The sequence below is a fragment of the Anopheles moucheti genome, chromosome 2 (assembly GCF_943734755.1).
Source record: "Anopheles moucheti chromosome 2, idAnoMoucSN_F20_07, whole genome shotgun sequence".
Taxonomy (NCBI): Eukaryota; Metazoa; Arthropoda; class Insecta; order Diptera; family Culicidae; genus Anopheles; species Anopheles moucheti.
In genome coordinates this window covers 76,418,125-76,540,020 of record NC_069140.1, presented here as the reverse complement: position 1 = coordinate 76,540,020, position 121,896 = coordinate 76,418,125, and the positions used below count along the sequence as shown (strand labels likewise).

General features: G+C 42.4%; 4 protein-coding genes across 7 annotated transcripts; 2 read left to right on the top strand and 2 right to left on the bottom strand.

The window, feature by feature from the left end:
* Nucleotides 1-2,229: 2,229 nt before the first annotated feature.
* On the top strand, nt 2,230-33,044 carry LOC128296929 (uncharacterized). The gene is made up of 5 exons (XM_053032461.1): nt 2,230-2,400; nt 28,854-29,345; nt 29,491-29,781; nt 29,900-30,301; nt 31,573-33,044. The coding sequence occupies exons 1-5, from the start codon at nt 2,313-2,315 to the stop codon at nt 31,674-31,676; spliced, it is 1,377 nt and encodes a 458-aa protein (XP_052888421.1). The 5' UTR covers nt 2,230-2,312; the 3' UTR covers nt 31,677-33,044.
* A 534-nt stretch (nt 33,045-33,578) lies between these two features.
* LOC128310712 (dehydrogenase/reductase SDR family member on chromosome X) lies at nt 33,579-52,967 on the bottom strand. 3 transcript variants are annotated; one of them, XM_053047417.1, is made up of 6 exons: nt 52,845-52,967; nt 49,377-49,824; nt 34,785-34,892; nt 34,526-34,708; nt 34,247-34,454; nt 33,579-34,139 (listed from the first exon to the last, which is right to left on the bottom strand). In XM_053047417.1, the coding sequence occupies exons 2-6, from the start codon at nt 49,558-49,560 to the stop codon at nt 33,743-33,745; spliced, it is 1,080 nt and encodes a 359-aa protein (XP_052903377.1). In that variant the 5' UTR covers nt 49,561-49,824; nt 52,845-52,967; the 3' UTR covers nt 33,579-33,742. The 3 variants fall into 3 exon arrangements, with proteins under 3 accessions (XP_052903377.1, XP_052903378.1, XP_052903376.1); XM_053047418.1 differs by having other exon boundaries at nt 49,377-49,727; nt 52,845-52,960; XM_053047416.1 differs by lacking the exon at nt 52,845-52,967 and having other exon boundaries at nt 49,377-50,141.
* A 1,241-nt stretch (nt 52,968-54,208) lies between these two features.
* LOC128301813 (D-beta-hydroxybutyrate dehydrogenase, mitochondrial) lies at nt 54,209-99,746 on the bottom strand. 2 transcript variants are annotated; one of them, XM_053038449.1, is made up of 7 exons: nt 99,678-99,746; nt 98,562-98,639; nt 96,159-96,386; nt 59,953-60,156; nt 55,037-55,190; nt 54,607-54,965; nt 54,209-54,532 (listed from the first exon to the last, which is right to left on the bottom strand). In XM_053038449.1, the coding sequence occupies exons 2-7, from the start codon at nt 98,583-98,585 to the stop codon at nt 54,374-54,376; spliced, it is 1,128 nt and encodes a 375-aa protein (XP_052894409.1). In that variant the 5' UTR covers nt 98,586-98,639; nt 99,678-99,746; the 3' UTR covers nt 54,209-54,373. The 2 variants fall into 2 exon arrangements, with proteins under 2 accessions (XP_052894409.1, XP_052894416.1); XM_053038456.1 differs by having other exon boundaries at nt 99,602-99,683.
* LOC128301830 (elongation of very long chain fatty acids protein 1) lies at nt 87,899-94,141 on the top strand. Its single transcript, XM_053038469.1, has 7 exons — nt 87,899-88,143; nt 88,264-88,454; nt 89,673-89,753; nt 89,865-90,027; nt 92,718-92,806; nt 92,876-92,923; nt 93,160-94,141. The coding sequence occupies exons 1-7, from the start codon at nt 88,065-88,067 to the stop codon at nt 93,448-93,450; spliced, it is 942 nt and encodes a 313-aa protein (XP_052894429.1). The 5' UTR covers nt 87,899-88,064; the 3' UTR covers nt 93,451-94,141.
* Nucleotides 99,747-121,896: the final 22,150 nt, after the last annotated feature.

The window sequence follows — 121,896 nt, the reverse complement described above, 5'->3', positions numbered from 1 at the left end:
ATTAAAATTTATTAATAACGAAAGATTTGGTATCTTAAGTATTTATGGCAATATTGAAGAAAAAAAGAATTACTTAAATAATATAATTCGTATAAAAAGAATTGTCTTTAAATTACGTTAGTAAAAAGATGTCCTTTAAGTCTGTTTAAATGTAACACATACAAAATGGATTCAAATTGTTCACAGGAGTCAAAGGACGATTCGCCAGAAATAGTATAAGCAAACCCCGATCACTTCTGTGCTGTAATACGTTATATCCCCCACTCTACTACACTTCTTCCACTTACCGTCTGTCATGGACAGGAGTGGATTATCCTACTATATTCAAATTGCTTTGAAACCCGGTCGGAACGGAATGAACCGGAAGAGTTTTGCCTGAGAACAGTACTTAGATTAGATTTATCGATACAGGGGAATTAGTTTCTCAAGTTCCGAAACGTAGCAATGCAGACTCTATGTGTCGGACCGTATGTGTAATGAGTTGGGTTTATTTTTTTTTTGTCAAATATGTTTGCAAATGTATCAAAGCGAGGGATTATCTGTTGCAGGAAAAGCAATACATGAAGTGCGCAGAAAAGGTTTAATATAAATTATCACCATAGTTTAAGGAGTTTAAAGAATTCTAATCAATTTAAAATAACTTAAACGCTAAATGCTGATCAATCTAGCTTAATGCACGAATTTTTAAGTTTATAAGTTATAAATTAGTATTGTGTAAAAACACTGTCACTTTGATATGGTTATCATACAAGAAGGCTCTACTCGTTTTAATATCTTTTTCTGTTTCTTTTTTTCTCGTACTCTTTTTACACTACATCTCTGGCCTCTGGCTCTATTTTATGACTTGTATTATCTATCGTATTCTTTCGCATTATCACAATAATTTATCGCATTACCGCAATTATATATCACATTTAAAGAGTTGTACCTAAATTTATAAATTGAAATTCTTTCATTAGCTAGGCTATGGTGTGGGTTAAGTTTGCATGTAAAAGGTTAAATAGTATAAAAATAAAATATTATCAAAAATTGCAATATCCAATGGAGCCGCCCAGTACTTCTTGAAACAATGGAGTAGGATGAGTTCTAAAGGTCTGAAGATTTTATAGTTTTAAATATACTTTTGATTCTGAGACAGAAGGAACAAAATAATATAAATTTCGATCATTCAAACTGAAATTTGAATTGTTCTTTTACAGTGCATCAACTACAAATCTTCTTGGAGGACTTGTAATGTAAGTGAGAATGAACTCAATTGCTGTCACAATGAACGGAATATAAACAAAGGAGCCAATGCGAGAGCTCTTGATTTTTACGAAATAACTCTCAACTCTTGCTGGCCGATTGTAGTTGAATTTTTACCACGTGTGAATGATGCTGGTGTTAGACACAGTGCCATAAAAACATAAACATCGTCCATATAACTGGTCTAAGGACATTCATTCATACGGAAGCTTCCGAACAACACCCGAGCGTGACAGGAACATCGGAACGGTTCACTCGTGAAGCATTTGGTCGTTCGGCTGTACGAACAGCTGATCAGTGTCGGGCTCGAGTGTTGCTGGCTAAATTCAAACGTGCTTTTAGCCAGTTCTGGTCCTGAGCTCGTTCCGAAAGGACGAAATTTCTATTCGGTGCGTATTCAGTGGAAAGTGTTGGTGAAAAAAAAAACGTGTAAGAATAGATCGGAAGCGTATGTGAAAAGCGAAATCAAAGTAGTATAGTTGTTGTGTTGTTTGTTAATTGTGCACTCGCTTTCCACAAAGTGTCCAGAGCGTGACATACCTTTGGCACAGGAGTCCGACACCGATTGACGTCATCATGAGGTATTTAGTGCCGGTCTGTGAATTCTTCTGGAGTGTAAATTTTTAACCTAAATCTGTGCCAACCTTACCTTATAATTTAAACTTAAAATGTGTCCCTAAATGTGGTTGATGTACCGTTTAGTCTTGACGCAGCATGTGTCTCTCAATGGTGAGATGATGAGAATAATGTGTGAAAAATAGATTGTGGAATGTTGCGGAAAATTCGGGTAAAGTGCGTTTAAATATTTTATGACACACACACACACACACATAGGCGGGTGTGTTCCGAATGGAAAGTGCCACCGGGTAAATGGATGAAGAAGGTTAATCATTTCCTAAGCATTTGCGCTTGGATGGGGTATGCTTTCCAGAGAACACGATCATGCTGGAGGATTATGTTGGGTAAGGGTGTAAATGTGGGATAAATAAGCAAGCAAGCGAAAGATTTACCAAAAGCTGTGTGATTGTGTTGGTGAGTGTGGTGAAAAGCAAACAAAATCCGTCGCTATGGAGATTCGACAACGTGCTGCCAGCGCTGGGAAAGGCACGACCGGCGCAACAATCACAGTCATGCTGGTACTGCTAATAGTAAAAGGTAAGAGACATTTCGGGTGTTACATCCCTTTCATTCATACTTTTGAGGTAGAAAATAAAAACACACTTTCACAAACAAAAGCTAAAAATGTTTATTGCGTTCAAAGGGACAAATTACCGAAAAGAAACATTTGTTTCACAGAGTATTTAATTATTTGTGATTCTTTTGCAAATATTTCGTCCAGCTTTGTTTGACGCACACAGCTGCGAACCATTTAATCGTGATATATTGCATATTTGACTGAACGGAATCTGCTGCAGCCATCAATCTGGATTGAAAGCGTGTAAAAATGCGCCCTGTCTACAGAGCGCTCAGCTGGCGAATCGGTTGTTTTTGCCGATGATAGGCACAGCATTTCATTTTTTCTGTACGAGAAAATCATAAATAAACAGTTGAAAAAAAATAGCACAATAATAATATAATTTAAGCGAAGTTGAGTCGATTTCGAATCGAGTAGAAAATGTAACAGACAAATATTTACTGGAACAAATAGCACTGAATGAATGAATTCTGTACCAGTGTTCCAAAAACACATACCAACGACCAACGAAAGGCACACTGATTGAATTAACCGGGTCATCAATCTTACCACGCAATATCACACTTGATTAAATGAGCGAGTTCTGTTTACAATTTCGCTTATGCTTGATTCCAGCAACAACAAAAAAAAGGAAGCTCAATTTGAATTTCGTTTCACTTTGATGGAAATTAGAATTGCAAAAATAAATTTAACTTTTCCAAAGTTTCACCCGACCCGTGGGTATCATCGAAATCATCGCAAAACCCCCCCCGATGTTGTGTAAAGGCGTACCTGTGTGGTACCGATTGTTGAATAAAACTGTTCGCCCTTTGCAGTAGGCGGTGTTGGTTGGGTGATGGATCGATTTTAAAAGACGTGCAGCATGAGGCGCGATATATTCCTTGCACGTCGTTCGGTCGCGTCGGGGTTCGTACGTTCGTGGTCTTGATCTTTGGCTGCTCCTGTGCGGCTAGGATGGTAAGAGGCGAAAGACCTATTTTCGGCCGTTTGGCATTGCCACTTTCAGTGTTCGGTGCGCAAGGATGATAGGACGATGGTGATTCGATTTTTCCGGAGGCGTAAGCATCGATTGATGGCTCATTTGTTACTTGTAGCCAAAAATTAATTTAATTCAGAGCGGTTGACAGGAACTCGTTTACGCCCTGGGATGGGAGGGGGTGGCTAGGGGAGAGGGATAAGGAAATGGATTAAATTGAAACTTTGCGGGTTCGATTTGCGCATCAAGAACTGAAAGCGAATTAGTTACTGCTCGTGACAGTTACACACAGTTGCTCGATTTAAATGTTTTGAGCAGGAGTAAGTGTTGAAGATGGTACAGCATATTGTTATCAACAGCTTTAGCACAGCAAATAGCAATCCCAAATTGTTTCTGCTTACCAGCAAAAGCGTTAGATTGTAAGAATGCGTGACAGCACTATCGGTCTCTGCATGTTTCGAGCAGGAAAATTGGGATGTACAGCAACTCCCTCGCGCGCCACACACAGCCAACACGTGGCTGTCGTTATTAAACACTCGTTTACGCCCGCTTGTTTGTGCATGACCTCATTCGTTTTTGTTGTCATCGGTTTTGTTCTACTTCCCGGGCAGTGTCACGGAACAGGCAAATACACCGCGCGAAAGCAAGAACAAAGGAAAAACAAATATATCATCAAAAGATAGATTTGTTTTTCGACTGTTTTTCTATGAGCGGTTAGCGGAAATGTGAGTAAGAACAAAAAAAAAGGAACCAGCTCCCCTTTGGGAATTGGTCCAACGAGTCGTGTGTTATTTGAAAAGCATTTTCTTTTCCGCCAACCCGTGTTAGACAAGGTGTGAGTCTTTTTTTTGCTCTCGCTTGTCGTTACTGTTTGGTTCCCGGTAGTTTCTCGCACTGTTTCTGTTTGGTTCCCGGTGGGAAATGCTTGGAAAGGTGGAGGTTTCCGGTTCACCAGACAGTGAATCATTTTCCGGAATGGAAAACTGTCTATTGCACGGTGGAAAACGCACCCACACACACACATACAGGGCACACAGAAACATATTGTTCGTTTGTTGCCTTTATCTGTCTTACCCACTGCGTCCGCTGCGAGCTGCTACATGCTGTGTGTGTTACAGCTACCAGTTACATTTGAAATTAATTCCCGGTCCTTACAGATATCCTGAGGGCTTCCGGTGTAAAGCGATATTGGTAGCTTTTGTTTTAGCTACGATATTTTATCTTTACGACGTGGTTAGTAAATCATATCGTTTGGTTTTGTACTTTTCTTTCATTTCGGTCAGCACCGTATGTTAACGTTTTAATGGAAAACGAAGGAAACGTTGGTTTTGTGATGTTTTCATTCCCATCCCGTAATTGAGTTGGGAGCGGGACTCAATGCGGAGTTTGTGCTTTGTGTCATTCCGCACGGTTTTGTGGCGTTTTTAATGCCTGAAACGGTTGGGTCAATTTCAAACGTTTGGAAAACTGTAGGGTAGGTAAACATTATTTTATTAGAGCTATTTTGTTTTTACAAAATATCTTACATTTAAGGTCTTATTCTTAAAGATGAGTAGAAAGACAGGATATCTTGATAGTGACGTTAGAGTCTTTATTTTGAGAAAATCAATTTGTATTTTTACAATCCATCAATGCACCCTGAACTGGTAATAGAATAAAATAGAAATGCCGTACATCGTTATCCGGGCCGTCTACCGTTTAAACGATTTCTACATATAACAGGCCCTTCATCTTTGCAGAGCAGTATTTGAAGCTGGAGATGATAGGTCAACGTTCAAAGTCTTCAAATGTTTTTTTGTATTACCCAATGTTATTGTTTATACTCAGCCTCAGCTTAATAAACGCTGTATAGAAAACTCTCAAGTCCTTGTCGGACGAAAACAAAGTCTTTTGCTAACTGCCATTTTTTCACTCTCCGACGATTGACAATCCACTGTAATCGAGCTTACAAAGCGTTCAATTTGATGTGTTTTATCACTGAAGTATAGTATTACTAAATGGCTCCATACCACTTAATTCTCTGTATCTTGCTGATATCGTCTTCACTTGTGGTCTACTTTCTTCTGTACTAATAACGCAAAATGCGTCTTTAATGATATCAGGGGGATGAGGGATGATATCAGCATTGTCTGCATCCGAAACCTCAATCAATTATGTGTTCATTGATTACGGTTACCAAGCATGGGTTTGAAGTAGTACGCTATACGGATAAATCGAGATCACATGAATACTGATTTTTCAGATCAATTTAGCAAAATAATATATGAAAATGAAATGAATAGAATAATTGCTTAGTTTGCATTTTGAATATACCAAGTTTAATAAAGTATTACAGTGAATCGGGACTCGACGGTTGCCGAATAAATGAATAACTCAGATAATAGATCCCAAGCATCCCCTTTTTGTGATAAATATTAGTTTTTGTTGGTTTTTATAGGTGTCTGATAATTTATTTTTGTAAAAAAAAATTGAAGTTTTAAAAAACTTTGAATACATGTTATCTTCTACTTTTGGAACTTTGATTTCTTCTGTCATCGGTGTTGCAGTGACGGTAAATGGTACCCGTATAATCGGTGTTCTACTATAATTATGGCTATTATAGAACACTTTTGATTAAAACTTCCTTGTGGATCTTTGTTGCAACATTGTAAAGAATAATTGTAATACGCAAAAGATAAAAAATACTGTTAAACGTTACTTAGCAAAACATGAACGAAAGCCAAATAACAACGAAATAGTCAACCGCATAGAACATCCTAATTTATGCCACCTCATTCACAAATTGTCAGCAAACGATGATAGTTGTGCTGGCACGCGTTTGCGAGCCTTTCTGTCGCCGGGTTTATTCCGGTGGCGCCAAGCAGACTGTCTGGCACAAGCTGCCATCAACATTTCTGAACCATCCGACCGTTGTTTAGTATGCGAACTATGGACGACCGGGGGAAAGGAAGAACAAATCTAGAAATCTGTTCCAGCGGAAAAGATGCTACGGTACCATTGCTTGACGCATGACGGCATGACAATACCAGCGCCTTGGCGCCATGAATGTTTATTGAGGCCGGCTTTTTTTTTCATTCATTTGTCCGGAGGCAATAAAGAAAGGAAGTTAAACTATGTGTGTTCTTGCCTTCTAATTTTTGTGTTCTCTGTAGCACTACATTTAATCACCCATAGAATGGCTGTTCGGCTGTCACGCGTGCTGGAATCAGTTGGTGGTACGCAAGAAATTGTGTTGAGTTATGAAACATTTTTGCAAGCAAGCAAGCAAAAAAGCTCCATTTGTGCTGCCGTGACCTGGATTCTGTCCAATGAGAAGCAGCTTTCCAAATGGGTGGATTTTTGCCGACCATTGCCGGCTGCTGGAATGACTTTGAGTGTAGGCCGAATGTGCGGCGCCTTGGGCATGTTTTGCTCCAACATCAGACAGTTTGGCTCCGGTCTATCTGTGACTCATTAGAATTGTTAGTTTATTGTGGGCAATATGTTTCAGCTGCTTTTTCATACGTAAGCAAAATAGTTGCAATGGTTTATGAATAATTATTTGATGCATGATACGACGCAGTGTTGCACACATTTTGCGCCGCTTTTAGTTAAGAGTTATTTTAAACTATTCAATTTTGATTGTAAGTCATTAAAGGATGTTTATTTTCGTCTTCATTTTGCAACTTTAAAATGTTTTATCAAACTCTTTGAATGCTAGGAAAACTCCACGATACCGAACCAATAACGAAACAGTCTTCAATTCTGTTAGCAAACTAACAAGCGCCTTTTTGACAACTTTTTACCTTACAAACCTCCCACAGCATGTCGGTGCTGGCATAGTTTTTTTTTGTGAGCGGGAATAAACTTTTTCACCCCTTTTATTCAGCAGCCCCGGAAGCCCGTCGGCAGCTGGATTGGGGGGGGGAATTTTATTTATCAAAACTTAAAAACTTTCATATCGCTTTCCGTGTCGTCCTTCGCTTTCACGGCAACCGTGTGCATCGTCGGTGTGCAAAATGTTGATCAAGATTGTTGTCGTCTTACCAGATGTCGTGGGTTGAACAGAGGGTTTTTTTTCTTCTGTTGTTGTAGTAGTTCTGGTACCGTTTTTATTGAAACAAATCTCCGGTACGGTAAAGAGTAGCAAACGAAACGAAATATCAAATTTTGGGTGTGTGTTTTTTTGTGCTCCTTCTTTTCGAGCTGCAGCTGAGCTGCAATTTTGCGGACGTAGAAAGTTTGTTTTCGAAATTTATTCATACCCATGCTAGTGAGCCTGAGTTTTTTTTTGCTTGCACGTTGTACCACATGTGGTTTGGTAGAATATCTTGCTTTGACATGAAGGAAGAACTTGCGGTACATTGCACTAATTTGTTTGCACTGCTTTCAGTGCTACGTTTACTGTTTAAATAGTTTCGATAGAAATTAAGGTTTCTTCTGCTAGTTTCACTGTATAGCCATTGACTGCTTTTTATGCTTGGGAAAATGTGTGGTTCGAATTGTTCTTAATAGAAAGGGTCAATAAATAGATATCAAAATCGAATTTGAAAACAGTATGCCATACATTTACCATTACATACTAATTCATACCATAATGTAGCATAACCAGTAAAACGTAATTTATTTTGGAAATAGTCTGCAGTTGAGGTGTTGCATGATAGTAGTGGCGCCAATCTTCACACGAACGAACCGGCCCAAACCCCCATCTGGATCAATCCCCCGTAAGCAGGAATGACTGTCCAGCTACGGGTAAAGCAAGCTAAAAATGACAGGGCTAGACCTCTTGAGGTGTTGAAAGTCTGCAGTTAAGTATAGTAAAACGAAAATTTAATTGTTCTAATTAAATATCAGATTAAATATTACATAAGACATCAAATAAGCAAATATTTAAAGATAATTTCCTGTTGATTAATTTGTTGGTGTATTTTTTTCAGAAATTGTCACGTAGCTTACTGTCAATGATCGCCTTAATCGTATCGAAAAATGCTGCAGATTCGTCAAGTATTCGCGAATATTCTATATCTATATTTTCTATATCTAGCTTAAATATTATAGATTGGATATTGGATATTATAGATTGAACTAAATTGCTTCTTGGGTCAAGCTTTCTTCTTCTATTGGAAGGATATAAAGGTCAGATTACATGAGAGAATAGGCAGAGACAGCGGCGGATCAAACGGTAGGCGGAGTAGGCGGTCGCCCAGGGCCTCGCCGTGTTGGGGGTCCCAAACAACTTGTGCCGATTGTGCGATTTTTGAAAATTTTACAGCAGAGTTTATTTATAGCACAAAATCTAATTAAAAAGGTAAAAAACTGATCGAAAATCGAAATATATCCTTGGTTAGATAAAACATTTGTTTTATTTGATTAGCTATATCGGCCCAGTTACACGGCTACGCAAGTGAAGTATGCAGTGTAATCAAACTCCTTCTTCTTTATTGGCACGACATCTTTAGGATGCTTAAGCCTACTGTTTCTAGTTTTTTTTTTACTTTATTTACCCGTAGGATAGTCAGTGCTGCGTACGGAGTCGTACGGTGGTCCAAATGAAATTTTTCCGTGGTCCTGTCTTGTACAGACCGACTGCGCTACCAATACACCATCTGCCCGCCCCGTGAACCCTTTTTTTTTTTTTTTTTTTTGTTAACGGGGAGGGAACCTTCAAAAGGTACCCACCTAGAGGGGCATATCGCGGCTAGACACCGCCCCTCGAGATGGGTTATGTGGGATTCATCATGAAGCTTGACCCGTGAAGCGAGTCAAGCGACCGATGCGACCGCACTAAACCACTCCTCGACCTGATCCGAACCCTGCCGATGCGCTGATGTGCGTAGTACTCCATGCGGGGTCGTGTGTGCGTAGCACCCTTGCTGTTGCGCACTGCTGCGTCGTCCTTCCTGGTTGTCCTCGCTGCTGCTGCCGCTTCGTGTCTTCCGTCTGCTGCTGCTGCTGTTGTTCAGAATCCACCCGTCCGTGGCCGCCACTCTCGGGTGGGTCCTAGCTCCTGCTGCTGCTCTGGTTACTCGTCGCTACCGCTGCTGCTTCTGTTTTCCGTTGTCCTGGTGTTGTTGGTGGCGGGGGGCCGCTATTGCTGCCTCCGTTGATCCGCGTTCCTTCGTCGCTGCTGCCGTCGTCTTCTGGCCGTCGGCGGACTCTCCTCATTCCACCTCACTTGGAGGCTTTTGAAGATTGTCCGTGCGGCCGTTCGGACTGCTTCCCATGTACTGCGGCTGGCACACATTTCCGTGGCAAGGTTGTCCATCGTCAAGCGGGTGTGGCTCTGTTGCTGCATCTCGTGTTGTGCTCGGGCGAACCGTGGACAATGGAACATCACGTGGTCGACGTCTTCCACGTCATGCTCACACACCGGGCAGTTAGGCGAGCCCTCCAGGATACCTTTGTTGACGAAGTAGCTCCGCAGGAATCCGTGTCCCGTTAGGACTTGGGTAAGATAGAAACCGCCCCGTGAACCCTTATATGCCCTTTTACTTCAACCTATTCATGTATTCTATTTCATGAACGGGATTTTTTCATCTGTTCGTAAATGATCCTACCGTTAGATGCTAGAATAGAAACCATGCTTGTTTTCACTTCCGAAATATTCGCCAGCAATTGCCATTGCGATACTCGAGGTGTGGTATTGTTTTCCCTCACCGATTGAACCGTGAAAATGTCCAGCCTACGTGTATCGAAACAGTATTGTGGTGGAGTGTTGTGTTTAGTATTTCGATTGTCACAATTTCTGCAAACTTGCAGCCGGTAATGATGTTATAACCGACACAATCTGTCAGTGTACTACGAAATAGCTAGCATTGTCATGGAATATGAATAAAATCATATTGCAATCATTAGAACTCTCTTTTCCGTTTGATATTTCATACATCATGGTTCTTGGAATACCATTTCTGTTTTTCTTGATTATTACTTATTCGAAGCTGGATTGTAGGTTCAGCTTATGTCCACCCATTCCAAACTGTCCAAACACTTCATCATATCCCCGTGTAGAATACTGTTCAAACTACATTGTTGTAATCTCGGTAACATTTACATCGTTGTTAGACTGAAATTGTTTTAATATTTCCAATTCTAAATCCATACGGTTGAAGATCATCGCCGCGAAATCGTTGATCTAAATTAAAAAAAGAACACGAAAAAAGATACTTGAAGAAATCAATGCACACAATTGTTTTCAGATTTCCGATACAGGAGAGCATGTTTTTCAAGAGGTGACATCTGCAGCTTATGACAAATTTGCCCATCACAATTGCTATTGCATAATATCAAACACGTGAGAACGATCGCTAATAAGTAAGATCAATAAAACGGAAAGCATCCTTCATCTCGCTCAAACTTTCCGTTGGCTGGTACGAAATTCCATACAAAACCAGCTGTTTTCCGATTTCCGATACCAGGAAAGCATCCACGGAAGAGGTAGCACCTTATACAGCAATTTTGGTCGAAAACCGCAGAAAGGTATGAATTATTTAAACACTAACTTTCCCGTTGGTCATGAAAAATTTCTTCGAAAACTACCAGTTTTTAAATGTATAATACCAGGAGAGCATCCACGGAAGAGGTAGCTCCTGGTACTGCGCCGGAAGGTATGCAATCACCTTGCAAAGCAATGCGCCGTAAGGTATGCAATGTTTATACACTAAATTTTCATACAAACCAGCTGTTTTCAAATCTCCGATACCAGGAGAGCATGTTTTTCAAGAGGTGACATCTTCCTTCCCCCTCCCCCCCCCCCCCTTGGCAACCAAGATGGCGACCAAGATGGTGGCCAAGATGGCGGCCAAGATGGCGGACAAGATGGCGGACAAAATGGCGGACACAAGATGGCGGGCAAGATGGCGGACACAAGATGGCGGACAAGATGGCGGACAAGATGGCGGACAAGATGGCGGACATGATGGCGGACAAGATGGCGGCCAAGATGGCGGCCAAGATGGCGGACAAGATGGCGGCCAAGATGGCGGCCAAGATGGCGGCCAGGATGGCGGCCAAGATGGCGGACAAGAAGGCGGCCAAGATGGCGGACAAGATGGCGGACAAGATGGCGAACAGAATGGCGGACATGATGGCGTACAAGATAGCGGACAAGATGGCGGACAAGATGGCGGACAAGATGGCGGACAAGATGGCGGCCAGGATGGCGGACAAGATGGCGGACCAGATGGTGGACAAGATGGCGGCCAAGATGGTGAACAAGATGGCGGACAAGATGGCAGACAAGATGGCGGACACAAGATGGCGGACACAAGATGGCGGACAAGATGGCGGACAAGATGGCGGACAAAATGGCGGACACAAGATGGCGGGCAAGATGGCGGACAAGATGGCGGACAAGATGGTGGGCAAGATGGCGGACAAGATGGTGAACAAGATGGCGGACAAGATGGCAGACAAGATGGCGGACACAAGATGGCGGACACAAGATGGCGGACAAGATGGCGGACAAGATGGCGGACAAAATGGCGGACACAAGATGGCGGGCAAGATGGCGGACACAAGATGGCGGACAAGATGGCGGACAAGATGGCGGACAAGATGGCGGACAAGATGGCGGACAAGATGGCGGCCAAGATGGCGGCCAAGATGGCGGACAAGATGGCGGCCAAGATGGCGGCCAAGATGGCAGACAAGATGGCGGACAAGATAGCGGCCAAAATGGCGGCCAAGATGGTGGCCAAAATGGCGGCCAAGATGGCGGCCAAGATGGCGGCCAAGATGGCGGCCAAAATGGCGGACAAGATGGCGGACATGTAGGCGGAGGTGGGTGGTGACACGAGGGGGTGGTGACACGAGGGGGAGGTGACACGAGGGGGCAGATGTCGGCCAATCGGCTGCTAATAGACGGCTAATCGAAGGCTATTCGACCGCCATCTTGCTCGGCTGGTACCAGGTGTCACCTCTTGAAAAGCATGCTCTCCTGGTATCGGAAATCTGAAAACAATTTTTTGCGCTGCTATGGTATAGTGGTTTTCACAGTTGACTAGTTGATTTGGTCATTGGACAAATTTGTCAGTATTTTGTCAACTCTCGTGGCTCTGCACCTAATGGATCAAAGAATGCTTAAAACATAATCAATTGTAGAAATAGTTCAGTAAGTAGAAGCTCATCATAGAAATCAACCGTTAATTTTTGTTCATCGCCTAAAACATCGACGTGAGCGAATGATCATGGAGGTAGTCTTCCAACACAAAAACTTGACCTAGCATTTTAGTTTTTAAATGCTAAAAGCTATGCAAATCTAACCGACTGTGCATAACACAAATTATTATTATTATATAAAATTTGCGTTGTTTGTTTAATGGGATACACAATGTTAAACAATCCACTAAATAATAAATGAACAAAAAATCAAAATTCACAACTTACTAACTCGCTCATTCTGTATTGCAAACTGTATGACAGGTGATTACCCCTTACAATGCATCAGAGAATAAGCGATCTCCCGCCAGGATATGCAATATATACGCGGCATATTTACGTGGAGTAAATTGATTGGATGAATTTTCCTCTGCATTCGGCTCCATCTGGGGATCATTCTCATTGATGACGCACCACTATCTGTGTTAGTCCCCGTGTTCGATGGTCTCGGCTGTCTTCCTCGGCGACGTATCTTAAACATAACATGAGTCCAACCGGCTTCACCCCGTGGAAACAGGATCGGGTACTGTAGTGGTCGCATCATCTGGTTGGTCTCATACACTGACCTTAAGGATCCTGTAGCACAATGTTGCAGCACAATCTCCCGTGTATATTCAGTGCTACCGGTGATATCGTCGGTGTGTTGTTCCAGAACTGGTCAATACCTGGTTTACGTGAAAGAAGGCAAAGGCGCAGTTCATCGCGAATAGACACGCGTTCATACGTATGACTGAACATCCGTGTTAGGAGATTGTGTGTGATAAATACCCGCTGCAGGTTAAACAATAGCGATTAAGTTCACCACCAAATGCTGGTGCTTGAGTGTTTTGTTAAGTTAAGATCGAAGAAGTATAACTGAGTGTTGCATGGCAAATATCCCGGAAGCACAGCGAGCGAACCAATTCGATGGCAAAGTGTTCCTTAGATGCTTTAGTTGTAAATTCCACCACGTGCATCTTCTCTAAGCTGGCGCACGTATGAATGTAGCTCCATTTTGAAAAGTTCAGATACAGTGGTAACTGGAGTTGGTGGTGATATAGCCGGTTCCGATATTGTATTCGAAGATGGTGATGGCCCTGGCGGACCATTTGAAGAAGATGATTAGGGGCGGCCCAGCGGCGGATCAAACAGTAGGCGGAGTAGGCCCCTTCTTACTGCGCTTTTCGCCTTGTCCCATTTCAAGTCCCCTCAATGTGCCCCTTCCATCCTGTATCGTTTTTAAAATTAGAGGCCCCAACTATATTTCCGCCCTGGGCCTCCAAGGAGATTGATCCTCCACTGGGCAGAGACACGCATAATTGTATCCGAATTGTCCTAGAAATTGTGTTTTTTTTCTTGGCATGGTTGAATATTTAAAATACATTTTACCACGATGTACTACTTGTACTTAGTGTACTTATTGAACATAGCTTTTGTTCTATTTGAGTAATTTCACAGATATGTTCACAGTGGAGCATCTTTGAGTGGTTTTGAGGTTAGAACATTTTTTGAAATATGAGCTTACAGACGAGCTTTTCAAAACAAAAAGGAAAGCCTCGGGCTTTGATTGGCTCTAGTAGAATGAGTAGGAGAAGAATTAGTATGAGATACGATTACACAACTCGCATAGTTTAAAAATAGACAGCTGATATATTCGCACCAAAGTTTTTCACCATAAATCCACCTGCAATGTTTTCCATTCGAGGATTTGCGAACCTCTTCAATAAACAAAATGCTTTCAGCGAGTGCTCAAGAAGCGCAAAATAGATGAACATATTCATGTTACTTCCACAATCGCACCGTAACTTCGCGGTGCAACCCGTTAGCTTATGCATAACATCTAGCAATTTCCAGCCGGCTGTTTCCGCACTTTCCGCTGAGAACTAATTAATTTTACCAGGCTGTCAAAATGGTACCCCACAAAATGAGATAAGCTGAGCATTAATTTTTTGTTCGGGTTGGATCTGCTCCTACCACGCCACGCCATTGAAGTTGGTAGAAATCTGTAAAGAAATCGGAGCTCCAATTTGTGTGCTGTGCCTTTTGTTTTTCTCACGGTTTAACCTCAAGTCGTGCTTACAAAACCTTGCCTGCTGTAAATATGTTGCAAGAACCGAAAGATTTGTTACGTAGCCTTTAGGTACGTGTAGGCGGATATCAAAGAAACCACTTCACCCTGGTAAACACGTAGCACGGAATGTATTCGACTTGTTACAGTGCGATGTGGGTTAGTAAAAAGGGATAGGTTAAAATTAAACAGCGTGGAAGTATGCGAAATGCGTTTTTATTTGATGTTTCTATTTGTTCGTTTCTTTTTTTTTGTCAAAATAAAACAAAAGAATAGATATTTTTCCACCAGCTTCATTCCTGATACGAGCATAGACACAATGTACAGCCTACTTCGACTAACACTTTCTGTTCTCGAAATTTTTTGTTTTGAAAAATGAACCATCCAAGTAGTCCTCGTAAGTAGTGTAAGTAATATTATTCTAATTATTGTAATAAATATATCTAAGTATTATGGTTTAGTTTTTTGGCATTTATACATTCAATTACGTTCTTTTAAGTGTCTGATCTCTAAAAGATTATCCCCAGCGTATTTAAACATACATTCAGAAATTTATGATCTGTGCAACATTGCTAAACGACCTTAGTTAATCGCTGATTTAGGCTTATGTTTTAGCTAGATCAAATTACGCACACGGAAAAGGCTTTTTATAAACACACACACTAAACTCCATTGTAAGACAATCCGCTTAGCAGTTTCATTTCATCATATGATTGAAAAGGATTTGTGTCTGTTTTGGTGAATTATCAATCAGCTCAAGTATTATTTCTCCCTTTGAAGATTACCACCGAAAGTGAACCGGCTGATCCTAAGTGGACCATTACCGTTCGCAACGGGGGCAGTAGGTGTGGAATGTTTTTATTGCCCTCGAAATGTATAGAGTGTGAAGAAACGATACAAGCGCATTTAACAGACAACCCTTCCATCCACGGCTGGGTTTTCCATTCGGGCTGTAGTTCGTTTTTTTTCCTTTCGGAGTGAAATGTATATTTTTTTAGCTTGTGGTGTTTCTTTTTTTTCTATCATCAAATGCCACCTGCCATGAACGATTTGCATATCATCGTTTGCCAAGCCCATCGGTCCCTTTTTTTTTTTGGAAGGTACGACGGTTTCATACGTGTGTAACTAAAGCTTTGCTTCTTATCATTCCGGCCGGAATTGTTGTTGCTATCCTCGAGTCCTCAAAAGCACACCCTAACACAACCACTTAACTCGATTGCTCTTTCCCGTCAGTCAAAAGTCGCGCGGCCCTGGTTCGTTGCTATTGGTCGGAAATGGTTTTGCACCGTGAGCGCGTAGTAGAAGACGACGACGACGATGATGATGATGATTTAGTCGGATGTTTTGTTGGTTTTCCCCGAATGTCCATTTTCGCAAATTGCATTTGAACTGTGGATGCAAAACCGAGCAAGACAACTGCCTCTGTTTGCCTGCCGGGTGCCATCTTGTAATCGGGCAGCGTGTTTTCGTCACGACGTCCGGGGAACCGGTGTTTTGCTCATCGCGAAGATTGTGCAGCATTTCCATACGCAGCATAAGCAGGGCAGACAGTCGATTATCTGGCGCCGAAAACAAGTCTTCGGGGATATGTAAGTCATCAACAGAGATTGGAACGTATGATACGAGCTTGGTGTCAGCGTTTGTGCGGACGTCAACATGACACGTGTTGGCGACGTGGAATTGTCGGATATATTGATAGCGTTAGGATATTATAGAAACAAGAAGAATTGAGAAATTAATACGAGGAGATTTGAGTAAGATATGGGCGAGCATACTTCAATTTCCCGAGAGTTGTAGCTGTAGACTTCTTGTAGCAACGTTTCCTCAGCTTGTGCGAAGAAAACTAGGGTGTTGTTGGGCAGTGTTTTCACTTTCAATATCATTTAAATTGGCTTTAAACGTCCATTCCAACTTTAATGACGAACATCTGAAACATCTTTGCACTACAGCCACGAGTTTCAACTGTAGTTAATAGAACCAAGAGACAAGAGACTGATTGAGATTTGTTTAAAGTGGAAGATGGGTTTTTTGACAATGATCGAAACAATCAACCATTAATTATCAAAATGTTATGATAGGTTCATAACTTATTCAATATTGTATTTCAAAAAGTAATTCTTATATTATTCTTGTTGCAAATTCGGATTTTATAAGTATATTTTAACAGCCTCGTTATAATTAGAGACGATCAAAATTTATTACTCTTCTTTATGGATTGCAACAGGAATAGGGCGTGATCCTCGGAATGCAGCCCTTTTTATTGCCTTGCTGGTGGCGCCCTCTCCCGTCATTTGTTTCAAGCTCCCATCCTCCAGATGAGCAGGTTGTGTCAAAAACTTTGACAATTCTTATACTAAGATTTTTTTGCAAATGCCAGAATAATTTTTAATTCACTAAAGATACGTTCTTGCACGTTTAGTCTACTAACAAAACAGTTAAATAGAGATTTGAGACTTAGTAAATCTATAAGTGGAAAATAAAATAATGTAATAATAATGTATTAGCCACTTAAAAAAATAATATTACATTACGGAATCAATTTAGGTACTTGACGTTGCGTTGTCCAAGCAAAGACAAAATAGTATTCCTACCATTGTAAGTAGTACGACATATAACACAATGTGCTTAACAATTCCAACGATTCAACATCTTTCCGGTTGACTAAATCAGCTACCTTCGTTTATCGTTCCACACGCTTTCGCCCGCAAAGTGATCGTGATTTACGAGCTGCTAAGCGGGTCTAGGTTGGCGAGTCACAATTAGCAAACCCTCGGGCAAACCTGTCGGCGGAATCGGTGTGAACCGAACGGCCACCGACGATAGTGAAAGTAGCACTTGAGCGTGAGGATTATTGAGACGATGAAAGCCCGAAAGCTAGGCAATCGTACTTTTACCGCCTTAGTTCCACCACGGTTGCGTGCTCTGTGTGGGGGGCATTATCAGCAGTCGTTGAAGAATTTCCCTCTATTAGCCACTTATTTCCATTCTCCCATCCCTGAAGAAGGCGCCATGTTTTCGCCACGTTTCCAGACAGGTGGGCAACGAAATAACGACGATAAAATCAGACTTTATTGTCGGTTCGTGAGCAAAGGCATTCGTGTGAAGCGGAAGAAACTTATCATCGTACCAACAGGGGCAAAAGAACGTGTTATCTTTATCTGGTCTGTACGATAGCTTTCAGCGAGTGGATGATCCCGGAAGAAGGTGTAGAAACTAATAACCAGTATCGTATAAATTGCGCAAAACATGCCGTCAAATAGATGGGACGGTGAGTCGTAATTTTTATCTTTAATTTATAAGAAAAATTGCGATTGTGAGAAACTTTGGGATTAAGCGATACGACACGACTCGGTCTGGACGCGTGGGAAGTGACAAGCTCAATTAGAAATTATCCGTAACGGATGCTGTCGTATATTAGTGAGCATACATTTGGATAGTAAATAAAATGTTGAACAAGATTCATGAAGTTGAAAATGTGGATGTTTTATATGATATATGATTTTTTGACAGAAATTATTAGGGAGTTTAAGAAAACTGTAGACTTTTCATCGGAACTAATTAGATGTAACTATGAGAAATACGAAATTATCTAATGCTAATCTAATTATTAAATTTGTTTTTCTTAGCTTAAAAAATTCCATCTAAATAATTATCTTTAAATTACAGTACAAAATTAAGTGTTATACAAACCTTACATCGAAGCGTTTATATTTTTTTAAAAATTTTACACATTTTTTTATTGTGGGAAGATTGAACCGTTTATCTTATTTTTTTAATATTAATTTGCTTTTTCTTAAATTAAAAAATATATTTATTTTGTTTAGTTTTACTTTTTTTTAAATCCAATTAATTTTCAATAATTAATTTTACCTTTTTGAATCCAATTAAATTTTAATAATTAATTTTACTTTGTTTAGTTCATTTTGACTTTAGACTGACTGAAATATATTCAGACTGAGAATTGCGATAATGACGAACGTCAAACCAGGGCCCAACATGGTGCTGATTTTTTTGTTTTACATTTTTACATCAAAACACCTTTACTAAAACTAGTGGAAGGTGTGCTCGACCCTAATGCTTGATAAGTAAATGCAGTGCACATACATATCGCTAAACCGCCCAACTTGTTCATACATTATGAATCAAGCCACTGGATGAATCCCTTCAACGGGAAAACTTTACTCGCAACTGTTTGGTTTGTTCGGGAACAAACTCTCAACTATCTCACTCGTGCTAAAAGGATTATCAAGAATTATGCCGTAAGTAAGTTTCGTCGGAAAAGGGGCACTTGTGATGGTTTAAATTGTGTGGCAAGATTCACCAAAAACTTGGCGAAACACTAATCACCTTCACAGCCGGCAAACACTGTTTCAGCGCGAAGTGAAGGATGGACCGGAGTTGCCATTAGCGGACAGATGAATTTGGCTACGGTCACTATTTTAACATGCGAAATTTCGAGTTAATGCTCGCAGCAAATAATGTGAAGTTTACACAACCGGTGCAATATGCTTACGAAGAAAGGGTGGATGTGGACACAGCTAAGGCGGAGATAAGCTTTTAAGTGATTAATTTACCTGATTTGTGCCATAAGCTTCAGGGATTTGGGAGCCATGTTACTGAAATACATTTTAACGCGCGGAAGACGTTAATCCTTCTAATTATAAATTGGTGTTAAAGTTCTTAATGTTTCAAAATTCCACAATTCGTAGTGAGTGTTTAATTAATAGTGTTTTCAATATTACTTTAAAGTGTGTAGTTCCAATCCAAAATTTCACAAAAAAAATTTCTCAATTATTGTAATAGGGTTTATTACAAAGAGCAATAAAATGTTCTCTGCTTCCCTATTTTGGTATGTTTCAAGCTTCAAAATTCCAAACAAACAAAAAAATGCATAATATCTGCATCAGCCTAAACATGGCAAGGAATGTTCAAGTATATCAAAATGAAGTACAGCAATGCCTTTCATGTTGCGCAGAAACATTCCAAAAGTGAAGCTCGTAATTGGTTAGTTATATCCTCGGGAGCATGTGGCAAACATGCTGCCAGCTCGTTCGAAAGCCTGAAATGTCCATGACACTAATACTCGAACGAAGCGTTTGGGAGGATTTTACCTTTCTCATACATCACAATCTGCATGTTTCCGGATCTAGAAGGCTGTTCCCATGCATCATCAGGTATCTTGATGGGATGCGTCTTTCCACGGGGAACCTGATCAAGATTGGAAACGACTTGTGCGCAATAAAAATGCTGAGTGTAAGCTCATGAAAAATGGAATGAAAATAGTATGCAACCGCAAGCGTTTGAAATGAGGGCAAAACGGTTTCTGCGCTAGCACACTCTACCATAGATCCATCGTTAGTGATCTTTTTTCCACGATAAGAGCAGCGCCGATTGAGCTTGGGGGAACAGTTTCAAAATGCTACTGCAAAATGTCGTAAAGCTTAGCAACGTAGCAGAATAAGTAATACTCCCGGTATGGTAATCGCTTTATTTTCACTTGTTACTATTTTTTAGAAAACTTTAAACTTAAAATCATTTTTCTATTTAGCAATGTGCATTAAACATACTGTTGCAAATTTTATGCGCTAAAAATTACTTGGGTACAAAAAAGGGCATTAAAAAAACAACAAATAAAAAAGAGCGAATAAGACGGCAAAGCATAGAAAGAGCCTTGATCAGATTGTGACAGAAATTGTACAGAATAATTTATTGAGCGCTCTATTGCTTTATGTTTCATAAAATCAAAAATGCAAATTTAATTCTCACTCCGGTACTCTCACCAGAACCGAGCTATAAGTGATAAAGTTTGAACTATCGTTTGATGGAGTAGTCTTCAATTGATTTTTTGAAGCTATTACTTGTGAGTTCCGTTCGTTATAACCCGACAGTAGGGCAGTATGAATTTTAATATTCATACCATGCATTTCCCTTTCAGCATCAGCGGAGGATTTAATTGATAGAAATGGAAATCGTTGACATTGCGAAGATTGGTTTTACTTCATTTGTTTCAAATTCGCCGGTGTCGTTCTAATGAAGCTACCAGTCCACCAGAATTTTTAATTTGATGCACGATTGTGAGGTTATCTTTGACGTCAAGGAGTGCTTCATTCATATGTGCTTTAAAATTACTCGCATGGACGACCTAAAAGGACCATACGGGCTGGATTGTTTGGTGATATTCCCATGACGTAACCAGCCCACCGGAGCCACAGCACGTGGCTCTATGTAGCGGATAATACTGTCGTCAGTTTTTGGCAAAGTTCATATCTTGGGGGTGTTAATCTCAAATATAATAACGTAAAAACATCATGCTAGTATTGCAGGAGAATGTTCGGGTTAAAAGATAATTCTTTGCAGCGAGGAAAGCAAGCTGTTTATAATATGATACAGATATACAACGGGTTTACTTGCAAATGCATGTTTTCAGCAGCTTTTTGTTGTTTTCCCATTTCAGGAGATACAGGAGATCAGCTTGTTTGTGGACTGATTGCATGAATTCATACTCCCGGAAGTCTTTTGAGTGGGAAATTTTCCATTTCAGCTATCAAATAATTCCCAATAAGCTCTCAAATGAATGTACCCAAAATCTTAAGACTCGTAAGACGGAAACGCATCGTACGGGTTTAATTTCATGCACTGATAAACTTCAAAAGATTCAATTAATTCTAAACCCAGCTTAAAATAGGAGGTTTTTTGCGTCCAATTGTTGCATCATTCCGTGGTGCAAAGTGTTTGTAGTTGATTAGAAGTGCATATAAGCCTTCACAACGTGCGTGGGAAGGATGGTATTTCCAAGCATGGAGGTGATAATTTTTACGCATTTGCGTAACCTAATCTAAAACATACAGCATGACAAAAGCAAATGTGTGTTGGTAAATTCAATTAAATCGCTTTCAACTGGAGAACTGATTTTTAAGTCTTTCGACCGTATGGTATGGAAGCGCTCTACTTCACCGGAAGAGTGTCAATGTAATTGCAGAAAACTCACCAGCTACCAGCACTGTTTTCCTTGAATTAATACAATCCATTAACATCCCAACAGACTTGGTACTTTCCACACACAAAGGGGCCCACAAAGTCCTTTACACACTTGCAGCACGTTACAGACGGGCACTGAGAAACAGTCAATGAATTTCACTTCTTTTCCTCGGGACACACTCGGGATGGCCTTGCGGCTATTGTCGCATCTGTTTGCAACGATAGCAAAGTTTCACCATTAACAACATGAGCAAAGATTTCATTTGTATACTATCAGCCACACGCATACACACATTCGGCTGTATTCCACATCCTTTCCGATGCGTTTGACGACATCGGACAGCGCTCCCAATTCCGCTATGAATGGGTTGCAATTTTTCGAAACATTAGCTCCGGCGGCACACGGATTGTCCGAGACCGGGGTGAACCTTTTTGGGGGTGCTGGATTGCATTCGTGTGGATTCAATAGTGCAGGAAATTGGGTTTTCGATTGGTGTCCAGTTTTGCTATCTGGTTGAACTATCAAAAGGGTAAAAAGATTAGTTTCAGACATTGTTTTAAAAGTTTTTGCTAGGTTTTTGTAAAACCCTTTAGCACATATTAGCGTTCTATAACTAAAAACGAAGTCAAAGAAAAAGAGAAAAATTATAAAAAATAAAAAGAAAAAAAAGAAAAAAGAAAAAGTAAAAGAGAAGGATAAAGAAAAATTCTAATCAGAATATGATTCACTTTTCCATTCATTTCAATTTTTTTTTATTGTTTTAAATAAACAAATTGAATGATAAAAATTGTCAAGCATCTGAAAAGAAAGGTTCTTTTCATAATCTTTAAACAATACTCGTTGTTCCTTGTTATTCTTTCCGTATTAATTCCCAAACGAGTCTTTCCGAACTACCCAACAAACAAAAAAAAAAATCAACCATCGTTCCCATTGGAGAAAACTTTGAAAATATTATAATTTCATTACCGTTTTTTTTTGCCCACCGGGCTAAAAGTCGTCCATACGTTGTATCAACCCGCTGCACACCGCTTTCCAAACTGCTAACGAACCGTAACGGTTCGTCACGCGGTGCCCGATCTAGGTGGAGTTTGTCCAAACTTAAATAAGATTTATTTCCCAGCAGTGATCGCGAATGGGAAAATGATTTTTTTTTATGTTGCGTCATCTTTTTCATCGTCCCCCCCGCCACCAAAACGTGATCGAACTACGCCGCCGCCCAATGCGCGATAAAAGCAATAACTTTACATTTCCCAGCGGTGTAAAGCCGATCGATCGAACGGTGGGAGCGACACGAATGCAGCAGAAGGAAGCGAACAGCGAACTTTTTGTCATTACTCGCAGGTCCATAAATTAGTTGCGGAATCTCGCGCTAGTTTTGTTTTGGCCTATTTACAACATCACCATAAACTTGGCGTTTTGTGTTTCTGTGCTTCTTTTTTTGTTTGCTGTTTGACTTTTCTCGTTTCGCTTTGTGCCGCATTTGTCCCGCTCGCAATTATCGAACAGGTTGAAGTAATGGGAAAGAGGAAATTTCCATTTTTCCATCAGTAAAGAAAGTGAATTGTGGCAACTACATGCTGCTAATGATGTCATCGCAGCGAAACGGGGAGCGGGTGCGCGCGGTAAAGTTTTGTCCAAATGGCCATTTTGTTTTGTTACCTTATTTACTGCCACCAGCCGGGGTTCGGCTAATGATGGTGTAAAAGCTGGGTGGCAATGTGAGCTTCCCTGTGTGAACCGGTGCCTGAAGGTTTGCTTTGTTCCATTCACTTTGCGGTTGATCTCGTTAGTGGCAGATATTTTCATCTGGTGGCTAATTTGGGTTCAATATCAATTGCAATTTATTGACCACAGTTTAGGTGGAACAATTGTTTCTGGTGTGGGTAGAATTATAATTGGTCCAATTGGCGACTGCCTGAATGGGGTTTTATATTTGTTTTTTTCTTAATCCTAAAGTTTATTTACACCTAGCTAAGTACTCGCTTCAAAAAGTTAACTGATCAATAGAGTACTGGAGCTCTGTTTAAGATTTATCAGCGCCCTTGAAGGCAATTTTAAAAGCATCATATGTATAATAATTCAAATATAGTCTTAATATTTGTTGCAAATATTAAAAAACTGTAACTTTGTTGTTAGAAACGGAACACTTAGATAGTTAATTTATCAAGCTCAAACGAGATTATTTGGTAATACAAAGGTATTCAGATTAACAGTATCGTAACATTCTGACAGTTGACAGTTGCTCTTTCCACATCAAGCAAGACGATAGAATTGGATTAGAGTTAACTTGTAGCAAAAACATTAATTTAAAAGATAAAAAATTGATCAAAAATATTTTCCTTGGTTATATAAAACATTTGTTTCTATGTGATAAATTAAATGCAAAAAAGAATATCGACTTTGTGACTTGAAAGTATAAACGAAATTGCACAAGGATTTCCGAATGTATAGCACCAGGAGAGCATCCACGGAAGAGGTAGCACCTTGCAAAGCTATTTTGTTTGAAAACCGTTGAAAGGTATGCAATGTTTATACACTAACTTTGCACCAACTTGCATGTACCAACCGAGCAAGATGGCGGCCAACTTCGTACTTACATGCAACAAACTTGCATGCAATTTGTTGCATGCAAACTTGCATACAGGTTCTTGCATATAAACTTGCTTGCAAGAAATTGCTTGCGAGAAATTACTTGCAAGAAATTGCATGCAAGAACTTGCATGCAAGTTTGTTGCATGCAAGTACGAAGTTGGGCGCCATTTTGCTCGGCTGGTACATACAAGTTTCTTGCATGCACCAAACTTGCATTGCAAGTTGGTTGCAAAGTTAGTGTATAAACATTGCATACCTTACGGCGCAATGCATTGCAAGTTGGTTGCAAAGTCTGTGTATAAGCATTGCATACCTTACGGCGCAGTACCAGGAGCTACCTCTTCCGTGGATGCTCTCCTGGTGAAGAAAATTTTCTAAATGTTCTATTTAAACATTGCATACTAGCTAGCTTACATAGATTAGACTAGCTTACTAGGCTCGTTTACAGGGCTACGCAACAGAACTCTGAGATGTACGCAAGGGAGCTTTCTTTCCGAGACTTTGCTGGTGTTGATAAATCATGTTTGAAGTACACCTCCCTAACACCGATAATGCCGTAGCAAAATTATAGGGCCCCCTTTAAAAATTCCGCCCTGGGCCTCCGAGGGGATTGATCCTCCACTGCATCTTAAAACTAATATGAAATCAAACCAAAAGAGATGAATTGATCAGTATGATCAGTATCAAATATCAAACTTATAGCGAGGCATCTTCATCAAATTTTAATTAGTTGTTATTTTAATAACTAAAATATCGTGTGGGAATTATAAATGAAATTAATCTTACTTTTTGATTAGCTAAACAAATAAATCGTTTACGAAGAATTCACTCTGCAGATGGTAAAATTTTGCGTATAATTTCCATTATGTTTGACTAAAGTTGTATTTTTACGCCAAAACTAATTGTAATTGTTTTCGTCCAAACAAATTCAAATAAAGCTCCAAAGCAAGTGGTCTTTCATCCCATTCAATTGGTCGGGTGTAGGAGCGGCTATTAAATCAATGCCATTTTTCCACACGCAATTACTTGTTGCCAACGGTTTCGTGCTGTTGTGTCCGCGTTGTAATCCGGTTGTTTTTTCGATCCGCCGAGCAATATTCATTCAATTCAATTCCTGCAATCGTGTGGCATGAAAACGTTTCTGCCCGCAAATGAATGGGCGCGAGTTGAGCATTGGTTGCTTTGCTCGTGTTGCCTCGTTTGACGATGAATTGACGAAGCCTATTTGTTGGTAGCCGCCTGCTACCATGTACGACGAAAGGCAACATCGCTCGAAGCTAGCGCATGTAGCTTCTGTTTTTTGTTTTGTTTTTGCTGTCCACAGTGCTTTACCGGATGTAGTACTGTAGGGTGTTGTTTTCGTTGAACACTTCACATTTTACGCCCTCTGCCGCCTCATTCAACCACCACACAAGAAGCACCCTCACGAGTAACGGCAATTCAACAGGAAAGCGAGTACCATTGCTCCGTTGCTTGGGCGCACGGCACAGTGCTTCCGCTCACCGGAACTGCTGTTTGTCACTTCGCTGGTGGTTTTGTGGCTTTATTCATTTTCCGAGCTTAATACAAATTCTTATGATACACCTTCAAAGCGAAGACAGTCGGGCTTCGCAGTGCCCGACCGCGCGGTGTACGTTACCTTCAAGTGGGCGGTAAATGGTGTGGGCGCTAAAATGAAAAGTAAAAGGAAGGTGATTAAAAAAATTACGAGCGTAACGAAAGTGAAAATTTGTCGAGTTTGTGTTTTTTTGTTTTATTTAACACACACACACACACACACATCGTCTTCTTCCAAATCATACCTGTGTTCGCTTCCGCTGACCTGTTTGCCAAACGAGACCACTGCAGTTGAGAAAAAGTCGTTAAGTGAGTGGCGTTATGGGATGGTACCGGTGAAGGTACTGCCGCTACTACTGCCGTGCAATGTAATCGTTACAAAGAGCGTTGTTATTTTTTTCATTTTTAATTTGGTGTGGCTTACGAGCAAAAAAAAAGCAGTTGAAAGGAAGGAAGTATAATAAAACTCACCTGTTACCAGGTTACGACCGGAGTCGATTGAATTATGTGTGTCCCGGTTCTGCAGCAGCAGCCGCCCCATGCTGAAGGTGTGAGTTTATATTGAATTATTATTTCACCACCATAAGGTTTCGCTTGGCACTTTGGCGTCTGTTAATACGATCTTCATTTGGCCCCGGCTGGTGGACGGGTGGAAATTCTCCATGCGCCATTCATCATTGGAATCTAAGTGCTTAAGCTTGTAATGGATTACGTACGGAACAAAGAAGCAGGAAGATGACGTTGTGCATGATTATTTTGAATGTTTCGGTTCTTTTAGCAGTAGCGTGTTTTTAAAAAGAATTATCTTAATCCAATACAAATCATACATGGTTTACATCAGAAATGGAGTAACAAATGTCTCAATTAAGGGAAATGTTTGTAAAACACGAGAATTGATTACCTCGCACACTAATTATTCGGCATTATGTACCTGGGGCGTGTGTTTTTATAATTCTCCCTTTTTTTGAGCTACATTATTCACACGAGGCCTTGGCGTGCTGTCCTCCTAGGGGTGCAATTTGTTTGAAATTTGACAATTCACCACCTTGTATATGTAAACCTCAATCATCAATCAATAAGCTTATGTCAAATAAAAGCAAGGCTGGCACGCTGAAATTGTGTAGTCGTAAAAGGCAAGCCATAGAAGCAAATGCTGGTGTCTTCCTTTAATTCTAACACAATTGTCAGTAATGATAAGTGTGATTGGGTGACTCGTCTAAAAACGTGAGATGTGCATCAAGAATTCAGAGAATCGTTTTGAGTATTTTCGTGTCCTTCCTAGTCGTCAGCAGCTTGTTTTCCACCAGGATATCACTTCTTTTGCGTAGAGCAAGACAATTCTATCTACAAATATGAGAAATCAACACTATAACAGGTGGGCTGATAATTGTTTGGCCTAACACATTTATCGTGCTAGTAGATTTAAATGCATTTTTTTTTAGTTTGTACCAACCTTCAAACGAGTTCTGTCAAAATTTGACAGCACTCGGACAATAATCTAGTAGACTAAAGCATTTTGTGTGACGCAACTTTTGTGTTTTGAGTAATCATGGAAAAGAAGGAATTTCGCGTGATGATAAAATATTAGTTTTTGAAGGGGAAACATATAGTTAAAGCCAATAAATGGCATGATGAAGAGTCTTTGGACACTGCTCTACCAAAATCAACCATCAAATATTGGTATGCTAAATTTAAAAGTGGTGAAATGAGCCCTGAAGATGGTGAACACAGTGGACGCCCAAAAGAGGTGGTTACTGACGAAAACATTAAAAAAATTCACAATTTTATTAAAATCAACCGCAATGTGAAGTTGATCGAGATAGCTGACACCCTAAAGATGTCTAAGGAACGTGTTGGACATATGGTTCACGAGAATTTGGACTGGACGCGATGAACCTGTTCCAAAGCGGGGGAATAACGCAACAATCAGCTGGCAAGGTTATGGCGTCAATTTTTTGGGATTCGCAAGGAATAATCTTCATCGACTATCTTGAGAAAGGAAAGATCATTAATTGCGACTACTATATCGAATTATTGGAGCGATTGAAGGACGAAATCGCCAAAAAACGGCCACATTTGAAGAAAAAAAAGTTTTGTTTCATCAAGACAACGCACCGTGCCACAAATCAGTGAAAACAATGGAAAAAATACATGAATTAGGCCACGAAATGCTTCGGCACCTACCGTATTTCGTAGATCTGCCTCCCAGTGACTAACTCCATTCCACAGATCCCAAAAGGATGTCCTCTGAGAAGAAATTTTCGTCGATGTTCGCCGAAACTGAGGCCTATTTTAAGGCAAAGGACAAATACTACTACAAAAGGAGTATCGAAAAATTTAAAGACCGCTAAAATCGTTGTATCGCCCTTGAAGGGATGTTTGTTAAATACAAAAAAATAATTTGGCCAAAAAAAGTGTTTTACTGTCATAGGCCAAACAATTATGAGCCCACCTGTTAACCTGGAGAGTCACTGTGAGAGAGGTCTCCTATCCTAGACAGAGTTTGAAAAATATTAATCCAAGTAGTCTATGAAGATGGGCAACAGAAATAGTCTTATGGTACAGATATTTCAAGTTACCATTAGAAAGGATAAACGATTCCATTCGCAGAAGGCATTTCTTCTGATCTGTGAATATTCTATACTTATTGATAATGGTAAGAGGCCACCTTATACTACAATCGAAATTGTCGGCAAACAAATGTTTTAATATTCATGTCAAAAAAACAAATCCGTTGCAACAAACTATGGAATGAGAATTGGTCACATACCAATTTTATTTATTTTTTCATCTTTTTCTTTCATTATCAAAACCAAAAAATCCTTTTAGTTATACTACGGATTGTGTAAGACACTTGTATGCTTTATAAAAATATACAATTTTTATATATTATTTATAAAATCAATAGCTTACTTAAAACTGATTAGATAAATTATAACTCGAAACTTTTTGTCTTGGGGAGATGTAAACGAACCAGAAAAGAATATTAAAGACTAACTTCATCGACAACAACCAATTAAAATTCTCATCCCTCGGTGAGACCTATTGAAATGATTTCCACTTCATTGCGTCCAATAAAATTGATACATCGTTTCACCGGCGTCGTCTTATTTTTGTGTCGTTGCAGATGTCGATTCCGTGCACATAACGCACCTTTCCGTGCCGCGGGTGCACATGTTAGATAATTACCATCACCAGCGGCACGATCAGCACCACTATTACGCCCAAAGCCAGCTGAAAGCTCGCGACGACCCGGACATACCGTTTGATCCGGCGGAACCGGACCCACTGTCCCTGGAGCTGCGCGTGTCCGATCCGGCCGAACATCTCGTGCTGGACTGTGAGTATGTCATCGAGCCGCACGAGACGGGGTTCGTGCTGAAGTGGCTACACAACGACGTACCGATCTACCAGTGGATACCGCCGCACCGTAGCCCGTCCAGCCTGAACCGTATGCGGGACCACGTCAACCGGACGTTCACCGTGGGTAACGAGGCGATGCACAAGCACCGGGCGCTGGCACTGATGCATCCGAGCCAGGACTTTGCCGGCAAGTACAGCTGCTCCGTGCAGACGTTCCAATCGTTCGACATCAAGTCTGCCGATCTGTTCATCATCGGTAAGGTTGTCCCGAATGGTGACCGGGGGGCCGAAAGGGCCGGGGTCACGCTGCATACTTCATCATTTAACCGTTTTTGAGTGTGTGTACGTGTTGTTTTTTTCTTCTTCTCTCTCTCGCCGTGTTGTTTCGCCTTCTCCCACAGTTCCCGAGTATGGGTTTGTGTTGAAGAACTATCAAAACTTAAACGACCTGGTGACGGTCATCTGTAGCGTGTACGGCATTTTCCCAGCGCCCGAGCTGTCACTGTGGATCAACGACTACCGGCTGGAGAACGGAACCATCAACGAGATCCCGGTGGCCGAGGGTCTGTACGATAGCTCCGTCACCGTCCAGCTGGTGCTGTACGAGTCGCTACAGCCGGACGATGTGATCAAATGCACGCTCACCATCCCCGGGACGGAGTATCGCCGGACGAAGGAGACTGTGTTTGTAGGTGCGTGTCACTCTTCTCTCCTCTCTCTCTCCCTTTCCATCTCCCGCAACAAGCGCTGGATGAAAGATGAAGAAATTTAATGAGTTAATATCGATTTTCCATTTTTCTTGACGCGCAGTTGTAAATAACAGACCGTTCGGGGAGTCTAACTCCATCCTGGACCCGTTCGGAACGGTGTCGTACAGCAGCACGGCGAAGGTGCCGGTGTCACCGCTGACCAGCAACCCCGCGCCAACCTCGACCGATGCAGCGACCACACCGGAAGCATCATCCAGCACCAAAGTGAGCACGGTGAGCCAGCGGCCAAGCTCGTCCGCTGTCGCGGGTACCGCCACCCCGAAGGACACCGTCCGGCCACAGATTCCGTCCGTCATACGGTTGCGGCCGACGGCCAGTTCCACCCGCGTGCTAACGGTGCAGCAGTCCAATTCGGTCGACTCGGACGAGATAATGAATGTGTTGGACTTCAAGGAGCTGCTTAACGAGAACTTGCTCTACAACAATGGTGCCGACCGGTTAGGTAAGCCGCATACGCGGGGATGTGCTGCTCAAATATTGAACGTACCGTGAATCGTTGACACTGGGCAACAGGACACCGGTCGACTGATTGCCCGATACGGTCACAGTGGTTTTGTTTTTTTTTTTCTTTTCGATCGGGCTGGCTTTACGATTCTCCGGTGAATTATTAAACTGCTACTTGTCCCGGCTACGGGCCGCACAGTTTATAAGCTACTCGGGCCCCCCGAGGGTAGGGAATGGGCATCAATCGTATCACACGACACGCGGCTGTACCCGGTGGGATATTCGTCGACCGATCTCTTGCTCCAGACGCAAGGGTAATTGCATACCAATCGACCTAATTGCCCTCGAGGTTGGCTAGCGTTGGCTCTTCCTGTGCATTCGGGAGCAATTGGTTGTGGGACTCATGGGACAAGTAGCGGAATTGAAAATGTTGTCACAAAAGCTCACGATACCCTACCCGTCGCTCGTAATAATTGATTAAAACGTACTGGCCGTACGGCGCAATCTCGATACGCCCGGCATGGATGTGTCCTTGTGGGGGTGGTCCACAGAATGGTTGTGAAAAATTCATCAGATTACTAATTCGTAGGTGCTTCGATTCAACGTACAGGAATCAAAGTACCGGGGTACAAGACGTGCTTTGCTCTCTGAATGATGGACGTCCACAGTGACGCTTCTAATGAATTCCCCTTCCGAGTGAAAGTTGAAGCGTTTATTTTTGCCATGTAACCAACTACCGAACATTGGCAAAAAATAACCTTTGGGAGAAGCATGGCACTTCATGTGGTTGGTGTGAGGAAATAAAAGGCCAGGAAATTAGCAACCAACAATTCGGAATGCGGAAAGACGCAGCCAACGAACCATGGTTCACCTCAAAAGTAGTAAGCCATTTTGTTCAATTTACTACCCACACCAGTGCCGGACGGTGATGGGCAGCTTCTAGCTTCCCCCACAGCCACAGCGTATCACGTTACAGCAGTATTAACCTGCCCCCTGTCTGTGGTCCCGTATCGTGCAACAATCCGCCCCGCCTACTTGCCGATCCAATAAAGCCATCTCCACTTCATTTCGGCCACCATCCATTGCCGACCGGTACGGGTGTAACATAATTCGCTTTCACACAGTTCCGTCGCTTCAGCACCGACCGATCTCGGTCCATCTTCATCGGATATTGTATCGTGCCCTCTGGTACGTCACCGTTTCTCGCTACTAACAACAACAACCTTGTCTTGTTCTTTTCCATTTTTCTCTACGACGCCCGACGCGCAGAACTTCACCGGTTGCGGTTTGTGGTTTTGGTTTTAAGCATACCGCTGCTGCTTACTGGCCACCTAATGGTAATGCTACGACGATGGCAGATGCATGGTTCGTAATCCTGCCCCGAGTAGAGCCCGAGTGGGGCTCACAAGGCTCTGCAGACTTATGACGACGGCCTAGAGGTAGAGCACAAAAACCGGAAACCGAACGCTTCTTTATTACGCTGGCAGGGCGTCACTTCAGGCGGGCACCGTTTCGATCGTCCTAGAGAAAGGTAACAGAAAGGAAACCAGTCAGTACCGAGTGGTGGTGTATTATTATTAAAAAGAACAGAACAAAACAAGGAAGACTAACAGCCCATAAGTAAACCGATTGGACGCCTGGGATGCCCTTTTTCGAGCCGCTTCGTTTTCCTTTTTCCTGCTTCCGTTTTTTCTAATATCTATCCCACTATTTCTCTATCCCTTCTATTTCTCGTTACCATCAACAAGCGGTCTTAATTGGATGCCTCGAATATGTAGGGACAGGTGCATAGGTACCTCCTTTAACCCTTATATAAAGTATGAGGGAGGAAACAGACACACGAATGCGTATACATAGGATGTGAATGACAATTGTTTGTTTTTTGTGTTCATATATTAGGGATGGGTGTTACTAAAAAATGCAACAAATAAAATGAAGAAACAAAACGACGGTAAAAAAAAAACTTCTGCTAAAATAGATAAATTCTACAGCAAATCGACAGGAACGTTCGCTCTATTTTGGCCAAACAAAAAGAAACAAACAATTCCTACTGGTGGATTAGGGTTCGAACATTTTTCGAATAGTAGTGAATTTTTCTCTTTCGCTAAGTAAAGCAACAGATAGCTAGTAATCAATTCGCGCGACAGTGTGACAGTGTGGCTTTTTACAATGATTTCATTGGCTATCACCGAAGGTTTCACTTTGTATTATTTTGTTACATTTTAGTTTTACAAATTAGTCGCACTGCAAAGCGATAAAAAAAAAACTAAGGACAATACGGTGTCGTTTCGGAATCAAAAATTTAGAGGAAGAAATAATTGATTACCGAACCCTAAAGGCATACAACAAATAATGAAAAGCGGCACAGTTTCTTACCTTCCGTAGTTCTGAATGCTTTGTTTGTGATATTATGTGCATCCTCCCATTAGATATCCCTCATCAATTAAACCTAATGAAGCGGAAGGAAACTTTCAGTAAGCTTCTCCTTAATCGGGGGCGTTCCTTTTCATTACACTACATCTTGTTACAAATTCTGTAAATAAAAACGCTGTACGAACTTCTTAAGGATAAATACATACGAACCATTGCCAAATCGGGACACTGCATTGAGCGTGTCAATAGAAATAAACAAAAAACACTAAAGCGGTACACGCGCTTGTCGATAAGCCAAAAAGAAAGAAGAGAAAAAACAACCCGACAGATGATAATAATAACGATGCTGATGATGTTAAAATATAGCGAATGTGCACTGAAACGGTACGCCGTGTTTGGGGGATGTAAAATGTTTTATGAAAGAAAATCGACGACTTGGGAAAATGGTGAAGCTTTCGCGCGAGAGTGTGCTGTGGAACGGTAAGGCAAAAACAAACAACGAACTTCACCACAACAACCCCTAATCCGAACACGTCCTATGCAAACACGTTAAGCAGGTAAACCTCGAGGGAAGAGGGGTGGACAAGAACCCTTTAAAGACGGCAGTTTGCTCGAAGCAAATCTGGTACCGCTTTAACGTAAATGCCCAACAATGGTGCTTTCTTCGGCGAGGGTTTTTTTTTCCTTGACTCCTTAAAATCCTATCCAAATTAACCGATACACAGGGGGAAAGCATTTCAATTATAAAGCCCTTTAGCTTCTAACTTTTGTAAATCCTAATTGCATGATTACTTTCTTCTTCCTTCGGCACACCGTCTCAGCACCTGTGAAGATTGTTATCGTGCTTGGGATAACGATCGGATACAACATCTAACGGATGGACGACAATCGTTCGTTGCAGTTACAAGTACCTGCAGTACACCTTCATTATTCGAAGAAAGAAAAATAAACAATCATCCCGTTAACAGTTTTGTGATGCTGCAGTAGGGTGCCATGCAACGAACAATGTGGAGGGAATGTTGCAACAACGAGCGCACCGGGTTTTTTTTTGTTGAGGGGGAGCGCGTTAGTTACGCTTGTAGAAGTAATCATCGATACGCAGCGTATCGCAGGTGAAGTTGAACAGCTTTTCGCACTGGACGGAGTTGTTCCAGTACCGGTGGCTGCTCGCTTCCCGGCAGTTGCTCAGGTAGCATCCACCACGCGTCTCCAGCTTCGGTGCGATGGCCGCATACACGACGGTACGCGAGCCTTCCTCCGGGTTCTTGAACAGCAATGCCCGCACCCACGGGATGTAGTTGGTACTGGAATGCTCAAACAGATCCGTATTGACGACACCGGGATGCAGCGAGTTGGACAGGATCGGCATTCCTTCCTCTGCGAAAATTAAGTTGAGGTACTTCGCGAACAGAACCTGGGCCAGTTTGCTCTGGTTGTACGCATCCGCCGGGTAGTAGTTTTTGCTGCCGGAAGAAAATAAAAAAAAAGGTGAAATGAAAAGCAATTAGTAGGGTTTCGTTTTATGGCGCAAATCCTGCACGGGTAACCCTGTATTTTGGGTAATACCTACACTTTGTTAATGTCGTTGTAATCGATTTCTCCAATTTTGTGCACACAGGACGATACGTTAACGACGCGCGCTTTACACTCAACCGTACCGGCTGCCCTGAGCAGTGGCAGTAGCAAATGTGTTAGCAGAAAATGGCCGTAATAGTTGATGGCCATGTGCGATTCGAAACCTTCGCCAGTCAGCTTGAACGGGACGCTCATAACACCGGCTGTAAGGACACGAAATGCAGAGGGTTAACCGGGTGGCCACGTTGATGTATCGGCCACAGGGAAAACTTACCATTGTTGATGAGGAGATGAATTTTGTCGAACTTGGTCCTAATCTTGGCGGCAAACTCTCGCACCGACTTCATATTGCCGATGTCGAGCTGTTCGTAGTGCAGCTTGCAGCTGCCGGGCGGGATCTTGGCGTGTTCCAGGTAGGCTTCTACCGCCTTCCGAGAATCGATCGGATTGCGAACACCTGCGTTTGGGATGGGGGGAAGAACGTTATAGAAATACGCACAACTCCGGTCGGGATCATCCCAAGCGGGACGTACCAAGAATTACTTCGATGTCGCACTCCACCAGCTTCCTGACGATGCGTAGTCCGATGCCTCGATTTCCACCGGTGATGAGCGCAATCTTGCCCGGCTGCTTATACAGTTCTGCAAAACGGAGAAACGAAGATACCAGAATGATGTATTTTGCTTTTACCAACAGCAAGAAGCATGTCCTTAATACGGAACGCTTCGAATGTTTCATCACACATTCCACTGTGAGTATGGACGGAAGCGCGCCATGGATTCATACCATTACCCCGGGGAATGTCTTTATCTGTCGGCTATCGGGCATTTTTTCGTTCCGTTCTACAAGGTACGGGGGGCCCGGAAGGACACATATAGGTAGCAACAGCTGTTGGCACTGATTAAAAATAGCAACGGCATCGCCTACTACCACTCGCATCCTCAGGTCCATGCACAGCACAATGACACGCAACCACAAAACAAGAACCAGATGGTGCTAGGCAAGCTGGTGTCGCAGCTACCGCGCTGCTATCTGCCATTTTATAATTGAATCCAAATAAAATTCGGCCCCCAAAATTCGAACTCCCCACCACATATATCTGTCGGTGGCAATTGGGGAGTGATGGTTTTTCTTTTTTTATGAGGGGGGAGGGTAGTTTTTTCTTGATTCTTATTTTTTTCCTTTCTCTATTTGTTATCACCCTCCATCAATGGTTTATCGTGCGAGCGGTACATACGGCGCACCCCGGTGAGAGCCCGAATCGATACGGAGCGAGGCGAAATTAAAATTTTAATTCTATAATACAGAGACCGGGAACGCGCGCACATGGCGCACGGGTGAACCACGCTGTACCACGTGCAAATGAAAGGCGCGATGGCAGACACAGGCAGACGAGATTCGCACTGACAGGTTTTTTTGCCCCAGGTTCCGAAAAATGGTAATTGAACCAAATAATCGAGAGCAGAACTGGTGGTGGTCCGGATGGTGGGCGTAATGTTGAAAAATTAAAGGTGTGAGGTTTTATCGCTTTGCAAATGCACCGAGAAAAATGGCGGGCGTTGTTGCAGTGGCCACATTTGGGATGATTTTCACGGAATTGGAATAAACTTTTGGCATGCATGCAAGAGGGAGCGTCATTTTTAAAAGGAAAAACCCGACAGATGAAAAGCCGTTTCCGAGCTAAAACAAAATGTCCATGGCGTTCGATAAATTGGGTTGCCCCGATGTTCGAAAGTGTTGAAAGGGGTTTTTATTTACTTTCTTTCTACGGCGCTGACAGTGTCAATTTCGCATCATTCACCGTTGGGCGTTGCGCGGTGAAAATGAGGTCCCTTTCTTTTTTTGGTGGCTCGAAGTGTAGTGCGTTGAAGGATTGCGTTTTATTTGAAGCTTAATATTCCTTTCCTTTTCCCTTTTTTGTTTTTGTTTTTTTTTTTCGTTTTCAGTGCATATAGTCAAACAAGCGATGCAAAAATGGAGAAAATAGTGTGAAGAAACGAAAACAGCGATGCTGGTTTGTTTGTTTGTTTTTTTTTTGCGACGAAATATACCACAATGCAGGTTGGAAAATGAAGGCTCTTTATTAACTTTATCGCCTTATGGAGGTGTGATTATTTTCACCGCGTTGCAGGTGTTCAATCTTTATTTTTTTTTTGTTTCGAGATCAAGCAATGATGAGGTAGAACAATAGGGTGGACAATAATATATGGTCGGAACTATACTTTCCCCAGGGCGTATAATGCTCTTAAAATAGTCTCTTCAACTTTTTGTGTATTGTGAAAGCTTTTTAAAAGTGTTTTTTCCATTCTATCTAGATCAATTTGAGAATAATATGAGAAGAATAGTCTGAAAATTGCACGGGGGGATGTGCTAAAGATTAAAAAAAATTATTTTAATCGTCTAAAAAAAGCCTCGTTCGATGTAAATCATAAATGCAACAAATTAATTTGATAAAATGCATGAAAAAATGCATAAAATGCATGATAAAATGAAAATATCCCCAAAATAAAATGATATAAAAAAGACCGACCTCATACCTCGACTAGGATTGAGGAAGACGAAATTATCTTTAAGTTATTTAAACTTTAATACACGGTTTAATAAGTCTAACTTTTATGGGCACAAGCCGAATTTCATACACTTCCAACAATTAAACTTAATTATCCATAGTCCTCAGTGATCGTTAAAGAGCTCTGCCGAGTACCATTGTATGGTTTACTAACTATCGGAATATAAATGAAATACATCGCAGAAATATAAATAAAGGCCAAACATTCCAGGTGTGACCCAACAGATCGTTACACCAAGAAAAGGAGGAAGAAGAAGGAGAAGAAGAAAATAGAGAATTGCATCGACATCCTAGCGAGATTGCACAACACCGGCAACACAGAAAACAGCTTTCCGGGATCTTGAGAGTAACCGTTTTCGACTGAGCCTTCGTTTGGCCCTCAATATTGTCGAATAAGATTCTTCGTTTGAAGTTTTATCATGAAACATTTCCACACTATATTGCAGGGTAGTCTGGAGGGTTGATACTCTTTCGTGAAACGTCACGCCATAATTACTGATGAAAGCAACAGCTTCGGGTAGACACTTTGTTACCACATCCAAAATCACCTCAAGTTTTCAATGAAGAAAATGTGTCTTCCCACATCTCGTTTCTTTCTGATCGTGACCTAAAGACCTAAAGACCTTCCTTCTGGAACATGGACAGTAATGCTTATCTTGCTGATGGAGGACATGAAGTACAGCGCATTTATGTATGCTCATTCAGTCAGTTCATTTTCAGGGTCAGTTTAAGCTCATCAAGACACTTAGGCTTTAGTCAGAAAGAAATAATTCGCCAGTTTCTTCTGTTCATCGCTTCCAGCTCTTTCTAGAATCATTGTGGATATTGTGAGCTTTGGACTAGATGAAGCTTTTCTACTAATACCTTCGTGTAACAGTATTTCTTCACTCCATTATTAAAACTTCCTGGAGGAACGATGTCTGATCACTTTGTCTCGATCTTTATCTTCACTCTCTATAGAACTTAATTTTCACGAATGATTTATGCATCTATTCGACGATCGGGTTTTTTTTTCCAGAAACGAGAGAATATTATAAATAATGTATTGGCTATATTCGGCGCAAAAAAGGGCGAAGATTGCTTGCAACTCGATACGATCCATTAAGCTTATGAATCTAACATATCTGAGCTTCTCTGACTTCTAAAAAGAAACAGAAACGTTTTCCTACGACAGGATGGATCGCCATTTCCTGATGGGTTATTCTATTTGGGAGTTAAATCACAAGTCTTCTGATCATCTCACGCAGGTATGAATCCCAACGAGCCTGTTATATCACGCACATGGCAAATAATATCAAAGAATTTTCTTCAAAAGACATATTATGGTTTATGTAAACGGAGGGTACATCAAGTGATATGAAGTTGTTTTAATACATTCTTGAGATTTTAACTTAATGCCTTTAGGACAAAAGTTTATAGTATTATTTTTGTTAAAACCCATTAGAACAAATAGTGGAAAAAAGTCTCATAAAGATATAAATTGTATATACCTGCGTACCTCTATACCGCACAGATAGATTGCTGCATATTTCAGCAATTAGCTTTAGTTAATTTTTCATATCTAATAGTAGCCCTAGGGAGAATAGGGCTCTAGTGATATCCTCATATAACCACAATTAAACAGCAAATCCTGCGTATGAAGTATCTCTATGTCTAAAATTGCTTATGGCTTTGAAAGAAAAAAAAAACACCCAATTCAATGCTCAATTTCGCGTAATCATTCGATGGCTTTGATGTAGGCACCGCGCACACACTCGAAAAAAATGATTCCATCCGTATTAAACGATGGCAAAGAATTCCCAATCACTGCTCGATTAAGATTAGCCGAGCCACCGAAAAAGCCACGGGGAAAATCCCACGGGCACCGCGCACTGTACCCGCTGTATTAGCGGCCTACGGTTGGATGAAAAGTAATATCCATGCCAGGTTCGCTCGCTGATGCTGGGTTGCAATTTCCGGCACTGCCCCGAACGGGGATGCAACAACACAATAACAAAAAAAAAAATCACACCAAGATAAGCCCAATTGTGGAAACGTACCATCGTGGTACACACGCACACAAAAAACGATAGTATTTAAAAGAGGCAAATTGTGTCCATCCATTTATGACCGACGAGCGACCGGAAGCCAACACTGGGCACAGTGCTTTAATTTGCTTTGGAAGTGCTGCCTGGCCGCACAGCACAGATACATATAATTTCTGCTGGCCGAGTGCAGGGAAATCCGGACGACCGTGGAAATTGCCATGGGCTTGTGGTATTGTGTGAGTGGAGGATCATTTCATTGGTTTCCGGATCCGGGCTGTGGAAAAACGAATGGGAAAGGGGGGTGGGGGGAGAAGGGGGGGGGGGGGTTCGGTTCCGTTCCTTCCCTCCCTGATTGCCCCTTCGATGTAGGGGGTTTGCTATGCCGTTATGCCGTACGGTCGTTATGTGCCCCGGAGCTGTCGCGTTGGGAATTGGCTCGACATTCCTGTGCGCCGGTACAGGTGCTGGTTGTATGCGAGAGCTTTGTGTGACCTCGGCTCTTAATGAACCGGTGCATCCTGGTCGCTTGCTTTCTTTCACTCGCTCGGGCATGTCGAAACCCCCTTGAATGACATGAAGGCAAAAGTCAGTTCCATATCCTGGCAACACTGAGAGCGCAGCACACAAAAAAAAACACACATGCATTCCGTGAACCACGGGAGAAAATTGCACAATTAATTTTGCATTTAACAGGACAACCTCACACACATACACGCGCATACGGGAAAAGCTCACGCTTGCCGCCGCCAAATGATTGTTTAATCATCGGAATTCATGTCTCACACCGACACGGAAACGCGCCAATCGGAAAAATGGATCGTGTTTCGAATGTTCCGACCCCGACCCCGTAGGGAAAAGGAACTGATTTACACTGAGGTTTTTTGGTGATTATTTCGGGACTGTGGTGGTTTTTCGTTTTGTTTCTTCTTTTTGTTGTGCTTTCTCTCTTTTGTGTGCCTATTTTCCCATGGCCGATATGGTATGCGGGAGAAGACCCGGAGCTGTGACCGAAGAAACTGAAATCGAGATGAAAAATTGATTCCATCAATTATGGCCAGGGTAGCGTATGTGGAAGTTGGGGAAACGGGGTGGGGAAATTGTCCACGGTAATCGAAAAAGCATTCCAATCGCTTCACAATCGCCGATCGGTGCAGAACGGGTGGAGAAGAAATCAATTCTATTAAAGCAAAACAAAGCGGCAACAAACAAGCAGAAACAAAAAAAACTCATCAAGAACCATCGAGATCATCGTTCATTTGCAATCCGCGCGCTCCGATAACGGACTGTTTTGTGGGAAGCATTTTACAGTGACGGCATGTCGTTTAAATGCAGTTAAAATGTACAAACATTCCAACGTCGATAAGGGGTTTTTTTTTCTTCTTTTGCATCGACACAATAAACTGACTACGGGTACTCTATTCCCGAGTGGAAGACATACTGTGCCACCGAATGACGATGACTCTGCGGACAAAGCGCATCGATGCACCTTTCGCGAAAGGATTGAGGTAGAATGGCAAAGCACACGCTCGCGCACGCCAGTAACGCGGCGGGTAACGATCCAAGAACTAAACAAATTGTGCATTCCAATGAGTGTCCACTTTCCACGGCTATCGGATAATTAAATCTTCGCTTGGTGCCTCCCTTTGTATGTTTTTAGCAGCACCAACGTTTTGTCAGCGCAGCAGCGCTGTAAAGATTTTGCAAATCGAATAGAAGCTTGAAGTAGTTTTTATTTTCTTCCCTGTGTGTAATTAGTGAAGAACTCGTTGCAAATAAAATATACAATTCCTCCATTCAATACTGTGCTGATTTCGATCTGCGAAGCATTCGGAAATAGCAGATATGTTTTGTAACTGGAAGAAAATTTGCATTATTTTTATTGTCCTCTTTTAGTTAGTGCATCTAGCTTAGATCATATGGTTCTATTCTTTAAGTTAAGGTAAAAAAAACCTTTAACTCATTATGTCATTGCTTGTGGTACTTTATTGGAGAACATATTTATTATTTTAGTTTTTAATCTATTCGTTTAGTTTAAGTTTATTTTTTATTTAGTGTATGAAAGATCCTATGGCTTGAACACTGTACTTCAACCTATACTAAGCATGTGTTGCGTAAACAAACAATTATTTAGATTTGAAACGCTGTATTGAGGATTTGAAGTCAAAGTGTTCACAGAACACTAGAACTACCAAGCGTTTTCTTTCGTTGATTGTCTTTTTAGAAACAATTTTTAAGACTTTCAAAATGAGTTCGGAGTACGGATAACAGAAAAGGTATTTAAAAAGTCAGATGAAAAGGTATTAAATATATTTAAAGTTACAAAAGAATTGTTTAAGCCGAAAAAATAAAATAGCTAAATGAGTTCATAAAGAGAAAATGAAGCGTTTCAGTCATATTAACTCTTATTCTGGGTTCCTAGGTATTGTAATTAGTCATTAGTGGGGATGCATCTGCTGAGTAATGCATGAATAACACTGAACTCTCAAAGTAGGATATGATAACCTGGGCAACAACCACAATTAACAATTTCTGGAATAATCATTGGCACCTCCAACAATACAGTTTCTTAAGAGACAGATCAAAGCAACCACAGACGCTTGGATAGATGTGCAATCCAACCAAGATCAGAGAGTCGTCTCGCGTCTACGCATAGGACATACTAATATGCCGCACAGCTATAGACAGAATAAATCAGACCCTTCACACCGTTGCTATTGCGGAGTACCTATCACAATACTCCATATTTTAAAAGAGGGCTACGGCTACTTCACTAAACGCAACAAATACAATATTTCTAATAACTTTGATATTACTCTACCCAATCCTGTCAGATCCCTCTAATACAATTCTTCAAAGAAATTGACCTCTAGCGATAAATTTTAAATTTTGTCACAGTAAGAGACGAATGTAACTGTAAAAAGTCTTTATAAGTCGACTCAACAACAACTCGGTCATAATTACTAGATCGGATAGTGTTAAAGTTATGCATCATCGCTATTAGAGTCTAAAGATCGTCTTATGTTTTTATTTTATTTGAGGTCTATTAAGAAGTTTCACTGTTGTGAAACTTCAAATAACCTTTTAATAATGACTCTCTCTTACATATTTGAACTCCAAAAGCAGCGGACATGCACCAACGGGCATTATTGATCTCCAAAATTACCCGAAACGGATTGAAAGATTGAGGCAGCCTGATGGTATATTGGTAGCGGCATTGATCTTCACACAACAGGACCGATCCAAAATCTCATCCGGACCAATCATCCGCATGCAGAACTGATTATCCGAGGATACGAGTAAATAGAGTCAAAGAAAGCCAGAAATGGCAGGCCTAGACTTCCTTGAGGTTGTTGCTCACTAAAAATCAACATATTGTAGATGAATATTAGATTATGGTTTACTTAGACATAGGTTCGTTTGTATTTGTTAGTCTGTTAGTATTTAATAGAGAAGAGCGTGATTGGTAGTTGTATAGCGAAATAAGATAGAATAGGATAGGTTACATAAAGATAGGGATAGCCATTAGAATAGTTAGCATAAGAAAATTAGGAATACATAATGTTAGCTAGGACTAGATAGGTAGGATTTTGGAATAAATAGCGGTTAAGGATTAACTGAGATCATCAGAATTTATATCCGTGTAAGGGGAAACTCTGCCCGACAGTAAGCAGAAATTAAATCTATAAACGAAAAATAAAAAGTCATACACTATAAACGAAATTCCCTAACTTCGCCTATTAGTATACCACAATATTATCCAAGATAACCTTAAGATCGTGACACAGTGAGGGGAAATATATGGAGACAAGTGCAAAAACAAGTCGTCTTGGTGATTTGTTACAGGGTAAATTACATGATTTTTTGGAATGGTAATATTTTTACGATAAAATATAGTTAATTTAAGACAATTCGATACTTAAAAATACCGAGAAAGAGCATTGTACTACTGTCCTTATGCAAATAAATGAGAGTACTTTTACAGCTCTATGGACTATACATAGTGGAATATTTATCCAGATACTCGAATTTCCGCAAAGTAAAGTTGTTTATAGTTGAAAGTTATGAGTTAAATCTTAAAAAAACGAGTATTTTTATGCGCTTTTTATGTTATATATGCTCGAAAAAAGTTATAAAACCATTAAAAGTTAACTTTCTTCCTTCCTAAATGAAAACAAACGATAAAAAAAAGTTTGGCAATGATTGGCCATTCAAGCGATGCAACCATCGCAAACCCCCAGGGAACAAAACCTTGTATATCCGGTGGAAGTGAAAAACAGCTAAACGTCCGATTCAAATGTTTCCACCTTTGGATGAAAGAGAAATTTGGCCGCAAAAGTTGAACGCACACACGAGGGTACGGTTCTGTGTTCGCCCGCTCTTTGCTGCCAATTCAAGTGGCGAGATGGTTTTTTGACCGCTTGACTGCACAGCCTCCAACACACCGGTACGAGAGGAGGCGCACTGTTCCGTCGAAAAACCACCGATGCTAAAACATTCCACAAATTGCATTTCGACGATATGCACACGCTGCTAGATATAGAATTGGCAGCAAATCGAACTCTTCCAAAAACCGTTTTCCACCCAAAACCGGGCTGGGCGGGTGCCTTTTTGCAGGCCTGAATCCTCAGACCGGCCACACTGGGTTTGGTAAACGCGTGTGTTGTGCCCTGCCCGGGGTTGCGAATTTCCACCCAATCGCACCGGAACGCATCGTTCGATGGACTTAACCTCATTTGCAAAACCCAATTTAGCATAACCGTGTCGATTGCGTCGCCGATAAGGGTACGCCCCACTCCGCTCCACGCGCAATTGCCGGGTGGATGGCCCGGGAAAATGATAAATCACGCTGCTTTTGCCACCCTTGATGGGTGGCGGGGTTTCGTTGGTTGCGCCGGTCATAATTCAGAGCCCAACTGTGCAAGATTTCCTACTCTGGCTGGCGGATGGTACACGGGAGGATTGTATGTGTATGTCGAAACGGAAGCACCCCACCTACGCCTCCCGTGCACCCGTGGCTGCTCGGTGCGCCAGCTAGGGCGGAAAATTGTTTCCCCTTAGTGTTTATCCAGGCTATCGTCACCCAATAATGGCCCAATAAGGACTGCATTTTCACCCCTATCTGAAGATTTCGCCACGATCGGATTTGCGGTTACACAGGAGCGTACAGGGCTATAGGTGGAAGGTGTTTTGGTGGATCCTGGGTGAATTGTTTGACCAATAGCAGCTGCTGATAAACGCTACCGAGTTCGCAATTGCCTGCGGCTGTGCTTGATCATGCTGCAGATATGAAATATAGACGAATTGAATCCATCGATTCTTATCCGTCGCTTTCGTTGAGTGAAAAATAAGCATCGTCTCCAACGCAGTACATTTTCGTGGGGGTGATTTTGCAGAGTCTACCCTCCGGTTCCTCGAAATAAGTGAAACAGAAACCATCGGAACTTTTAAGCTTCTGCCTTGCTTATTAAGACAATATTTGTGCTCTACTCTGGCAATAAGTTTATTTCTCATTAAGCATTCATGTTTAGCATTCAGTAAACTACAATGCTGGATCGTATTGTCTAAACAGCTTCTATTATTTAATTACAAATTATCGAGAACTTTGTCGATATTTTGACAAAGACGGAAGACAAAGAGACAAACAGCAACGACTGTAAACCCATAATACTTAACCAAAAATGTTTTATAGTTTCGAGTTTAGCCATTCCCAGAGCCATTTAGCAGTATGCCATTCGAGATAGAAATGATAGCGAGCAAAGTTCATTCCAAATTAATCCGGATCTAATTCCAGCAACTCCAGATCAACCTCGGCACATTCAAGTTCTACTAGAGAAAATAATACAGCAAAAGCTCCGACTTTGTTAATTTGATAGTCGCTAGTTCTGAATAGATTCGCAAGAGGAATGCAAAGTTTTACAGAAGTTTGGCAATAGATAGGACATGGCGTGTCTAACTTACGGAATCGCGCAAGCGAATAACATAAAGCGTGACATTGATAGTGAAACGCAAAACACTTTATGGTATCGCGTGATCCAGATATGGAATCGCATGCACAATTTAGTGAATGACAAATCAGCCGATCGGTTTTGGAGCTGGTTATATACAGAGTTTACAGCAATAGCTTATGGCGCGCTTAAATTATTGAATAGCGCAAAAGAATAACTTAAAGCGTGACATTGATAGTGTAACGCAAAACACTCTACAGTATCGCAATAATTAGATATGGAACCGCGTGCACAATTTAGTGAATGCCAATTCTGCGAGGCTGTTTACGCGCATGAGGATTTAAGAGGTTTTAATATCCTACCCATTGCCAAACCCTGTATTACTCCGCTTGAAGAGTTGAAATTTAAAAATTTACATTTCAAATTAATATCGAATAATAAATGTAATATCGAATTTTGAAGGCACAAAAAAGGAATGTAAGTTGTTTGATAACAATAGAGCATAAAATAATTAATATTCACCATTAAGCAACTAAAACATTCAAGCATTTGAATTGAATCTTTCAAATATTGCATGTATACACACGATTTCAAAGCACGGGTACAGGATTTGCAAATAGGTAGGATATAGCGTGCCAAACTTATGGAATCGCACAAGCGAATAACATAAATCGTGACATTGATAGTGAAACGTAAAACACTTAATGGTATCGTGTGATCTAGATATGGAATTGCGTGCGCAATTTAGCGAATGCCAAATCGGCCGATCGATTTTGTAGCTGGGTATACATTACCGCGGTTAAAGAGTTGAAATTTTAAAATCAACATTTCAAATTAATGCTGCATGAAGTATCGATTTTTGGAGGCACAAAAAAGGAATGTAAGTTATTGTTTGATAACAAGAGATGATTAATATTCACCTTTCAAAGCATTCAAAAATTTGAATACGATCTTTCAAGTATAGCATGTATACACACGATTTCATAGCAGGGGTATATGCTGTCGTTAGGTTAAATTCACGAGGAGGTAAAAAAATATTTAATATTGGTCTAGCAAGCGATGCGTCTAAAGTTAATCCAAGTGTGCAAAACAATAACTTGTATCCTGCGTTCAGTTTTCTATTTAACACAAATCGTGCTTTTGTCTTTGGTGTCAGTTAACATACTAAAGCGCGTTACTAAACGCGATTTAGAGATATTAACCGTAAAGCGTTTAAAAACCGTCTAGGAAGTTTTTTGAGATAATAATAATAACTTGGTAATGCACTGTGTTGAGTAGCAAATGTAAAACTGATACCATCTATTTATTACATTCAACACCATTCTACCGGTTCAGAATTTCCTCAAGGTTGGATACACGTATTTTGAGGTGTAGCAATACAATTTAGAATATGGTAATGTTGCGAATGCATTGCTGTTAGAGCCGGTACAATACGATTGACGTTTACGGTAATCTGGCCTTCGAACCTGGCGGCTATTTACCACTCGTCGGTATAATATATCCTCCGCACATACATACTGCTCGCCACCGAGCCACGATGGAGCAGGGCGTTAAGGGCTTGGCTGGGCATCGGTAATGGATGGATTGTTTGTGCATCTTCGAAGGCAAACACACACCCGGCCAATACTTATTGACCGACAGCAAACAAGAAGGCTCTCAGCAGCACACTGCCATTCCATCCATTCCCATTCTGCCACTGCCAAATGCACTCCACAAACAACAGCAAATGGTGTGTTGCAACGTCTGCATCTCGGATCTTCGCTGATTACGGCCCGCTGGTAGCTGGCTTTTTGCAAATGCCCGGTCCATCCTTCCGCCTTGCTAATGCATCACCATGCGGGAAGAATTTACCGATTTCATCAATACCGGACGCGTCTGATCGAGGTCGGATTCGGATTTGAGGTGAAGTTCCGTCCACCGTATACAAACGTAAAGAGCACATCCACCGGCATGCAGTGCTTTAAGCGTAGCGACTAAAAGGTTTCAGGGAAATGCACTGAAAGCTTTCAATGCACACTTGTGCACCGGGCAAAAATTAGCTACCGTCGGGCAGTGGCCCGCACGGCGAAAGTGATTGAGTAAAATCAGCTCCACGATTCAGCTACTCCTGCTCAGGTCCAGCGCGAACAGCAGCTAATTAAAAAGCTATTAACACTCGCCGATTCTACCCCGACAACGTATGTCAACGGTTCGTGATGGTAAACTAAATCCGTACCGTACAGAAGCGATCGGCGACTCGCCACGCACGTAACGCATGTAACTAAAACGTTTTCCTTTGTGACAACGGCTCACTATCGGAAAATGCAATCGCAACCGGTAGTTAGCAACAATGCATTTACCCGCGCCCGATTTCCATCCCAGCCAACATTTTACGGCTTGATGTGGAGGTTAGAGTGATCATTATGGCAACTGATTGTTGTCCGCTCCAGCACAAGCGGGACGCTGTAATGGTGATAATTTATGGTGATTGTGAATCTTCGCCCGGTGTGTACGATTGTTCATCAAATTATCTTCTCACTCGACGTAGTACTTCACTCGGCGCATGTGTGTCTATCCGCTGATATGCGGTGACGATAGATTCGATTGAATCGATTACCGCTTTACAATTGAAACCACTTGACGAATTTAACCACGAAAACCTAGAACTGTGAAACGTTTTCCATATGGTTGGCAAACGTTTATTCAGCAGATCGATGGAGGCATATTGGACAATTCATTTTCGAAAAACGGAAAGCATGCTTCATTACGTGAACCACATTGATTAGTGGGGGTTATGAGTAATAATCAAATATTAAATGTCTAGGTCGATTCATAATACATGACAGAAACATAATGTTGTATAATTTTTTATTTCTTTCTAATGAAATTAATCTCAATTAGGCCCTACCGGTCTCGTGGTTAGACTTGTGGTCTAGTACACCGAACGTTGTGTATTGAATCTCATCTCGCTCAATTTGTAGCATAGATCGCATAGATTAACCAACAGCAACTTATTTCGCACCAATCTCGCTTTCTCTCTTCCCCTTCTTGGCGTAACACGACCTACTAAGATCATGCCTGCCATTTCTGGCTTACTAGATTTATTTTACCGCATAGCCGGATAGTCAGTTCTTGCTACGGAGGATTGGTCCGGATAGGATTTTGGTCCAGTCCGTTCGTGTGAAGACCAACGCCGCTACCCTCAAGCCAGCTGGCCACACCGGTACCAAACAAACGTGTGTAAAAGGGTCATTGGGATAAGAAGAAAATAAACAATTCAGCTAAGTAAGTCGAAGGTGCAAAACAGTTCATCAATTTTAAAGTACCAATGGAAGAAATATTGGAATAAAAGAATGTTTTGTGCAGTAAAACTTTGTAATCTTAATAAGAATGATAGAAGCATCACAATTAGTGTTTTGATCAATCAAACTTTTGGGGTAAGCCAGTCATAGAGGAATCTTTAGCGAGGAATCATTCAAATCAGAAATCAGACTCTCGAAAGATTTACGAATCAGTGAAGAGTAGCGGAAGATCAAGCATTTTGGATGCTGTAGGCGTAATGGTTGTTTGAAAGCCAACGATCGGAGGCGGTCCATAGCGAACAAGCTCCAAGGAGGTTAAAATATTTTAAATATTTTAAATTATTACCTTCACGATCACCATCTTGTTCTGACGCGATTGTTCAGCCCTCGAGGCAAACAATAGTGACTTAATTTATAATAATAAATAATAATAATAATAATAATAAATATCAATTAATCATCTGGCTGGTTTTCCTGAGAGCGGCAAGATCTTTGGTGTAGGTAATACATTTCACACCGTTATGAAAAAAAAACCAGTGAATGACGTATTCTTCTACATACACCGCAAGACCACTCGCAAAAGATCTTCTATAAATAACGTTACCGAAATGTAAGCAATTCACGATCAATAACTCCAATGCCAAGTGCACATGGAAACAAACCGGTTTTATGCACATGGGATGGTCCATTATTAAACAATAAAACAATAACAAATATTATCGATAATGTGTGATTACTTTTATAGCGTAATAAACAGTAATAAAACAACTAAATAAACTGCAACGAGCATGACACGCATGAGGTAGTTATTGGAGAATGACATCGTCATAAACTATATGACCCTGGTGAACATCATAGTTCATGATCATACGGTGGTCTGGGGAAGAAAACAATATGTACCCTTCGAATCAACCTCATTGCTGACCGATGGTGGAGACTCATCGACTCGAGGGCATTGCATCCTTTCACTTTTCCCCGAGACCAAGATGCAACCTTTGCGAAATGGGGCGGTAATGATGGACCCATGTAATTTCTCAAATCTCAAATCCCCAAATACTCAAACACCTCGATCTATGCATGGTACCGCACGTACGCGATTGCCTAATACAGGCTTGCAACCTTCTGCGACTCGTCTGGGGGAAGTTTCGAGTATCGATCGATTACCGCACGGTACGGCATCTCTCGGGCAGCCAAAAACGATCGCAAACTCGTTTCCTCTGCGCGTGCAGTGTGTCTCGTACCCGCACAGCGTCACAAAGGCCCTAGACGAACATATATCTAACCTCGAAAAGCCAGTACTTACCGACTTTATTCCGCGGTCGCATGATGAAATCGTCCAGCAGGGCCTGGAAACCGCAGATCTGCATCCGCACCTCGCACACGAACTGTGTCCAGTTCTTCGGCATCTCCTTCGACGATTTCATGAAGAAAAAGATGGCCAACAGTAGCCCAATGGGCAAACCGATCATCAACGCCGTACCGATCATGTTGGGCTGCGATTTATTTGATTTGGATCACTTTAAAGCAGACAGTATGGTTGCACGTTTCACCTGAACGATCCGGAGCCGGTTCTGCGCCGCGTTCGGCTTGACCATAGAAACAAATACACAAAACTCGGTCACTTCCTACAAATTCCAACACTGGAACGGGAACACTGGTTTGGGTTTCAAAAAATTTCACGTTCCCGTTAGCTTGACCGCAATCGACGGAGCTCCCGCTTGCAGGTGTCGTCCACTTCTAGCTTTCGCTCCCTGCCGAAATATGGATCGAATTTAATTCACACACGCACACCCGATCGTACACTTCCACACACACACGCTCGCTACTTCCAATTGGTCAACGACTAGAACACGTGCGAAGAAATGGTCCACACGCTCACACTTGGCTGCACACTACGCAGCAGCAGGGCGCTCCGTCGCGGTCGAAGATTCAACGTCATATGATCGCGACGCAGCGGCCACGAACGAACCAACCACGGGTATGGCAAGTCGCGCACCGTACTACGATCCCGCGCGGTGGGGATGAATAAATTTGAGTTTTCGGCCAGCGATCGGTTCGGTTGTATCTTTTTTGTTGTCGTTTTGCTGCGTTCCTAACCCACGGTGACTTGAACGTGACGCAAACGACGAACACGATCGTAACCGTTGGAGAGGAGCAGACAATGGTGGCGAAAGAATGGAAAAACGAATGTCTCTTGCACTAAGGGATGACAAATGGGCTTTAGATTTTGTGAGAATGATGAGCAGAGTTTTCTGTTTGACAAATAGACAAACAGGAAGTAGACGAACAAGAGCTTAAAAGCAAGCATTTTAAGGAGGGTCTTGAAGAATAATATTCGAAGAATAGAATTGGTAATATTCACATTTAAAACAAGATAATATTGCAAAATATATCTATGCAAATACTGGTGAAATTATACTTTTATCAAGAAAATTATACACCTGCGATCTGTGACGAACATTCGAAAACCTTGAACTATGTTCAAACCTATACCCGAAAAGCTTTTACATAATATGTTAAACGCACCGGCATCATCAGGTGTGAAGCTGTGGAAGATTCTTTGCTTCACATGGCCAACGCTTGTTACCTCAGACACTTCACACGATACTTCAACTTCAGATCAGGCAGAGAATAAGACACTGAAGCTCGAAGAAGTCTGTGAAGAAGAAAGCAGATGAGATGAGGTTTGAGTTCTGCCTTTGGTACCCACCCATTTGTATCTGTGCGAAACGAAATACGCTTCGCGCAACACTTGGAAACCATCAAGCGAGCGCGCAATTGAACAATGATTGTCTGAGAGATTTTCAGGTGCACGCGTCCGCGTGAAGGTTAAAGTCATTAGCTGAGGGTTGCCGACATTCAGCCCGGGGGGGCGCGAGTTTTCTTGCTGCTTCTGTTCAGCAGGGTTAAGGTGCTTTTCGTGTGGGGAATTTTGTTCCAAAGTTGCACCACATTTGTTGGTTTGGGACATTTTTTCTTCTTTATAATTCCCGGGGACTCACAAAACAACTTATCAAGAAAAACTCCAAAAACTCTTGCCATCTTCATCGTTATATCCAACATTACCTATGGAAATGAAAGACAGACAGACATGAAGTTAAACAATAAACACTTTCGAACGCATTTGAACGTCTTCTCGGGGGGTTTTTATGCCTCCATTTCGTCGTTTTTACCAAAATCAGCTGCATACACGCCGTTCAAACCTGTTTTCCGATAGATAAACAATAGCAAACTGGTCGTGCTGATGTAACCGGGTCGTGCTGACTGGTGACGGACCGTGATCTTCACACGCAACCCCGCACTGCAGAGCGGTTTAATGCTTTTTTCGGGGGTTTCGATTTTGTGAAAACAGATAAGCCGCTGAACGTGTACGATAACAAACGCTCCGTATGGGTTTTGATGTGCAGGGGAGGGAATGATTTGTAATTCACTAAGCGGCCTTTGGGTCGTAATCTTGCCCGCGAGTATCACATCGTTACGCAATAGTGACCGCTAATGTAAGACAACGTAAAGTGTACATTAAAAAATCAAAATTGCTTACTGTAAGATAGTTGCCAGCTTGTTGCACACAAGCGATACAAAACTGACCCTGTGCGGGTAATGAATAAAGCATATCGATTAAATGTAACGCGAATGGTTTAATCGAAACAAACCACAAATAAGGATTAAGTCCGCGAATTGTGCGTGGCGCAAGACATGATACTGCAAACCGAAAAGTTCGCGAACCATACTTTTCATCGCACAGTTTCGTTTTTTCGGTGCGCGTAATCATCATCATTATTAGGCAGAATGTTGAACAAATCGTTGGGCATCTTTCGTTCACGTTTGACGTCAGCTGAATGCTGGAAGGAGGGATTCAATTAATTGGATTTATGTGGAGGGGTTTTTTGTTGTTGTTGCTTACTACCTGAAGGTAATATCCAGTGTCTCGTCGTAACAAAGATAGAAAAACAAACATAGCAACTCAACACGCACACTACTGCATGTTCAACCGGAAAGTCAATTACGGGTAAGGAAATCACTTCTTAAAACCGGCCAACATGCACATGAAGATGGATGACGGTGATACATTACGATGGATTAAGTTTCCGTTCTACGGTGTTTTCCTTAAATCGGTACAACGCCACCAAACGTCAGGGAGCTAGAGTCGGTGCGGTGATGCGGTCTTATCGCCGTCAGTTGCGGCACTCACGGTAGTTAACTTTTTTAGCCGTGCCTACTTTGTTTTCCTTGTGCACTGACATCAAAATCTCATTCCACCTCGTGGCGATGTGTGTGCATCGAACCAGACAACAATTTTCATGCCGGTGAGCTTCATTTCCACGGGCTTGTAACGGAAGACGGAGCTTGGTCGGATCTTGGAAGCCGAGATTGCGCGATGACGTTGCAAGTTTCGTTTTCCGTTTCGATAGTCCCGGGATGTCGTAGAGATTGGGGTTATCTATCTACAGCTCAGCTTATTGCTACATAACTTTGCATTAATGGGAACAACTACGAAACTGATCAAAATGATCAGCAGATATCGGTGATTATCACAGCAGCAGAGATTCACGGCGTAATCCCACAAGCAATCATGAAGCGAAACAGGTTGATTTTCTTTGAAATTTTCGTTAACTGATATTAATGCCGTTTGTATAGTGATCTTCTCTCCTTCATCTGCACCACACAATGAATATTATTCAACAAAAGCATTCATGTTTCACACACCACTTCTTTGCAATTCTTCACTGAACCATCATACCGGGTTGAACTAGTCTTCACCGTTCCATACCTTCGTTACGTATCTTTACACTACTTCGCCATGGTTTGATTGCCCTATTTTAATTCATTACTACTCCGATGCCGGCCAATGAATAAAACAACAAACGCACTTGGCGTCCAAACAAAAACAGCTGTTTCGGCTGAAAGAAAAGAATCGAAAAAAATGCGTAACTTATTCAACGAAACAAACGTCAGACTCGACGGACGAAGCTTAACGAAACATTTTGGGTGGAAAAGCGGAGCAGAAAACTGAGCGATTCTAATGATTTTATGTTTGTAATTGAATTTTCCAATTTGGTTTGAGCTGCAATGAATTAAAAACATTATGAAAATGCTACACACTGAATATTAATATCGAAATTAATCAACGGTTGACGAGAAAGTTGTGAACTGTGTCTTGGATAAACCAATAGATGGCGCTATCGGTGGAAATACAGGGTTCGATGGCATGATGATAGTGTTGTACAAAAAAATAGTAAAGTGATGTGCTTTTTACCTATCTTTCTTGAAATCTTAATATTTTTGTGAGATTATAGTACTTTTTCATGAATTCATTTTTGGACCAATGTTAAGTGTATATTCGGATTTTTTTATTTGAAAGCTCTGTGAGGGTTTTGAATATTGTTTTGTAAAAAACTATTAAAATTGCCTCATTACTTACTTATCCGTCTTAAAATCCAAACTGAATCGAGAGTTATCTCATGGTTGGATTGAAGTTGTCTGGCAATCATATAAACTGTCCCTCCTGGTGGATGATTCAACGCCATTACTCCATCAGATTTTGAACCTGGCACGCGTCTTCTCTCCATGTGAAAAAGTCTTGGTGCTATCTAACGACGACCTCCATAGTTCTTCCATCCTCTTCTTCTTGAACTCATTTTAATTGAATTGTATACAAATGTATGTATAAAATACATCTTTATTAGAATTTTTTCTTCCAAATTATTGCTCTAATGGTGAAGTGAACTGTAGAGCTTTAATGTAAGAATAAGATTGAAATTAAGAACAAAAGTGTCAGCAACCTGAGTGTCCGAAACCCATTTTAAAAAGATATTGCCGGATTCAATTCGCGTAATGCAAGAATTACCGTAGTCATCATACACAGTATATTTCAGCTACTACATGTAACTATCTCCGAATTCAAAAGCGCTCAACTTCATTTGTAGAATATTGAAGCTTTTGATATTGAAAATGATTGAGCTTTTACGCGGAATTTGTTATTTTTGATTTGAATTCAAAACGATATAACGTGTTAGCACATTATAGATTTTTTTTAGATTCGGGTTTTCCTCTTTTAATGCTGAATAAACATTTAGTTAATTTCTTTCTCACGAACCAAAAGATGCTAAAACAAATGCCATAATTTTGTGTACACTTATATGTTTACTAGTTGCTAAGCAAACAAAGAAAATCATGTTTATTACAGAGGATTGGTTTCTACTCCTTAAGCAATGCTACATCACATCCTAGCAGGGAACATCAAATGACTAGCGACACGAGTACAAGCATCTCTACACCAACTACATACCCTGCACGCGACTAAGCTTTAAACAGAATGTCGTACAGCAAGCTTGGCATATACTCGGCAGCGATGATTTGAAACTTTTCCTTGCACGTCAATGGCGTGTAACGAAACACCGGAAACGTGCGGACGATCGCATCGGACAACGCACGAACGGTGGCTTGAAAATCTCCATCCTGTGAAAAACAGAAGTGGATTTAATTGTGATGGGAGGACTGAAGATGTTTTGGTGTCTCTCGGTAATACTTACTCCGTAGCAGAAAGGTTCTAGCGAACGAATCGCCTGTTCGAAGTAATCCTCACCGTACGCATTCTTCTGCTCCTCGCTCAGCAGGGCCCACATGGTTTTGGCCTGATCGCGCATATCCTTATCGTCCAGCCAAGCATCGCCGGCCGTCAGTTCGCTAGCGCAAACGATCGACACACCCACCTGACGGGGCGTCAGCTCCTTCCGTAGACATACGGCGAATCCTTCAATAGCGGCCTGGGTCGCACAGAGGACACCGCGCACCGGCGACGGCAGATGGGCGAGAGCCGACGACAGGAACACGATTCTACCCTTACCGTTGCGGATGAGTGGCAGCATGATCTGTGTCAACCGTGAGGCACCTGTGAGATGGGCAAGAGCATGTGTTACTGTGTTGCTGAAAATACTTTGTTTCATCGGATGGTGTACTCACCGAGAACGTTAACGTCGAACGATTTTCGCAGGACGGGAAACGGCACCCATTCCAGTTCGCCGAGTGCATTCCAGAGTTCGCAATGCACCAACGCCCACAGACCCACCTCGCCGGCTGGCAGATGTTGGGCGATGTAAAGCGATGCTTCCAACATCTGGAACGAAAACGAAAGCGTGATGGAGAATGGAAATGAGTTTATAACACTATTTCTTGTGTGATGCATTCGGGTTTTCCAAGAAGCAACCACCAACATCAGCTCTATTCCTTCGGCACTAATAGCAAGTGGCAGGAAAACATGCACCTTGGACAAAACAAAGCATTCGCCAGAATCCTCTGTGACCGAATTGAGCTACTGAATTGGGAGCATTCCGTAAACGCAGATCGACCGCTAAAAATATGCATACCGAGAAAAACAGCTCGTCAAATGTTTTCCACTGCAAACCTAAGGATGGAGTCGACAGGATGTTTGATGTACAGTGGTTGGCAACCATTTTTTGAAATGTCACTGAAACAAGTCTGATGTCTTACGCGTCTGTCTGTTTACTTCTGTTACTCTTGCTCAAAGCTCTAGGTAAGCAACGATCAAAGAAACAACTAAAAGTTCACAGATGTGCAATAAGCTTTTGCAAAATTGTTACAAATTTTTTAGAGAACCTAGGACTATGCTGTATTCTATTTTCATATATGACGGCTGCCCGTGTGCCTCGATATTGTTGTGTAGACTTAAAAGGTTAGATTCATTGTGCAACATAATTTTTATATAACTATGCATATATCTACTGAACGACAGAAAAAAAAGATCGTTGAAAAGATCGGTTAAGAAACTTCAACAAAATTCATTTTTAAAATATATCCACTGTCGTTAATAGTTGTAGTTAAGATCGGTTCGAATATTACATCGTTTAATATATGTCTTATATTTTAACATTACTTTTAAAGTTTACTCGTCCTCAACATACCATTCCTTGTCTTACTTCTCTAGTTTGCTTGTTTATGTTTATTAAACTTTTTGTGAACCACAACCTTTAATAGAATTTTGCTACCACTACTGAACGACAGTTAAATATGTTTAATGATGGTAATGAATATTTAAAAATCATACTACAAAGAATTATTTCAATTTACTCGTGAAGGTAGGTGAACCTACTACAATCGTTCCGTCCCTTTAAGAAAAGAACCCAGAGATCTAAAGTGGTTACTTTAAAAGCTCAGTAATAATGCACTAGGTTTTTAAAGAGTAGAAATTTCTAGTAACAAACATCTAACAAATCGGGATTTAGTGTCTTTAGGTAAGACTTTCTTTGTTATATACAATCCGCATGATTACCTCACCCAGGGGTCGGCAAAGTGCGGCCAAATCCGGCCCTCCAGAAGAATTCAAAAATTTTTCAGCGCGCTGACCCTATTCGTGAAAGGTGTGCCGACTCCTGAACTAACCTTTCAATGTTGGCATCTGTTTTTTTCTCTTAGTGTAAGTGTAACCATCTAGACCCTTTATTTCTTAAATTCCTCTTGTTCCTCAATGTATGTTGAATGAAATGTTCCTCAATTTTCTTTTGTCGCACATGACATTAAATTAACACGACGTACTACTTGTTCTGTGGCATTTAGTAGTCCATCGTGGCTCTATAACCTACAAAGTATCGATCTTCTTCTTCTTCGTCGACTTGACGTAAAGACTTATTTGGTCCTGACAATCGGATAGGCAGTCCTCGCTACGAGAGATCGGTCCGGATGGGATTTTGGATCGATTCGGTCGTGGTCGTGGTTCGGACCCCTAACGATACACCACGCCCCGAACAGATCAAGGAATAGACAAAGGAATAGATTAAGGAACAGATCAAACATGTATTGTTATGTGCTAGCTTCATAATTATGAATTAATAATTTTTATTCATGTTTAAACTTATCATGAAAATAGCTTATTAAAGCTAAGAAATGAAGATTCCTATGATTTTTACTATCTGGCTAATACGGCTGCGGTGTACGGCTAATACTCATAGACCATAATCATAATCGATGGGCGCGATACAAGAGACTGCAAATAAGTGCGTCGACAATAAAAGTAAGGGTAAAATGCATATGAAATTGCGGCACAACAACACCGAACCAGCGGGTTCGGGTTATCCAAAAACAAAAAAACAGACAGTAATTAAACACGTAAAAGGACATATCAATGTATGCACACTATGACAAAATAAAAATCGGTCATGAACGTCATAAAACAAGGCACCTCATAAATCAAACCAATTGGAAATCGATCCATCATTAGGATCACCGGTGGATATTTAGGTAGGATTTTAGGATGTAACCGCCATTCTCAAAACTGAACATGGAAAAGGGCAGAAGAAAGAAGAAAGGAGAAAGTAATGAGAGAATTAGGGTTAAGGAAAATTTACAATACAATACCCAACTTTGTACTTTATAAACCAGATTCAATCAAATGCTCACACGAGGAGGTTATTTTTCATCTTGAAACGATGTCCTCGCACGCAGCACACGGTTGTTTCTCACGCCGGGTAAGCGTAATATGCTGGACATTACGATACTCGAATTTCTCAAAAACTGTTTGCAAAATCTATCCTTTACGATATGTTTTGGTTGAATTAAATTTTGCGTAGTAGTTATGCTTCGTGCGAGTAATTATGAAGCTGTAATTAAAATACTATTACTGCCTTGCACACCCTCTGGATTTTCCCATTCGAATCACATTAGAAAACATCATTCAGATTGTTTTGGCAATATTTTCCAAGAATGTTCGTCCGGCCGAACGGAACACTATGACCCTGAAAATGCAAACATCTCCACAATGCAATGCATGAGTCCAAATTCGATTAGTTCAGATTGTGGCTGCTTAACAGATTTGACATGATTTGTAGAACTGAACAAAGGCACTAGCAATGGTAGTTTCGGGCCATTTTCTACTATATCGTGCGAAATCTGTGCACTGAAATTTTCCAGTCACACATACACACTCACACACACACACATAAAACTGTATGTACAAAATAGGAAAAGGAAACATCATCAACATGTAACCGTTTCTCGTTGAATAAGCTGGTGGTGGTGTTGTAACGAAGCGAACTCACTGTCGGTGTCAGGGTTTTAGAGCGTGAAAGGAATACAACTCCCACGTGGGAAGCACAAGGCAACTTGTCTGCCCCTGCAGGATTTAAGCTAGCTGACGACAGATTTCTTTCAATAACATCCTTCCCCGTTTATAAAAAAAAACACGAGCGAGAAAAGAACTGTGCGGAAAAAGGATATATCATAATTTAATTGGAAACAAACTGAAATTGCTTGAGAATCAACCATTCTCACCTACGCAGGCACTATCGTTTGATCCTGTCCGTCCGATGGTGACCGGTCGTACCGGTCGGCAGGATTCTAAAAGGGAATGTGGTATGAGGAATTTGAAAAATGACCCTTCTCTGGGATGGTTTGATTTCACTGTCACGAAACGGAACGCATCTTCACTGTGGGTCGAACGATTGAAACTAGGTCAGCAGAAGCGATAGCATCAGTGTTGGATTTTTGATGGCGTAGTCGTGGGAAGATTGAGATAAAACCCCGGTAGCAGGAAGCATGCATTCCAACGAATTGGTTTATGGAATGTTCTATCCGAAAATTTGAAATGATAATAGTGGGAAAATGAGAGAAACGAATTTAAAGTTATTTATGGTGAACGAATACATATCATCGCGTTCGAGGTATTTTTTATTGAGAAGTACAGTGTATGACTCTGAAGCCAATCAATCAAGCGGAATCGATACAAAAAAAAATCCAGATTCAACTCCAGCGTAATCTTGATTTCTCTGCATTAAACTCCTCAGTAGGCTGTGGATAGGATCCCAGATTACTTCGGAGAATTAACACCGGAGTCAACACCGTGAACGACTCCCGAGTTAATAAAGGGAGTCAATTCTGGAGCGAACACTGCAACGGACCTGTCAGTAAACTCTGGTGGTTACTGGAGTTGCTAGGAGTCGGTACTCGAGGAAATAACCCGGAGCGTCGGATACCGCAATCAACGCTGAAGTCAACATGATAACTGATTTTTTTCAGCGGTGTTGCACGGGATTTCCCACCCCATTTATTTTTTTTCTGTTTCCCGTAGCTTTTTGAGTAGTTTTCCAAAGATTGTGCTGGATTTTTTCATAGATCTTGGCTTTTCTGCAAGTTTTCCGAAGCAATCTCCTGTACTCAACAATTACTATCCTACCAAGAGTGTATAAAGCAAAGAGAAAGCCACAAATGGCAAATCTAGACCTCGAGGGGTTACAGTGCCACTAATGATGAAGACTTGGACAGGCAAGCAAGTTATCTTGAAGAATTTTCATTGAATCAGAATTCAATTCTTGCGGAATTCTTTGAATTTTTCCCTGCAAACTTAAAAGGGTTTGTAGCTAGTAATAAGTTCAAAGCGCTTGTTCATAATGTTGTAGAATTTTGATAGAAATCGTCGAATTATTAACCATTTCTTTGGAAATGTTAAATAAATGAATAAAAATATGCTAAATAATGATTTTTCCGAACAATATTTCTGTCTAAATCAGGCACAAATAGTAAACGAGATTATGCTTTCATTTTCGTACATGATTGCACGCCAAAGGTCACATCGGGTAGCGTAATTTGAACATAAAACCTCATTTGCATTTGCAGCTTTCCCGTTACACCAATTTACACAAAGTCAATGGCACAATTGGTAGCCGATAGCTTGCCAGCGGAATGTGTCTTTTTTCGGAATGGTTTAGAGCACTTATTTCGAAACTGGCACAAAAATAAAACACAAACCAGTGAACCGTACACCCGGCACCCAGAAGCGTTCATTATCATATTCAAATCAAGAGCACCTACCGCACAAAGTGCATAGCACATAGGGAAGCGGATTCTTTCGGTGGAGTCACTTCACTTACCTCGACCTCGCTAGTCACGTCCAGCTGGAGCAGCTTCAGACGCCCGGAGGAAGCTTCCTTCATTGTGATCGCATCGTCACTGTCCTGCAGCTTCTTGAAGCCCGCAAATACGGTGAACCCAAGGTCATCCAGATACTTGGCAAGGGCACGAGCCAGCGGTGACTCACAGCCGGTAATGAGGACAGCTTTTCCCAGTGGCGAAATCTGTAACGGTACGTAACGAATGGGAGGTATATTTAGCGTTAAGAAATAGAAAGAGATTTTTGCACCATAATTTCGTACGGTCGTACAACGTATTTTTGAGACGTTACCCGTTTTCCAATAATTAATTTCTCACAGATTCAATCGAAACGAAACACACCAACCGATTTTCCAGTGAAATCGAGTGTAGCTTCACAAAAGGTCAAATAGATGCTTTGCTTGGGTTCCCTTCTCATATATCCAGGTGCTCGATAAATGTCAGGTGGTTGATGAACTTGAGTCGATAAAATTGGATGAAAGGTGAGAAGGTGCGAAAGAAATCAACGACAGGAAAGTCCATTCTATCGAAAATGGTACAATCATCCTAGACCGATCTGTTTTTCATGCCCCGTGTGTAATCTCCGCATTCCATCATCGGATTTAGGCTTTTATTTCATGGAAGTCATGTCCTTTGATAAGCAGATAAACCAAACCTTCACCAGGCTTCACTATTCGGTGTAGCATGTTTTATCGGTGGATTTTAACGAATTTGTAAAAATAAACACACTCTTAGTGGAAATGGTAAATCCTACAAGCGAACAACGCTTAGAGCAATTGAAATGACATTTTCATTGCGTTGCGCTTAGAACGACCGGATGCGAGCAGAATGTTTCCAGTTTCATCAGGTTTGTATGACAATTGGGGGTTTTATTAATTGAGACGCTGGTTGAAGTTACGAGAATTTAAAAGCATTGGAAAACTCACAATCGAAAAAGAAGGATACTACTACATGAAAGTCTTGTAAGTAGGGTGAATCGTTGTAATTAAGACGATTTTGATTCGCGTTAATGCAACTCTGTCACGTGAAAGCATAACTTTAGGCGCATTGAAGCTTGAAGCGCTCGTGGAAAATCTGCCAGTTGAACTATTGACACTGGATGGCAAAGCGAATTAATTACGATACATAAATGCTTAAGGAAAGACTTAAACATTCTTGTTATCCATACCTCAGAAGACATGAGCATATAAATTCCCGCAACGTTTGTGATACGTTGTTTGAATTTACAATTCCGCTTGTTTTGTCGGAACCAAACGCACGAAGCATCTTAACGGTGGATGCTGCTCTGGAGAACGAGAAGTTACGACATTTACTGCAAAAGATAAATGCCGAAATGCTGCCGATTGCATACCAAGAAGGGCTTCCCGTTTGTTGACGTCGTAACGTTTCACGGCGTTTCAATGTCAATTAAGTAGTGATCTACAAAATTAGTGAGGGGAAAAACAAAGTAGCCCGTGCCTCGGTATTCCCCACAGGTACGTGGACTTCATGGACGCTTTTACTTTGAAGATCTTTGGGCAGCAAGAAGCTTTACGCCGGCTTTGGCCCGGGAGTTCATCAGTTTGTGTAGCTCGGGGCAACGTGTTTCATATTTTATTCAACGCTATTATTATCTTTCGTGAATTTTCCCGCGAGCTAGCCGAACGCCAACGTTTCGTGGCGCTGTTCGTGTGCAGGCGGCGTGTGCCGGAACCGACGGTACAAATCGTGCCTACGACAGCGAGCCGGCACACGGTAGGTGGAAAACTTGCTTCGCCCGCTTAGTGGCTGAAGGAGGCGGGCCAAAAGTAAACAGGTCCCCCCTCCAAATGGGTGGCATGAATGTTGGCAAATTTGAAGCATTTGATGTTGCTAGACGTGAACGGTATCGGCCCATCGGGCCTTGGTGATCCGAAGGGAAATGTTTAATGTTTTCAGGCGAAGATAAAAAAGTACGGCAAACATGTCAAACTTTGTGCGTACTTGAATTACAGTGGAGGTGTTTTTGTTTGGTGCATTCTTCGAAATGGTTTTGAAAGTTTGTCTAAGGAGAGATTGACTTCAAGAAATCAGGCAAAAATGATGATTGGTACGGTTGATGGAGGCGTCCTGGTGAAAACGGTAAAAATCTTAACAGAAAAACATTAGGTATTGATATTATAGCAACATGCTATAAAAAATTAAGTACTTGGGAAATTGAGTAATAAAACAAATATTATTTAGAAAGATATAAACCATCAATTTCGTGAAGTTGGTATCAAGTACTGGCAGTCACCGATATACACTGTTATAGCGGACCTCTTTATTCCCAGAGAGATCCAAGTATGTCGAATCCTAGTGCAATATCGTTTATACTTCCAAGTTACAGAGTCTACTTCCTTCTCTGCACTTAATTTAATCAACAAATTATGCGACTTTTTTAAAAGAATACAATAATATAAGTTAGAAGGATATGTTTTATATGAGAAAGGAAGGTATTTTCGACCAATTTTTCACCATTTTGCTTAGGTTTTGTGCTATAAACTAACTCATGTGTCAAGTTTCCAAAAAAAAACACAAATCTCCGAATCCGCGTATGACAGGTACCGTGTAGCTCGGGAACTGCCTGTTTTCTTCAAAGTTAGAGTCGACTTCCGACAAGGCACTTAATTTATTCAGACGATGTTTTGAAAGAAAACATTTACAAAAATGAAAAACCATTTTTAAAAATAAAAAATTTCATCAACTTTTTGTTTAGATTTTGTGCTTTAAACAAAATCAGCTGTACAGGTATCAAAATCTTAATATTTCCGAATCAGCGTAAAAGAGAAGTGGCGTATCGGCGTAATGGCGAGGACTGCCGGTTCATATAAACGCATCTTTCTTTTATGTTATCAAAAATGTTAAAAATATTTTAAATTCCCAATGAACGAACAAGATCGCTATCATTAAAGATTATAGGCAGCAAAAATGTAATGAAAAAAGCATTGTCTTTCAGATTTCACGGTTAAGGTTAAGTGAAATGAGTCGCTTCAAAGATGCACCGAAACGAAACGGACGGCCGTCATCTTCGTCATCTCCAGCAGCCTTCACGCGTGCTTCTCGTCTGATGTCTGAGAAAGTGGTTTGCCCGCCAGAGTCCGGACCATCGCCATTTGCCTGAAACGTAAGCATAGCTTGACGCACACTCACAGGCAGCGGTTCGAACCGTAGCCACGCTATCCTTTTTTTGCAAAACTGTGATAATTTATTGTGATTATCATGGGCACAATGTTCCGTAACCTTGATAATGGCGGCAGAAGTGGAAGCATAATTCATTCCAACCCCGGCCACCATTAGCCGACCGGTTACCGGCCGTCTTGAAGCGATGCCAACCGAATGCGAGAAAGAAAACTGGCCACCCGCCTTCCAGGGCTGAGGACGACATTCCCGAGCGAACGTTTTGCTGAAAGCGTCCCCGAATTGCTAGCTCATCGAAGGTGCATGAATCATCCTATTGAAATGACGAAATTAATATATCCGTGCAACCAGCTGCATCTGTGTGTTCGTACGAGTGTGGTGACATATTGGTGCATGCGCCCACGGTTTGTTAGCAGCGTCGCAGAAATAATGGTCCGTTTTGATGTGCGGAACTTTCCTTCTGTACGCCAACGCGAACGAGCGGAACAGATGAATCAGATCCCATGCAGACGACCTGACGATAGAGCTGCAGCGGGCTGATAAGCAGGCGAACGAAAAAAGGGCGAAATAAAACCGAAAAAAAAACACACAGAGAGAGAAATAAACTTTAGAACTTTCGGGCGACGTGAGAACATCATCCCTGCCAGCGAATGCGTCACATACATTCAGGCGCTTCATCGACCAGAAAGCCATTACACAAATCTTCCCACATTGCGTTTTATGGTACGCGCGCGGAGTTTTATTTTCACTTCTTGTAGTTGCCGCTCTTCTTTATGTGCAAAATCGCTTATCTTCATCCAAAATGGACGAGTCGGGTGTCGCTTTCCCACCGCCCTCTCGCCTTTTCTTTGCGTTAGTTCATTTTTATTTCGCCACTATATTGAGACGTGCTGTAAAAGCGGCGTAACATCATCTTCGAAAGGAGGCAAATCAATTTTAGCACTCTTTGCTGCTTTTTGATCTCCGCGACGCATTGCGTAGCCTTTTTCCCTGCCCCCTTTTTTTCCAGGGTGCTTCACTTTGATCGTGGCTTTATTTTCGTTTTCGGCTGCGTACTGAGCACTTCGGTATAAACGCACAAAAAAAAAGCACGTGACAGATTGGATGCTGTTTTTTGTCCGTTCTGTTCGCCGAGCGACATTGCAGGCATTTAGGGGTTAGGGCAGCGACGAGATTGCGTGCGTAACAGACGCCATCGTTCCGGGCAGACCAGGAGAGCGGCACACCCGTTCCCGGTGGCCTGACGGATTATAAGGATCCAACTGTACCACGGTGTGTGCGTGTGTCTGTAAGACCTTGTCTAGCATTCATTTCCGGAGCCGGAAGAAAGATTCCAAACGTGGGTTTTTCGGCGGGGTTTTCCACGCTTCTTCCAGCACCGTTGGACGGTATCACTATTTCATTGAATAAAAATCACACCACACCGCCACATCTTCCGTTTGCTTTTCTGGCCGCTGGCACTGCTTTGGCATCCATTTTCCCGGCGGCGTGTGTTCCGGCATGAATGAATGAAATAGTGCGCGCCCGTGGGAAAAACGACGCGCAGCCAGCGCGCACCCAGAACACGGTCGCATCAATGAATGACAATGAAGTGCTCCCGCCCGACAGGCGGTGACTCATCGTATCCAGCAGCAGCCGTACCGGACGAACCGTTTATGGAAGGATCGTCAAAAGTCGGGGTGCTGTACCGGGGCTTGTCGAGGGATTCCCCCCTCGAAGATGGGCACAATTCTAATATCCATCCCCTGTTTTTGGGGAGGGGTGGGCGGATATTTGCCTTCTGCCACGTGTACCAGTGGAGCAGTGAACGAAAATCACCCCCAAGCACCCTAAAAACATCGTCAGGCCTGGGTTGGCAATCAGTATTCAGATTTCCCACGCCGAAACCTCGCCGGAATGAAAAATCAAAGTGCTGCCTAGCCGTGTGGGTCGCTAAGCTGATGATGCGTGAGAGAGAAAGAAAGAAAGCGAGAAAGAGTGAGAGAGAGTATGGCATGTGGAAAACGTGGGCACTGTTTGACATTTTTCCTTCCTGCGCCAGAATGTGACCGGCGTCTCGAATGAGTTTCGACCCCCCGTGAGAGGGGGGTGTGGAAAAGCCGAGAGGAAGGGGAGAGGGGGGGGGGGGATATCAACGTTCTTCAACGGCAAATCTTGCCCGTTGTCAACATTAGAACAATCTTTCGCAAATCGAAAGAACAACGAGAACTTTACGACGTGTGAAACTATGCACGTCCTGTACTGATGTTGTGGCACGTTTCGTCCATACGCAAACTAAAGCTTGGCCGTGCATGAACACGACACAACAAAACTACTCGCAGAGTCGCAAAGGAGTTTCATTCCTGTTTGCATTCCATCTAATTGCGGCTAGCTTTTAGAGAGATGGCTGTAGAGATGGCGAATGAACAATCCATGACGTGCTAGAATTTGGCGATGGGTCGATACGACAATGTCAGACGGAAGGTTTGCTAGTATGGCGCTCTTTTTTTCTTTTTGGTTAGTGTTTTAGATTCTTCTTGTTTACCGTTACGAAATGATTCTATTTTCCGTCATTCGCCACTCTATCTGGCGTCTGGCGATCGAAAGTTTCTACCATGCGCTTTGCTTTTGGGGCGATTTGCTGTGCAACCCACACAGCCGCGGCCCATTACGTATTGCTGAAACGCTGGGCTGCCTTTGCCCAGTTTTCTGGGGTGTGCGTGGGTGTGCTGTGTCGGAAAATTCTTACTGCTTTTTGTTGTTGCTGTTGTTGTGATGGGTTTTATCGACCCCTCCTCCCTCTTAGAGGCCGAGCATTGTTAGTCTTTGCATTGCCGCAACGCCGCTTATCATTCATGTTTTACGGGTGTTACCATTATGGACGAACGATTGCGCACTATCGATATGTAAATCTAATGAGAAGCTTGTTTCAGAACCGTTCGAGTGCCAGCAGTTAAGCGGTTTGATTGTGGCAGAATGGGTTTAAATTATTACGGAATGTTTACAGCACCAACACTCTTGCTGTACCTTAAATGAGCTACAGAAGGATACAATTTTGGAAAGATTTTATCGTAAAAGTTTGCTAATGATGTCAAATGTATTTATTACTTATTTATTCTCAGTGTACAAAGAACGATTTTTGTTTGTTTGGGCTTAATGATCCAAAAACTGTAATTAAAAATCGATACAAGGTGCACTGGTATATAATATGCACACAACAAAATAAAACTAATGCAAACCTCTTAATGTCTTTTGACATTTATTTTTTTAATTTTACGATAATCATCGTGATCCCTTGGCCGTCATCATGGAATAAAATAAATTAAATAAAATCATCGTGACCAAAAATAAAATAACCAATTGATATTTAAACTTTTTTAATTCCATATGCCTATGGCTTGGTTAGGAATTCAGCCCGAGATTTGAAAGTAACATCCTAGAAAACCAAACAAAAGGTCGATAGCATTCAAATCAGGGAAGCTTGTAGTTCACGTAGTCCAAAAAGTTAGTTAAACTGGTCACAAAACAGGTTTACCAAATTCCCGTATGATCTGGTGCACCGGTCTGCTGGACCACATAGTTCTCATTTCCTTAGAGGATTAGGAGGCTGGAGAAAACAACATATACCAAAAACTTTGCGTAAAAGTAGGCCGGGATGAATTTGGCTTTGAGTGTTCCCAGAACAGTCAACTACGACGCATTTGGGATGCTTGGCATGTTATTAATGCATCTAGGATTCAGAATTCAGGCTGGGCTGTTGCATGTTGGAGGCTACACCTGAACATGTTACACAACATGTAGCTTCTGCAGCCCAAAAAAATCTTGACCGTCGTGTCATCTCAACTCTAGCTTTTACAACCGATAGAATGTGTACCGTTTTGGATCAAATCAGGAACACTTTAGGCATCTTTGGCACGTATTATGATGTAGCAAATACAAATTAAATTGGTTACATTTCAGTACATCCCGGTTTATTAAAGCAAAAACCTTCTTATTTCAAATACAAATGAGAATTTCCAAAAACTAACACGAAATGTTTTTAAAAAAATCATAAAATTGCAACAGTGTTTGAATTCGAACTGAGGACACTTTTGACGCTATATTTTATGTTACGGACCGTTTGATTCAAATTATGGTCAGCATAGAAACTTCGTCGATAACGAATTGCACATTTTCTTTACTAAAAGTACAAATATTAGGTTTTGAACTTGTCAAGGTCAACAGAGTAAAACACATGCTTCGAATTCCGGACAAACTTAAATAGGATTTTTGTGAAATTCATAGTATAAGATAGTCCATAGTTTTCTTGTTGGTAATTACAAAGTTTACACAACCAATCGGTCATCGTAAAGCCACTAACTGTCGTTATCAACTGTTACTTTGATTCAGTCACTCCACAATGGAGTTGAGAACTTTGAATCGGTCACCGTAAATACCTCTACCTGAATTAATATCTCATCAAAAATTATATTTTGAATGGTTATTATTACATTTTAATATCTACTATTCACCAAACTTCAAACTTCTACAAACTCAAAAATTATTTCATAAAACACTTATGGATCCTTCTGTGCAGCCAATTTGATTGGTCAGAAATTAAAAAAGAAAACGAAACCTCCAACGGTGGATGATTCAAAGTTCTCAATGCCAATGAAATGTGGGTTCACAGTGGATATTTAGTGGATTTACGATGACCGATTGACTGTGAAAACCCTGCATCTTAAGAATCGATGTATTCCGACGCAGATAGGCCAGTATGAAGTAGATAATTGGTGAAATTACACTAGAGTCGATTTGAAGCAAAACTGCTAAGAAAGCCACCGGTGGTGAATTAGACAACAGTTGGCATGGCAATCATCATGGCAATCCGGTGGAATTAATAAGCAGTGTGGTTATAGTTTGGGTATAGCCACCAAAATCTTAACCGTGAAGAATGTCCGGAATTTGAAGCTGTCCGTGGTTTGATCCCGATCGACTGTTAGAGATCGAGAAACTCGCGATGTCCTGATTTCCAGACCTTTCGAGCGATATTGCTTTGTGAGTGATAACAACTACAACAACTGACAAACGAATGATGTGTAGCTTTCATAAAATGTAAACTTAAAAAAACAACTCCTCAAAACAATAAAAGTTCATTGCAGGGTAAAGATGAAGTTAACAGAACATATTCGTTAACCTAATGCGAGTTATGCTGGACATGTGATTGAGCCACTGTGCTGTGACCGAAACTAGCACCAGCCTCTCGCGTGCTTCGAATAGCATAACTTTAGGCGCTTTATCGTCAAGCTTGCATCCACCGTTCAAATTGTGAATAAAACCCCCATTTCAATGCCTTCGCATTATGTAGCAATGGAATAGATCTTTGTTCCGAAAGGTGTTGTTCGGTGGAGTCGGATTGTAATAATACAGTTTGTGAAGAGCACATCCCCGTTGTAAGTGGTGCTCAACTCGAAACTTCCTGCGGCTATCGAATGTCAATCAGATTTGACCTGATTGTAGGGGCGTGACGTCACTCGCACACCTCCGACGAGCAGAGTCGCACCTTGCGGAGCAACACGCGTCAAGTGTCCTCGACTCGGCAATTCAGTGAAGTGAAAAATTGGCGCAGTCAGTAGCAACAAAACCGATCGGACTTTGATGGACGATGTGTGACTGTTTATTTTAAATCCTTCCACCGATTCCCTTCGAAATGCTATCTCATGAGTCCAAATTGATTGTTCTGTTGTACGGGAATAAACATTTAATGATGCTGTTGGTAGGATAGAAAAGAGGATGACGGCAATTTTTTGCAAAGCAAAACAAAGCCGTCTGGAAAGTAACAGCAACACTTGTTCAGTTGAAGTATGGTGTGCGTAAACTACGCCCAGACACTATCAAAGCTTCCTGATATTGTGGTATGAATACACATTTAATTAAGTAAAGAATAAATTTCCTTGGTGCTCTGAGTAGTACAGGTCAGTATGCTACATGGCCTTGAGTGTGCTGGTGACCTTTGATATTATTTTCTCCAGCGTAAGATGCTTGGAAATGATCATAATTATTGTTAACTTTCTTTCACGTCTTTTTGCGATGCAAGATGCAATCCACTTGCCCATTGTTTTGGCTTATTTTGTCCTTCATTTTGAAGGTAACCAGGATGTTTCATAGAGCAGGTTACAGTTGCTGGGGTTTTATTTGTTGATGCATTCATCGCATCAACGTTCATCGTGCTGCAGAGCTTATCGTCGTCGATGTTAAAGGGATGCTGAGGTTACGTTCGGAAGCGGACTCATAAAAATATGTGTGATCTACCTTCCTAATTCCTTCAACCCCGCGCATGCTGCGGAACCGAACGGCTCAACCTTCACGAGATTCCCGGGTTGAATGAAAGGTGTCGCTGTCGTTGCGGTTTGCGTACTTGCAAATTTGTTACGCCTTGTTGAAGGGTGATGTCGCGATACAGTCGAGGGTTTTGATCGCGAGTTGTCGGCGATCGCGCCGTGTTAGTTTGCACCCGACTGTCCAGGAGAACAGACAGACCGACTGCAGAGTGTTTCGACACTAGTGTGGCTGTTTAGTCCCAGTGCTAGATCAAGCAACCTGTGCGCCATCAGAAAAAAAGTTTCTACCGATCTAAGGTGTCATAAGTCACACGGGAAAGTGTGAGTGTGTATCGCGTATCGAGTGGCCACCGGGAGGAAAACAAAACCAACGATTCTACAGTTTGGATATGCAAGTATTAATTGTTGAGATGTTTAATTTAAGTCACTTGAGGAGTGATCGACGGACTGTAACTAATCCCGGTGGGATTCTTTCGTCTCGCAACGACAAGTTGAATTTCGAGTGATTTCTGCATTGAAATATTCATTTCTACACCGATGATAACAATAATTCAAATGTTGTCACAGTGATACAGTGTGCGGACACACGCATGTTAATTAATTCTAGTGCACCGGTTTTAGTTCGCATGTCGAATGTGTCTTGATGTAAATCGAACAATGTAAAGGATCGCAAATGGAGTGGTTAAATCGCAAATGAAGTGGTTGAACGAAAGGTTGTAAAGCATTTCGGGTTTATTATGCAGTTGGCAAACATTCATTAATTTTTGTTTGAAATAGCAAGTATGAATATATTAGATTATAGAGATTTAAATAACTCAGAGGCATCACATCAGATGTTAATGCAAAAGGAATGTACAGCAAAACAATATTTTTATTAATAGGAAATGAATTCCTAGTGAACGGAATTAAGGCAAGAGTAACAAAATAGAGCACCTAATGTATTTGTCTTTGACCTAGTGTAATTATAACAATCAGCAATCATCAGAATCTTTCAATAATAGAATTTCTTGATTTCTTGAAAAATGAACAAAATTTTTGAAATGAGAATTAAAATAAAATGATAATGATTTAATTTTGTCGACAAATATATTACTCAGTTATTATAAGATAGTATAGGACAGTGTTTAAACAAAACAGCTTAGAACAACACATAAAACAAACAACGAGTAACTTGTAACGAATCGTTAAATAATACAACCTGGGATTGCGATTGTTGAAACGAAGCGGGAAATTCCTCTTTAAGAATACCCCCGTTACAATGGCAAACAAACAAAGTATCATCAACACCCTTACTTCCCATTGCAATTTCGCGGCAGTTCCGTTACCGATCACACAATTCGTCACGCGTTTGCTTTTACATCATACAAACTGCACCGCGAGTGCACGAGGGTAAAGAAGTTATTCAACCGGGGACGTGCATTCTTGGGGCCGTGGTCACCAGCACCGTAATCACCCCAAACCCGATAATTACCGCTGAACGGAACTGTCATCAGGTAATCACGGGGCTGGCGCGCTGGATGAAGATGCTTTTTCTGTATTTTTCCCACCCGGTTTCCCGCCCGGTGGATCCGTCAGTTTTCCGTTGTTTACTTTTCCGAAGTTGCCCTTTCAGAACGGTCGGGCAAAGTTAGTGGGGCGCACAATGGCGTCATCGGCATCGAGCCCTCAAGGTTTGCCCGATCGATGGTGTGCAGTTGATGACACACTGTCTCGGAAGGGGTTTGGTGCATAATTCCTATGATTAGGGTTATAGCGTATAGCGTACGTGTGCGACGGTACTGCATCGATCGAGCCTGCGATCGATCGCATGTGCTTGGAATCCGGCCGGAAAGCCCAATATTTACGCGGTAACCTTGAACGAATTGTGGTCATGCGTTTCTAGCGCTGTATCGCGCTCTCCAATCGCCTTTAAAGATGATCTGCTCATGTCCGGACGTCAGCGAGTTCGTTGGTGGGTGAGTTTAACAACCCGGAAAGCATTACAAAACGCATCGTCATCAGCTACTTTTATTCGGTCGAAGAAGCTTCCAATTAAACACCAACTCAAATTTTTCTTCTCTCCGCATTTCACCACAAAAATAAAAAAAAAAAACGACACGACAAAATGTGCCAAATGAGACGCGTCTCGCACAGTCCCGAAAATGTGGATGACCCCCAGAACTAATCCGGAAAAATGCGTGCGTCAAACCGGACGAAAAAAAGCTGCAATGTCACCGCGTACGATCGGTCGATCACCGGATAAGATTCTTCAAAACCGGTGGAAATTCCAATTCCAAAATTGCACGAACTTTGGGTCGTCAGGTGTCAGGTTTTGTTGTCCAAATGCCCGAAGGCAATGTGTTCCGCACACTAATTGTTTATTTTTAATACGCATTTGTGTAGGGGAAAAGTGATCGTTAGGTTAGGTGGTGGTTCGAGAAGTTTCTTGTCAGCGGGAGTTATGTAAAGAAAATATGTTTACACGTGTGGAAGATTCCTGAAATAAATTCTCACTTTAATTTCAATACGTTAAAGATATACCTTCAGAAATATAAATAATCACCAAAGATGAATAAATTAAATAAATTCAAACGAAATCCATCCCTTAAACTTCTTTACGCTTTCCATTCCCCAAAGTCAAACGGGCAAGCTAAGGGTCTCGATTTCATTTACGGACCACCAATAAAATCCCACGCGAAAAATTTCCTCCTGGGAATGACTGGGAATGGTGTAAATCACATATGCAAAACAAAGTTCGGAGATCTTCCCGTATTTACATCGGGAATTAGCAGCTGGAACTGATGATGCTAATGGAACGTCTGGATGAGAATCCAATGCTTGTTGGCTTATCGCGCTTGAAAGCCTCAAGAATCGCCAGTTCAATGATCGGAAGGACCCTTGGAGAGAATATAAGGTGGAATTAATTCACGAACGAAAAAATCTCAATCGGTTATCAAAGGGATGCTCCGAAAAACCGGTCTGAAAAGTTGTGTCTTTTCATGGGTCTACTTTCGGGTGAAGTTTTCGAGAGTTTTTATGTTACGTAGAGTAGATGAAACATCTGTACCGTTATATTCAAATGTGCAGAAACGATATGTTTCCACAATTTAATGTATACGGCACGTATTTCCCAGGAAAAAAAATCAGGAAATCGTATGTAAATTACTAAGATGGAGGTTAGCACACATCCATATTGCTCGAGGAGGTTTTACTCAATGTCAGTTTTTTTCGAAAGTTTTATTAAATGTATAATGACAAAATCCATCTGCCTTCCTGTTCTCCTTAGAGCGATTTATTTTATCAATCTATTGGTAGATAATATTCAAACGCGTTGAATTAGTGTCAATATCCGGTTTTGCAACGGTAGTACAATCGACCGCGCTGATGTTGGGCAAAAACACCTTTGGCATCTCAAGATTGTGTTACCGGTGACACACAAACACAATTTACATGCACTCACGATCGACCTCGAGATGAACTTTCTAATTGAACGCTTCTAAGATACGCAAGTTTCGGGCGAAGGAAGCGATTAAATTGCGATCGTTTCTCGTGTGCTTTTGAAGTCCTTAACATATGCAACTGTGAAATAGGAGAGCGAGTCGGGAAGGAAACAACCAGTAGCTGTGGTTTCTTCCCAACCCGGACCCACAGCTGATGAGAAGCTGTTACACCGAGGGATTGTTGTCAAAAAAAAAACGTGTGACTAAGGTATTTAGCAACGACCCTAAAACCGTAAAAACAACACAATCAAACGCACACAACACAACACAAACAGCACTATGCACTGAGCGCTACAGCTTAAACGAGGAAAGCTACGAAAAGCAAGCGTGGCCCAGTGACTAACGCGCCACAACTTTTTCGTGTGCTTATGTAACCTGCTGGCGACCTGTTGCATTCATCTGAACGGCGGTGAGAGAGAAATGATTTGCTAGTGCGCACGATAGCACGCGTTGTCTTAGGTAAGCCGCGATTTTATGGGCACACATTTCGTCAACATGAAATGTCTGGCCGAAGACGAAATTTAGTGCCTGCTGCTTAATGCGTATTCTTCGGGATGTCGGCTTCCTTTCCGACGCTCCAGTGGGAACCGGGAATGCGTGGAACGCCAGGGCATGATTGATAGACACACGTGCAGTAGATGATTTTCGATTGCAAGTTGATACGGGTTATGTTTTTTTTTGGTTTTGCTCAGTGAAGTAATATATTGCTGCCAGATTAATATTTGTGCTAATGAGCATCGGTTGAAGATCAGGGTTAGTTGTTGACCAGCAACGAACAAAAAAAGGCGTCGTCGGAAAAGTGAAGGTTATTATTATGCACACGTTGTTGCTCAAAAGGAAAATCTGTAACCTTCGGCGTGGGTTAGGTTAATTAAATTGACCCGCTGGTGATTAGTTTTAGATTGAATGCCATTGCAGTGTGGTGAAAGAATTAATGCTGTTGCGGGGTTTGAAGTCGAATTTAATCAGATTTTAAAGTTGCGATTGGCATCCACATATTTAATCATGCCCCGCATTTGATAAAGAAAAGTGAGAGGTAAAGCCATCGATCGCAGCTTGTCAATCCCAATAGATATCGAATTGGGATACCGATTTTCAAATATTCGGAAAGGATTGTTATAAAGTGTTAGGACAAATTGACATAATGAACTTAAATGATTGATTTCCCGTGCTAATTGCACGAAGATCCACCGCTAAAACTAGTTTGAAGGTTAGCTCTAACTCAGGTTCTATAGCGAATAATATTCTTTATCTTTCCCATGGAATTATTGCAACATTCCGGGATGGTTTGCGTCACATTTGCAAATTACTGCAAAGACAACAAACCAGAACCGTGTACTGTGCCGCATGTTTAGATTTCATTGGTTCTTTTTCGTTTTAGTGTTTTAGTGCTAATTGACACCTTGCTGGGCAACAAATTCTTCCATTTGACGCAAATCCTATTCACTAGCCTGTACCAACTAGCCACACCTAGTAAGTTAGGAAGCCGTGATGGATAAGTTTCATGAGGTTTAAAAGGAGATTGTTGGAACGTTGTTCACAACACGCTCCAACTGTATACATTTTTAAAACTTCCGACAAGTGACTGTCGGAGGAGCGAAATAGTTCTGAAGTAAAGATGTAGCCCGAACTACTAGTTCACGAATTAAGCAAAAAATACTGGACGAAAAGGCTTTTTGCTCTCTCTCTTCCAACGAAAACTCCACGTTAAACGATAAAGGAAATCAATTATCCGAAATTCTCTCGCGAAAGAACATTGGTGCCGTGACCAGGATTATTAGCCTGCATACGCGCGATTTTCGATAAATTTTATCGGTTTTCTGCATTTCTCGATTTTCTAAATAAATTCGAGTTCAATTTACAAAAGGTTCGAGGTCGAGGTTCGAGGTAAATTCGAGGTCGAATTACGTTCCAACAGCTGAGTAAGGACTTAGAGAAAAAGAACAGAGATATATGAAACCATTGAATGAAAATAAACCGGAAATCAAATACAAAAATATACTTTAAATCATACAGAACAGCAGTTGAAAGTGAAACTATCCAATACCAAGAGCCAATATTCATAGTAGATGGAGATCAGACATCTTTGGATGCATCTCAAGATGCAAGCCAAACAAGCAAGAATAAAGGATTAAAGGTAGCAAAGGAAAAGAGAAAATAAAAACCTTGTCAGTAATTCCAATAGCACGATTCTTCAAAAGCCGTGCCTGATTCCTTCAATGCCATTTTCATGCATTAATCTAAACTACCTGCGTAGAAAGCCTGCGAAAACGTACGAAGAGCAAGAAATATAAAAGGAATTTCCCCACTCTGTCACGATTGTCATCATCGGCTTCCGGGTTGCATTCCATTGCATTCCGGTTCGTTCCGAAAACTTGAGTCGCTCTAGACGAGATCATTACCGCCAGTCCGGAAAACAATCCGATGAGCACAATTTTTGGGGCGGTCTAGCCGGTGCATCGTACCGTAAACTGGTTGACCCTGGCGTTTTCACTCTGGCTGCGATCAAATCGACTCGGAACAGACGCCCGGCGGAAGAGTGAATGAATTTCAAAGTAACAACATTAGCACCGCACACGTAACGCACGAGGATATGCAACTATGCCGGAACTGAATGCAAATGTTTCCTACCCACGGCGGTTAGACGAGTTTTGACATCTTGCGAGCAGAAATTGTATTCATCCAGCCAATTAGCCGTTAGTGTCATTTGAACTGTGCGTTCTAGCGGAATAAATATTTCCATTTACTGCACTCGCATGTCCTACGGGTTTGAGGGTCACTGTAAACACACTCCAAATGCTCGCAATGGGTCACATTTTCCCATCGCTTCGTTTGTCTTTTCCTAGACACCGCACAACGAGCACTTGAAGCGGAGCAAGTGGCGCCAATCAATGTTGATACATGATCGTAAGAAATAAAAAAATCACTCATAAACGTTGATGGTCAACCACCGCAACAAGTGCACGAAAGAGGATTGAATTTTATGATCGTACCTTAAAACACGATCCGTCAACTGTTCGTTCGGTTTGTATTGCTCTTGTACTGTTTGTTTACAGCTGTTTTTGCCCCTCGACACTAAGAGGGAGAGGAGGGTTTTGTTTGTTTTTCGTGTCATTTTTCTTTTTTTTTGTTCAATTTTTCCCGATGCAATTATACCGCTTGAATGATTGTTTGCCACCGGTGTCGGTGATAATGTGGACTAAACAGAGGCACTAGCCAGCACTGCTTCCCACGCGACTTCACGCATCGACACACGTCAGTAGGGGTAGGTTAATTGCGGCGCAATGTTCAATGTATTAGACATTTTTTTGTTGTTGCTCCGAGAGGCAAGGCACGGTGTTGCGCATGAGAGCAAGCAGCGTAATTGAATGATTTGTCGGCAATTTAATGGTTCCGTTGCTAATGAGTTTGCGTTTTTTTTATTTGCCGAAGAACGGTGTATTGGCATTTTGGGAATATTGTTTCTACGAGACAGTTAGTCGCCAAATTTAGATTGACTACATATTTAGAAACATAGGGCAAGTGACCCAAATATGGCAATAGAGGACTTTGCATTCCATCGGAAACGGGATATGCTTTATCAAACGAAAATATCCATCGCAAACGGATTATGCTTAACAAATTTCATCACCAAAATATAAATATCCTGCAATTTTGCATCAATAATTATAAGCTGAATACTGATATACATATATTAATTAATCCACTATTTAAGCATGTCATCAAAATGACAAAGCAAGTTATATCTGTTAAGCTTTTAACCGTTTAAATATTCCAATGAAATATTATTCTGTTTATAAATCTTATGAAATATCATTTATTATCTACTGTTTTCTATTGCTACTTCATTTAAAATATTTTAAAATTTTTGAGAAAAAGAGCACTTCCATCCACAATGTCCACAATTGGAACAATAAAACTTCGGGGATCCAATTATGATAATATGTGAATTTTGAAGCGTTTGCATTGAATTTAGATATTCTTCATGGGTTGCTTTGTGTGAAACGATACAATTGTCACAGGAACGAATAATAGGAACAATACTAGCAAAATACTAGGAATAGTATAGTCTGAATGGGTGCATTGTGAAGAAGTTTAGATATTACATTTTCAGCAATTCTGATCAACTAATCATTTAAATAATAAAAACCCGTGCTTGTTCTTCAGATTTTAACCTTTCGAGCAACATACAACATCATCCACCATTACCGAAGATGAAATTTTAATATAGAAAAATCTCTATGTTGATGACTTATTGTAGACATAATTGTGTCGCTTACCCTAATTGATAGCAAATACACATACGAGACAAGCCTAATTCCTTCTTCTTCACCGGCACAACAATCAAAACAGGTCTGCCATTTTTAGCTTTCATTGACTTTATTTACTGGTAACTCAATAGTCGTTCCTCCGTACGGGGGATCGTTCCATATGGGAGTTTATACCTGTAAACCGGCTAGGCTACCAAATACACCACCCAGAATTTTAACAATTTTTATATTCTGAAATTATCTTATATAATAACATTATATTCAACTTACTATTTTTATTAACTATATATATAGATTGATTCAGAAATTGATGATAAGTTGGATTAGAAAATAAAAGACAAATAATTTTACATTCAAAATTGACTATAAGAATAACTAATTTCGCTTCCTAACATAAAGATAAAATGTAAAACTAATTAATAACAGCAATCGAGCTAATAATGGCATTTTAATATGCTGTCTTTTGAAATAGAACAAACAGCATATTACAATAACATGAGAAAGTAAACTACACACAAACCATTAGAACCATCATGTTTGTCCATCAGGCAAAAACACACAAACCAACCCACAGGCCATCTTCGTGCATCATAATAAGCCAACTCACGGTGATTGATTAAACGATTTTCTCACCGAAAAACAAAATCCGGCTCAAACACGGGCAGGAGAATCGGTCCATCTGTTTGCCGCAGCGTGCCAATTTCAATTAAGGCAATTGATTTGTTTGCCCACATATGAATACATTGCGCTTTGTTCTAAGCGGCGACAGGCCGCTATTACGGGCAAAATTTCGCTTCCGGACGTTTGCTGTGCGATGCCAACCGTGCAGCCGAAAAGGGGTTGATGAAATGTAATCACACACATACACACACAAATATTGTGCGTCACCCGGAAGGCTAATTGGAAGTTAATACATTTTACGCCCCAAAAAACGGCCACGGAGCGATTCTGTAGTTCTGTGCAAAACCGTACAATGCAAAACCAATGCTTTGGGCATTAGTATGTGGTAATGATGGATCTACAGTCGCTCGTGCGGAACTAATGATGAATGCAAGAAAATGAACTGCTAAACATATGAGGCAAGCTCATTTGGGAGTCTGATTTATGAGCGCTATGGGCATTTGAAATTTCGATCATGTGGAAAAGACAATTTTTCATTTCAGATGCTTCTAGATCGTGGCGAAAACGAAGCATGAGCTTTTCCTATTTATTTGCTACATTATTATATTATTTATTATATTATATTATTTATTATATTATTATATTATTTTAGTATAAGATTTTTATTACGTCATTAAATTGATTTAATTATCGATAAAACAATTCTCTTTTTAGTTCAATCAGTTCAACCCTACATATTATGAAAAACCAGAAAACTTTTGAACTTGAAGTCTAAAACCCCACGTTAACAGCAATCAAATTTTTATGAAGAAATGCGAGAAACAAATTTCTGTGCCAAATTAAAAATCATGAAGTTTGACAGGAAAATAAGCAACTCAACAACACACAAAAGACATCAAAACTTGACAGTTTTACTCACCCCTGTACAACGATCAAAATGGGCGCTATTAATGGGCAATTTATTGGAGTGACGCAAGTTTAGACAAACCGAACAAATGATGTTCGACTCTCTCAGGTTGATTTGTTCGCACCAAACATCCGCATCGGCATCGGTACACCTGGTTCGAGCGATCTTGACAATAATGGACCTTATCGAACAGGGCGCGTGAGGGAGTGAATGAAATTTACCCTTTACCTACACAGGGGACCCCGGATTGATTTAGAACGTTAGCCGAAAAACCGGTCCACAGACGGTGGCGGGTAAACCAGTTTGGGGATCGTCTTCGGGACGGTATTTCCTTCATTTTTGGCAAGTTTTGGCACAACTGCACAACCTCGTTGTCGTTGACCATGAAAGCAATTCGATGGTCACAATAAAGTTCGAGTAATTCCCGCATGATCGTGTAATTGCACTCGGTCACGTGCCAAAGCCAAGGCAAAGCACCAACGGATAACGCGCTCGATCGGTTAATAATTTCGTTTTTCTTTAAATATTTGAGGGCATTCCCCTGTTGAAAGTGAGCCACAGCTTCGTTCTCCCTTTCGCGCACCTCGTCCAACAGCAGGTGTAGATTTATCTTCCGTCTCAACATCTCAACACCATCCCCCGCTCCCCGGGGGGTGTGTGAAAGTTTTGCCGCCGCGCGCCACAGTTTTGGCCAGCCCGCTGCAATGGAAATTGGGCCCTCGGAGACCACGGCGATTCCGTAATCCGGTGCGCAACCGTGCCGAGCAACCGGTACGCAAGATGGGAAAACAGGGGGGGTTTGCGTGATGCTTTGCGTTTGCCGGAGTCACTGTGACTAAAGCCGTTACATCATCCCCCGAGCCTGAGATGAGGAGAGGCCTCGAAATGGGCACACGCCTATAACCGCATTGCGCGGGGTCCGTCTGTGTTGGTGCTTTCGGTGCTTAGTGGTGTGTGAAAGTTGGTTTGGAGAGTAAGTGCATGCGGCTCCCAAGACTTCCAATCATCCACCGAAGATGTGGAGCATTGGAACATTGGGGTGTGTGTACATGAAAATCAAGTACACGCATCTCACGGTCGATTACAGGGGTCGCCGCTCAGTACTGGGAGAACTTGAATAGCCGGATGGCAAGTAACCTTGGGGCAAGGTTTGTTTGCTTGCCTTTTTTTTGCTCCTCGTGCGGTGAAGGTCACCAGACTCGAGCAATTGAAGGCTTGGCACATCGAGTACCGATCATCGGAATACGCTTTGGGTTAAGGTCTGGTTTCGGAGTTTCTAGTGGAGATATCCCGACATTGCAACTAATCACGATCACGGAGCTCCGAGACACGGGAGCAATTGATAGCTGTCGATGTATTGCAGCTAGACCGTGCATATACAAATAACGCACCCCGAGAAATTGCATGATATTAAAACCACCTTTGGCCGAAACCATTGCCGGTGGTAACTCTAAACCGTTGCAGATGCCGGATGACTGACGTCAACACGTGGAGCACTCGCACGGAGCGCGGCTAGCGCAGGAAATATTTATTATCTAACGCGTAACACCTTCCGTAAGCCCGCCCGCTGAAGGACATCCGTCCGGATTGGTGCGCAATCGCGTCTATGCGCATATAAAGTGTGGCGATATTGAATTTGCTAGAATGGCGCGCCGATGCTCACACGCAATATCCAGACAGTCACGACGGCGTACCATCTTTCCATGGACGGTGGATGGCACTGTGCTGTGACAAATAATTCGATTCTTACTTCCGTGACAAGTGAATGGTGACGATGGCTATCGCCGGCATAGGGATGCATTGAATGGGATTTGTTTGAGCTACGGTATCTCCTATTTCGTGGCCGTTTACTAGCATCGTAATTGATGTCTTATCTCATCTGCAGGGTAATCAATTATTGATCAGTGTATCGATTAATCGTGTTGAAGTTCTCTTTACAAACGATCATTTATATTCTTTTTTTTTCTATATATATTTCTTTTGATACTTTTAGCCATGATCACATCGCTATTTGAGACCATAGAAATAATGAATTAAATGAGAATACGCTTCATGTAATGTTTATTAAATCTAACCTTGATTTTAAAAATGGATGACCCAAGAAAAGTCACAAGACTCAGGCTTAGAAGCTATAATCATTAAACATATTAATTTTAAAGCATACTTGGCAACATTGGTACACATTTATGGAGGGCATCTTATTTGCATAACACCTTCATAATATATAGCAAAAGGTTCCATAACAATACTGCATGGCATACATAGCAAATGAGTGATCTCACAACATCTTGAAGTTACTTCATGTGCGCCATGCTAATTTCATCCCACTTAATACATATTTAACGCCGTTTTTAGAATGAACAGACGGCATATTACTCAAAAAAAGAAACAAAAAACCGAATGAAGCAACGTCTTAAGGGATGCTGTAAGAAGTATGGTTATTAGAAACGCCACCAGACAAAACCGTAGCTGTTTAGCGCTGACCTACAAAAACACTATTGCTAAACTGGAAAGAAAACGAAACCCTTCAAACAGTTCGTCTCGCATTTTCGGTGGTTTAATTTTACTTTCATCTGCCTATATTGCGCCACCGCCCAGTTGGGAACCGTTCCGTGCACTGGCTCTTTGCTGCTCCCCGAGGCAGGCTTCCGCCCAAGCGACACCAAGTGAGATTGACTGTAGAAAGCATTGTTCAGGGGACAGTTTTTAACTTTCCTCCCGGCACGAAGCTAGCCAAACCAAACCCTCCCGCAAGCTTCGAACGCTCGCGGTGGCATTCGCGTGCTTCAGCGATCGTGAACGCGTAACTCGCTCTCAGTATCTGCCGGAATGCTGCCCGGACGGTGGTTGTGCGGCCGAGCCGCTAGAGTAGTGTCTCACCCGAGACACCTTACGCAAAGCTCATTAATTACCTTTTCGTATCTCTTGTTTTCATTTTCTAAACCACACCAGACAGACAGGCGATTCAGAGACAAAACCAATGTGCAACCGAAAATGGGGAATTAGTGGAACTGCAACCGGCAAGGGTCGTAGGGAGTGAAAAACAGGTGGGAAAACCACGTCATATCGCATGCGTAAATGGGTGGAAATTAATTTTTCGTACTGTGTGGCACAATGATACGCTTGTTTGTTTGTGGAAGCTGCTTGCTTCGTGTGCAGCCGCACACCCTTTGCAAGGTCGGTAGGTAAATGTATGCGGCCCTTGTTGGTTGCGTTCCGATGTCGCTGCATGATGAATGAAATTCTTTCCTAGATAGACGTGATTTTAATGAATTTATAGCACTTTTGAAGGCGACTTCTGTGAACAAATAGCTCATTATTTTAACATTCAAATCTACATACATTAGGTAGTTAAATTCATCGTTAGGTACGAAAGAATGGAGCTTGTGTAATTCCACGTGCATTAAATAAAATTTATCTAAACAGTTCGCATCCAATGTGTATCAATTTCCAACAAGGTTTTTAAGAATTCCATAATACACTCTAAATCTAGGCACAAATACAGGCAATCCCCGAGATACGCGGTTCCTCTTATACGCGGATTCGGAGATACGCGGTTTTTGGAAATTTGACAGCTGAGCTAGTTTATAGCACAAAATTTAAGCAAAATGGTAAAAAATTGGTCGAAAATACCTTTTATGTCACATAAAACATTTGGTTTTAACTTATTTAAATGTAACCTTTCTAAAAAATGACCTGATCCGTTACATAAATTAAATGCAGAGAAGGAAGTCGACTCTGTGACTTTGAGGTATAAACGAAATTGCACCAGGATTCGACTTACGCGGAAATTCGAGTTACGCGGATTTTTCCCGGGTTATAGCGGTCCGCTATAATAGCGTATCTCGGGGACTGCCTGTACTATTATTATTCGTAAATAATTTGTCCGCCCATGAGGCTTAACAAAAGGAACCTTATAGTCCAATCTTAACGCGTCAGAGGAGATTAAACTAAACTGAAAATAGAGGATTATAAGGAGTTGAAGTGGAGGTCATTTCTTTTATTATCGTGTTCGAATCGGAGATCCTTGCAGCTTGACTTGTCAAAACCTTCTGATCTAATTACAAAGTTTGCCTTACTTATATACTATTTTTTTCTACTCGAGCGAGATCAAATCGAATGCCCGCGAGTGATCCTTTTACATTTTCAAGTAGCGTAGCGTGCAATCAAGTAGCGTGGACGCTACAGAGTCATTAATTAGCTGGGCCCGAAAAGCTGGGCCCGAAATGAGCAGTTAAATGATTTCATTTTCATAAGAAATGGATCATTTTGGCCGTAAGAGGTAAGGCGGGCGGGGATGAATAAAGGAGGACGGGAACGGAGACGACTACAAGGAACATATAGGTTTAGCATAGACAGTAAGGATGGAGCATCAATATTGTTGAGGAGAATCTTAGCGATGAAAATAGCTTGCGTATATGAGAGGAGTGATTTTATATCTACAATTCCCAGCATTCTGCAACGAACGGGGTAGGAAGGCATCGGGACATTGGAGTGTCGAATCAATGATCCGATTGCTATTCTAGTAAACTTTTTTTTCTATGTTCAACTATTCGTCGAAACGCGGTGACACCGGCCGGAGCCCAGATCTCACAGGCATATACAACATTAGATCTAATCCATACAGCGCCCTTAGACAGAGATGGTCAGTTGAATATCAGTTGAAAACCGAAATCAAAGTCCCAGAACTTTGCAAGCTTTAGCCACTACACTCTCTATAGGCACCTTAAAGGACAATGATTCAAAGGTCTTTTACAAGAGACACTCTTTGTATGGTAGAGTTGAGAAGATTGCTCAAGAAATCATCATCCAAGATGAGATTGGTGCGAGCATGTCTGTCACACATTTATTAAATAAGCCCTAGACCAAGACTACCATGAAACAGTGATGGATGTCGCTTTAGACGAGCACCAATCATATTCAGGAACATCTATCTACGGGCACTAGGGTGGGTTTTATGATAGCCCACATACTTTAGTCAAGTTTTAGCTCTGACAAAAAAAGTTGTACACTCATCTCCTAACTGCGCCAGCTTCATCTATTCGTTGAACTCTATTTCGGGTGATCGTCTTAAAACGGTCACGTAACGTTTGCAACGTTTGCCAATCTTCCCCCCTCGCTCGCATATCGTTATGCGTTACATCTGCATACATTGGCCCAGAGAGATGCTTCTGGTCCTAGATCATCATTCGGAGCACCTTTTGGTCGGAGGGTTGTGCCAAATTTTGAGATGATTCTTTTTTGGATGAGCCGCAAAGTTTGGAGCATTGGATTTATGACACCCGCACACAAACAAACCGTTGTGAATCCAGCGAACCGGTTTGTTGTGCCCCCTCTGTCTCGAATAGTTTTGAATGCAATCTTGTTTTTCTAGTTTTTTTTGTTGTTGTTCGAATCAAATTTCGCAAAGATATGAAGTGATCCGTGCAGTTCACAGTTGATGATCGATCGATATCCTGCACGTGATGAGGGCTAAATTGGCTATGTATTGCAGCTACCGCAAGCAAATTGGTCGGTCCTTGGTTTAACGTTCTAATAACTTCACCTACTAGCAGCAGATCATGATCATGGGAGAGATATCCATACCCAATCAGCGGATCATAAACGGCGTGTGCTTTGTGCATGCAACCAAGAAGCGTGAAATTGTTATTACCACGAGATGTCCGTTGGTGCTTTGTTGGTGGTGATCGTGTGGTCGTGTGATCGCCGACAGGTTGTTCATTAATCGTTGGTAATGGAAGAAAAAACAAAACCGATTCATTCTACCTCATCGTGCCCTTAGTTGGGTTTTGTTGGTGAGTTAGTTGGGGCTTAGCGGCCTACTAGCTGCGGGCGATCCGTCTACAAATTTCGCAACGAATCCTTCGCAGCCAGTGTCGATAGATGGAGATGTTGTAATACAATAAAATATGTTCCTCCGTTACACACCGCATCAGGCAGCAAGAAATGAGGTACCCGCACCCTTGTCCGCAATGGCAAGAAAGGCAACGAGAGATCACTTGCAGGCAGAGGTCTTAAATGCAACTCCACCCTCGATACGAAGCGAGCTGCGAATGTCTTGCAGTTATCCTTCCACGTAAACGGGAGATCAAGCCGCCGTGCCGTGCGGCGTGTTTTGTTTCCACCGTTCGACCTACTGTTTGCTGTCGGTGTATAAAAATACACCGACGAATCGAGGGCAAATCATCGGGTTTGCTGACTAGTTGAACTTTGCAACGTCGCACCATTTGAAACAGCATGCATCGAATGCACTTTCGTCACTCCCGGTGCGGGTCAGACTGGGTTATTGAACTGGTCGGCTTGCTGGCTGGCTGGCTTGTTGTTGTTGTTGCTGGATGCCGACTGTGTTTGCACGAGGCCAACTGAATCATAACGATTATCATGCGAGGGTTTGTTTGTTTGCAGACGCTTGGTGCGTGAAGTGATATTTAGCATAACCTTCCGCAGCAGAAGACCTTGAACAATATGGCTTGTTTGGGGCCGCTTGGCAGGCAGCGGTATGCAGATGGACGACATTTAAGTATTGCTTTCAAGAAATGAAAACAGACTTAGAATTGGCTGTATCTAAAACTGCATCAATAATTGAGCACTACAGTTTGAATAATTCTACATACATTTCCGTGAAAACTTCACACAAAAAAAATTAGATGAAGGACAACAAGATAAAAAGGCAAGGATGATGAATTCATTATAGTGCATTAATTTAAGTTAGAAATACCTCAATTAATTATAACTAACAAATAGATAAAATATATTCTTTTTGTATAACAGACAAGGTTGGAAAAATTAAGTAAAATGAAATATTAGAGAATAGACAAGTGTAAAGTATATCAGTATCAGAAAATATAATACTTCCTATAAAATAAACCAAACACTAAAACGTTAGCAATGGCGAAGGTTTCCCGATCGTTCGATCGATTGTTTTCCCAGAAAATTTGGACAATATTTTTGAAGGCAAAACTACTTCGTGAACGCTCTGTAACCTTCCCATCGGCTGACAGCGCCGTACGTTAAATAAATAGCTCTCCTGCCTTACTAAGGTTTTGTTGACGCGTTTAGCCGACGGACACACTGCACACGCTGTGGATAGCATTGAACGGCGAACGGAAAAAAACAACAAACAAACTAGAGAATTGAATTAGAAATCTAATTTACACTTCCGCAGCTCGGACTAGACTAGTCCAGTCTAGCCGGGACGCAAAACAGCGTGCGGACAGTGTGTGAAATAAATAAAATCAACAAAAAAAGCATACAAATCAATCGCAACGAAACCAGTTTTATCAATCGGTTAGAAAACATGTCAACCTTTGTTAACCGTTCGGTGCATAGCAGAAGCTTATCTGCGTTCTGTTTGGCAGGCCGAAGGGAATCGTTAATCCGATCTCGCATCGTGGTTGAGGTTAAAGTTTCGACCTGTCAACTAGTCAATCGGTCGCTAGACACACTCGAAAATAGAAAATTGGAACAAAGTAACCGTCGTCGTGGGCATACGCGTTACGTCTTACGCAACTCGGGTGGGCGAGAGAGAGAGAGATGGTATGGAAACATCCGACCAGACAGGTTAGGGGTGTTGGAATGCACTCGACAAGAATGGCCATTGGGCAGGTACCAGGGCAAATGTGGAAGAAAATCGAAGAAATTAGGTAGAATCTTCCCATTAGGCACGTCGGCGAAATCGAGGATGAGTGCGCCGAAAGTGAAACCCCCAGCCAGTCAGCTGATAATGAGTCGCAACTGCAAACCAACCCCTGTTTTGGTTGAACTTCACGCCCAAACGACGGTCCGTGTCGGGCGCGGAAAACCACATAAAGGGTTGTCACTGTCGGTAGGTGACGATGTGTTGGGATTTTCTGCGCATTGCCCACAGAACTACTCACACATACGCCCGTTGCAGACGACCTCACCGCAAGCAACGGTGGGCCTGCGTGGACCGGGTCGCGACCTTCAAAAACTGGCATCTCGCCTTATAGCAACCGGTATATGGGGAGGGTCACTCCTTATATAATGGCCACGGGTCTCTCTCACATACACACCGACGGGTTTTGTTTCATCCCCCGTATATCCCCGGATGCTAGCAAGCTGCACCGAAAACCCCGCAAGATGAAGATGAAGAAGATTGACCTCTTTTAGCGTGGCTGTAGTCGACGTTATCCTCGACACGGTATGGTGGCGTTGTCCACTGACAACCAAAACCACCGAAAGGGAAGTTCAGCGTGTTAGCTGATAGGCGCTACATCAACCAGCCCTAGTGGAAGGTGAGATACGGTAAATGTAGCAGTACGCCGTAAGCAGAGGGTGCCTTCGTTTGGCGTTGTTTCGGGGGTTTCGGGGGATCGCTCTACTATTATCACCGCACCGTAAGGCTGCCCGACCCGACTGCCCTACTACCGCACACACCGGGAGCCTACCTCCGTCACACTCTGACCTGCTGTACGCGCGCACCCCTGCTGTACGGTCGTCTGCATGTTGATTAACTGCAGCCCAAATGGCACTGAGCGCAGGCCCGTTTGGGTTGGGATTTTGCCGGTTCGTCGCTTATGCCACCGTTGCGGTCTTTTGTCTGTTTCGTTCGCATCCGTCTCGCTTTAGCGGCGCGAAAATCAGTCGCGACCATTCGCGTTCGTTGATATTAGCGTCTTTTCGGTGTGTGTGTGTCTGTTTGATCGTAAGAGGTTGGTAGGGGAAGGAAGACTCTTCGCACCCACCCCTGTCTGGGTGATCGGCACGCTGCAGGTATAGCTCATCCAGTTGTCAGAGCGTTTTTTTTTGGCTCCACCGCACCGCTCGTTGGTACAACGATTAGGTTTTAGTGCCGCCGAAGCATCTCTCCGGCGGTTTGGGTTTGCCCAGTCGCGATCAGTTCGATTCGGACACGCGCACGGAACGGTGTGGCAGGACTCGACAGTACCTGCTGCTACTTCGGCTACGCCTGACGCGTTTACGTGACGGTAATAAATTTGGGGAAAGAAAAGAAAAACAATAGATTCTCGTTGTTGATTTGCTACTTACATTGTCGATCGTTCTCGATTGGGTTTTAAAATTTGGCCGCTGTAGTGCGAGTGCGAGATAAGGATAAGGATAGGATTGGTTCTAAACCGCTTCGAAGTGTGCTTTATCGGGCAGTTTGAATAAAATATTAGTGAATATATTTCACAACTAATCTCATTCAACTCATTCCGTTTTTCGCAGATTTTCTCACTAGCGAGAAAGAATTCAATCAGTACGACCGTTCCGCTCTGTCCGTTACAACCGTTGAAAAGAGCGCCCAAAGTGAAGAGTGCAAAGGCAGGCCAGAAGCTTAAAGATACAAAGCCGTAAGTGCAGGTGAAAAGTGGTGAGTTCGGTACGATACGTCAGCAAAACCAGCGCGAGCCGAAAATGAATCCGGACGTGCAGATAAGTGAAGCCAGCAACGGCATCCTGGACCGTGTGATGAAGTTTTTCGTTGATAATCAAGGTGCGTCAGTGTGTGTGTGTGGCTTTTGGGTTTTCAAAGGGTATTCTTCGGGCTAAAACAGTGCATTTGGGATCGTAATCGTAATCGGTGCGTTTGTGTTTTCCGTTGTTTCCATTGTAGATGAGCGCACGAAGGAGTGGTTCCTGTCCGGATCGATCACCCCGCTGATCATGATCCTCGTGACGTACCTGTACTTCTGCCTGTACGCTGGCCCGCGCTATATGGCGAAACGGAAGCCCTTCAAGCTGGAGAATGTGCTGATTGCGTACAATGCGGTCCAGGTGTTGCTCAGCATCGTGTTAGTGTATGAAGTGAGTGAATAACTGCGATTGATATCATTTTTAATTTTGTTGCTTCTTCAGTGTGTGTGTGTGTATGTGTATGATTTCAGACCATTATGGAAAATGGAAAATGGAAAATGTCTCTAACAGTACATTTTAAGCTCTTGTTAAAAGAAAATCAAAACAAATAACAAAAAGCCTCCCTAATGATATTATTTGGTGAATGTTTAGCTCTGTTTCTCTCCGTCAGATTTAATTCTCCCACCCTGGTTGGTTTAAGTAGTTCGTGCTTATATAATCGAAACGGAGTGTCGAAACACTGACCAATCTCTTTGATACGTTTCACCACAGCCACACCACAACAGTGGCGTCACCAATGCCTTTAGGTTACAATTTCTAGTCCAAAAATTAGCAGCTACCGTCTCGTCTAACTCCCGAACACGTTGTTCCCTGCCAGCGTTAGTAGCGAGATGACGCTTAATTGTTTCCACTAAAAGGAAATAAATTAAACTGCGCGGAATGTATTTAAAAAAACAACAAAATGTGGCATAAATTTTTCTCCCGTCTGGTAACATTTCGACCAGGAAGTTAGCGTTCGGTTACTTTGCCCGGTGATGTGTGTGCTAAACATTTCGTCCTTGCGATTAAAATTTTTGGTGCAGCTTCTAGGAAGAGTAGTCGCGGCGAATGGTGAACGCAAAACTTGATAAAGTCAAAGGAGTTTATGTAAATGAATGCTAACTTTGGTCTTTTAAACTAAGGTTGACCTGTTTGACACTGAAAATGCGAACCGCGATGTTTAGCAGAAAGAAAGAAGAAAAAAACAATTCCGTGCTGAATGATAAGAATCTGTTTTTCTGCTTTGATTAAAAAAAAACACATTTTTCTCCTCATGTTTCTTGCTTTAATGATGCCACAACCAAATGGATTCATGTCGATAAAATAACTTTAATCGTAGCACGCGGCATGTGAGGCTAAATGGAAATACTAACTAGAAGAAAAGACTTTTTTAAAAGCGTTTGACAGCTTTATTCTAATGCTCTTGGACGATTTCAAGGTGTCCCCCGGAATAATTAACACCCGTTGAGGATACATTTAGACCTCTTCTTCTGTAGAAACATCATCGTTGATTAAAAAAACTCGTTTTAATTAGGTCCAATGTTGGGGCTTTCCAACAATATTTACTAATTTACACTTTTATAATATATTTGTTTGAATTTTGTGCATAATATTTTTCGTTTTCTTCAGGGTATTGAAGGCGGTTGGAGGAAACATTACAATTACTCCTGTCAACCCGTGGACTACAGCCGAAACCCGGTAGCAATGAGGGTATGTACCGCTGGGGAGCATAATCTTCCAACTGCATCTCTGCAACTACTGCTTTAAGAACCAACTGCATCTTTAACTGATCCGGCTGTCACTTTCTCGCATCTTTTCTAGATGGCTCGTGCCGTTTGGATGTACTACATGTGCAAGGTCGTGGAGCTGCTCGACACGGTGTTCTTCGTACTGCGGAAGAAACAGAACCAGGTTTCGTTCCTGCACGTCTACCACCATAGCCTGATGCCAGTCTGTGGCTTCATTGGCGTCAAGTACTTTGCCGGTAAGTGGCCGTTCCGCGGAACTGGGGTTCGAAACATCCGCCGCACTGGGCGTGCGTGCGTGCGCTCCACGCAAGGTCGCGAAGGAAGTCGCGGTCAGTGTCAATCCTTGCCTTCCCGACGGGTAGCCTTTTTTCACGTTATGGTGTGAAAAACAAATACCCGGTGACCGGTAGCAGTCCAACCGTTGGCAAATTGTGACCAATGTGAGATGTGTCTTAGAAATTCCAAACACAAACACTAAGCGCAAGCGCATTGTGGCCTTCTTCCGCTCACCAGCTGGGTGACACTGGCAATCTTTGATGGTCAACATTGTGTTATCGTGCTAATTATTGTCTCCTCTGCGGGGCGATTCGCTTGGATGCGTTGACACTTTGTGTGCATGAGGTTGGTCGAAAATGCGTTCTCGTGGCTTTTCGAAGGCCATCGCATGCATGGACGAATGAGGAGTTTAGGATATTTGAATGCCAAAGCGACCATCTAGCCATCCACTCCCCATGAGAATGAGACGCAATACGACAAACAAGAAATAAACTCACTCCATGCCAACGCAATCGTGAGAGATCACAACACATTGCAATGCTTATCGGAAACCATCCCACAATGCTGAGGGATGAATAAAAGATTTGGGCTCCACAACAACAACAACAAAAGATCAATAATTAGCCACCGATGCCGGGGACTTAATGCCGCGGTTAGCTCACCACTTTCATGCCACAGTGCCAACCAGTGAGTACAATTTAATTCAGTTTATTATCAACGCGGCTGCCGACGAAACGACGTAACGGATTGGATCATTATTTTGGCTTCCAACCAGTGTTCGGTTTCGTCACCCGGTATCACAAAATGGGGTATCTCAACAAGTCACTTGTCCGTAAGGCAGGTCCATTTTCATTGTCTTCTTGTTGGATGTAGTGATTAATTTTGTGTTTTGCGGATGGGAAGGTGATTTGGGGCGCTGAAAAACCTTCGTATTGGGTAAGAACTGACACCGTTCTTGCTTAACACGGTCAGTGCGTCAAGCACCAAGTCGGTGAGGTTTCCTGAGGGCCCAAAATTTCACGATTGCAGTTTGCAAAAAAAAAACAAAATTGCACAAACGAATTTATATTATATCCTTATAAATATTTATAAAGCATAAAATGAGTGGTTTTGTTGTTCATTTTTAATTGACACTTAGGTGTATGAAACATGTAAATCAAAATTTCATTCTAAATGCACGAAAGTGTCGGGCCCTGTTGGAAACACTTTGCGTCACCGACGTTTGGGTCGCGTGATACGAAATGTGTTAATAGTATTTGCAAAATAGCGATACAATTGCACTTATATGCGTTTCTTCTTTCTGTAATTTCTTCACCTTAGTTTCTTGTGTCAGTGTGGCACAATGTATTTGATTGTTATTTTTATTTTGAGCTGGTTTTTAACTATTTCTATAGCTTTTGGTTTTAGAAACTTGAGTTAAAATTACAAAAAAGTTTAATTATATAAATTTTCTCTACTCTAACATTTTTAACAGGAACTAGAGATAGACAATGAGTTGTTCCACAATTTGTATGATGTGACTATATTTATGAAATTAGGATAAAATTTAAATTGAGCAAATTTATTTTATATTTTTATTCCAATTTTAATTTCCAATTTAATTTCAATTCCGTTTCAAGGATTTATTAAGTCTTATATAATAGTATTTAATTTAGAATGTGAATGTGTTGAACATTATTATAGTTTTTTTTTGGGCCGTATGATCACATTATTATATATTTTAATTAAAAAATCACAATTTGTGATTAAAAGGTGAACATTTGAAGAATTATAATATTAATAGTTGCCTAATTAATCAACTCTTGATTGGTTCCATCACTCATCATACATTTGTGTCACTGGAAAGCGTTTCAGTTACATAAAAAAATCGCTTGTTCAATAAGCTTTCTTGCCGTTTCGGTGTAGCATTAGCCAATAAGGCAAATCGTTCAATAGCGACACAGCTGACAGGATCAGCCAGCAGTTGCTCAACCGTTGAACTCCGACTAAAACTAACGCCTAGAGTTAAATCTTCACAACGCAACGCAGCGTCGCTTGCAAATCCGCGTTAAACCCACGATCAAAGCCGCGGAATAAAATCCTCCGAACGACCTTCGAGCCTTGCGGACGGTTTCGTGGACGGATAGGTGATTAGAGTGAGTTTTAACCGAGCGGATGAATGATCAGGCAAAGCAAACGGCAACGGAACGGCCAATCGAACGTCATCAGTGCCCGCGTGGTGGAAATAAAACAAAACGCGCAGTTGTGTCCCCACCATATGTTTTATTCGCGGCTGTAGCATGAACCTCGTTTTGCTGGCCGAATGGTGCCGAATAATCCAATAAACGGAATTGTATGTTATACAATTCACCTTTTAAAAATATGTTATTTATGTTTCGAGAACAATCGAGATTTCGAAGGGAAAAATTTGTGAGTAGTCGTTCAAACGTGCTACAGAGCCCATCCGACATAACAGACACGTGCAGGGTGGTTGCTGCTTAAAGCGCTTAACAGCCACAAAGTGAAACGAGTTAGCGACAAAATAAATTACGAAAAATCGCACCAAAACCCGGAAGTAATGAAGAAGCGACCGTCGCCTCTCAACATCAAACCATTAATTTGCTCGAAAGTTCTGACTTTAGATGTGTCTTCTGCCGTCTTCTTTTCGCAGGGGGTCACGGTACGCTGCTGGGCGTCATCAACTCGTTCATCCATGTCTGCATGTATGCGTACTACATGCTGGCCGCAATGGGCCCTAAGGTAATTTTTAATGTTATGAAAGTTATGGGAAAACTATTGAAACGATTTTACTTTACTTTCTCCCATTAGGTTCAAAAGTATTTGTGGTGGAAACGTTACCTGACCGTAATGCAGATCGTAAGTAGTCAAACATTCTTGTAGAGAAGAGCTTGTTTCGCGTGTTAATCGAACACCTACGAAGGAATTTCTGATAACCGTAGCCGGATATTTCCCTCGGTCGGACTTTCACCCGAAAAAACGATTAACACTCGAAACCAGTTCTTGGCGACCAGTTTTCGCCCCGTTGTCATTACCGTCCGGTTACCATTAATGCCATTTTTCAAAATTCTTCCCTCGCCCATTGCACCACGCAGGTTCAGTTCATAATCGTGTTCTTCCACACCGTGCAAGTGCAGTTCCAGCCGAACTGTGCGTACCCAAAGCCAATCGCCGCCCTGCTCACACTGAACGCCGGTCTGTTCATCTACATGTTCAGCTCGTTCTACGTACACTCGTACATCCGCAAATCGAATGCGGCTGCGAAGCGCACCGCAAAGGCCGGCGAGGAAAACAACAACCAGTTGGAGTGCAAACCAAAGGACACCGTGGAGGTGAACAAGCGGCCAGCGGTGGAGGTGGCGGGCGAGCTCAAGAAGACCCTGTAGGCTAGCTTTATACGTAAAATAATCGCTCGTCCTGTTGCGCGCGTGAGGATAACTCTCCGGCAGCGCTGTTCGGTGGGCCGGGTTGTGTTGCAAGGTGTTCCTCGGGGAAAGGGGAGTTCGGAGTGTGAACGTTAGCAGAGAACAGTTGCAGTCGTGGGTACATGGAAGGGATCCAAAGAATGATCGGGAGAAAAGGATGCAAATGGCTCGCTTAAAGTCAGAACACGTTGTATGTTCCCACCACGGTCTAATTCTACAAGCTCCAGAAAGTGCACAGGAGTTTGCAAGAGTGTAGGACAGAAATGAAAAAGAAAAATGAAGACAATCTGTAGCTCACCACCCGGAACGCATATCTATATTAAGGAAGTCAAAACAGAAACACAGCACCATCAAACACATTCAACTCCATCACGGTCCATGCCTTTCATGATCTCAGAAAGATCTTGATGTGTACCCGTCGGCGGACTGGCCGGATAACGTGTGTCCGAATGTATGTCAGGTGGGCAGCTTGCAGCGTCCGTTACGGTTGCACCGTCCATTGTGGCGTGACAGCGTGTGCAGTGGGTACTATGTAGTAGTGTCGGTCGTATCGAAGCCTCCGCTTAAACCGAAGTTTAGTCCTTCTGGGAGCAGTGTAATGTTTTTGTATACTATGTTTAGCTAAAACCGACGCGCGCGATGTACATTATTTTTTTTTGTGCTAGATTATTTAATTTAAACACGGAAATGAGAAACGGTATGAAACGGTGTGTTTTTTTGGTTCTTTTTTTGATTATTATGCAAGCATCAATCATCCGAAATGTTGCTTTTCCTTCTCTGTTTGTTAAGCTGTTTTCTAATAGTTTACGATAAATTGTTGGGGATTTTAAACCATTCTACTCAATTAATTTGTACGATTAAGAAGGTCTTTACTACGATATATTTTAAAAATCATCTATCAAAGGTGTGAGAAATTGAACGAAGAAACAGGTAAATTCAGATTTTTTTTTGCATCCTTTACCTAATTCCAAACGTGTTACAATTAAACCTCGTTAGCACGGTTGCAGTCACATGAGCGATTTGATAATGAATTTAAATGGAACGCCGCGAATAAATAAAAACAGCCTAGAAGTATGCAATGCGCTTTACATGAGATTTTAATGCAGGGTTACTATGCAGTGCACGGATGTTTTTGAGCAAAAATTTTAATTGTTTTGAAAGAAAAACGGCTTCACCTAAAAGTAAAAATGACAATTGTCTGTATGGAACTGGGTAATCACTGATGTTTGAATAATCTTTATATGAATCGATTTTTAATTTAGTAAAATTATAAATTCCAACTTTTATATTTTAATTAGATTTTAACAAAATGCAGAAATATTGATTTCAAAATGCATCACTTTAAATTTGGAGTTTGATTTATCTATTTACGCGACACTCCAGTTACGTAGATTCGAAATACGCGAGTTCCAAACATTTTGTCAGTTCGTGTAATTTTGTATGTGAAATTAATTTTTTTATTTTAAAATTTAAAACTTCAAAAACACATTACGTTTTACGATAATAAACATTACTTTTCATAACGTTTTACTTCAACTATCAAACTGCACATAAAAATATCAATTTGAACGTGCTGCCTAACATGGAAAGAAGTAATCGATCGCGAAATACTGAATATAAACAATATTAAAAAGAGAATTCGATTGACGAGAATATTCGAATTAGACAAATTTCTCTAGCACGCAATATTTGCGTAACTCGGGAAATGGCTGTACTCGAAAAATAATTCTAATCAAATGTTTTAAAATCTCACAAAAAAAAACAAACAAATAGATCAAACTTTAAGAAAACGTAGAACCTTTGATACGATAATGCACAGTTCGTAACGCAAAGTTATAGCAAGTTTCTGTTCCTTTTTCTAAGCACAACAATCCTTCACACAGCTTATGTTACAAACCTCAAAACAGAATTTGACGTCACTAGAAAACAAAAAAAAAACAAAACACACACACACTCATACAAGGATCTTTAAAAATTTTTGCGTGGAACGTGGAGTAAGACAATGTTGAAGTAAGAACAAAACTCAACTACAATGCCCTCTAGATCCAGCCAGCATCAACTTGAATCCTTGATGAATCCTTTTGTTTTCCAAGAAAGAAACAGCGGATAAAGTTTAGGAAAACATACATTCTTTCCAGTATAAACTTCTGTTTCATGTGCTTTGTTTTAACAGCACAAAGCAGTACGTAAGGTACAAAGCGCTATGCGGTGCCATGTGCCCTCGGAGTGCCGTAGACAACGTTTTGGCGAACGCTGTACAGATCTAGGTTAAGTAACTGCGAAACACTGCCCACTTTGATGTAACGAAGTAGTTGCAGAACTGTGTGTGCTTGTTCCTCTTCTTCTGTCCATATTGCACGAACAATTCCCATCTGCAGATATGCTTTCGGTAAAGAAGCTGCACCGTGGCACGAGTTTGAAAGTTTGAGATTTATGCATGGTTTTGTTTTCTGCTAGCATTCGCATGGCTTCCACCGTCCAGTACACACCCGAGCCACTAATTTCTGCAAGTAGCGTTGGTGTGCTTGCCAGCAGGTGGGTTTCGTATCCCGCTGCATTATTTGCACATAACTGGCAATGCAATCCGGTGGTAAACTCCCAACGCATGCTTCAATAAGCAGCAGCAACCGGAGCAAATTGTATTTCATGGTACGGGTCGTTGTACTTACCGTGAGGCTGTGGTAGAAGAACACACCGCTGACGGTCAGGATGGTGAACAGGATGAACAGGACCAACGCTGACACTTGGGAAATTCGCAGCAAATTCAGCGCACCGGAAATGAGAATTGCCGCAGCGTGACAGCAAATAATCGGTACCACCAACCGATCGATCACATCCCATGGTACCAGCTTCGATTTCTCGTTGCCACTTTTTTTCCACCCGCAGATGGACAGACGCTGAAATGTGCGAGGAACAGATGGGAATGAAACGCAAATAAAACATAAAAAATGTAAGCCAAACAAAGATCATGCACGGAAAAAGTGATCAAACGCTATTGATAGCAGATTAATGTGGATTGAATCCAACAAGTTCCTAAGAGTTATTTAACCTGTTTTTTGTCCAAAAGAGCCTCCTTTTTAGTAACTTTGATTTGATGAATAACAAAATTTGAAGCAACAATTCGATAAATGAGATTATTATAGTTTTTTATTTGTCAATTATCATATGTTTGGAACAATAAGCTATGCTGCAAACTATTATAAGCTTTGCTGTCAGTAATAATATTATTTTTAAACTTTTTTTTACAATGTTTATTCGTACCGTTTAATGCTGAATATTCGCACGTAAAGGGGTTTGAATCTTACCGAATAAGCGAGCAACACTCATAAAAGGCAGGGTAAGTGTACCAATAGTGGTGCAATTAGTCAGCATGCAAAGAAATTTAACTATTTTGAACGTTTTCTGACGGTGCTTTGATGTTTCAACGGTGATGTTCAAAGTGTGATTAAAATGCATTTCTTTTTTTTATAAAAATAATATCGATAACCACCAATAAATATAACAAATTTAATGAAATAACAACACTTTTTTATAAATATTAAATTATAATAGTCGTATGGTTCCTATTGTGTGGTATCGTGTACATTTATTGGTGTTTAGTTTTTCCTTGGCAATTAAGTTTTCCTTATCAGTATCGTTCTTCATTTTCTCTGTGATCTGTGTACACTTTTTCCGAGCTTTGGAGGCTAAATTGTCCCTCAAATCGAAAGGAGCGGTAGATTGTTTCATCCCGTAAATCTTCTCCCGTTCACTTATCACTAACACTTTTTTCAATTCTAGTCAGTCTAGCCTACTATTGCCGTTTCATTATGTTTGACAGCAATTTTCTATTCAATTGTTACGACCACTAAAGGAGCATCCCTGTTTTTGTCAAAATCAACGAACAATGAATTTCATCATTCATTCATCAACTTTACAACCTCGATCGCATATTTGCAAAAATCAACACTTGTTCACCTTATTCGTAAACACTTCATCTGTTTTTAATGATTTTTATGTCATTTCTCTCTCTCGTCCTTACGCTCTGCTCTATTTACATCATTCTCCTCCTAACAGTTCATTATTCCTTATTCCGGTGTTCTGTTGTTGCTTCATTTATTATTATTTTTTACTTTCATTTCCATTTTACTCTCTATTGTTTCCTAATTTTTCTTTAATTCCTAACTTGTTTTCTTTTCTTTTCTCACGAGATTGATATCACTTTTCCTTAAATTCGAAATACATTGTTATATAATTTGTTAAACCTTGAAAGCACACAATAATTTAAATATGAAACATAAAATATTTAAATTCATAAAAACTACTTTCCTTTTGAAATCTTAAACAAATCAGCATAAAGTTGCAGTCTGTTTTAAAAGTTCAATATGTCAGCATTTTTTAAACAGAATTAGACCGTTGGTGTTTTTGAACGATTCGAATTACTAAAAATATCATTATTGCGCTTTGTTTGTACCTCTTCCGTGGATGCTCTCCTGGTACTATACATTCGGAAATCCTGGTGCAATTGGTTGCGAAATGTCTCACTGAGCAAAATCGCTACATGTCTATTTGCACGGTTAAAGAACAGTCATTTGTTAGTAGCACGAATCATGGGATACCCGATGAAAAAGCATCCGGATAAACGATGTTACACCGTATTTGTCATTCAACGTTTTGTTTACATGAGAGATGCGGTAAAGTAGAATATATTTAAAGTAGAATAAATTTTTATTATATATGTTAGTACAATTGTACACTAGATTAAGTTATCGTTGGATGTAAACAACACGGCCTGACTGTTCTTGAATAAATAAAAAATCCAACATTATTTGGTAAAAATTTTACAAAAAATGTGTATATTGTTCCAATAAAAAATGGCTCAAAGGCAGAGTAATGTCTGTGCGTGGGGCATTGGAACAAATAGCAATCGTTATTACATGGAAAAGGAGAACACGTCAAATGGAAACAAAACACGGTACAATAAATGGATTCCATTTTTGTTAATATCAAAACTTCTGGCTGTCTAAAGCGGGCGGATGAACAGGTTAAATTTACAAGTAATAAATATGTTTTTTCCTTTTAATCCGTCTTACCTTATTCGTTAAGTTGGGCTGCATAGCTGCACACGTGTTTTATGCGTTGAACGTCAAGGTCACAAATAACAAATTCACCTGAAATTATGCAAAATGTTAAAGTTTTTCCTCAAAAACTACTTCGTAAATATGACAGTCGTAGCGTTGCTTTCCTTTTCGAAGAATATTCCCCTGTTCTGCACCTTACATCCTTCTTTTATCCTACTTCGAACTAAGTTTCAGGCAACGACACAACCGTTTCGAACCTGACGGAAACGCGGCTTTCTCTGTCCACGCAAAAACCTACGCACAGCGCCATCGTTGTGACACTCAATTAAAACTTTCTACCCGGAAGAAGAAGTGTTTTATTTCCCTTCAACGCAAGGACCCCCTCATTCACACGCCCACGTACACGCACGCCATTTCAACGGAAGTGCTACGGTTACGGTACACGATTTGTTGATGCACACAACCGTAAGCCACCGGGAATGATGCCGTTTGGCGGCTTACAGTGCACAAGCCAAAGCCTGTCAGCGGTTAAAATATGGATGATGGAAATAGAAACGGCCGTCAATTTTAAGGCCGGAGGAAAAGTAAAACGGGGAAACGGTAAGTGCGCAAATTGTAAATTACTCGTTTTGATTTTTTCATGTTCCTTCGCATATTTTGCTGAGAGTAACATGCTAAGAGGTGGGATCTTAAGCGAAGTATTTAAGATTTACGCATGGATACATTCCCGCAGTATGTCAAACATAGTTTTCTCATGTTTTTTTAGATGCAATTTTTAATTAATGGAAGAAAAGAAATAGAATTTAACAGCTTGGTCCAGTGTTTTTATTGCACTTTCCAGTAGAAAGGATGTTCTGTTCACACCTTTCTTCAACGTTACATACATGATTCGATGCAAAATGTATGCACCATCTTGCCCCGCATCGTTTGTGAACGATAAGATAGTAGTTGCATAACACTTGTTCCTTTCTATTCCATCACAAAGTAGTGATCTCATCATCACTATTTAATAATTTGTAATTTGTTGCTCTTCCTCGATCAAAATATCTAACCTTCTGTCTCGCAATCCAGCACAATTTAGCACTTCTTTTTTAATAAAATAAAAGAACTCCTTCACACTGCACTCACCTTCACTTTCGCAGATACAACACGCACTACCAAGCCGGACGAATGCCCAACCGGACTGCGGACCGGGGTTAGACTTTCGCGCATTTCGCATCCCGTGTGATGTACGAAAATACTGCCCCGGTGAGTATCATGGTGCGTACCGCGTAAACGGGGCAGTAGGCGATCGTTACCATCGCTATGACGTCCGTCTGGTTGGATCGTTGCAGTTTGTTGGCTGTTTGTTTGGCGTGTGCGGTGTTGCGCTGTGTTTTGCCCACAGAGTGCGCTTGCGCGTGATACAACTGTGCGCATCAGGCTGACGCCAGTGTGCTAAAGGGTGTGGGACGGAATGGGTTAGGCAGGGTATGTACGCTGCTCCAAAGAATCTCGAAACAGCTGACGCCGGATACGGGATGGCCAAATTTAGCGTCAAGTGTGCGTAAATTGTTTCCACAGGCATGACAGGCAGACCTTGGGCGTTAAAAGCAAGCGCAACGGTTTTTCCTTCCATCCCGAAAATTGACTGCTCGGGTCATATTTTCCGGACAGTGAAAATAAATGTGCCAACCGGTCGGAAGGAAAATGGAGCGATGGATATGATTGAATTAAGCAGATGCATTCGGATTGGTATATGCCATTTTTAGATTTAAACGGAAAGAATTCAACCGTATATCCCATTTTTGTCCATAAATCTGCAAAAGCTGTAAATATAGCATTCAAATAGGCATCGTGAATGTTAGTTCCAACGAAAGCTATTGAAACAATAGTTTAGTTTCTATAGTTTAGTAGCATTACAAGAAGATCTTCAAGCTAGAACACATTTTTAAATGTAATTTAATATTCCATTTCTTGTTTTTTTTTACAAGCACGGCACTTCATCCGTGGAAAACAAAGCCTTCCCGTTTCGTTCTAAGCAAATTCCTCGTTTGCGTACGCTCGAGTAGAAGATGCGGATCGCCAAAGCCAATCAGCATCAGTTGGCATCGTCCGGTAAATGGAGGTCAATGCTGATGGAAACAGGCGAATCACCGCACTAGATACCAACGAAACGGCACCGAAACCCATTATCATTTGTTGGAATGAAGCTGTTCCAGCAACTTCTTTGCTTGTAGGTGTTCCAAGTAGTTTGCATTCGGAGAAATGTGCCATTTAATGGTTGCTAAGTAAGTGTTCCTTAGCAAACGGGAACATTTCATTGGAAGGGAGAGCGAGTATTTGGGGATATAATGTTATGGAAATGCAGTAATGATGATAGGTGAGTTAAACGACAAAGCTTAATTTATCCATTACACGGAGAAAATTATGTTTGATGGGGCGAATAATTGAATACTGTTATTAAGCGTGCATTAGTGTAAGAAGATTCCTCTTCTGACCTCTTTAAAATAAACATTCTAATAGATATTTTTATTCGTGGAGTTCAACATATTTGACTGACACACGCTTTGCTATAGTGAGTATTATTTAAGTACAGCAAAATTTTCATCGACTGTAAACTCTGTGAACCAACGCCAAATATTACCAACTCGCCAACCTTTGGAATACTACTAAAATACGAACGTTGTAAATGTTTCATGTACCGAAAGTCGCATCTGTTTTCGTACCAAATTGTTAAGGTCCTCTCGGGTTAGAACATACCGAGGAGTGGCTTACGATGCTGGTGACCTGTTGCAGCTGAGACCCTTACAATTCGTGCAACTGGTGCAAGGATGAAGAAGCACTGCAAAACACCAGAGGTTAGTAAAGTATCGCTAATAGTAACTTGGACAGCTGTAAATGTTGGGAATTCGTCCAAATAATATTCAAGATAGCCTACACCTTTAACATGCCATTTGAAAACAATAATTACTTATCGAGTATTATTACAAAATAGGGAGTTTCGTCCTAAACATCACCGCAAAACACTAGTAAAGAATTGTTGGAATAAATTTGCATGAAAAGTTTCATGAAATGTTTCACGAATTAAATGATAGCGTAATTGCCCTAGATAATTTTTATTAATGTCTCAATCTAGATCAATAATGAATTAAAGAAATAAGAAATTCCGTTGTCTTCAACGGAATAAACAGTACAGAATAAACATACAGAACACGGAAATCGCATGATAAGTTTTTTGGTTTCCATTACGGAATTAGCAAAAGATACCGCGCGCGGATATAATATTTTAAGTAAGATTTCTCACAGAATTCTAAAATAACCTTACCATTAATTGTGCCAAATGATATGAAAAAATTTGCTGAAAAATAAATCAGCTTTCGAGCTCCTCTTAAATGTCCTTTTAATGTAACGCACTTCAAGCAATAATTTTAAAACATTGAATTTAAGTGTAAAGTATGCTTAAACCTTAAATATACTTCATCAACGCAAGAACGTTAAACTTTTCCTAATGGAGTGTTAATCTTCAGTAGAATTTGGCCATGTGAGCACGTAATTTTCCCAAGAATAAAAAAATCAAAACAAATTTATTCTGATATAGCCAAATGTAATTAAATACTTTTCCTTCTAAAAAAAAAAACAAACCAGCGTGATATAACAAGAATTGGCGTTTCTTCTCCCAAAATTAACTAATTTAATATCTGCTCTTGACGCCCTAACAAACTCGTCTTTATTCTGTAGCTAATTAGGAGCGGAGAGCTCTTCGAAAGATTCGACGTGGACACTAAACACTTCACTGGCGGTTAATTGATGAAAGATTATAAGCGTCGAGACCACTCCAATAATTTACCAATTAAAACTCATTCGACTCTTCTTTCGCTTCGTGACCATCGAGTCTGGTGATGTCTTTTATTTGCCCTTTGATTATTCTTGATGAGCTGGTGGCTGAGTGGGCCACCTTTAGGACAACGTCATCGTATTGGGACGCGTAGATTGTTTAGCCACCACAAGTGGCTTCTTCTTTCTTTCGAAAGAGTTCTTTACGATTTCTCAGCAAACAATCACAGATTTTCCTTCGGGTTTCATCAGGTGTGGGCATGTGTTTTTTTTCGGACCTTCATCGCCATTAATGAAAACCACTCGCGCAAACACTTGTGATGTTTTCGGTGGCTCTAAGCATGCGATGACGCACTTGCAACCCCGTAGCTTAGATTGCCATTTCAACGTGAAGCATCCTACTACTGCCGGCCATAAGTTTGTTCCACCCAAAAACTTCGACAGGGTTGACAAATAGAAGTCTCCTACTTCTCAGTATCAGGTGCGATAGGCAAAGGCGAAAACAGATTTCACCAAATAAACGATAGCTCCTATCGGCCAAAAGGGCTTCGCTAATCTTTCTCCCAAAGGAATCCCCTCCAGCAGTGCACTTTTTTCCCACGTCTGAGGCTGCTGCTGAGTTCTTTTTATAACAACGCTAGCGTCGTCAACCGCAAAGGCATCGAACGTTTTGGGAGTACGTCGTGTGCAGACTGGGACTTTGTCTAGTAGGACTCGAATTCCCTCCCATGTAGATGTGGGCGGTGAGTGCGCATTCGTTAGTAGGATGCATGATACATGAAGGTGTACGCATGGTGCATGGAATGAGAATAATGACGAAAGTTGACACGCTGTAAGGACGACGATATGGTAAAGGAGATCCCATTACCGAACCGGGATTGATCCCTTCCCAAGGGAACTAAACGGTGAGCAATGGGTTTAATGAATTTGTATGCCGCGGTTCTTTTTGCGTATCCCAACTCAGGGACGTTTAAATCAGTGTCGCAGCTGATGATATTGAAAACAAAAAAAATACACGCTACATGCTTATCGCAGGACACTTAAAACAACAATTACTTAGTACGAAATATTCTAGACTGCTGTCGGATGGAATCGTTTGGTCGTTTCGCCCACGAATGGCATTTAAAATGATTTGTTTTCCTAGAGGAAAGACCATGTAACGTTTTCTAGTGCGTTTGTTCAGATTTTTTTTGTTCTCCTTTTGGTACAGTTAGCAAAAACCCTCCTTTGCATCCAATAAATCATCTGTCCGATCATCCGTTGGTGGTTTGCTTTGCGGTAGCAAAAGGGCAAACAAATTCAGTGCACACTGGCTCACGGTGTGGCACCATTTTTGGAGGTTGTAAATTACAAACCCGTAACGTCATACTAACTCTCGCTTTGGTCCCAACGTTACGCGACGAACGCAGGGCAGAAGAGCAGAGGGGAACCTTCTACGGCTGGTTCGGCGAGGCATGCTGGCTCCGAGCACTCGCACAAGATGGCAACAAGCAAAAAGGAAACCATCCCCGGCACGGAAAGGTTGAAGGTCGTGCTGTAAAGTGTACTTTTTTTCCTCCGTTCTGTGTTCCAAGAGCGCCCTCGTGTAACGGATGCAAGGCTGCGCCGTGTAACGCTTGGGAGGATGCTTTCGGCAGAGGAGAAGCAAAGAATCAATTTTCAAACAGAACGATGTTACAAACAAGCTCCAGCGGATGGCGAAACCGTAGGGTGCTTTAAAGATGGTGAAGTTGTAAGAAACTGCATCCAACAATCAATATCTAAAGTGAATGCTTTGTTTGACGATTTGATATAGCGTCAACAGTGCTCGGATGCTAAGAAATCGAAGTTACTAATATTGTGGGTGGTTTGAAAATGTCGCACGAAAACGCTCCATCTGATCCATTCCCCTTCGTACGAGGAACTAACTATCCGGTAAATGGTAAATAAAATAAAAGAAAATCAGAAATGGCTGGCCCTAATACTTCTTGTGGTGGTAGTGATATTACAGAAGAAGAAAGAATTTTGATGTTTTGTGAAAAAAAGCAATCATTAACTGTTGAGGGATGAGATGCAGGTCCCTCTATAGGTTTCAATTAATGGTCGAATATCCGGGATGGATTCATGAATCTTCTCCGACCTCGGAGTAGAAAAACCGTAAAAACCGTTTATGTTCTGCATCCGGAATATTCTGGACACTTGATTCATCTCTGGATTCGATTTCGACTCCTGAAGTGACTTCGAACGAGACTTCCTATTCGACTCCATATTCGACTACGAGTTCTACACCATATTCGACTTCGGATTTGGCTCAGGATTTGACTCCTAATTTCGACTCCAAATTCGACTTCAGGATTGACTCCGTATTGGATTCATTAATCGACCCTAGAACGTCTAGACTCGTCTAGAAACGAACGATTTCTAATCAATTATCTGATCGTACGTTGTATAACTTAATCAAATAGGATAAGAAAGGACATATTTTTTAATGATACAATATTAAGAATTATAAGCATTACGGCCTGGCCGTTCCTGAAAAACTAAAAAAAAAATTAAGAATTACAAAAGCCTAGTATAAATAGAATACAATCATAAAAAGATCCTTTCAGTAAATGCAACTACTTTGTAGCGCTAAAACACTGAATATTTTAATTTTTGTGGTTTAGGGTTTTCTGGCTTTTATAATTTCACAGCCAACTCTTCTGATTTTGGAATGCTCTACTCTGACCAGAGTTTTAACCTTATTGATTTGTTCAGTATGTTAAAAATTATGACGTTTACAATAAGCAATATAGCCTGGCCGTTCTTAAAGAAATAAAAAAAAAATGTGACATTGGATTTCTCAAGCTAAGAGGCAAAACACATTTATTTGAAATCGTCTTTTATAACAAACTTATCAAATTAGATTATCGATCTGTTGCTTTGCCCTTTAAAAAACCCTCCTAGCGAACGAACAGCTTCACTGTCCGTGTCCTGCAGAAATGGCACAACCAGCAAAGCGCTTCCTCGGTAGTGAAGTGAAATCACGGATAGTGTCATCGGTTTGCAGATTTTCCAAGGCACAGCATCCCGGACCATGGGTACGGGATCTGCATGCACCAATACATACTGCAGTCGTGCACGTTGCCCATCGCCACCCATTGCCCGGTGCGCTCTGCGCGAGCCGAGAGAAAACGGTATCATGACGTCATCGACAACCGTACCGAGCAGAACAGGGTCCTTGGATGCAACAGCAGGCATGCAGGATGCAATTTCCCAGCGGTCGTAGTCACTCAGCCCGTCGACGGGTTTTGCACTAGACCGACGGCATAGCCGTACCGAGAGCCGGTCGCTTTTTTGGTGTGCGTACGAAAACCGGGCACACCGGGCAACCTTGAAATCGAGCATATTTATGAGCTCGATGCTGCTGCAGAGCCCCGGCACTCGTTCCAGCTGTGCCAGACCAGCTGATTTTTCAAGTGCAGTGTCTGATGAGCGAAACGGCCGGGTGGGGTAGGGTAGGCGGGGAAGATGAAATGCACACACGCACACACGCGTACACGAAGAATAGCATGGTCAGAAAAGTAATAATGCTTGCTCAGCGCTGTGACCGGCGGAGCAATGGTGGCGAGGCGTACTTAATTGTTGCAAACAAGGTTTCCCCGTGCATAAGGTACGCGTTTTCCGCATCAGATTTCCACCAATGCAGGACATTGCAAATTGCACCCGATTTTTGTTTTTTGTTTTGCTTCATCCTACGTTAATTTGTCCTCCAAGCTAATGGCGCTCGGAGCGCCGCACAAGAAAATGGTCATTTCTAATGCATTTTTATGCAAACGACTTCCGCTTCCGCCCGGCCGGCCTGAAGGCTATTCGGGACGAGCGGTCGGTTTGCCAGGGGAGATAGCAATCGTACCGAAAAATGGAACACGGCAAGCAAGGCACACATGCAAACGGTCGAATAAACACAGCTGACCACTCAACGGAACAACAAGGCAGCGAATAAAACGGATCGTTTAAAGCCATACCTCGTAATGCTTTAGTTTAGTTTATTTTCGCTGCACAAGTTAAAAAAAAACAGTCTAACAAAAGGCAACACTATTTTCGGAGGTTAAAAGAACAAAACGAAACATTTTCACAGAAATATGCTCACTGTACGATTTAAAATGCAACACGAAGCAACGTTTGCCAAATGGTGCCATTTTGCCCTCCGAAAACTGCACAACCAGCTTGCTGTGCAGAAGCTCCCGTTTTCCCGGTTAGGTTTACTATTTTTTTTTTCAACCCCGGTAAAGCAACAAGCCGCACAAACGGTAGTGTTTTGAAGTAACTTTATCCGGCGAGCGCATTACTCTTCATTAGCCGCACTGATTACCGGGCTGGATGAAAGGTGGGATGAACTTCAGCGCATTGCACTGCTCCGTGCCTTTTGCCGTGTTTTCCATCCGCATGCCAGTAGTAGGCGATGAAAAGTGGAATAGTTTCCAGCGCGTGGGTAACGATCTTATTGTGGCTCATTTGAAACGGATCAAGCGTATCGCGGTATCGCGGAGCAAAGGTGATTTTGTGCGGTATTAACTTTACATTTGCTCGTAGGCGAGAAGATATCAACAGAGAATAAAAGAAATGGAATGAACTGTAGTTTAACCATTTGATCATCGAAGATCATCGCTGCAATTCTTAAAAAGTTTTATGCGTATTAATTTACTCGGGTTTAGTTGTGTTTATTTGTTTGTTTATCAATTTATTACAATTCAGTCTCTGAATAATGAATAGTTTTTTTGATTACAATGATATTCTGTCCTTTTAACAGTTATAATATGTTTTGTGAAACCAATAGAATTTATTTATGAATTGATTTATTCATGTAAAGATTTATTGCTTGATTGATGGAATGATTTCTTCCTTTATTTATGTATTCATTTAAATATATTTTTTTTAATTTTGTCCTGTAGTACATACATTTGCACGTACATGAATAGTAAACATTTAAAAATGAATTAAGCATTTGAATTTGAATGAAAATGAAATTTATTGAAATGAGTTATTATTAACCGTTATTTTAAAAAAGTTTCAAAATATCTCATGTTGTTTTTCGTAACTTTTATTGCAATTTAAAAATAGACATTATTTATCAAACATAATTGGCAAAAAGAACATAATTCGATAAATCTTGAGTATAAGGAATTGATAGACATCAAAAATGGCTCATAAACCATTAAAACAGTTTTTTTAGATAATCAAAAAGTGTTGTATTGCTTTAGGCTCAGAAACTCTACCATCGCTTTTCTCTTAGGCTACTAAAAATCCACCCTACATTGTAGGGTTCCAGAATTGTATGCAAATCATCAAAATCTATACAATTGTGGTACATTGGCAAATAAAAATTAAATTGAAAATAATAAAAATTACATTTTTACTATTTTTTTTAATTTTTAAACCTTACAAAACATCACTTCAAAAAACTAGTCGCTGGACAAAAATTTATCGATGTTTGTTACAAAATGATTGTATGATACTTTAACACTAACATAATACCGTGCTTCATTAAACAAATTCATAAAATTAAACATTAAACAAACATTAAGCAAATTCTCGTTAAAAAAGCTTGAAGTAAATCAAACAGCGTTACTATAAATGAAATGCTCTCTTGCAAGTGTTACTTTTCAAGTACAACTATTTAAATGAAAATTAAAATAATTTTGTCATTAACGGTGCTTAACAGGTTTTCTTAAACCAAAAACTAATCAAACCACTTCTTACTTTTTGGTGTAACGCTTCAACTGTGGGTTATTCGTGTAACAGACAATCTGTTGAAACCGGCAAAGATTTAAGAACCAAATAAACAAGCAGTGAAACTACAACAATTAGTGGAAATTAATTCACTCTCATCATTTATTCAAACGAAGCTACATGCAACACGGCGTTTCCATAATGCGTTTCCTTCTCTGTCTACCGCGTCACCAGTTTTGTGTACGGACACACATCCCAGCACGTGCAATTGGGCGCCCATTCTCTGCTACATGCACATTAACGCCTCCGTACACTTTTAGTGTGAAATAACTGCTGTGCTACCGAATCTGTGGTATTACCCGCTGTACGGCTTTGTGGAATATTCATCCTGTGTGGATACGATCAGCAATGCGAACCAGCAAAAAAGCAAAAGTACATGCCCTGCCTGCCTAAGACGGTGGCATAGCATCGAGGTGAGATTTATGTTCACAATCTTTCACCCTTTTGCTGTTTCTCTTGGCTTACGGTTCGGGCGTCCCGTTTGCAACCATGTTGCAAGGTTGCACAAAATGGATGGCAGCGAGTTTGCCTTTTTTTCTATTGTTGCCAAACTACGAACGTACAGGTAGCCCACGCTGTTGCCTTTACTTCGTGTTCGCTTAGTTCCTCGAGGGGAGGTTTTTTTATGCTGTTTGTTTGTTATCCAGCATGTTGGATGATGATGACCATCAGCGCTAGCCAGTGGCGTGCAATGTGCTGTTGCAAAACCCCTTTGGCGTACGCCAACACACTTCAAGGTTGCATAAGCACAGAGCCTACGTGACAACATGGTGCCGTGACCAGGATAAGCGGTTGGTTGGTTGGACCAGGTGGTTGTTTTTTTTTACCCTCGTAGTCCTACTAGGACAACTTTTATCTTTCGCTGGATTTCTATGACCTGATGGACGTTAACATGCAACAGTAAAGGGTGAGTGAAATGAAATTAAACGTGGTAATTTAACATTAAATTAAACGGTTAAACTAACGATCAATCCCACCGTAAAATGGTTGCTGCATGTGGGATTAATTAAACGCCAGCTCAGCTATCGGGTTGAACCGTCCGGACTGTATGTGGGTGATTTTATGCTTTATGCCATTGTGCTGTTATTAGAATGATAATATGTTAGCAAGTTTAATTTGAATGAAAAAGAAATGAATTCATTTGAAACTAGTGCTGGAAAAAGTTCATTTGAACTTTTATTCTTAATACAGCGTCAAACAAAGCTTTAAGACTAAACATTTTCTGTGAGAATAGCAAAAAAGCTTAAACGGATAAATAAACATAATACATGCCTTTTTAAAGTAAATTAAAGTTAAAGTAAAGAAAATCTGTTATTATACTATAGCTTTATGTTTAATAACTTTTTTCAATCGATCGATCTTACATAAGGTCAAATGAGAAAATTAACTGTACAAGCATTATGATCGTAAATGCTGCAAAAATCTCTTTGAAATATTAATTTAATCTGGGCTCTTCGAGTACGTAATTAAAAGTGTTCATGTAATTTCATGCTTTTATTTTTTTCCAACTCATTTTCTTACTACAAGCTGTCTAATAAAAAAAAAAATTAACATTTTATAAATCTGCTCTTAAATAACTCATACACGTCTATTCTTTTAAGACAACGTTTTCCACCCGACCCACAACACCCTGTAGACAAAATGATCCTGACATTGAAAGTTTGTTCTAGCTGCATCACGGCGAACGCGTCATATAAGCCTTTTACCATTCTTTCTCCCGAACATATTAAACCAAGGATGCCGGGTACGTTGCTAACGCCAACGTGTAGCAAAAAGCATCACGTAGGTGCACAGTTTTCGGTGCATCTTTCCGAGAAAATGCAAAACATCCATAACGGTGTCTTTTCGCTACCGATGGGCAATAAGGCACCTGGCTGATCCGGGCGCCGCCGAACGAACCGGCACAGGTGCATACTAATGGACGGAGGAATGCACAAGCTCTAGGTTTCCATAATATTAACAGCTCACCACCCGAAAGGTCACACATCCTTTAGGTGGTGCAGACGGACGGCCAACCGTGGCCGGTGCGTTTATATTGTGGCCACGCAATATATCTTTCCCAGCAGCCAGCTTTTCGTCTTTATGGTTCAACCTCCGCCATTGGGCGACCGTGTGCACGTTTGTGTGTGGGACAGTTTTCGACCAGGACGAAACCACCCATACTCTCCTGTTGCGTTGTGTGACGAACCTGACTTACACGTGTTGTGAGAAGGAGTTGCGAATGCGAGCAAATATTATTTCTTCTAGCAAATGTCATCACTGGATATAAAAAATGTGATGTCTTTAGAGATTTTGTGTTCGATGTGTACAGGAAGGTAACAAACCAAATGTACCGCTTCTTGCTTTATGGCTTTATTTCATGCACGCCATTAAACGGAACGAACGACACCGTTCACTGGATTTTCCCACCTTTAAAAGCTCGCAAGAAATGCGACTGTCTTGGGGTGAGTTATTCACATCATTCGGTGGCGGGAAGCAGCATTTCACAACGCTTTTCCATCCTTACTACGCCAATTGTAACTGTAATTGGATTTTCCCCGAGTCACTTTCATCACAGTTAAACCTTTGCACCTTGAGCGTAAACCAAAGGATGAAGGGAAAGGTAATACTGAGAAAATGTTTTTTTTTCTTTTTGCTGTACCGTGCAGTGGAATTTCCCCTTAATTAATCGTTTGAAGCCTGAGCCGGTCCGAATAGACAGTGGGAATGAAAATGTTCGCAGAACTCATCAACAGGTTGGCTTGCTGTTCCCGAAAAGAAGTTGGGATGAAATATTGAAGTAGGAATTCGGTGGATATTAAAGGTATGATAATTTAATATTCCGGATTTTTTTTTAAACAGAAGATATTCGGTACTCCATTACCGTTTTCAACCAGTCGCAGAAAGATCATTTACAAGTGCATTGAAATGCATTAGAAAGCTAGAAAAAGACACCTTCCAATTCCAATAAGCTCACCCACACACACGAACCGTCACATCCACGCAATGAACGGCGCGCGATTTACTAAGCTAACGTTCATTAAAATCTCGACATGGTGTATAATTACCAACGAGAGCGTTTTAACGTTATTAACACGCACCGCAACCATCTGTGCCATTTTTCCAGTGGCCGCAGTGTACGGCGCGACACACGACAGGACACCGACACCAACCCACCATGAGGGCGTCCTGGCGCTTGCCTGGGACGGGACCCGCGAAAGGGGCGCGCGCGTGTGTATGTGTGTGTGGAGGGGGGGGGGGGGGGGTGATATTACAGGAAATGTGTAATTTCATTAAGAGCCCAGTGTGTTTGCCCACGATGCTGAACGGTCCCCATTGTGGGCAAAGGTGACGCAGAAGCAAATTTACCGATGGGACCGAAAATGGTCCGTGAGCTTTTATTTTTTCGGTTTTGGGAGTATTTTTTGTAAGCGCACGCAAACGGAGAGCATTTTCAAGGGTTGTCCGGATGGGTGGAGAACGTTGCGGTATTTTTAATGTCAGTGTCAGTACGGGAATCATATTTCGACGCTCGGATATTAACGAGGACACTTCAGAATTTGTACACAGACAGTGCCGGGAAACCTGTGCCGGCGCGTGAACTGTGAAGCGATTTTCGAAAATGGACGGCTATGCTGAGTTCGCGGAAGCAGTAAAGCTCGCACGGCTTTCAGCGAGCATTCGTTGTGGAATTTAGATAGTTTAGCCGATGACGACAGCACGAGCCTTTGGTGTACGATGGTGAGGTAGTTTAGATTTTATGTGGTAGTTTCGGCGGTTAGGGTATTGCTGGAGCATTTATCGAAAAATTTGTCTCTATTAATTATGATAATGTCTGGAATTCCTGAACAGACGATTAAAAGCAGTCTCGCGAAAGGTAAATTCTTCACAACTTTTGTACAGATAATTTATGAATTATGACAAAAAATAGAATGAATAGGTTGCAGGGCCACGAGAGTTGACAAAATCAGCTTTTGCAATATGTTATTTTCCATCTACAAAACCATTTTTTTGCTTTATTTTTGTTAACCAGGCGTTCTTTGTTCAGGCTAGACAGTGAACATTGTAAAGGTATTCGTATAGTATTTTGTGATTCTGGTACAAATTTAAGAACCTGTGTAGGGTTTCGAATGCAAAAAAACAAACCAACAATTGTTTAAAAACCTATCTTTAAAAACAGATAAATAAGTTAAAAAAAACAATATACAAACAAATAAAAATAAATAAACAATTAGTGACCAATTGTAATACCTAACACGAACATTTTGTTGTGTATTTTGTGACTGGTTTTCAATAACATTTGGTCGTATAATTCTGTTTCGCACTGTTCACACATACCGAAATATGCAATAGTGTTTATTAAAGTTGTTTTTTTATTTTTTTATTTTTCCATTATGACGGCCAAGGGCCTTATGATCAATTTTTCTTAAAGTTGTTTTAAAGTATTTTTTTATATTTCGAATACCTCTCTTTAATTTTAAAGGATTTCATTTGAGGAAGAAATCTTCAAGAATTAGCGAACCAGTTATTTTGACTGATACGATTCATTTTATCACATCAATATTTTGGGTTAAACATTTCTACCGTAGTGTGACTGTTTCAATACGAAAAGAAGATTAACTACATGTTTTTTATACTATTCTCCAATAAATAAAAGTGGTCCGAAAAGATTCAACACAGTTTGAGATATTTTTTTCTTCAAATAGACAAAAATTGTGTTACTACCAAAAAAAAAGTCGGCACTTCTCCAGTCAAAATTGGATTTACAGCATTTCATATGATTTTCTATCACCGTGTCCCGCACCTACACATATCGCTTGTACCATGCTCAAGTTACGCGCAAATTGATACCTGTGGAATGGAAAATGTAGACACTGTTACCGTACCGACGTAAGCTACGTAAGCTACGGAACGAAAAATTGTGCATTGTGGAAATAGAATGCGATCGTATGCGATGTTCCACACTCTCAGAGTGCTTTCTTAGAGAGATTACAATAAAACAACGTCCGATGTGAAAGGTGTCCCGTCGGGACGGTGTCTCCACCTGCGGAGCGTATCAAATGGCCACGAAAGTGGATACATTTGCCAGTGCACCACCGAAGTGCATGTGTTTGCCCTCTGCATTGTGCGGTTGAACAAAAGGATGGGAGTGGATGGTGTCGTCTTTTTAACTTTAATCGAATCAGCAGCGGAAAGGATGACAACGTAATACGTGGGCTTTGCCAGCAAATGGACTCCATGCAAAATCATCGTGCCGTGCCGAGTTTGAGAACACCGTGCATAATTGGGCTGCGGCACTTCAAATATTATACCATAGCGCTGAAAGAGGCTTGGGAAACATTATGTCCATCACTGGCTATTAAATAAAGTTATAGATCAATTATTTAAAAAAATGGCTTTAAAAAATGGTTTGACAAGGGTTTGATGTAAATATCACTATTCTATGTGGACGATGTGTGTGAAAACAGCCGACAAATCACTCTCACTATGCCTGCTAAAACGCTTCGTATATCATGACGATACTCTTCTTTATCGGCACAACAACCTCAAGACGTTGAAGACTGCCATCCAGGAGAAGCTGAAAAGTCAGTCATGCGTACGGCGGATTGGTTCAGATGAGATTATGTTCCACTCCGCTCGTGTGAAGACCTGCGTCACTACCATCATGCCACCGGACTGGCCAATGGAGGATCAATCCCCTTGGAGGCCCAGGGCGGAAGTATAGTTGGGGCCTCTAATTTTAAAAACGATACAGGAGAGAAGGGGAACATTGAGGGGACTTGAAATGAGACAAGACGAAAAGCGCAGTAAGAAGCGGCCTATTTCGCCTACCATTTGATCCACTGCTAGGAGTGCCCCATCATAATGATATCATTGTAATAATTTTATCATTGTAAGGCTAAACGTGTGGTTCCTGTCCGTTCACAATTTTAAAAAGATATCAGAAAGCAGCAGCGGATCAAACGGTAGGCGGAGTAGGCGGTCACCTAGGGCCTCGCCGTGTTGGGGGCCCCTAACAATTTGCAATTCTTAAAAATTTTACAGTAGAGTTAATTTATAGCAAAAAAAAAATTAATTTACAAGGCAAAAAAATGATCAAAAACATCTTCCTTGGTTATATAAAACATTTGTTTCTATGTGATAAATCAAATGCAGAGAAGAATATCAACTATGTGACTTTAAAGTATAAACGAAATTGCACCAGGATTTCCGAATGTGTAGTACCAGGAGAGCATCCACGGAAGAGGTAGCACCTAGTACAGCAATTTTGCTCGAAAACCACCGAAAAACTGCTTCAAAAACTAACAGTTTTCGAATGTTTAGTACCAGGAGAGCATACCACGGAAGAGGTAGCTCCTGGTACTGCGCCGGAAGGTAGGCAATCAACTTGCAATGCAATGCGCCGTAAGGTATGCAATGTTTATACACTACTTTTTCATACAAACCAGCTGTTTTCAAATTTCCGCTACCAGGAGAGCATGTTTTTAAAGAGGTGACATCTTCCTTCCCGCCCCCCCCCCCCCCCTTAACGTCCAAGATGGCGGACAACATGGCGGCCAAGATGGCGGCCAAGATGGCGGCCAAGATGGTGGACAAGATGGCGGACAAGATGGCGGCCAAGATGGCGGCCAAGATGGCGGACAAGATGGCGGCCAAGATGGCGGCCAAGATGGCGGCCAAGATGGCGGCCAAGATGGCGTCCAAGATGGCGGACAAGATGGCGGCCAAGATGGCGGACAAGATGGCGGACACAAGATGGCGGACAAGATGGCGGACAAGATGGCGGACACAAGATGGCGGCCAAGATGGCGGACAAGATGGCGGACAAGATGGAGGACAAGATGGCGGCCCAGATGGCGGACAAGATGGCGGACAAGATGGCGGACAAGATGGAGGACAAGATGGCGGCCCAGATGACGGACAAGATGGTGGACAAGATGGCGGACAAGATTGCGGCCAAGATGGCGGACAAGATGGAGGACAAGATGGCGGACAAGATGGCGGCCAAGATGGCGGACAAGATGGCGGACAAGATGGCGGCCAAGATGGCGGACACAAGATGGCGGACAAGATGGCGGCCAAGATGGCGGACAAGATGGCGAACAAGATGGCGGACAAGATGGCGGACACAAGATGGCGGCCAAGATGGCGGACACAAGATGGCGGACAAGATGGCGGACAAGATGGCGGACAAGATGGCGGACAAGATGGCGACACAAGATGGCTGCCAAGATGGTGGGCAAGATGGCGTACAAGATGGCGGACAAGATGGCGGCCAAGATGGCGGACAAGGTGGCGGACAAGATGGCGGACAAGATGGCGGACACAAGATGGCGGACAAGATGGCGGCCAAGATGGCGGACAAGATGGCGAACAAGATGGCGGACAAGATGGCGGACACAAGATGGCGGCCAAGATGGCGGACACAAGATGGCGGACAAGATGGCGGACAAGATGGAGGACAAGATGGCGGCCCAGATGGCGGACAAGATGGCGGACAAGATGGCGGACAAGATTGCGGCCAAGATGGCGGACAAGATGGAGGACAAGATGGCGGACAGAAGGTGACCAAGATGGCGGACATGATGGCGGCCAAGTTGGCGGACATGATGGCGGACAAGATGGCGGCCAAGATGGCGGACAAAATGGCGACCTAGATGGCGGACAAGATGGTGGTCAAGGTGGCGGACAAGATGGCGGACAAGATGGCGACACAAGATGGCTGCCAAGATGGTGGGCAAGATGGCGTACAAGATGGCGGACAAGATGGCGGCCAAGATGGCGGACAAGATGGCGGACAAGATGGCGGCCAAGATGGCGGACACAAGATGGCGGACAAGATGGCGGCCAAGATGGCGGACAAGATGGCGAACAAGATGGCGGACAAGATGGCGGACACAAGATGGCGGCCAAGATGGCGGACACAAGATGGCGGACAAGATGGCGGACAAGATGGCGGACAAGATGGCGGACAAGATGGCGACACAAGATGGCTGCCAAGATGGTGGGCAAGATGGCGTACAAGATGGCGGACAAGATGGCGGCCAAGATGGCGGACAAGGTGGCGGACAAGATGGCGGACAAGATGGCGGACACAAGATGGCGGCCAAGATGGCGGACACAAGATGGCGGACAAGATGGCGGACAAGATGGCGGACAAGATGGCGGACAAGATGGCGGACAAGATGGCGGCCAAGATGGCGGACAAGATGGCGGACAAGATGGAGGACAAGATGGCGGACAAGATGGCGGACAAGATGGCGGACAAGATGGCGGACAAGATGGAGGACAAGATGGCGGCCCAGATGGCGGACAAGATGGCGGACAAGATGGCGGACAAGATTGCGGCCAAGATGGCGGACAAGATGGAGGACAAGATGGCGGACAAGATGGCGGCCAAGATGGCGGACAAGATGGCGGACAAGATGGCGGCCAAGATGGCGGACACAAGATGGCGGACAAGATGGCGGCCAAGATGGCGGACAAGATGGCGAACAAGATGGCGGACAAGATGGCGGACACAAGATGGCGGCCAAGATGGCGGACACAAGATGGCGGACAAGATGGCGGACAAGATGGCGGACAAGATGGCGACACAAGATGGCTGCCAAGATGGTGGGCAAGATGGCGTACAAGATGGCGGACAAGATGGCGGCCAAGATGGCGGACAAGGTGGCGGACAAGATGGCGGACAAGATGGCGGACACAAGATGGCGGACAAGATGGCGGCCAAGATGGCGGACAAGATGGCGAACAAGATGGCGGACAAGATGGCGGACACAAGATGGCGGCCAAGATGGCGGACACAAGATGGCGGACAAGATGGCGGACAAGATGGCGGACAAGATGGCGGACAAGATGGTGGTCAAGGTGGCGGACAAGATGGCGGACAAGATGGCGGACAAGATGGCGAACAAGATGGTGGGCAAGATGGCGTACAAGATGGCGGACAAGATGGCGGCCAAGATGGCGGACAAGATGGCGGACAAGATGGCGGCCAAGATGGCGGACACAAGATGGCGGCCAAGATGGCGGCCAAGATGGCGGACAAGATGGCGAAAAAGATGGCGGACAAGATGGCGGACACAAGATGGCGGCCAAGATGGCGGACACAAGATGGCGGACAAGATGGCGGACAAGATGGCGGACAAGATGGCGGACAAGATGGCGACACAAGATGGCTGCCAAGATGGTGGGCAAGATGGCGTACAAGATGGCGGACAAGATGGCGGCCAAGATGGCGGACAAGGTGGCGGACAAGATGGCGGACACAAGATGGCGGCCAAGATGGCGGACACAAGATGGCGGACAAGATGGCGGACAAGATGGCGGACAAGATGGCGGACAAGATGGCGGCCAAGATGGCGGACAAGATGGCGGACAAGATGGAGGACAAGATGGCGGCCCAGATGGTGGACAAGATGGCGGACAAGATGGCGGACAAGATGGAGGACAAGATGGCGGCCCAGATGGCGGACAAGATGGCGGACAAGATGGCGGACAAGATTGCGGCCAAGATGGCGGACAAGATGGCGGACAAGATGGCGGACAAGATGGCGGACAAGATGGCGGCCAAGATGGCGGCCAAGATGGCGGACACAAGATGGCGGACAAGATGGCGGCCAAGATGGCGGACAAGATGGCGAACAAGATGGCGGACAAGATGGCGGACACAAGATGGCGGCCAAGATGGCGGACACAAGATGGCGGACAAGATGGCGGACAAGATGGCGGACAAGATGGCGGACAAGATGGCGGACAAGATGGCGACACAAGATGGCTGCCAAGATGGTGGGCAAGATGGCGTACAAGATGGCGGACAAGATGGCGGCCAAGATGGCGGACAAGGTGGCGGACAAGATGGCGGACAAGATGGCGGACACAAGATGGCGGACAAGATGGCGGCCAAGATGGCGGACAAGATGGCGAACAAGATGGCGGACAAGATGGCGGACACAAGATGGCGGCCAAGATGGCGGACACAAGATGGCGGACAAGATGGCGGACAAGATGGCGGACAAGATGGCGGACAAGATGGCGGACAAGATGGCGGCCAAGATGGCGGACAAGATGGCGGACAAGATGGAGGACAAGATGGCGGCCCAGATGGCGGACAAGATGGCGGACAAGATGGCGGACAAGATGGAGGACAAGATGGCGGCCCAGATGGCGGACAAGATGGCGGACAAGATGGCGGACAAGATGGCGGACAAGATGGAGGACAAGATGGCGGCCCAGATGGCGGACAAGATGGCGGACAAGATGGCGGACAAGATTGCGGCCAAGATGGCGGACAAGATGGAGGACAAGATGGCGGACAGAAGGTGACCAAGATGGCGGACATGATGGCGGACACAAGATGGCGGCCAAGATGGCGGACACAAGATGGCGGACAAGATGGCGGACAAGATGGCGGACAAGATGGCGGACAAGATGGTGGTCAAGGTGGCGGACAAGATGGCGGACAAGATGGCGACACAAGATTGCTGCCAAGATGGTGGGCAAGATGGCGGACAAGATGGCGGACAAGATGGCGGCCAAGATGGCGGACAAGATGGCGGACAAGATGGCGGCCAAGATGGCGGACACAAGATGGCGGACAAGATGGCGGCCAAGATGGCGGACAAGATGGCGAACAAGATGGCGGACAAGATGGCGGACACAAGATGGCGGCCAAGATGGCGGACACAAGATGGCGGACAAGATGGCGGACAACATGGCGGACAAGATGGCGGACAAGATGGCGACACAAGATGGCTGCCAAGATAGTGGGCAAGATGGCGTACAAGATGGCGGACAAGATGGCGGCCAAGATGGCGGACAAGGTGGCGGACAAGATGGCGGACAAGATGGCGGACACAAGATGGCGGCCAAGATGGCGGACACAAGATGGCGGACAAGATGGCGGACAAGATGGCGGACAAGATGGCGGACAAGATGGCGGACAAGATGGCGGACAAGATGGCGGACAAGATGGCGGACAAGATGGAGGACAAGATGGCGGCCCAGATGGCGGACAAGATGGCGGACAAGATGGCGGACAAGATGGAGGACAAGATGGCGGCCCAGATGGCGGACAAGATGGCGGACAAGATGGCGGACAAGATTGCGGCCAAGATGGCGGACAAGATGGAGGACAAGATGGCGGACAAGATGGCGGACAAGATGGCGGACAAGATGGCGGACAAGATGGCGGCCAAGATGGCGGACACAAGATGGCGGACAAGATGGCGGCCAAGATGGCGGACAAGATGGCGAACAAGATGGCGGACAAGATGGCGGACACAAGATGGCGGCCAAGATGGCGGCCAAGATGGCGGACACAAGATGGCGGACAAGATGGCGGACAAGATGGCGGACAAGATGGCGACACAAGATGGCTGCCAAGATGGTGGGCAAGATGGCGTACAAGATGGCGGACAAGATGGCGGCCAAGATGGCGGACAAGGTGGCGGACAAGATGGCGGACAAGATGGCGGACACAAGATGGCGGACAAGATGGCGGCCAAGATGGCGGACAAGATGGCGAACAAGATGGCGGACAAGATGGCGGACACAAGATGGCGGCCAAGATGGCGGACACAAGATGGCGGACAAGATGGCGGACAAGATGGCGGACAAGATGGAGGACAAGATGGCGGCCCAGATGGCGGACAAGATGGCGGACAAGATGGCGGACAAGATTGCGGCCAAGATGGCGGACAAGATGGAGGACAAGATGGCGGACAGAAGGTGACCAAGATGGCGGACATGATGGCGGCCAAGTTGGCGGACATGATGGCGGACAAGATGGCGGCCAAGATGGCGGACAAAATGGCGACCTAGATGGCGGACAAGATGGTGGTCAAGGTGGCGGACAAGATGGCGGACAAGATGGCGACACAAGATGGCGGCCAAGATGGTGGGCAAGATGGCGTACAAGATGGCGGACAAGATGGCGGCCAAGATGGCGGACAAGATGGCGGACAAGATGGCGGCCAAGATGGCGGACACAAGATGGCGGACAAGATGGCGGCCAAGATGGCGGACAAGATGGCGAACAAGATGGCGGACAAGATGGCGGACACAAGATGGCGGCCAAGATGGCGGACAAAAGATGGCGGACAAGATGGCGGACAAGATGGCGGACAAGATGGCGGACAAGATGGCGACACAAGATGGCTGCCAAGATGGTGGGCAAGATGGCGTACAAGATGGCGGACACAAGATGGCGGCCAAGATGGCGGACAAGGTGGCGGACAAGATGGCGGACAAGATGGCGGACACAAGATGGCGGACAAGATGGCGGACAAGATGGCGGACAAGATGGCGGACAAGATGGCGGACAAGATGGTGGACAAGATGGCGGACAAGATGGCGGACAAGATGGAGGACAAGATGGCGGCCCAGATGGCGGACAAGATGGCGGACAAGATGGCGGACAAGATGGCGGACAAGATGGCGGCCAAGATGGCGGACACAAGATGGCGGACAAGATGGCGGCCAAGATGGCGGACAAGATGGCGGACAAGATGGCGGCCAAGATGGCGGACAAGATGGCGGACAAGATGGAGGACAAGATGGCGGCCCAGATGGCGGACAAGATGGCGGACAAGATGGCGGACAAGATGGAGGACAAGATGGCGGCCCAGATGGCGGACAAGATGGCGGACAAGATGGCGGACAAGATGGCGGACAAGATGGAGGACAAGATGGCGGCCCAGATGGCGGACAAGATGGCGGACAAGATGGCGGACAAGATTGCGGCCAAGATGGCGGACAAGATGGAGGACAAGATGGCGGACAAGATTGCGGCCAAGATGGCGGACATGACGGCGGCCAAGTTGGCGGACATGATGGCGGACAAGATGGCGGCCAAGATGGCGGACAAAATGGCGACCTAGATGGCGGACAAGATGGTGGTCAAGGTGGCGGACAAGATGGCGGACAAGATGGCGACACAAGATGGCTGCCAAGATGGTGGGCAAGATGGCGTACAAGATGGCGGACAAGATGGCGGCCAAGATGGCGGACAAGATGGCGGACAAGATGGCGGCCAAGATGGCGGACACAAGATGGCGGACAAGATGGCGGCCAAGATGGCGGACAAGATGGCGAACAAGATGGCGGACAAGATGGCGGACACAAGATGGCGGCCAAGATGGCGGACACAAGATGGCGGACAAGATGGCGGACAAGATGGCGGACAAGATGGCGGACAAGATGGCGACACAAGATGGCTGCCAAGATGGTGGGCAAGATGGCGTACAAGATGGCGGACAAGATGGCGGCCAAGATGGCGGACAAGGTGGCGGACAAGATGGCGGACAAGATGGCGGACACAAGATGGCGGCCAAGATGGCGGACACAAGATGGCGGACAAGATGGCGGACAAGATGGCGGACAAGATGGCGGACAAGATGGCGGACAAGATGGCGGACAAGATGGCGGACAAGATGGAGGACAAGATGGCGGCCCAGATGGCGGACAAGATGGCGGACAAGATGGAGGACAAGATGGCGGCCCAGATGGCGGACAAGATGGCGGACAAGATGGCGGACAAGATTGCGGCCAAGATGGCGGACAAGATGGAGGACAAGATGGCGGACAAGATGGCGGCCAAGATGGCGGACAAGATGGCGGACAAGATGGCGGCCAAGATGGCGGACACAAGATGGCGGACAAGATGGCGGCCAAGATGGCGGCCAAGATGGCGGACAAGATGGCGAACAAGATGGCGGACAAGATGGCGGACACAAGATGGCGGCCAAGATGGCGGACACAAGATGGCGGACAAGATGGCGGACAAGATGGCGGACAA

Coding starts and splice junctions, on each gene's coding strand:
- LOC128296929 (XM_053032461.1), top strand. CDS start 2,313: ATGGAGATTCGACAACGTGCTGCCAGCGCTGGGAAAGGCACGACCGGC. Junction 2,401..28,853: donor GGTACTGCTAATAGTAAAAG/GTAAGAGACATT, acceptor GTGTCGTTGCAG/ATGTCGATTCCGTGCACATA. Junction 29,346..29,490: donor TGCCGATCTGTTCATCATCG/GTAAGGTTGTCC, acceptor CTTCTCCCACAG/TTCCCGAGTATGGGTTTGTG.
- LOC128310712 (XM_053047417.1), bottom strand. CDS start 49,560: ATGATCGGTACGGCGTTGATGATCGGTTTGCCCATTGGGCTACTGTTG. Junction 34,893..49,376: donor GCGACCGCGGAATAAAGTCG/GTAAGTACTGGC, acceptor TCCGTTTTGCAG/AACTGTATAAGCAGCCGGGC. Junction 34,140..34,246: donor TACAACGACATTAACAAAGT/GTAGGTATTACC, acceptor TTCTTCCGGCAG/CAAAAACTACTACCCGGCGG.
- LOC128301830 (XM_053038469.1), top strand. CDS start 88,065: ATGAATCCGGACGTGCAGATAAGTGAAGCCAGCAACGGCATCCTGGAC. Junction 89,754..89,864: donor GAAACCCGGTAGCAATGAGG/GTATGTACCGCT, acceptor CATCTTTTCTAG/ATGGCTCGTGCCGTTTGGAT. Junction 92,807..92,875: donor TGGCCGCAATGGGCCCTAAG/GTAATTTTTAAT, acceptor TTCTCCCATTAG/GTTCAAAAGTATTTGTGGTG.
- LOC128301813 (XM_053038449.1), bottom strand. CDS start 98,585: ATGCAGCCCAACTTAACGAATAAG. Junction 96,387..98,561: donor AGCCCAACTTAACGAATAAG/GTAAGACGGATT, acceptor CGCACATTTCAG/CGTCTGTCCATCTGCGGGTG. Junction 54,966..55,036: donor GTTCGACGTTAACGTTCTCG/GTGAGTACACCA, acceptor CCCATCTCACAG/GTGCCTCACGGTTGACACAG.